This window comes from Cervus canadensis, chromosome 4 (genome assembly GCF_019320065.1).
Source record: "Cervus canadensis isolate Bull #8, Minnesota chromosome 4, ASM1932006v1, whole genome shotgun sequence".
NCBI lineage: Eukaryota > Metazoa > Chordata > Mammalia > Artiodactyla > Cervidae > Cervus > Cervus canadensis.
In genome coordinates this window covers 103,525,957-103,647,588 of record NC_057389.1, presented here as the reverse complement: position 1 = coordinate 103,647,588, position 121,632 = coordinate 103,525,957, and the positions used below count along the sequence as shown (strand labels likewise).

The 121,632-nt window shown below is 51.0% G+C and overlaps 3 protein-coding genes, 1 long non-coding RNA gene and 1 pseudogene across 18 annotated transcripts; 1 reads left to right on the top strand and 4 right to left on the bottom strand.

Moving 5' to 3' along the window:
• Nucleotides 1-15,129: 15,129 nt before the first annotated feature.
• B3GNT3 (UDP-GlcNAc:betaGal beta-1,3-N-acetylglucosaminyltransferase 3) lies at nt 15,130-42,996 on the bottom strand. Of its 5 annotated transcripts, none has more exons than XM_043467310.1 (5): nt 42,833-42,996; nt 28,919-28,999; nt 20,907-20,966; nt 18,671-19,349; nt 15,130-16,692 (listed from the first exon to the last, which is right to left on the bottom strand). In XM_043467310.1, the coding sequence occupies exons 4-5, from the start codon at nt 19,235-19,237 to the stop codon at nt 16,141-16,143; spliced, it is 1,119 nt and encodes a 372-aa protein (XP_043323245.1). In that variant the 5' UTR covers nt 19,238-19,349; nt 20,907-20,966; nt 28,919-28,999; nt 42,833-42,996; the 3' UTR covers nt 15,130-16,140. The 5 variants fall into 5 exon arrangements, with proteins under 5 accessions (XP_043323245.1, XP_043323242.1, XP_043323244.1 ...); XM_043467307.1 differs by having other exon boundaries at nt 18,671-19,290; XM_043467309.1 differs by lacking the exon at nt 20,907-20,966 and having other exon boundaries at nt 18,671-19,290.
• Nucleotides 42,997-46,087: 3,091 nt separating this feature from the next.
• Nucleotides 46,088-62,522, bottom strand: LOC122440722 (annotated as a pseudogene). Its single transcript, XR_006269150.1, has 2 exons — nt 61,760-62,522; nt 46,088-46,100 (listed from the first exon to the last, which is right to left on the bottom strand). The product of XR_006269150.1 is annotated as a 60S ribosomal protein L7-like (transcript).
• On the bottom strand, nt 46,893-76,169 carry FCHO1 (FCH and mu domain containing endocytic adaptor 1). 8 transcript variants are annotated; one of them, XM_043467298.1, is made up of 29 exons: nt 76,066-76,169; nt 71,269-71,317; nt 70,949-71,034; nt 70,476-70,546; nt 66,312-66,403; nt 65,083-65,157; nt 63,642-63,783; nt 60,901-61,053; nt 60,561-60,665; nt 59,471-59,569; nt 59,293-59,389; nt 57,691-57,735; nt 57,497-57,575; nt 56,480-56,504; nt 56,022-56,079; nt 55,163-55,338; nt 55,054-55,078; nt 54,619-54,670; nt 53,945-54,036; nt 53,294-53,569; nt 51,816-51,925; nt 51,620-51,707; nt 51,355-51,463; nt 50,266-50,421; nt 49,841-49,973; nt 49,290-49,489; nt 48,367-48,422; nt 47,704-47,868; nt 46,893-47,176 (listed from the first exon to the last, which is right to left on the bottom strand). In XM_043467298.1, exons 4-29 carry the CDS (start codon nt 70,500-70,502, stop codon nt 47,154-47,156), a joined length of 2,658 nt encoding a protein of 885 aa, XP_043323233.1. In that variant the 5' UTR covers nt 70,503-70,546; nt 70,949-71,034; nt 71,269-71,317; nt 76,066-76,169; the 3' UTR covers nt 46,893-47,153. The 8 variants fall into 8 exon arrangements, with proteins under 8 accessions (XP_043323233.1, XP_043323236.1, XP_043323234.1 ...); XM_043467301.1 differs by lacking the exon at nt 76,066-76,169 and adding an exon at nt 73,127-73,203; XM_043467299.1 differs by lacking the exon at nt 76,066-76,169 and adding an exon at nt 72,796-72,862.
• Nucleotides 76,170-76,542: 373 nt separating this feature from the next.
• On the top strand, nt 76,543-79,553 carry LOC122440723. Of its 2 annotated transcripts, XR_006269151.1 has the most exons (4): nt 76,543-76,677; nt 77,262-77,394; nt 77,563-77,654; nt 79,422-79,553. It is a non-coding gene; the product is annotated as an uncharacterized LOC122440723 (long non-coding RNA). The 2 variants fall into 2 exon arrangements; XR_006269152.1 differs by lacking the exon at nt 77,563-77,654 and having other exon boundaries at nt 79,422-79,548.
• Nucleotides 79,554-84,503: 4,950 nt separating this feature from the next.
• On the bottom strand, nt 84,504-114,544 carry MAP1S (microtubule associated protein 1S). Of its 2 annotated transcripts, none has more exons than XM_043467295.1 (7): nt 114,383-114,544; nt 113,036-113,137; nt 111,564-111,646; nt 110,425-110,565; nt 107,422-109,783; nt 85,607-85,842; nt 84,504-84,731 (listed from the first exon to the last, which is right to left on the bottom strand). In XM_043467295.1, the coding sequence occupies exons 1-7, from the start codon at nt 114,501-114,503 to the stop codon at nt 84,576-84,578; spliced, it is 3,201 nt and encodes a 1,066-aa protein (XP_043323230.1). In that variant the 5' UTR covers nt 114,504-114,544; the 3' UTR covers nt 84,504-84,575. The 2 variants fall into 2 exon arrangements, with proteins under 2 accessions (XP_043323230.1, XP_043323231.1); XM_043467296.1 differs by lacking the exon at nt 114,383-114,544 and adding an exon at nt 113,259-114,368.
• Nucleotides 114,545-121,632: the final 7,088 nt, after the last annotated feature.

Below are 121,632 nucleotides of genomic sequence, written 5' to 3'. Positions count from 1 at the left end.
GTTTGGGCAGGCTCCGATCCCGGTGATAGAAGCCTCTGGCCAACACTTCCAGGATCCGGCTCCAACCGAACCGCCCAAGCTATACCCGCCTCTCCCGGTGAGGACTGACAGGAAGGGGAGGGAGACGTTGAAATTAAGCAGAGACTGCGCTCTGCCAGAGAGCCGGAGGGAATGAAAGAGAACAGACAAGAGACTTACAGTGCAAGCTGCTGCTCTGGAAAAGTCTATCTCGGGCCCTCCAGAAAACCTCATCTGCCCCAGGGACAGGACAGTCCTTCAACTGGTCCCAAGGGAGGCCCCTGGCCCCATTACAGCCAAACCAGTGTGCCCGAGCTTTTGGCCACTGGAAGAATGAATGCCCTAAGGCAAGGAAGGAAGAGGAAGCTCCTGCAGTTGTGGGGCTTGCTGACTTGGAAATTAACTAGGGCTGCCAGGGCTCAGAGATATCAGGTCCCCGAGAGCCCATGGTAGCCTTAAAAGTGGGGGACCAAAACATTGACCTCATGGTGGATACAGGAGCAGAACTGTCGGTAGTAACAAAATCTGTGGCAACACTGTCCAAAAAGACTACCGATGTAACTGGGGTATCGGGAGAAGAGATGATTAAATCATTTTGCCAGCCCAGAAAATGTCAGATGGGGGGCACCAAGTGATTCATAAATTCCTCTACATTCCTGAGTGCCCAGTACCCCTGTTGGGAAGACACTTGCTCTCCAAACTAGGAGCACAAGTGACTTTCTCCCCTGAAGAGAGGCCCACCTTCTGAACGGACTCTATGACTGATTTGCCCTCTCTCTCAATACCACCCCAAGATGAGTGGAGGTTGCATGAGCCTCCGAAGGAAGAACCGGGTGGGCCAGAAGAGCATGAGGGAGCTAACTCAATTATTCCCTGAGGTCTGGGCAGAAGACAGCCCCCTCCCTCCTTCTAGGCTGGCTAAACATCACGCCCCAGTGATAATGGAACTCAAACCAGGCACCATCCAGGTTAGAAAGTGCCAGTACCCGCTACAGATAGAGGCCCGGGCCAGCGTACTGCCCCACATCAATAGATTGAAACAAGCAGGCATTCTAGTAGAGTGCCAGTCGGCTTGGAATACGCCAATCCTGCCAGTCAACAGGGAAGGAGGACAGGACTGTAGGCCTGTACAAGATCTCAGGCTAGTCAACCAGGCTACTGTGACTTTACACCTCACTGTTCCAAACCCCTATACCTTACTTAGCCTCCTCCCGCCGAGGACTAAAGCTTACACTTGCCTAGATCTCAAGGATGCCTTCTGCATACGCCTCGCCCCAGCATCACAGCCCATCTTTGCCTTTGAATGGGAAGATCTAGTCAGGAGCACCAAACAACAGCTCATCTGGACTCCCCCACAAGGGTTTAAAAACTTCCCAGCCATCTTTGGGGAAGCCTTGGCTTCTGACCTGGACTCATTCCATCCGGAAAAGTATGGATGTCGGCTCCTACAATATGGGGATGACCTGCTGCTGTCTGCCTGAGACCAAGGAAAAATGCTGGAAAGGGACGAATGCACTGCTCCAGCTGTTGATGGAAGCAGGTTACCGGGTGTCGAAGAAGAAGGCACAGATCTACAAAGAGGAGGTAAGGTATCTGGGGTTTGTTTTAAAGAAGGGCACAAGGTTCCAGACCCTAATTGGGTCCTATATACTGATGGCACTAGCCTGATAAAACAAGGACAACAGCTGTTGGGTTAGCCAGAGCAGAAGGGGCCATCAAGACTGAAAAGGGATGGTGGGAATTGCCAAGTGGCAAATTATTGGTACCGGAGGAGCTGGCACACACTCTGGTAAGCCAGACACACCAAGCGATCCACCTAGGCCATGCTGCTTGCTCACAGGTGAATGCTGCCTCTCGGGGATTCAGACAAAAACCTCCAGGTATTCAGCTGAAAGGCACGCTGCCCCTTGAACACCTGGGAGTGGACTTCACTGAAATGAAACCTCACCGACACTACCATTATCTGCTGGTCATGGTATGTACGTTCCTGAGATGGGTAAAAGCTTTTCCTACCTGGACTGAAAGAGCATCAGAAGTAGCCCGGTGCCTGCTTGGGGAAATAGTTCCCAGATTTGAGATCCCTCCCAGCATTGGATCAGACAATGGCCCGGCTTTTGTAGCTGATTTAGTACAAGTAAGCAAAACTTTAAACATCAAATGGAAACTGCACACTGCATATAGGCCCAGAGTTCTGAGATGGTGGAATGAACCAACCGGACACTTCAAGAGACTCTCCAAGTGGATCGTAGAGACTGACTGCTCCTGGGTGGACTTGCTTCCGATGGCTCTGCTCAGACTCAGGACAACCCCACAGTCCCAAGGCTATTCTCCATACGAAATTGTGTATGGGAGGCCCCCTCCCATAATAAAACAGGTGTCAACAAATTTGCCTCAGGTAAGGGGGGAATAGGATTTCACAGCAGATGGAACTGGGTAAGGTAATAAATCGGGTAACTAAGTTTGTACAAGAAAGGGTGCCGTTCCCCCTTGGGGAACAGATTCATGAGTTTACACTTGGTGACCAAGTATGGGTCAAAGATTGGAAACATGATTTGCTAGCCCTTTGGTGAAAGGGCCCTTATGTTATTCTAACTACCCCTACTGCAGTTAAAGTTGCAGGTATTGTCCCTTGATCCATCATACGAGGGTGAAGAGAGCATACCACGCAGACTCAGAAAACGCTGAGTGGACTGCACAGAGGGACCCCACTGACCCTCGAGAGACTAAGACCATCCTTAAGAAGAAGGAACAGAAGATCTCGGACGAACCCCTTCAGGATGAAGCCGCAAAATCAACTCCTGCTTGGCCTCATCAACGTGATTTTGAATTTAACTTCTGTCTCAACTCAGGACAACGTTTTCACCTCATGGGCACATTCCTACGCGGACTTCCACAACACCTACAACTTCTGGGTATGTAGGACTATGCCTCTGTCTGTGATGGATGGGCTTCCTTGGTGGGCGTCACCACTCCACCAACGAGATTTTAAACCACTCTGCTCTTTTCTGGGATGACAAAGAGACTTTCCTCTCTCTTGTCAGTCATAACCTCTCCTTGCTCTCTTGGTGTAAGACCTATAGTCAATAGACTCGGGTCATGGGGTTACATTTGATATAAATGCCAGTGTAACGAAAGCCTAACCTACAACAAGCCCCAGTAAATCTACCTTACTTACATGCTAGGTGGACAAGATCTGTGTTTCAATGGTATGAGTATATTGCTGCCTTTTTCATACCCTCTATAGGGACAACAAATATATTATGATTAAAGCAGAGGCCTTGACTAATTTCACAAACAGGCCCTCCTAGATAGAACAGAAGCCATCCAAGCCTTAAATGAAGAGCAAATCTAAATGAGAAAAGCGGTAATCCATAATAAAATGGCTTTGGACATACTCACAGCTGCTCAAGGAGGGACCTGTGCTATAATTAAGGTTGAATGTTGTGTATACATTCCTGACTTATCTGACAATGTATCGACTACTTTAGATGACATGAAAAACCAGGTAAAAACAATGTCAAATGAAAACATTCCTTTCTGGACTTCGGTCCTATCTTGGGTGAAGGGCGATTGGTAGAAAACTATATTTACCACTGCTATAGTTGCCGTAATAGTTCTACTTTGTGGACCCTGAATTTTACAATGTATTATGAACTTTGTAACCCGAAGGTTGATGTCATTCTCCCTAATTGGCAGTTGGAGAGCCAGGGTGCAATATATCCCTATGAATGATGCTCATAATATGAGTTAAGAGCATCAAGAGAGGGGAATGAAGAAGGAATTCATAGGGCCTGGACTCCATCTGAGGCCTGTCCATGCTGATCATGCTCGGCCACCTCTCCAGTGGACTCTGAACTCTCTGCTTAGTGCCTGTGGGAACGACAATGGAAGGATAAGACCCCCTCTGGACAGGGGAACCTTGAAGATCGCATCCAGGTTACTCATCGCCTAAGAGAAAACAGACGCTGATCACCCCTGCCTCCGGACAGTATCTATGGAATGTAACCACAGGCTTATCGGTTATTAACTGGTTGGAATGTAACCGCGGGCTTATTGATTACTAACTGTTTGAACACATAACACGTGAATGATGGGGTTATTGTAGTTGTATTTACCCTTCCTTTGTAAGCCTCAAGGGATTTGGGGTGGTGGATTTGGACACGTACACATGGGGTATAAAAGATTTTCACAAATGCTGGCTGGGGTCCTTGGCTAAGAGGAGACTCTGCCTTGGGCCCGCCGGCGTAATAAACTGCACTCCACTATCTGCATTGTCCTTCTGAGTGAGTTTGTTTTCTGGAGAGCATGGCTATAACAAAGTGGGTGTTAGAAAGCATCACTACTAACAAAGCTAGTGGATGTGGTGGAATTCCAGTTGAGCTATTTCAAATCCTGAAAGATTATGCTGTGAAAGTGCTGCACTCAATATGCCAGCAAATTTGGAAAACTCAGCAGTGGCCACAGGACTGGAAAAGGTCAGTTTTCATTCCAATTCCTAAGAAAGGGAATCCCAAAGAATGCTCAAACTACTGCACAATTGCACTCTTCTCACACGCTAATAAAGTAATGCTCAAAATTCTCCAAGCCAGTCTTGAGCAATACGTGAACCATGAACTTCCAGATGTTCAAGCTGGTTTTAGAAAAGGCAGAGGAACCAGAGATCAAATTGTCAACATCCACTGGATCATCAAAAAAGCAAGAGAGTTCCAGAAAAACAGCTATTTCTGCTTTATTGACTATGCCAAAGCCTTCGACTGTGTGGATCACAATAAACTGTGGAAAATTCTTAAAGAGATGGGAATACCAGACCATCTGACCTGCCTCTTGAGAAACCTGTATGCAGGTCAGGAAGCAACAGTTAGAACTGGACATGGAACAACAGACTGGTTCCAAATAGGACAAGGAGTACGTCAAGGCTGTATATTGTCACCCTGCTTATTTAACTTCAGTGTGCATGATGCAGAGTACATCATAAGAAATGCTGGGTGGAGGAAGCACAAGTTGGAATCAAGATTGCCGGGAGAAATATCAATAACCTCAGATATGCAGATGACACCACTCTTATGGCAGAAAGTGAAGAGGAACTAAAGAGCCTCTTGATGAAAGTGAAAGAGGAGAGTGAAAAAGTTTGCTTAAAGCTCAACATTCAGAAAAGTAAGATCATGGCATCTGGTCCCATCACTTCATGGGAAATAGATGGGGAAACAGTGGAAACAGTGGCTGACTTTATTTTGGGGGGCTCCAAAATAACTGCAGATGGTGATTGCAGCCATGAAATTAAAAGACGCTTACTCCTTGGAAGGAAAGTTATGACCAACCTAGATAGCATATTAAAAAAGCAGAGACATTACTTTGCCAACAAAGGTCCATCTAGTCAAGGCTATGGTTTTTCCAGTAGCATGTATGGATGTGAGAGTTGGACTGTGAAGAAGGCTGAGTGCCAAAGAATGGATGCTTTTGAACTGTGGTGTTGGAGAAGACTCTTGAGAGTCCCCTGGACTGCAAGGAGATCCAACCAGTCCATCCTAAAGGAGATCAGTCCTGGGTATTCATTGGAAGGGCTGATGCTGAAGCTGAAGCTCCAGTACTTTGGCCACCTGATGCGAAGAGCTGACTCATTGGAAAAGACCCTGATGCTGGGAAAGATTGAAGGCAGGAGGAGAAGGGGACGACAGAGGAGGAGATGGTTGGATGGCATCACCTACTCGATGGATGTGGGTTTGAGTAAACTCCGGAAGTTGATGATGAACAGGGAGGCCTGGCATGCTGTAATTCATGGGGTCGCAAAGAGTCAGACACGACTGAGCAGCCTAGCTGAACTGAACTGAACATTCCTCAGAGGTTTTACTCCCATATTCCTATGGGAAGCAGAAGGGTGAAGGTCTACCTTCTGTAAATTGCTTCGAGGCTGAGTAGAAATCCCTAAATAGCCATCATCTTGATGTAGAACTGCTGTTAACTGGTTTCTTAGTCTTCTTATGTATCTTTTTGATTGATGAAGCATATTTGTACCAGCACCGGTGTACAGAAATATCTATAAATGACAGAAGACTCAAAAGACATGGTCAAATATCTGATTACAGTGTAACATAAAGTTTGGTTACAATAACCAGAATTAGAAATGATCACATTTAACATAACATACCAAATAACCCTAGTTAAATATTCCTCTTTAAGATAATTCAGGAGCCCTCTAAAACATCCCAAAGTTAGTTTTTAGTCAGATAAGATCATAAGTCACTGGGAGGCAATACTTATTCCCTATCCGAAGTTATAAAGATCTCAAAAGCAAATACAAATCACTTACAGCAAAGAAATTCACCTCAATTTATTTGTCAAAAGCAGCATTTCAAGAAGACTTCAGAGGGAGAAACCAAATACAGTCTGTCTTAGCCCATTCCTAAGAAAATTCATTTACCCAACTAAATTTAATCCAATCTTAGAAAATTCTGGTCATGTGTAACTCCTTGCCTATATTAATCACACAAAAATCTTAAACCACTTTCAATACCAGATATCAGTTTTGTCCTGAACATTTTTCAGGTAACATGAGCCTGAAATTCATTCTGGCCAGATTATTTTGGATTTTTGAGTATTTACATGAGTATTTAATTTCCTTTAAGTCAATTAAATGAAACTGTTTTATGAATTAACTTTTGGCAATATCATACATCTATTAATGATGCTTCCCTTGTAGCTCAGTCGGCAAAGGATCTGCCTGCAGCACAGGAGACCCGGGTTCGATCACTGGGTCAGGATGATCCCCCAGAGAAGGAAATGGCAGCCCACTCCAGCATCCTTGCCTGGAGAATCTCATGGACACAGGAGCCTGGTGGGCTGCAGTCCATGGGGTTGCAGGGTTGGGCACGACTGAGTGACCAACACTTACTCACTCACTTATACATCTATAATACACACACAGACACATATGAACATGCAGACCCAGAGACCTCATAGTCCTGTTCCAGAATTTCAGCCATGATCTTGAGAACCAAACCACTTTTCAAAAATCGTTCCTAAATCCGGGAGAGGTTCCTTACCATTTTGTATATATTGAGGTAATCTTAAAGGTGGGATTATCCTTTTAATCAAGTTCTTTCTTACTCCTGCCTTTTCTATCTGTCTGGGAAAAGTCTCCACCCATCCAGTCAATGTGTCTACCTAGACCAATAAATATCTGTATCCTCTGGACTTGGGGCATCTGAGTAAAATCAATTTACCAGTTCTCCATGCTGTTTCCTTGGTGTTGAATGGATCTAAATAATGGAGGAGGGGGCGGCATTGTTCCAGGATTGTTCCGTAAACCTGTGTCACATGATTTGGTAATCTGGGCCACCACCATTTTCACTCCTTAACCCACAAACAATCCTTGTAGTAAATTCCAAAGAGCTTCACATCCATAGTGTGTAGTTTCATATAAAGCCGTGATTACTTTCCATTGCTGAGCTTGTGGAAACATAATCGTTTCATCTAACCCTCTATTTTTAGCCCAGTCGTCTTCTTCCTTGGTGTAGCAAGGTTGTGGCATTTCCTCTGTCAAGCCCAGGACTTTTAAAACTGCCTGTATTTTATCTTTTGATGCGTCAGCTGCTTTCTTTGCTTCTTGGTCTGGTGATTTTCCTTTCCAATTTCAGACCTGGGGTTCTGAGACTCATGTCCCCGACAGTGAGCAGCAGCCATTTCTTGAGGGTCTTGTATAGTAACCATTGGCTGAACCTCTTTGGCCAGACCTGGAACCTCGATATTCCACATTCCAGGGCCTATTAAACCTTCTATCTCAACTTCAGACTCAATCTGTCCCTTCCTGTTTTCTGTTAAAATCATTTGGCAATGAGGGTGGTTCCTTTGCCCTTCCAGAAACAGAGTTGCCCCTATAAGGTAAAGGAACTAGAGAAGATGAGGTTCAGAAAAAGAAAGAGACCAGAGCTTTACAGGAACAGATCAGCTTTAGTGAGGTGAGAAGGGGCAGTGGTCAGATTAGTGAGCTGCTGCTCTAGGTCAAGAAGAGAGCAGGTATATATAGAAAACATATAAACGCGGAGATACATTGTTTTGAGGGGGTCTGTCTTTCCTCAAGATTATTTTTGATTAGTTAGTTTTAAACAACTGGGGCAAGAAATTCCTGAGACCGGCAGGAGACTGGGATCGGTTGGGAGCTGAACCTAGTCAATCTTAATGTCCGTTCCTTTCTTTGGGGGAGAAAGTTCTTTATTCTGTATAGAATGCTGGGGAGGACCTGGAGGGGAGTTTTAACTCCAGGGTACTTTGAGCCGTGTAGCTTTCCTTCAGCCCCTAACTTAGTTAATAGATCCCTTGCCACCAAAGGGATGGGACAATCAGGCACAAACAGAAATCAATGTAAACACAGCTGACCATTAGCATTGCACAAAACAGGCTCCAGAAAATTGTGTCCCTGTTTCTTCCCTGACAATCTTGAAGGAGGAAACAGACAGAGCTGGACTCCAACATAGGCCAGGTTGCGAACATCAGGCTATGCGCATGGTCACCCTCCCAATGGACTCTGGACTTTGTGCCCAGTGTCTATAGAAATGGTGTACCAATGGGAAACCAGACCCCCAGGATAAAAGAGCCTCAGGACTTGTACTTGGACTCTCCTCTGCCTAAAAGAATATGCTAATTATCTCTGTAACAGAACAAAGTCGTAAATTCCATTATGTTTATCGGGATATGACCACAGTCCTATTGATAAATGTCCACTATTTATCTAGTCTTGTGACACATGAATCATGGGTTAACTTTGATCATATCTCTCTTTTACCTTGTCCAGACTAGTTTCAAGGAATTTGGGGAGGTAGGTTTGAGCAAGTACACTTAGGGTATATAAGGTTTTCACAAAAACTAGTCGGGGTCCTTGGCTAAGAGGAGACTCTGCCTTGGGCCCATCGGTATAATAAACTGCACTCCACTATCTGCACTGTCCTTCTGAGTGAGTTTGTTTCCCGGAATGCGTGGCTACAACAATCCCATTACATATTCCTTACGATTGCTATGGTTTCCAATCCTTTGGGTTAAGACTGAGAAGGTTGCACCAGTGTCTATAAGAAATTCTATCAAGTGGCTGGCCACATCAATGATCACTCGGGGCTGGACATTAGTTATGTAGACAGTGTCTCTAGGCAGAGCCACTTTTGCTTTTCTGATTGCAAAACCATCAATGGCTGAGGGGCCCCCACTGTTCTCTGGCATCTAGGACATTCTCTCTGCCAATGTCCTGGCTGCTTGCAAAGGACACATCAACCTCAGTCCTTCCTCCAGTGTCCCTTTTGTCTACACAGTATTCACCGGCCTTGTATGGGTACCCGTGGGCCTTGAAGTCTGCCAGCACCAGATTGGCCTAGAAAGCGCTGTCTCCTAGTTGGTCTTTGAGCAGACAAAGCCATTGCAATCATTTGGGTCCCTTGCATATTTCTCTGGGTGCATTCAGCCTTTTCAGTCATATCCTTATTATCAAAAACCAAATTCCTTTTGGGTCTCATTGTCTAAATACAAGGCCGAGAAAATTTGAACATATGGAAAAAAAATTTTTGAACATATGGAAACACACTCCATTTAAATTTCCTTCTACAATATAAATCTAACTGCAATATAGTATCATAACTCAAGGACCTATTTAAAGGCCATTTTTCTTGGCTTCCTAGCTCATACCGTAGCCAAACATGATTACATAGCTTCTTTGTTTTTAATCTCAGTAGCCTGAATCTTTTGCAATCCTAGAGGATAAGACCCAGAGGGGTATTGGTTGGGATAGTTGCTGCCTGACCCATTTTCACACCCAAACCAGATATGATGTCTCTAACTCCCGTTCTATGCAAAATTTTACCCTTAAGTCAAAATGCACCACACAATTTGGTCAAGATTTGCACTTACAATTTCAGGTGCTATCCCTTCCAAGGGAGTCTCCCAACCGGTTGTTAGTGCCCAAAAGTTGTCGCAAAGAAATGGCACAAAGACTTCCCCAGAGGTGTTGCCGATGAGCTGGAGGTGGTTTAGCTATAAGTCGGGAATAAAGGGTCAACACTTGTAAGGGTTAGTGGGAAGGGAATAAAAGTAATCTTCTGGGGTTAACAGAAGAATCAGAGCAGAAATGAGCAAGAACAAAAAAATACAGGAGAAAAACCTCAAAGAAAACATTATAATTCTGTTTCAGACCTGCTTTGGATATGCATAAGCATACGGGGTTGACCTGTCAGTCACAAATAAGCAGACAACAGCAGAGCATCTTCCTCAGTATACCTGGACAGGCTTGGTATCCTGGGACCTCTTTAGGACCAAGACTTGACTCTAAACCTTCTCTTACCTTATCACCGTCCCACCTAGGGTGCCAGCTGAAACCGTTAACCGCAGATTGGGACTTGAACCCATGTGCTGGGACTCAAACCCAGCCAAAACCCAGTTTTGGACTCAAACCCACGTGGCTGGGAATTGAACCCAGTAAAAACCCTGCTTGGGACTTGAACCCACGTGGCTGGGACTCAGTTTTAGTCGCTCAGTCGTGTCTGACTCTTTGTGACTCCATGGACTGCAGTACGTCAGGCCTCCCTGTCCATCACCAACTCCCAGAGATTACTCAAACTCATGTCCATCGAGTTGGTGATGCCATCCAACCATCTCATCCTCTGTTGTCCCCTTCTCTTCCTGCCTTCAATCTTTCCCAGCATCAGGGTTTTTTCAAATAAGTCAGCTTTTTACACAAGGTGGCCAAAGTATTGGAGTTTCAGCTTCAGCATCAGTCCTTCCAATGAACATTTAGGACTGATTTCCTTTAGGATGGACTGGTTGGATCTCCTTGTAGTCCAAGGGACTCTCAAGAGTCTTCTCCAATACCACAGTTCAAAAGCATCAATTCTTTGGCACTCAGCCTTCTTTATAGTCCAACTCTCACATCCATACATGACCACTGGAAAAACCATAGCCTTGACCAGACGGACCTTTGTTGACAAAGTAATGTCTCTGCTTTTTAATATGCTATCTAGATTGGTCATCACTTTCCTTCCAAGGAGTAAGCATCTTTTAATTTCATGGCTTCAGTCACCATCTGCAGTGATTTTGGAGCCCCCCAAAGTAAAGTCTGCCACTGTTTCCACTGTTTCCCCATCTATTTCCCATGAAATGATGGGACCAGATGCCATGATCTTAGTTTTCTGAATGTTGAGCTTTAAGCCAACTTTTTCACTCTCCTCTTTTACTTTCATCAAGAGGTTCTTTAGTTTTTCTTCACTTTCTGCCTTAAGGGTGGTGTCATCTGCATATCTAAGGTTATTAATATTTCTCCCGACAATCTTGATTCCAGCTTGTGCTTCAGCCAGCCCAGCGTTTCTCATGATGTACTCTGCATATAAGTTAAATAAGCAGGGTGACAATATACGACCTTGACATACTCCTTTTCCTATTTGGAACCAGTTTGTTGTTCCACGTCCAGTTCTAACTGTTGCTTCCTGACCTGCATACAGATTTCTCAAGAGGCAGGACAGGTGGTCTGGTATTCCCATCTCTTTCAGAATTTTCCACAGTTTATTGTGATTCACACAGTCAAAGGCTTTGGCATAGTCAATAAAGCAGAAAGAGATGTTTTTTTTGGAACTCTCTTGCTTTTTCAGTGATCCAGCAGATGTTGGCAATTTGATCTCTGGTTCCTCTGTCTTTTCTAAAACCAGCTTGAACATCTGAAAGTTCACGGTTCGCGTATGGTTGAAGCCTGGCTAGGAGACTTTTGAGTATTACTTTACTAGCATGTGAGATGAGCGTAACTGTGTGGTAATTTGAGCATTCTTTGGCATTGCCTTTCTTAGGGACTGGAATGAAAACTGACCTTTTCCAGTCCTGTGGCCAATGCTGAGTTTTCCAAATTTGCTGGCATATTGAGTGCAGCACTTTCACAGCATCATCTTTTAGAATTTTAAATAGCTCAACTGGAATTCTATCACATCCACTAGCTTTGTTTGTAGTGATGCTTCCTAAGGCCCACTTGACTTCACATTCCAGGATGTCTGGCTCTAGGTGAGTGATCACACCATTGTGATTATCTGGGTCATGAAGATCTTTTTTGTACAGTTCTTCTGTGTATTCTTGCCACCTCTTCTTAATATCTTCTGTTTCTGTTAGGTCCATGCCATTTCTGTCCTTTATTCAGCCCATCTTTGCATGAAATGTTCCCTTGGTATCTCTAATTTTTTTTTAAGAGATCTCTAGTCTTTCCCATTCTGTGTTTTTCTCTATTTCTTTGCATTGATCACTGAGGAAGGCTTTCTTATCTCTCCTTCCTATTCTTTGGAACTCTGCATTCAGATGGGTATATCTTTCCTTTTCTCCTTTGCTTTTGGCTTCTCTTCTTTTTACAGCTATTTGTAAGGCCTCCTCCAACAGCCATTTTGCTTTTTGGCATTTCTTTTTCTTGGGGATGGTCATGCTCCCTGTCTCCTGTACAATGTCATGAACTTCTGTCTATAGTTCATCAGGCACTCTGTCTATCAGATATAGTCCCTTAAATCTATTTCTCACTTCCACTGTATAATCCTTAGGGATTTGATTTAGGTTATACCTGAATGGTCTAGTGGTTTTCCCTACTTTCTTCAATTTAAGTCTGAATTTTGCAGTAAGGAGTTCGTGATCTGAGCCACAGTCAGCTTCCAGTCTTGTTTTTGCTGACTGTATAGAGCTTCTCCATCTTTGGCTGCAAACAGTATAATCAATCTGATTTCGGTGTTGATCATCCGGTGATGTCCATGTGTAGCATCTTCTCTTATGTCATTGGAAGAGGGTGTTTGCTATGACCAGTGCATTCTCTTGGCAGAACTCTATTAAGCTTTGCCCTGCTTCATTCTGTACTCCAAGGCCAAATTTGCCTGTTAACTCCAGGCGTTCCTTGACTTCCTACTTTTGCATTCCAGTCCCCTATAACAAAAAGGACATCTTTTTGAGGTGTTAATTCTAGAAGGTCTTGTAGGTCTTCATAGAACCGTTCAACTTCAGCTTCTTCAGCATTACTGGTCAGGGCATAGACTTGGACTACCGTGATATTGAATGGTTTGCCTTGAAAACGAACAGAGATCATTCTGTCTTCTGGGACTCAAAAACAGCCAAAACCCTGCTTGGGACTTGGACCCACGTGACTGGGACTTAAACACAGCCAAAATCCATGGTACCTGGTTTCAGAACCTAATGAAGCTCAGGTTCTTGATGTCTCATCACAGAAAGAATTCAGTGAGAGACAAAGAGATTTTAAGAAGTGGATTTAATCATATACAGAGAGAAGCACACTTCAGACAGAGTGTGGGCCATTGCAAAGAGCGCACAGCCTTGAAATTTGGTGTGGTTGGTTTTTATAGGCTGGGTAATTTCATATGCTAATCAGTGGGAGGGTTGTTCCAACTTCTTGGGAGTTCAGTTCAGTTCAGTTGCTCAGTCCTGTCTGACTCTGCGACCTCATGGACTGCAGCATGCCAGGCTTCCATCACCAACTCCCGGAGCTCACTCAAACTCATGTCCATCGAGTTGGTGATGCCATCCAACCATCTCATCCTCTGTCATCCCCTTCTCCTCCACCTTCAATCTTTCCCAACATCAGGGTCTTTTCCAATGACTGAGTTCTTTGCATCAGGTGGCCAAAGTATTGGAGTTTCAGCTTCAGCATCAGTCCTTCCAATGAATATTCAGGACTGATTTCCTTTACCTCATTTTCATTCTCCTCAAAGTTCTTACCACTTCTGGTAACTTCCTCTTTATTGTTCACAGGTTTGTTTTCTCACTATAAGGTGGGTCAGTGACCCCTGACCTTTCCCAGGGGGCTGGAAGAGGAACACAGCGCAAGGTGCGCAGCATACCTGCACAATAAATACTTAAAGAAGAGACAGAAGGGGAACTTCCTGGGTGGTCCAGTGGTTATGAACCTGCCTGCCAATGCAGTGGACATGGGTTTGATCCCTGGTCCAGGAAGATCTCACATGCTGTGGAGCAACTCGGCCTGTGTGCCCCAACTACTGAGCATGCATGCCATCACTACTGAACCCATGCAGGGCAACTACTGAAGTCCGTGTGCCTAAAGCCTGTGCTCCACAAAGAAGAGGAGCCCCTGCTCCACAAAGAAGAGGAGCCCCTGCTCGCTACCACTAGAGAAAGCCCTTGTGCAGTAATAAAGACCAAAAATAAATAAAATGAAATTGAAAAAACAGAAGAGACCCAAGGAAGGGGACAGAACTGTAGTCCCAGTGGGAGGAGGTGAACCCAGTGAAGAGAGGTAGGGTGGGTGGTGGGATTCACAAGGAGCCTGGCCAGAAGCAGGTGGGTCCAGTGTCCCATGCAGCCAGGAGCAGTCTCTCCATTGTGTCTCTCTTTCCTGAGCCTGCCACTAAACTGGCAGTGAGAATCAGTCCGGGGAGGTAATATTGTTAGGGGAAGCACACTGGCTGAAACTGCCCTTCCTGGCCAGGCACCATAGTAACCATTTGCGTGAGTTATTTTATGACAGGAGGTCCTTGTAAGGAACACAGAACTAATAAGCCACCACCAACCAGAAGAATTTGGTAAAGGTTAAAAGATATCATGTGTCCAACCACCTCCCAGAATCCTCGCTGGCATCCACCTTGGCTGAGCAAGGCGTGCACCACCAGGAAGGACTATGAGTCAGAGTGATTGGTCAAAGACAACCTGGAAAGTAACCCCATCACCATAAAACCCAAGACTGCAAGCCACGTGGCAGAGCAGTTCTCCAGCATTCCCTTACCCGCCTGCTCTCCACCCAGGTGCCCTTTCCCAATAAAGTCTCTTGCTTTGTCAGCACGTGTATCTCCTCGGACAGTTTGTTTCCAAATGTTAGACAAGAGCTCACTCTCAGGCCCTGGAAGGGGTCCCTCTTCCTGCAACAATATGAGCTGAAGGCAATAGGGAGCCATGGAGGGTGTGTGAGCAGGTGGGGGGACGACCTGATAGAAGCAGGTGAGATCTATCTGATAGAAGCTCTGTAGCTTCTTCTTCATCTATGCCCTATTTTTACTGGTGTATATTTTCTTCTGGAAATAAGATTTTAAGGATGAATGTAGACTGATCTGATTTAAAACTTGTAAATCACTGTGGAAAAAAAAAAAAGACCTCAAATTCTTTTGCAAAACATTTTATTCCCTGAGGATCTGCTCTCTGCAGTGAGACCCCCCCCTTGCCACCGTCCCAATCCCTGTGAAGCCCGTTTCAGACACATGTTTGAGGGTAGCAGGGTGGGGGGTCACCAGTTCACTTGAATCTCCCCAATGGGACAGACACACTGGGGTGGGGGTTGGTCTGAGAACTTAGGCGCTCCAAATACCTGAATATCCCCCTTCTCTGGGCACAAACGTGAGTGTGTATGCAGGACTTGGACCCAGTGAGAACCCCCCTGGCCCCATTACTCTTCCCTGAAATCTTGGGGAGCACAGATGTGGGTGCTGGGCCCTGCCAGGGACACCAGGAACTCTGAGCTCCCGTAGCCTGAGACAGATAGCCGCCTCCCTCCTGTGCTCAACGTTCCCACCATTAGAGCGATTGATGCCACAAGCAGGGAGGAGGCAGTCACATTCACAGCCTCTCTGGTCCCTCCCACCATCTGAGGGATCCAAGATCTGGGGAGGCATGGAGAACAGTGACCTCTCCCCAGCTGAAAAATCCTTCTCCCTTCAGCTATGTGTGGACCCAGAAGTTCTCAATTGGCCTTGAACCAAGGCCAGAACTCACCTACCACAGCAGGTTCATGACCAAGAAGAGGCTGGCCACTGCTTAGGGTTCAGCCCGTGATGAAAGTCAGGGCTAGGAGGTGGGACATTGAAAAGGGATGGATGTAGCAGCAGTAGCTGGGACCTGAGCAGAAGTGCTTCTGCCCTTAGCAGCCATGGAAAGAGACGGTCCCTCCAGCTGAGAATCTAGGGAGGATGGAACATGGTCTAGGCAGTACCAGGTAGGTTTTGAAGGATGTGTAGGAGCTCGCTGGCCAGATGATTCCCTCATCAAGCCCTCCCTGGTACCCTCCTAGCTTCATCTACTTAGGAGGACAAAGGTCTCAGCTTCCTGGATGGAAGCTGCTGCCTTTTCCATAGGGATGGAGATAGTAGCCTCAAGGCTGGGGGCATTAACACCACCTCAGTAGACCTGTCTCCGCCTGCCACAGGTGAGGTTGGGCTGGCTCAGCGCGTCCCACATGAGCAGCATCTCGTAGGGCAAGAAGCGGTGCACCAGCAGCAGCTCTCGGTAGAAGCAGGGGTCAAAGGAGGACAGGCGGCTGGAAGGGGACTGAATGCCTCCCGTGCGGATACCACTGTGTGAGGCGGGCTCCAGGCCCTCCCGCTTCAGGCACATGCCCAGGAAGACGTCATCGATGGGGAAGAGGTCCAGGGCGCGGGAGGCGTGGTGCAGGGCGGTGGCTGTGAAGCGGGACAGCAGGAAGCCACCACCCCCGCAGTAGGGCGGGTAATGTTCCCCCTCCATGACCACCTTTGGCACGTAGTACTTGCTCCATGGAACCCGGATGGGGCCCACATTGTGGATCAGGTGCCCCACAAAGAGGTGGTGGTCAGGGTTGTGGCTCTGCAGGTAGGCGACCATGTTGTCTGTGTGGGCAAAGACGTCATCGTCCCCGTTGAGCAAAAAGCTGGCATTGTTGCACCTTGTCCTCTGCCACTGTAGGAAGAGCACCTGCAAGGGGGGGCGGTGGGTAGACAGGGCCTGCGGGCTTGATGCCTGGGCCACTGGCTTTGGGTCCCTATCGGCCACCCCAGTGACCCCCAGTCAGGCTAACCTGGGTTCAGCAATTCACCCTGTGGGGTGATCTTTGCAACCAACAGCCCCTCTCGGTGCCTCAGTTTCCAACCTCCCAGACAGGACTTGTCATAGGACCTACCTCCTGGAGTGTTAGGGATCTTCAGAGATGACGTACCAAGAAGTGCTTGAAAATTGTCTCATTTACATTTATTGCTATTCTTTCTGACTCTGCCTTGTCAAGCACTGCCATCACAGAATACTTGTATGGTTCTTATATAATATCTACTTCCCCTAGCATGGCTCAGATGGTAAAGAATCTGCCTGCAATGCAGAAGACCCAGGTTCACTCCCTGGGTCTAGAAGATCCCCTGGAGAAGTTAATGACTACCTACCTCAGTATCCTTGCCTGGAGAATTCCACGGACAGAGGAGTCTGGCAGGCTTCAGTCCACGGAGTTGCAAAGTCAGACGTGACTGAACGACTAACACTTCAGTACTTCCCCCACCAGACTCTGGACTCCCCCTGGGTGGGAGCTGTGTCTCTCCTATATGCCATCAGCACCCAGGATGGGGTCAACACTTCGGAGACACTGGATTCATGTTTGTCAAGTTGAGGTTCATCACAGGCTTTTACGTTTTGCATTAAGAACGTGGCATATTGAGAGGTTCTGGGTCCTCTGCCCACCTTGGCTTTAGTTACCTTCACAACAACTATTGCTGCATGCCCGTGCTTGCTCAGTGTCTGCCCTACCTTGAATCCTTAATACAATTTTAGGAGGCCGGTGTGGTCTTCAACCCCATTTACAGATGAGAAAATAGAGGCTCTCCAGAGAAAGTGCCTTGAGTAAGCTCACACAACAGAGATGGTCTACTGTTCAAGGTCTTGAACCCAGACCTGTCTATACTTACTATGGGCAGGAATCTGCACTGGGCCCCTTTCAACTTGGATCTCTACTCAGCTTGCTCCACCCCTCCCACCCCCCAGGCTGGTTGGGTCCTTGGAGCCTTCCAATCCTCCTCTGAGCATGGGCAAGATAACCTCTACTTCTCACGGTTTCTCTTCATCAGAAAGGTCTTTGTTGACTATCTACTGCACAGACCTGAACCTCAGGGGGAGACAGACCAGAACAAAGAAACAAAATGTGCTCCGTCCAGTGTTTCCCACCGTGCGAAGTCACTTCAGTCGTGTCCAACTCTTTGCTGCCCCATGGACTACAGCCCACCAGGCTCCTCGGTCCGTGGGATTTCTCTGGCAAGAATACTGGAGTGGGTTGCCATGCCCTCCTCCAAGGGATCTTCCTGACCCAGGGATTGAAGCCAGGTCTCTTGCATTTCCTGCATTGGCAGGCGAGTTCTTTACCACTAGCTCCACCTGGGAAACCCTACCTGGCACTGGCCCAGGTACTTTATATCTCAGGGCCTTCCCTGGCGATCCAGTGGTTAAGACTCCAAGCTTCTACTGCAGGGGGCGCAGGTTTGATCCCAGATGGAGGAAATTAAGATGCTGCATGCTGCACCACCAAATAAATAAATAAATAAAACCTCATGTAGTCCTCACTGTATCCCTCAGAGGTGAATGAGTTCAATTAATACCCCATTTCCTTGATGAGGGAACTGAGGCACAGAGAAGTGAATGATCATCTAGAGCAAACAGCAAATAAGACGTTTGAACCCAGGTCATCAAGGCTTGGAGAGCCAGGCTTGCAGGTTCACACCACCCTGTCCTTTCTCCCTGCCTTTCCTGGATAAAGAAGACTTCAGGTCACTATGAGGACAGTAGAGGGGGTGGGGTGAGGGGGCTTCTGGTCTCCAGTACCCCTCAGAGGAGATGGTAGCAACTTTGGGCAGGAAGGACAGGTGGCCCCAAGGAGGTGTCACCCCGCCCCCCCGCCGCCCGCCCACCCCCAGGCAACCTGCTTGAGCGTGAGGTTGAAGAACGAGTCGTGGAAATCCCACTGGAGGATGTCCCCGTGCGTCCGCGCCTCCATGGCCAACAGCCGGTTGACCTTGCGCGCCTCCAGCGCGTTGGAGTCGGTGCCCAGCAGGAAGAGGCGGCGCAGCTGGGCGCCGAGAATCCGGCGCTCCCGGCCCCACGTACGCCGCACCAGCTCCCGGCGCTCGTAGTTGCTGGGCGAGGACTTGATCACCAAGAGCAGGAAGACGGGGTCCGCACACTTGTCGGGTGGCACTTCCTGCAGCAACGCGAAGTCGCGGCAGTGTTTGTAGAGCAGAAAGTCGCGGATGTGCTGCGGCTGCCCCGCGAAGTCCGGCAGGGACGCCATGGAGGTGTTGGGCCGGCAGGGGGCGGGCGGGGTCCGGAAGGGCGGGGAGGGCCTGTCCGGAGCCCTGGGGGCGCGCGGCAGCTCCTTCAGGTGGGGGCAGGTGGGTGGTGACTGGTGCAGACTGAAGAAGAGGAGGATGAAGGTGGCTAGGAGCAGAGCCACGGCCGCCTCTTTCCGCAGGGGACGGGAACACCTCATTGTGGTCCACCGGAGTTCCGGAGTGGTCCAAGGAGACCCCTGGACAGTAGTTCCTGCAGACAATAACACTCGCTGAAGGTGCCAGAGGGGCCAAGCGCTTTTCCCGAGCTACCTGTGGACCCCAGCACCTGGTTGCAGCCTTACAGTTGCTCAAGTCGGTAAAATGCTGAAACTCACCCCCAGAGATTCCCTGCCTCCCACCCACTCCAGTACCCCATTTGGCTCTGACTGTTGCCCAGGGCCTGCTGGGGATCAATATTTACAGAGAAAACAGGCATGGAGATGCCAAGGGGAGCCTCCTAGATGCAGTGTGCCCAGAATCCTCGACATCCAAACTGGACCTCTTCATGTTCCAGCCTCAGAGATGGCTCAGGAGCCTCCCAGAGAAAGAGACAGAGAACTCCCCTGTTAGTAGTTGAGAGCTGCTGGGATCTTCTGCGGTTCCCTTTTCACTTGCCCCTCCAGGAAGCTCTGAGCTTCTGATATAACCATCACTCATTCTACGTTTTGGTGGCAGGGCACTGTATGTGGGATCTTAGTTCCCCAACCATGGATCAAACCTGCGCCCCACTGTGGTGGAAGCACAGAGTCTTAACTCCTGGCCCTCCAGGGAAGTCCCATGACTATTTTTAATGGTCCTGTGAGCTGAGCATGGGCTTTCCTGATGGCTCAGTTGGTAAGGAATCTCCTGCAAAGCAGGAAACCCAGGTTCGATTCCTGGGTCAGGGAGATCTCCTGGAGAAGGGAATGGCAATCCACTCCAGCATTCTTGCCTGGAGAATCCCATGATCAGCGGAGCTGGTGGGCTATAGTTCATGGGGTCACAAGGAATTAGACATGACGGAGGGACTAACACACTAAGTTGAATGTAGGCCCTGGCTCTTCACAGACCTCTCAGGCTCAGCATGTCTCAAACAGTGCTATCTTCTTTGGCAAACTCCTGTTCCTCCTTTAAAGCCCATCTCAAATGATCCATTCTCCAGGAAGCCCTTTTTGACTCCTCAGGTAGAGTCCTGAGATCACCTCTGGTCCCATGGCCCTCTCTGGCTCAGTCATGGTCCCATGAGGGTGTCTGTATCTGACTTTGATTTCTTAAGGCTGAGGGCTTCTTGAGGGTCCTGGCATTGCCCAGCATGAGGCAGACCAACAGGGGAAGCAAGGAGTGTCTGAATGAATAATTTATGAATAAAAGTAAGTTCACTTAGTTTCTCTCTGGCAAACACTTGTTCATCTGTCAAAACCCCTCCTCCTAGAAGATTTCCTTTCCCATATCTATGCAGAGCCCTTGGTCTCCTGTTCAGATCCTTTCCCCAGGCTTCCCTGGACTCCCTTGATGTCCTTTTGTCTGAAAAGGTGGTATCTGTGCTGTGTTCCAGCCCTAAATGTGCAAATGAACAGCATGAAAATGCTAAATTAGACCCAAGGCAGGACCTACTGATCCATTAAACGCTTACTGGCTTATCTCAGAAAGGTGCTCCCTGGAGCCAAATTCCTGGGTTTCGATCCCAATTCTATCCCTCCCTGGCTGTGTGCCCTTCATACCTAGGTCCTTAGTATCCTCAGCTATAAAGGGGACATGTGAGCAATCCCCAAGTCCCTGGGTTGTGCAGGTGTGAAGGGAGCATTCGACCAGTGTTTGTTGAATGAATATGTGAACCTCAGCATTTACCTCAGATTGCTTCAGGAAGTCCGTGCTGGTCTGGGGTGTCCTCGTTCTCCCCTTTGGCACCTGAAACACCGTAGGGCAGTCAGTGGATTCTCCTGGGCCCCTCCAGCTCTAAGCAACTTCAACCAGCTCTTCCCTAAGAGCAAGAGTTTCCCATTTTATCTAGAGCTACAAAAGGGTGCTGGTGCTGGTGACAAGGCTTCCTTCCCTGATCCATGAGGTCGTTTCCCCAGTGTGCCCATCATTATCTCTGCACACTGCCTAGCCAAGGACTCTCTGACCAGGTATGTCCCCAAGAAAGGGCTCAGACTCCACTCTACAGGTTCTACTGTGTGACTTTGGGAAAGAAGCTTGACCTCTCTGAGCTTCAGCGTTAAATGGGAATTAACCCTATGTAAGAATGTGATTGGGATTTTAACCTCAAACATGCTGAGGACCTCAAAAATGGTCCTGCCTCAGGACTTCTGCACAGGACTTCTGCCTGATTCCCCAGATTTCCACACGTTCCCTCCTTCGGGACCCCATTCATTCCTGTCTTTGTTCAAATGTCCCTGTCTCAGGAACACCTCCTCAGGACACATCATCTCACTGGAGCCCTGATCCTCCACCTTAGCCCCCTTTTTATGTCTTCCAGAGCACTTTTCATCTTCTGAAGTGAAATGAAAGTTGCTCAGTTGTATCCCACTCTTTGCGACCCCATGGACTATACAGTCCGTGGAATTCTCCAGGCCAGAATACTGGAGTGGGTAGCCGTTCCCTTCTCCAGGGGATCTTCCCAACCCAGGGATCGAACCTAGGTCTCCTGCATTGCAGGTAGATTCTTTACCAGCTGAGCTACCAGGGAAGCCCCTTTCATCTCCTAAAATACATGATAAAGCTTTAAAAAGGCACTGCTTTTTATCCATCTTCTCCACCAGAACATGAGCTCCATGAAACATCTTGTTCACCTTTTTATCCCCAGCCCCCAGAACTGTGCTTCGTGCATAGTAGGTGTTCAGTAAATGAGTACTGAATGAGTAAATGAATGTTCAAATGCCGAAGATTCTGAAAAAATATTGACTCTTGGGACTTCCCTGATGGTCCAGTGGTTAGGACCACTCACTTCCACTGCAAAGCATACAGATTCAATCCCAGCTGGAGAACTAAGATCCTGGAAATCACACAGTGTGGCCAAATATACAAACATATATATAGACTCTCAGAATGACTTTATGCATTCATTCAAGCCAATATTTACTGTGCTTCTCCTATGTGCCAGGCACCTCCTGGGAGCTGAGGACCCAGTGGTGAGCAGGCATGGGATACCTCAACACCTCTGCCACTCTGGGACCCACTCTCCAGGGGGAATAAACACTAAATAAAAACCTCAGTGAAATGACATGGGAGGAAATGGGGTCTGGTGTGGGTTGGAGCGTGGATTTTGAGGTCTAGATGACATTTAAATGGAATGTGAACGGCACAGAGGAGCCAGCATGGGTGAGGTCGGTGTGTTTGCTGGGGGGCGGGGGGTGGGGGGTGGGGAGTGTGGGGAGGGCAGGAGGATACCAGGGAAGGTAACAGCAAGTGCAAAGGCCCAGAGGTGGGAATGACTCAGTGGAGTCTGAGTAGCTAGGGACCCTCTCTGCTCATGGCACAGAGCCTGTCTTATTGCTGTGTGTCCCCAGCTTGCCTGCCAGCCTGAGAGGGGGTGGTTTCATCATCTGGAGGGCAGGTCTGTGTGTCCTAAAAGGACATATCACAATCTTGTGAACTGACAAATGTGATGCAAGAATAAACAAATCCAAGGACATTTTCCTGAGCTGAAGAGAAGCCTGAGTTCAGAGTGGACCACAAGAAAGGAGTGTTTCAGGCAAACCTGGCAGATCCCTGAGCTCCAAGGATGGGGAAAAAACTCAGGAGCTGCAGTAGAAAGCCCAAGTCACCAAAAATCAGATAAGAGATGTCACAATGTTCTCTTTGGTGACACTGGTGGTCAGACACCCACAGATGCTGGAAGACATGGGACCCCAACTTCTAACTCAGACACCCTCATTCAGAGTGTGAATTCATTTACAGTCTAAATCAGTTTTCAACCAGGGATTATTCTACTCCCAGGGGCTACTTACTGGGCAATGTCTGGGGACATTTCTGGTTGTCATGATTGGGGGAGGGTAGAGATATGGGGTTGCTAATGGCATGGAGTGGGCGGAGGCCAGAGATGCTGCTTAAATGAACATCCTACAGGTCACAGGACAGCCCCCATGACAGAGAATGATCCAGTCCCAAACATCAACATTGTCAGGATTGAGAAATCCTGGTCTTATTGAAATAAACATAGAAACGGAATAGAGAATTGAAAAGGAGGAAGGATTCAAAGAGGGGAATGAGGGCTGAACACAGAACCTTGATATAGGTTTAGATAAACTCCCTGGATGGAGTATTTGAGATTTATTGGTGTTTATTTCTATTTAAATAGAAAATCAAACCTAAATGGCCAAGGATCCCTTTAGCTGGGAATGTGTTTAGTTCCCAAAACAAAGAAAAATAATTCAGCGAAATAGGAATATCTACAACTCAGCAGGCTTCCCTGGTGACTCAGTGATAAAGAACCCACCTGCAAATGCAGGAGAAAGGGGTTCAGTCCTTGGGTCACGAAGATCCCCTGGAGGAGAAAATGGCAACCCACTCCAGTATTCTTGCCTGGGAAATTGCATGGATAGAGGAGCCTGACAGGCTACTGTCTATGGGGTCAGAAAAGAGTCAGACACAGCTTAGCCAGTAAACAAGAACAACAATTCAGCCAAACCTGGGCATTGGGAAGGGGGAAGGAGTGAGAAGGGATAAAATGACTAAATGGCTCATATTACGGGGATCAGGGTGTCTGGGCAAAAGAGAACCTCTTGAGGGTGGTCATTTGGTTCTAATTAATTCCATTAATGCTTGTTCTTTTCCTTGCACTTTCTTTCTTGTTTATTTGTAAGAACTCTTTGCATATGAAACACTCACTTTGTTGGCTACCTGCATTCCCAACTTTTTCTTGCCAGATCTCTTCTTAAAATGGAGGGAGCTTACAGAGACTCCATTCTCCCAGTCCCTGTGAGTCTCCTGACTGGGATCTGAGAGTTCAAGTTGGGGGTGGGGGAGGGGATGGAGGTTCATTCCCCCTTCTCCCTACACTAAAGTGAAGTGAAGCCGCTCAGTCGTGTCCGACTCTTTGCAACCCCATGGACTGTAGACTACCAGGCTTCTCCGTCCATGGGATTCTCCAGGCAGGAACATTGGAGTGGGTTGCCATTTCCTTCTCCAGGAGATCGTCCCAACCCAGGGATCAAACCCGCGTCTCCCACGTTGCAGGCAGACGCTTTACCATCTCAGCCACCAGGGAAGCTCCCTACACTAGACCTCTATTAATGCACCCCAGTTCCCCTTCTCTTTTTCATCCACCAAGGTCACCCCCAATGCTAACTCATGGCCCCTTGAAACTTCAAGCAGGAAATATTTCCAAACTCACAACATCCCACATCCAGATTGGTATAAAAAGAATCCCTGGGGCCCCCTTTCAGTCAGGCTGAGAGTGCTGGGGATTCACTGATCCAGAATACCTTGCTGGGTGTCTCAGTGGGCAGTACCCCAGGTGGTCCCCAATCTCCCCTTATAGGCCTTACTTTCTAAAGAGATAATGACCTCACACCTACCTTGGGAAAGGCTGGGGCTTAGGGGCCCAGTGTTGCCAAGGATGGGAAGCCCCTTGGCATTACTTCCTCCAAGCAGCTATGCAGCAACTCTGGGAACTTTGTTGGTGAGCTGGGTGGTTGGTGAGAAGTTCTTCTCAGGCCTGCTTTCAATTCTCTGACCCTCCACCCCACCCCAAAACTCTGCTGTCTACCCTCTCCAGACTGGGAAGGACTGGACTTGTGGAAGCCAAAATAGCTGTTCACTCTGAAGTCTGTGGGGGTCTGAATAACTCTGGGAGAATCCCCACCCTCGCTTCATAGCTGGGGAAGTGAAGCTCAGAGAGTCATCCTAAGGTGGCCCAGTGGGTGACTTGCATTGCCACAGAAACCCACTATGTCTCAAAGTTCTTCAATCTTGAGAAGGGTGTCATAGTCTCTTACCCCAAAGCACACATATGAAACATTCATTCATTCAACAAACAGATTCTGGAGGAACTGAGAAGCCTCAACCCTGGGCCTGGCCCTCCAGAAGCTCTCAGACTGGGGGAGAAAAATCCAGACACCTGTGGTTTCAGGTCTGGACCAGAAGAATGGATTTGGGTATTGAGGCTGAGGTTTTGAAGGATGCATATGAGTTCACCAAGGGAGTTCAGATAGGAGGGTGAATGCAAAAGCGAGGAAGAGAAAGAAAACAAAGACTATTCAAGGAATCACGTGGTTTATTTTGTTGAAAAGCAGAATTTGGAGAGGGGTTGATTTCTGAGGCTAAGAGGTGGGGCCAGATCCCATAAAGACCTTGAATGCCAAACTGAGTAATGGGGTTCTTTCCTGGGGGTATGGGAGAGCCATGAAAGGTATATGAGCAGAGAGGCCCAATTCCTTGTTGAAGGGTCCCTCTTTGCTCAGAATTGACCTTGGTGAGGCACTTCCTCTGGGGCATCTATTTCCTTGTTAGCATATGTAAGTACTGAGAATGCTCCTCGCCCTATAAACACACAATGGGTCACTTTCTATATTAAGTAGCAGAGGGCCTGGCACACACTGACTATGCCGTGACAACCTCAGTGACCTTGGCTCATGGTCCTGGATCCTTTAATGCCCCCAGAACCCCTACTTACAGATGGGGATAATGAGGCTCAGCATAATGCAGGATTGGAACGCAGAATCTGGATGGGTGGGAACCCTATATTTCCCACCTGGACGTCCTTCCAGAATCTGTCACAAGGAACCGTGTGCTAAACATCTGATGTAGGACGGAGAAGCTGGTGAGCAGGTGGGCACTGCTCAGCCATCCTGGGGGAGGGAGCAGGGAGCAGGGGGCGGGGGACTGGGGAGAGAATCTAGGAAAAGGCAGTAATCCAGTTGTTTTACTTGTTGCTCTGACTTGTGAGTCACAGAGTATTTACTGTGTACCTACTATGCGCAAGGTGCTGGGAACACAGCCATGCCCAAGTCAGCCCCTCTCTTATATCAACACATGAGGTGGTTCTTTTAGTTGCAACTGTGTTAAATGCTGTCAAAGACAAAGGGATCTATGGCAGGGAAGGGACCTGACCAGCCTGGGGATGCCCTGAAGGATGAAGGGAAATCACGTGGGCAGAGCCCTGGGAGAAGGGCCTTCTAGGCAGAGGGCACAGCAAGTGCCAAGGCCCTGAGGTAGGCACAACTTTAGGTTGTTGAAGGGAGAGGCAGGACGTGGTGTGGTTGAAGCAGAGGAGAAGGAGGAGGGAGATGACCCCGAGGATGGCAGGGGGAGGAGCAGGAAATGGGGCATACCAGGAAACAGCGAGCCATGGAGGGTGTGTGAGCAGGGGAGAGAGGAGACTGAGTTATGCTTTGAAGATATTCCCTGTGGCTGCTGAGGGGGGGGAAGTGCAATCAGGGCCCGAGTTAGAGGTCAGGGCAGCAAGAATTTGGGGACCTGGATAGGAGTTGGCTGGCGGGGTACAGGGATGTGGGTGAGTTCAGCAAATAGGATGAAGGGAGTAATCAAAATTTAGAACCTGAGACTTCCCTGGAGGTGTAGTGGTTCAGAGGCTGTGCTTCCACTGCAGGGGGCATGGGTTCAATCCCTTGTCAGGGAATTAAGATCTTGTATGCAGAGCAGCATGGCCAAAAAAAAAAAAAAAAAAATTGAAACCTGGATGTAGGGGAAAGAGTAGGATGGACCAGGCAGAAGAAAATGTGAGAAGTCTCTGAGCCTTTCACAAGGGGATGTTATGGGGCAGCAGGTGACCCAGGCGCAGTGTCTGGGTAAGAGACTGTGGCACGCAATGGCAGGTAAAGCAGGAAGATCCATCAGGTATTTGATGGATGAACACATCAGCCTATTGCTCGCGCTTGGCAGGGCCTCCTCCCTCTAGCTCAGAGTGCCACTGTGTAGACAGTGATAGCAGTGATGTCCAGGCTGACTCTCAAGGCCCATCACCCAACCCCCCACTGCAATACCAGTCAGTCCTGCTGGGGGCTGTTTGCCTTCCATGCACCGTGGCAACTTCACCATCACCCAGAGCCTGCTTCTTGCACTGCACACAGCAAAGCCTCCTGTTTCCACTGACTGAGACCCATAAGCCTCTGCCTCTTGCTGTTCAGTCGCTCAGTCGTGTCTAGATCTTTGCAACCTCATGGACTGCAGCACACCAGGGTTCCCTGTCCTTCGCCATCTCCCGGAGTTTGCTCAAATTCACATCCACTGAATCAATAATGCTCCCCCCCCCCCCACTTGGGCGTTCTCAATCCCCTTCTTCCCCCGCCCCATGACCTCTGCCCCCTCTCCTCCACTCCACCCAACACAACCCCTGGTGGCTCAGACGGATCAGGAAGGCCAGGGGTCTCCAAACGGAGGAAATAGGCTGCAAGTGTCGGACATTTTTACCTCTTTGTCTCCTGTCCTCCATCTCATCTCTTACTTCGATGGTCTGAGTTTCTACTGAAACCAGAGTAGTCTGAGGTCGTACTGAGACAGGGGTTGTTTGGACCTCTACGTGGGCAGTTGGAATCTCAGTTTGGGTTTCCACTGAGACCGAGGCAACCCTTCTTGGGGGGGGTTCTCTGACTTTCAGTTTGCTCAGTTGGGAGGCCCGGATACGGGGGCAAAGTAGGAGGACAGGAGGGAGCTGAAGGTTTCACACCCAAATCTATACCCTTAGGACATAAGTCTGGCATATTTCGCAGAGAGAAAAAGGGCAACACATATGCTACTTCTACCCATTTCCCTTGTTTTCTACAGAACCAGTCTAATTGTAAAACAGTATTATTCTTAAGAGACCCTCCAACTGGCCACCATTTGCTGTCCTCCAGTGGGTACCACGGCCGTGCAGTATCACATAGAAAGACCAGGTGTGTCTTCTTTAAGCCCTGGGGATCAAATCTATCCTAGTTTTTCAGGATACAGTTCAAAGGAGTGAGGCCGGAATTGTTAGCTCCCATCTGTAAGACAGAAAAAAGGCGACCAGTGCCATCTTTCTACCGGAGGCATCCCTCCCTGCTCTAGATGGGGGTGCAGACAGACTTTACACCAAAAGCTTTTCCTTCCTGGTCAGACTTAGTCTGTCCCTTAATGACACAGGCGTCACACTCATCCCTCCCGGTTCTACCACCGAGATGGGGTGGGGATGCATCAAGGGTAGACCTGATGGCATCCCTGACTGACGTCCAGCTCCTCACCATTAAAACCTTGCTTGCCTCTGATGCCACCCGGGGTGCAATCAGAGTAACCTTCCAGAATGCCTCCCAAATCAAGACCGCTGGGGGAAACATTAATCACCTGAGTGCCTGTGCACGACCCTGACTATATTCCTGACTGCAATAAGACCGATACGAACACAGAACTGAGATGTTCCTTCCAAGCGTCACCACACCTCAGAGATACTCTTGAAGTTAGAGCTCCATCTAGCTTCTGAACTTTTGAGTCCTAGGGAGGCTAGGCGCTTCCTGACTACACATCCAAGTTTGGGACCTAGGCCACAGTACACAGTAAGAGCATAGATCACAAGTCCCTTGAAAGTCTATGATCTGATAGATTAGGTTAGTACTTCTAATTCCCAAGGAGTTATGAAATGGTCAAAGAGACTGAACAGTTTGACCGAGAAAGGAGAGTTCGGTGCACACACTTTGCCCATTTCTGGTTGGCCCCTGAAGGAGACGTTGGGTGCCTCTCGGCACTGGCAGGTCGGTGTAAACCCCCGACAGGTTTCTGCCATAAGCCGTAGGAGATCACTGTGGAACCGCAGAGCCGGGCTCCTCACTTGCTTCGCACGGGGCGTTTCATTCATTCATGCAAGCACACAGTAGATTTAGTAAAGTACATCAGAAAACGTGTTCGCCAGGAGAACAAAGAACTAGAGTTCCAAGCATCCTTACCTTGTCCTGAAGAATCCCGGATGAGCCCCCAAGATGAAAGGTTGTTGCCGAACCACGAAAAGACACCGGGATTCTTGGCCTCTGGAGGAGAAGAATTCAATCCGGGGCCAGAGATGAGGCTTGATCACTCAGAGCTTTTGTGTAATAAAGTTTATTAAAGTATAAAGGAGACAGAGAAAGCTTCTGACATAGGCATCAGAAGGGGAAGAAAGAGTACCCCCCTGCTAGTCTTCAGCTGGATGTTTATATAGTCACTGCTGCTGCTGCTGCTAAGTCACTTCAGCCGTGTCCGACTCTGTGTGACCCCATAGACGGCAGCCCACCAGGCTCCGCCATCCCTGGGCTTCTCCAGGCAAGAACACTGGAGTGGGTTGCCATTTCCTTCTCCGTATATAGTCACTAGCAGTCTGTTAATGAAAGAAAGGAATGTCTTAAAACTCAGAATGGCACCAGGCCCCTCATCCATAAGATGTATTTTGGGATAATCTTGGCACAGACAATTCATTCCGGGCCATAAAATGATTGACTTGAATCCCGTAGAAAGGCAGATTACCATACAAATAGTTTTGTTTACATAGATTAGGGGAACAATGTCTGAGTATAACAAACTGGTTTGTCAAGTAGATTCTGAGCCATTAGGCTGAACCGACTGGAAGAGAGAGTCGGGGTAAATGCATAGCACATTAACATAGCTTAAGACAAACATTTCCATAAGAAAAATGCATTGGTTAACTCCAGGTTTGAGAATAGTTAGCTTCAGGTGAAACCAGGTGTCATTATGGCAACAGTATTTTAAGAGAAACCTTTTAAATTTGTATAGAGAAGGAAAAAAATATCACTAGTCTGTTTCCTCCTGCCACTTAAGAGAGATAAAAATGTCTGACACTTGCAGCCTATTTCCTCTGTTTGGAGACCCCTGGCCTTCCTGCCTGTTACCCTCTCAAGAACAAGGTTCGATCCCTGGGCCAGGAAGATCCCCTGGAGAAGGAAATGGCAACCCACTCCAGTATTCTTGCCTGGAGAATCCCATGGACGGAGGAGCCTGGTGGGCTACAGTCCATGGGCTCACGAAGAGTGGGACAACCGAGCGACTAACACACATGCACTCAAACACCCAGGCTGGACCCTTCCACAGGGCCTTTGCACCTTCCACTTCAGACGTCCTACCCTCCTGCGCTTCCCCCTGGTTCTCCGTGATCTTCAGGCCTCCATCCAACATTATCCCCTCAGAGAGGCCCCAGCCTCCCAGCTAAACCACCCCACCTCGCCTCCACTTTCCTCTGCTGCTCTCAGCACCGCTTGACAAATCTACTCGCTTCTTTCCTGGTTATTTCCCCAGCCAACATGGAGTCCCAGAAATGGGGCCCAGCACCTTGGTCCTCACAGCTCAGCCCCCAGGTGACACTCGCTGCTGTTCATTGTATGGGCAAAAATACCAATGATGATTCACGTATTGGCTATTTCCTTGCGTGTCATTTCAGCCTAGCCCCGTGGCAGACAGCAGCTGTCATTGTTCCCTACTCAGGACCTTAGAGGATGCAGGTGATTCAGTCCTGGTAAATCAGCAAGCCCAACCATGGAGCCAAGCGGGCAGGACCAAGAGGCACTGAATATCCCTGACTCCTTCTTGATTTGTGAAAGGGCCAAATATTCCTGGCACTGAAATATATTCATGATGTATTTAATGAGCAAGAAGTGCTAAATATGAATGACCCACTAACTATACAGGAGACATTCAGTATTTATAATACATGAAATAGTTATAAGGCAACAATGAATACTTGCCAGGTGCATTTGTGATGCATTAATGAATATGCATATTATCACAATCATGTTCGACTGTTTGCGACCCCAAGGACTGCAGCCCATCAGGCTCCCCTATCCGTGGGATTCTCCAGGCAAGAATACTGGAGTGGGCTGCCATTTCCTTCTCCAGGGGATCTTCCCTATCCAGGGATCAAACCTGGGTCTCCTGCATTCAGTGGGTTCTTTACCAACTGAGCCACCAGGGAAGCCCTAATGAATATGCATATTATCATAATGAATATGATATGGACCAGCCACTAGACAGCCCCGAGTCACCAAGAGACATGCTTACCGAACAGTCTTGATTCATTGCATATATATACACACAGTACTTCCTGTTAATAACTCATTGAATATTCATGAGACACTAGATGTGCTGAAGAGGACAATCACTCAGCAGAATCAATTAGGAACCCTCGCTGGTAACAGTGCTCTAGCCCCCCATCCTCTGTCTACACCCCCAAGCGACAGCCAAGGTCTGGCAAGGTCTGGGCATGTGTGGCTCCAGGAACCTCTGGTTTCCTCACCTCCTTCTTGTCCTTGTCCCTTGGGAGGCCAGGAAGACGGAGAGGCTGAGACACGTGTGCTTAGCCACTTATTTGTGTCCGACTCTTTGCGACCCCATGGACTGTGGCCTGCTAGGCTCCTCTGTCCATGAAGATGCTCCCGGTAAGAATACTGGAGTGGGTAGCCATGCCCTCCTCTAGGGGATCTTCCCAACACAGGGATTGAAACCAGGTATCCCACATTGCAGGCAGATCCTTTGCCACCTGAGCCACCAGTGAAGCCCTGAGATATGTGGGGAAGTGAGAATGCCGCACAACCCAGGTTAGCATCCTTGGGGGTCTGGGCCAGCCCCGCATCCCCACCCAGCAGTGCTTCACAGATGGTGAGGGCACGCCTGATGCCAACTGGCAAGGTGATTTCCCACATGAGACTCCCAATTTCCAGATGAGAGAACTGAGGTTTGAAGAGGGTGAGTCCTGGGTCTTTCTCCAGACCTGTCAGACACACAGCCACCCGCCCTACTTCCTATCTGCCAGCTCCAGGATGCTCCCAAACAGCCCAGTCCCTGGGGCTCCGTTTTTAAGTCAGGAACATGACTCTCCCCACCGACCCCCAGCTGGCATCTGGAGGGGGATGGGGACCTGAAACATTCTGGGGTGACAGGAGAACCCTGAAGGAGTCTTTTGGGCCTAGAAAAGAGAACAACAGTCTCAAGGGCCCCTTGCTGAATCATCTAACTTCGGAGAAAACAAAGCATAACTTTAGTTCCATCCTGATGCTCCAGGCCAGCTGCATCTATCTGGGACTTATCACCCCCTGTCCGGAAACCTACCACCCCCTACACCCGCCCAGAAGACTTATCACCCCCTGCCCAACTACAAGTGTCATCTCAACAAAAGAATACTCAAAATATCCCGCCTGATTGACGTTTCCCTTATCGCTTCCACAAACCTCCCTATAAGTATGAAGCCTCCCTGATCCCTTTCGGCGCTCAGCCTGGTCATTAGGCCGACTGTCGCCCCTCCTTGCCTGAATAAAGGTAACCTACTTCTGTTGAGGTCGTCTTTCCTTTTCTGCCTCGCCGGAACCATGCCTTACATTTTTGGTGCCGAAACCCGGGAGGGGGCGAGGCACTCGTCTCACTCTCTCTCACTCTCCCTCCCTCTCACTGTTTTCCCCCTTTCCCCGGAGTCTGGGAGCGCAAACATCCTCCGAGCTCACTTCTCTGCCAGGGCTCTTAAGTTCCCCTCGGGGACGCCTAGTGCCTTCATGAGCGGAGCAAGCCTTGTGCTAAGGCTTTATTGATGATTTGCGTACCCCCAGGCCTCGGCTTTACCCCCTTTTCTCTCTCTCTCTGACGACCTCCAGAATAGGGACCTCTTGCCATTCGACCGCTCTACATGCAACACTCCACTCCAGCCGGCCCCTAGATTAAGGTAAGATCCGATCCGGATGGAGTTCTAGAGGCGCCCTAGAATTCAGTCCTCTCCGGGTCCCAGGGACCCCCGGCCCAGGGCCACTCTGTGGGCGACGGTGGGGGACGCTCCACCTCGACACAGAGCTCTCTTCTCATAACTCCTATTGCGACTGCGGGTGACGACTCGAGTTCCCAATAGGAGCCTCTGCTTGCCTTTCAATTATGGGGTCTGGCCACTCTGTCCCAAAAGATTCCCCTCTGGCCTGTGTTCTCAAAAATCTCAAACCACTCTCACTCACTGAACTCAAAGCTAACCGCTTAAAGCAACTCTGTACACAGATTTGGCCTCAATATCAATTAGACAATCAAGACCGCTGGCCTGAGGTCGGCACATTTGACTTTAACTTTCTCCAAAATCTCACTGACTTCCTTAAACGGAATGGCAAGTGGTCGGAGATCCCCTATGCCTAAGCCTTTTGGGCCCTTTGGAGCAGGCCCTCCCTATGCCAGGCCTGCTTCACCCACGAAGTCCTTCTATGCACCTTGCCTCCCAAGCTAAAGGGCTCTTCTTCCTCAACTAACCACAGACCGCAACCTTCTGCACCCCCAGAGTTCAACCCCGTGGACGAGCCCCCTCCCTACCCGCCACCCCACCGCCCCTCTCCTTCCCCTTCATCCAACTCACCTACTGGCACTGAAACCTCTCCTGACTACCCCTCAGCCCCACTACCCCATCTCCCCGACTCCCCCTCCCCCCTTCCTTCCCCTCCTGCCACACGGCCACGTACCCAACACATGTTTCCCCTGAGAGAGGTCGCAGGACCAGAGGGCCCCACCCGAGTCCATGTGCCATTTTCATTGTCAGATATGAGCCAGATAGAAGAAAAGTTAGGATCATTTTCTGAAAATTCTACCAGATACAGAAAAGAATTCCTGAGACTCTCCCAGGCCTATAACCTCACATGGAGTGACGTATATTATATCCTAAATGCCACTCTCACCCCAGATGAAAAAGACCATATCTGGCAAGCGGCAAAAGCCCATGCTGATCATTTACATAACCAAGACCGGGACAGCCCAGTTGCTGATGAGGTGGTGCCTCAGTTAGATCCCCACTGGACTTACCAGCCCGGTGACCCAGGTATCAGGAGACTCAATCATATGGTCACCTGCATTCTAGAAGGAATGCAAAAAAATACTCATATCCATGTCAATTATGATAGAGTCAGGGAAGTCACCCAAGGGGCAGACGAAAATCCAGCCTTATTCTTGGCACGCATCACAGAGGCAGTCCAAAAGTATACCAACCTAGATATCACTACCCCTGCTGCGTTACTGTACCTTCATGTTCAGTTCATCAGCCAATCTGCCCCTGACATCAGACGCAAGCTTCGCCAACTAGAAAAGGGCCCTGAGACCCCCCAGAGAGACCTTCTAGAAGTAGCATTCAAGGTGTTCAATAATAGAGAGGAGGAGGCTAAGAGAGAAAAAGAATGTGAGAGAAAAACTAAATATGCTCTTTTGGCAGCAGCAATTAAAGAAAGAGATCAGCCTGGCCCAAGTCATCCCAGAACGGGTCTTAAGACTCCCCCCGGACCCTGCTTCCGATGCAACCAGTCAGGACACTGGGCAAAGGCATGCCCAAACCCGCGGCCCCCCACAAAAGCATGCCCAACCTGTGGCCAATGGGGACACTGGATGGACTGTCCCCGGGGATGCCCTGGCACCCCTGGGGAGGTCCCCACCTCCCAGACCTGGAGAGTGGAATATCCACAGGGACGCCCTGGCGCATCTGAGGAGATCCCCACTTCTCCCTGGAACCCCAGCCCAACTCTACAAGAATTGTTCCAATGATGGGGCCCGGGTTCCAGCCCCCCGGCCCGTGTCTTGAACACGAGCTCGGAACTTAGGGTAGACGGGGTAGTGGCCGGAAAAAAGACCTCTTTTATAATAGACACTGGAGCCACTTTCTCTCTCTTAACTTCCTACTCTGGCCCAACTCAAGACTCAAAAATCACAATCAAGGGAGTCTCTGGAGTTCCCCTAAGGCCAAAAATCAGCCCTCCATTACTCTGTCAATTTGGAAAATCAACCCTTATACACTCATTCCTTATAATGCCTCAGTGCCCAATGGCACTTCTAGGGAGAGATTTGTTATCCAAATTAGGGGTCTTTATTACCATACCCCCCCTCAATACAGTCTCTATATTCTGTATGCAAATGGCACCTGGACAGTCCCTATCCCTCACCCCTGACCTTCCCTTAGATCTACCTGCCTTAGACCCCCAAGTCTGGGACACTGATCACCCCTCAATAGCCAAACATCATCCCCCAGTCCACATTACCCTAAAAGACCCCTCGACTATAATCACCCAACAACAGTATTCTCTCACCCCAGAGGCCCACAAGGGACTTAAGCCTATCATAGACTGTCTTCTTCAAGCCTCTATCCTAATTCCTACCCATTCACCACACAACACCCCTATTCTGGCAGTAAGAAAGGGACCAAACTCTTGGAGACTGGTCCAGGACCTGAGAAAAATCAATGAGGCTATTATGCCGACATTCCCAGTAGTCCCTAACCCTTACACCCTTCTGTCTACCATACCCCTGACTGCAACCCACTTCACAGTATTAGATCTCAAAGACGCTTTTTTCACCATCCCCCTCCACCCCATCTCCCAACCTCTTTTCGCCTTCACCTGGCAAGACCCGGAGACTCACGTTTCCCAACAGCTAACATGGACAGTTCTCCCCCAGGGGTTTAGAGACAGTCCCCACTTTTTTGGACAGGCTTTACAAAAGGACCTACAGACTCTCAACCTAGCCCCGAGTCATCTCCTCCAATACATAGATGACCTCCTCCTTTGTAGCTCAACCCGAAAACTCTGCCTCCAACATACTGCCAAACTCCTTGGGGCCCTGGGATCCTGGGGTTATCGGGTATCCCAATCTAAGGCCCAAATAGTCCAGACAAAAGTCACCTACCTGGGACTTTCCATATCCCATCAACAAAGAACTATTCCCCCAGATAGAATCCAGGCCTTAATTAACTGTCCACTTCCAAAAACAAAAAGGGAACTCCTGTCTATCCTCGGCCTCCTAAATTTTTTCCGTATCTGGATCCCCAACTTCTCCCTCATTGCAAAGCCGCTCTATGAGACAACTAAAAGATGTCTGGATGAGCCCCTCTTTAATCATTCCTCACTGGCCAATCCTCTTCGCCAACTCACCCAGAGCCTCCTCCGAGTGCCAACTCTCCACCTGCCAGATCACACCAGACCATTCTTTCTCTTTGCACATTCCAACCAAGGACAGGCCCTGGGGCTTCTATGTCAGCGGGCTGGAGACACCTGGGCTCCCATAGCCTATCTATCAAAACAGCTGGACATGGTGACCAAGGGGTGGCCTCCCTGCATACAGGCCATGGCTGCTATCGCAGCCCTCGTACCTGAAGCAAATAAACTCTCTAGACATGCCCCTTTAGCAGTCTGTTCTCCACACACCTTCCGAGACTTGCTGTCACATCGGGCTTTCCTCTCCCTTCCCCCTTCCAGGGTACAGGTCCTACATGCCTTTCTCCTCGACCCTCAGCTCTCATTCTCCCCCTGCTCTCCCCTTAACCCCGCCAGCTTATTACCCACATCCTCTACAACATACCCTCTCCTACACAGCTGCAGCCTAACAGTAGATCTTACCCAAAACCCCTTCCAACATGTAACAGATCAGCCCATCCCAGACCCAGACACCCCACACTGGTTCGTTGATGGCAGCTCTCAAAAATCCCCACCGTTTGCAGCAGGATATGCCATCATCCAGCGGGACCTTCGTCACAATCATAAAACCCAGACAATTGAAGCTTCACCGCTGCCACCTCACACCACCTCCCAACAGGCAGAACTGATAGCTCTCACCAGAGCTTTAACTCTGGCTAAAAATCTAAGGGTTAACATCCACACAGACTCCAAATATGCCTATAACATACTTCACTCAAACATCCTAATATGGAGAGAAAGAGGTTTCCTAACCCAAAAGGGATCCCCTATTATTAATTCAGACCTGATTCACAAACTTCTAGAGGCAGCACTCTTACCAAACAAAGCCGCTGTCCTCCACTGTAGGGGACGTCAAAAGGGAAGTCTCATATCAGCCTACAACAATGCAGCAGACCAGAAGGCAAAGGAGATAGCACTGTCCCATCCTTCCCTCCAGTCCCCTGTCATCTTAGCTCTGACTCCACCCGACCCTCCCACCACCAGAGAAATCCTCTCTTATCTACACTCACTTTTTCATCCCTCATCCAAGACACTCCAGCAGTTCCTCCGTAACCACTTCCCCATATCCACTGCTGACCAACAATATTTAGATAACCTTACCCGCGCCTGTCAAACATGTCAGCGTACTAACCCCAATTCCAACCTTAAACCGACATCCTTTCCAACCCATCAAATGCGAGGCAGCCTCCCAGCACAAGACTGGCAGATAGACTTTACTCATATGCCCCGGGTCCGGAGAGTCAGATACCTACTAGTCCTTGTAGACACCTTTTCGGGATGGGTAGAAGCATTTCCCACTACAAACAAAAGAGCCCACACAGTGGCCCAAATCCTCCTCACAGAAATTATCCCCAGGTTTGGCCTGCCTTCATCCCTACAGTCTGATAATGGCCCAGAATTTACATCCAAGGTCACCCAACAACTTGTCCAATTCTTACAGATACCCTGTAAGATATGGAAATTTCACATTCCATACCGTCCCCAGTCCTCAGGAAAGGTAGAAAGGATGAATAGAATAATCAAAAAAAACCCTTACCAAACTAACCCTCGAGGTACATCTGGGTTGGACTAAACTTTTACCAGTTGTTCTCCTCAGAATACGGGCTTTGCCCAGAAAGCCCCTGGGGCTGAGCCCCTTTGAGGTGATGTATGGAAGGCCCACGCTCCCTCCTGGACTCCCCCCGAACCTCCTCCCATACCAAGCCTCCTACACTCCCCTCTGCTGGCGCAACTCCGCAATGCCCTCTGGAGATACGTCAACCACAATCTGCCTGCCCCTGACCCCCAAGCCTCCCTGCCCCCTATACAAATTGGGGACATGGTCTATCTGTCTGATAATCCCCAGGGCGACCTAACCCCAAAGTGGCAGGGACCATTCAAAGTCATCCTCCTTACCCCAACTGCAGCTAAACTCGAAAAGGTCACCTCCTGGGTACACCTCTCTCATCTAAAACGGTCACCTCCAATCCTGCGCTGCCCTCCTTAAATGACACCTATCAGGTCTCCCTCACAGGACCCACCTCCTTAAAATTCACCCGGCGACAACCCCTGTCAACCATCAGAGAGGACACTGAATGACCTGGACTCTCTTCAACCTACAACTGTTCCTGACCCAACTACTACAAGACCTCTGGATCAGCGCCCCAACAGGAACCTCCTTCAAAGACCTGACTCCACTGGTGTCTCAACTGTGGCTCCAGGGAACCTTCTACAACCTGACTCCAGATGAAATTGATTTCTTTACTCTCATTCTCTATATCAGTCTACATCCTAATGAGGACTGTTCCTCCTCAGATTCAAACAACCACCAACTTGGGGCCTTCTGCCCCTCACCCTGACTGGCCTCTCCCTGTCTCTCTAACTGCACTCCTAATCTTAATCCTTGCTATAGGCCTAGTAACTGTCTCCCCTCAGGACCTTCTCACCGCAGAAAAGGAAAGGACCTGCCTTTTCCTAGGAGAGAACTGCTGCTATTTTGTTAATGAAACGGGCATAGTCCAGGGCCAAGTCAAAAAACTTAGAGACAGAATTGAACACCGCAGAAAAGAGTTACAAAACCTTTACATTCCCCAAAACCTGTTCCAACAGATACTCCCTTGGTTGCTCCCTTTCCTGGGACCATTGGTACTTATCATTCTATTCCTCTTATTTGGACCCTGTCTCTTTAATCTCTTTCAAAAGTTTCTCCAAGAACGGATTCGGGCCATCTCTCGAGATCAGGTCAAGACCATTCTTCTTCTCAAGAGCCTCACCTCAAGCTCAGAAAAAAGGAGACTGTGGGCCCTAGGATGATCCTCCATTCCAGACCCAAAACCGTCGCCCCTATCCAGCAGGAAGTAGCCAGAGAGATACGGCGCCCTTTTTCCCTTTTTTTTTATGATTTCAGGGTCTGGAATGAAGGAGTCTTTTGGGCCTAGAAAAGAGAACAACAGTCTCAAGGGCCCCTTGCTGAATCATCTAACTTCGGAGAAAACAAAGCATAACTTTAGTTCCAACCTGATGCTCCAGGCCAGCTGCATCTATCTGGGACTTATCACCCCCTGTCCGGAAACCTACCACCCCCTACACCCGCCCAGAAGACTTATCACCCCCTGCCCAACTCCAAGTGTCATCTCAACAAAAGAATACTCAAAATATCCCGCCTGATTGACGTTTCCCTTATCGCTTCCACAAACCCCCTATAAGTATGAAGCCTCCCTGATCCCTTTCGGCGCTCAGCCTGGTCATTAGGCCGACTGTCGCCCCTCCTTGCCTGAATAAAGGTAACCTACTTCTGTTGAGGTCGTCTTTCCTTTTCTGCCTCGCCGGAACTGTACCTTACAAACCCCATTTGTATATATAACCCCCCGAGCCCTGGGAGAGGCTAGAGGACCAAGCGGTGACTTTTCCTCCAAGTCACACACACATTTATGAAGTGCCAACATACTGCCAACAGTGACATCAGCAGCAGCACCAGCTATCGATACGACTTGCACACTGCTCAGGGCTCTGAGCTGCACACCCAGTGTATACCACGCCCGGCTCTAGGTTCTGGGCCCCAGCCAAGTCGAGGGAGACAAACCACTGTTCCTGGGGAGGCGACGGGCTAATAGGGGACAGAAGTAGCAAATGAGACAATTTTCCAGGAAAGGGCAAGTTCTGGGGAGAAAACGCCAAGGATGGGAGTCGGGGGTGCTTGCAGGAAAGGGTGTGAATCACTGGCCTGTGGATGGGCCTCTGTAGCTCTCAGTGAGCCTCCCAAGGAGGTCCCAGGTCCTAATTCCTGGGGGTGCGGGGCCAGGTGGGCACAGAGAGGGCACCCACCTACCAGAGGCCAGGCTGCTGGAATTTGAACACTGACCACCTGGACCTGTAGGTGACCCCTCACTGGTTCATACCAGTTTAGGCTGGTCCCTTTTTACAAGAACCATGGGTTGCTTTTGTAAACAGGAATAAAAAGGAGCGAAAGCCCAGTAAAGATAATTTCTAAGAATGGCTCATTATGAGCTGACATTGCTTACACCTTCCTTCAGAAGGTTCCCAGGTGTGTGAGTGGGTTTTATGCAAATATACGCCCAACATTCACTCTAGTGAACCCCTGGGTGTGGAAGAAAGGTTGGGAAGGGGCTGGGTGACACATGCCCTTTAGACCCTTGAGTCCTGTTTCCAGGTCCCAGGGCTCCTAATGGATGACTCATTGAATGAGCCAGCCCTCACCTACTGCAGAAACTGCCCAGGGTATCTGGGATGAGTCCAGGAAGGATTCTGAGGCTGGACATAGGCCCCTGATTAAATGCCAGGCCTGCTCCCGGATAAGCCACAAAGGGCATCTCTGGGCTCATTTCTTCAATGGGGAAACTGAGGCTGGGGGAGGCAGGCCATGCATCACGGGTCAAGGCTTCAATTCTTTCCATGATCCAGGGCTGATGTGGAAATTGAACCCCTGGGAACCTTCTGAAGGACCCCCAAACTGGGTCAGGGCCCTTTTCCAGGCCTTGTTAATTTCTTGCACGCAACGATCAATAAATGTCAGGAATGAGAGCATAATCAAAGATAGAGTTAACATGCCAGGTCTTGCAGGCAGCCTTTCCACCTACATTGCACACTTGCGCTGGGGTAGGGCTATGTTAGCCTCGTTTTGTTTGCTAGGGGAACTGACACACAGAGAGCTCAAGGAACTCATTCAAGGGAGGTTAAGTGGTAGCCCAGCCCCTGCCTTTAACCACCACCTGGTGGGATCTCCTTTAGTTTGTGATGTTGGTAGTGAATTTCCCTTGGGCTTCCCTGGTAGCTCAGACGGTAAAACGTCTGCCTACAATGTGGGAGACCCAGGTTCTATCCCTGGGTCGGGAAGATTCTCCTGGAGAAGGAAATGGCAATCCACTCCAGTATTCATGCCCGGAAAATCCCATGGACTGAGGAGCCCGGGGGGCTACAGTCCATGGGATCGCAAAGAGTCGGACACGACTGAGCGACTTCAGCTCAGCTCAGCTTCCCTATCATGCGGGTCAATCAAGCTGAACCAGATTCCCATCAGGTGGAGAGACCACAGTGTGCAAACTCCTGGGGTCATGGGGGTTGGAGGGCAAGCTATTGTCCCACTCTGAGCCTCAAGAGGCCATTGGCAGGAAGAGAAGACTCAGTGACACCTTATCTCCTCCCCTTCGGCTAACCCAGCCCAGTCCTAGGGTCCCGGGGCCAAGCTGGCTTGTCTGGATTCCCCAAACTCTGGCTTGGAGCAAAGAAGCTCCAAGGCCCCTCCCCCACACCCAGAGGATCAATCTTCACACAGGGAGGGTGTCTGGGCTGGGCTGTGCAAACATGAGCTGATCACACAGGCAGCTAAGAGGTGGGGGCCCAGTGGCCTGACGGAGGGGCCACACCTCTTCCTCTGGACTCTTCAGACCTGTCTGGCATGGTGGCCACCTGGGAAGGCAGCTATACTCACCATTATACCGCCAGTGCTGGTGGCCACCTTGGGAACAGATAGGGCTGTGGGAGAAAGCTGCGGCCCCAGCTGGAAGTGTGTGGCTAGTCACTCAGTCATGCCCGACTCTTTGCGACCCCATGGACTGTAGCCCACCAGGCTCCTCTGTCCATGGGATTCTCCAGGCAAGAGTACTGGAGTGGATAGCCATTCCCTTCTCCAGCGGATCTTCCCAACCCAGGGATCAAAACAAGTCTCCTACATTCCTACATTGCAGGTGGATTCGTCACCATCTGAGCCACCAGTGGAAGCCCATGTGGCCCCAGGGCCAATCCCAAATCCAGCAAACTTCCCCTGGGTCCTGAATTCCAGATTTGGACAAGGAGGCCCTGGCCCAAGGGATAGACGATAAGAGTTGGGGTAGGGAGAGGGGGCAGGAAAGGTCAGGGTAGAGGGCTGGGGCGGGGAGGGGAACAGGTCCTCAGTTTCTCCATCTGAAAAGTGGCCATTAAAAAAAAAATCTGGCCCAGAGGGAAAGTTGGTGGAGAAGCCATAAAGATAGCTAATGATGCAATATAATAATTACTAATATACTCATGGGGATGGCTGGCTTTCTGTGGCCCCTCAGTTTGGCTGTTGCACTTATTTCACCTTCACCACAGTTCCTCATCACGAGTGCCACTTGACATACAGGGAAGCCAAGGCTCAGAGACATACAGTCACTTGCTTGAGGTCTTTCAGTGGCCAGAAGCGCCCCCACCATAAAAGCTTTTGCAAGCTAACCTGCTCAGGCATCCTCCTGGAAGCTGGGTCATTTTGCTGCCCCACAGAGGGGACACTGAGGTGCATTCAGAGAGCAGGAGCAATCAGAAGCAAGCTATATAGCCAGGCACTGGCTGAGCCGGGACCTGAATGAATCCCAAAGGAAACTGTGCCCTGGAGTCCCGCGCGGGAACCTGATGCAGCGCCTGGCAAGGCTGTTGCTGTTTCTGCCCAGACCCTCCCAATCAGCGTGCTAACAATCTCAACAATAACGATAACAGTAATAGCAACGGCCAGTGTGTACAAAGCGCACTCCACTCTTCGTTCGGTTCCCACTCTATCCTAGGAGGAAGGCGGGAGGCGGGGGTCCAGGGTGGCTTCACTGTGTGCACCGCGGCTGCAACGGGACAGTTACAGGGTCAGGGGCCTCGGGGTCCCCCCATTCCCCAGGCGTGAGTGAGGCTTCCTTCGGGGCCAGGACTGAGTCGGCCGTGGGACGCGGGCGACTACCATTACCGATGGGTAAGGGCAACAGGGTTATTGAGACCCGGGGCTCCACGATCTCCCTGCCCCCATGGGATCGCAAGAGTTGGTCACGACTTAGCGACTAAACCACCACCACACTTCAGGGTACACGCAGCGGATATCCCGAACCCAGGGACCAGCCCAGGTTTCCCTAGAGCCCCGACTCCGCCCCTCCACCAGAGTTCCACTAGATCCTCAGGGGACCCAGTACTTACCCCCAGACAAGCGTCCAGCCTCCGACCCCTTATCCTGCTCCGGAGCAGAAGGAAGAGTTTCACTTGAGCGCGAGGCCCCGCCTTCCAGGCTTCACGCCTTCCCGCTGGCCTCCCGCGGGACCCCCCACACCAGCTGGGCGCGTCCCTGGAGGGCCGGGTCTAAGTTTTCCGGCCGGCCCCGCCCTTCCTCCTCGGCCCCGCCCCTCTTCCCTCCCCGGTCCCGCCCTTCTTCCCTCCCCGGTCCCGCCCCACTTCCCTCCCGCCCCGCCCTTCTCCCGGCCACGCCTCTCTCTCCTCCCCGGCCCCGCCCCTTCCCCTCCACGGAGGGGATCGCGCCAACCCCGCGGCTTCTAGCCTCCCCCGACTCTATCCCGGCTCCAGACCCCATTTGGGTCCCGGCCACAGCCAGAGAGTGAGCACCCCGAGGCTGGAGATGTGCAAGAGGCGCCTTTCTATCTCTGGCACAGGGCCCCAGGATTGGACCAACGTGTGTTCGATGAAGAAATTATTAAGAGGGTGTGTGTGTCGGGGGTGGGGTGGAGGGGGAGCAAGGAGGCGAGTTGATCCCAGTGGTTCTTCAAGGGGTTACAATATTTCAGAAGCCCATGAACTATCCGGAGCCTCCAGACGTCCAGGTGCCGCGGGCTGGCATTCGCAAAGTTGCAAGTCAGATGGGAAGATTCTTGAGTTGGGGCTGGCCAAGATTCGAACCCTGCCTGTGCTGCGTTTGAGTGTCTAGAACTTTCTGGTGTTGGCGCATTAGAGGAGTCGGGTTGCGGAGGAGAGCTGCAGGTCCACAGCTGTAAGTTCAGGCCATCCTCTGCTTCCTCCCCCATCGCGATTTCCTCCCTAGGAGGAGCAGGAGCAGGTCCTGGCTGCACTTCAGCTTCCTCATCTGTAAAGTGGAGGAACTACACCAGGGCTCGTCCAGCTGGGACAGATCTGGGGAGCAAGGTCAGCACAGAGCAACTGCATGAGCTACTCTGCGGGCGTTGAAGAGCGATGACGTTAAATGTCTGCCTCTAATGGGGGCATTTCAGGCCTCAGATCCCTGGGTTGGGAAGATCTCCTGGAGAAGGGAACGGCTGCCCACTCTGGTATTCTTGCCTGGAGAAGTTCTTGGACAGAGGAGCCTGGTTGGGCTTCGGTCCATGGGGTCGCAAAGAGTCGGACAGGACTGAGCGACTAACACTTTCGGGCCACAGAAACACTGGCTCTTGCCCTTTCTCATGATGGCAAACCTCGGAACTACGGAAGCCGTTGAAGTTTCCTGGTTTAAAGTTCCTCTTTTACTGGATGGGGCCCCCTCGGGTTTCCTGCATTCACAAGCCCATGTGTGTGTGCGTGCTCAGTCGCTTTAGCTTTAGTCCTGTCCGACTGTTTGCGACCCCCTGGACAGCTGTCCCCCAAGTCCCTCAGTCCAGGAGATTCTCCAGGCAAGAATACTGGAGTGGGTTGCCATTTCCTTCTTCACAAGGGCCGGGTAGGAGAGCTTGATCAGACAGCAGATCTGGTGGGTGTGCCTCTGCCCATCCCCCTCCACATCAGGCAAGGGCCCCCTTACTGTGTCATCCCAATCCCCCCTCCCCAAATGTGTGGGCCCTGGGAGCTGACCAGGCTCGCCCAGCCCAGCTGGCAATGTGAAAACTGAGGTCCCGCCTGGTAGGAAGTTGGAGTCTATCACAGCCAGCGTGGATTCAAAACCTTTCAGGGTAGAACCGTGGAGCTGGAGGGTTTGGTTTCAAATACAGACTAGAATTATCATATGACCCAGGAATTTAATTCCACTCCTAGGTATCCACCCCCCAAAAAATAAAAAAAACAAGTGTTCAAACAGGTGTGCACCATGTTTATAGTAGCACAAGGCAATCACCAAAAGGTGGAGACAACCTGTGTCCATAAAAGGATGAGTGGATGAAAACAATCTGGAATATTATTCAGCCATAACAAGAAAGCAGTGACACATGCTACAATGAAAACTATGCTGAGTGAAAGAAGCTAGGCTGGAAAGACCACATCATGTATGAACCCACGTATATGAAATGTCCAGAACAGGCAAGTCTCTAGAGTCAGAAAGCAGATTAGTAGGTACCAGGGCCTGGAGGGAATGGGGAGTGGCAGCTAATGGGAATGGGTTTCCTTTTGGGGTGATCGGAATGTTCTAGAACTAGAGGGGACAGTTGACAACTAGTGGTTGTGCTATATGGCACTAAATTCTTTTGTATTTAAAAAAATATATTATTTTATCTATTTATTTGGCTGCAGGAGGGATCTTTTCACTGTGACATGTGGGATCTAGTTCTCAGGCCCCTGCATTGGGAGTGCTGTGTTTAAGCCGCTGGACCATCAGGAAAATCCCTGAATTGTTTAAATCATTAATTTTCTGTTATGTGAATGTCACCTCAGTTAAAAAATAATATATCTCAGGCCATTCAGCTACTGGGGGTGGCCTCTGGCTGGTTACCTAATTGCTTTGTGTCTGGAGGCCTCCAAGGTGTAGGAGCCCAGGACATTGTAAACCATCAAATGACAAGGCTGCCTGCCTGGGGTTGTCCAGTTAAATAGGGATCCCACCTTCCCTCCTGGGACTCACCCTCCCACATAGGCACCTGTCACACCGGTTCTGGATGTCCGGGCACTTAAGAGGCTGTACCCAGAAATGCCTGATGTGATTTAAAGGTTGCCCAGCCTCACTTGTGACCCAAGGAAAGCAAATGAAAACCACCAGGAGGTAGCATTTTCCTGCTTCTTATCAGATAGGCCAGAACCCAAACCCAGCAAACGCTCAGAGCTGTGATAAACACCAGTGTTTCCTCATGCTCTGGTCCACAGTGTGGACGTGGCACCCTAGCCTTTCAGCCATACAGGGGTAGCAAAGGGACTGTTAAGGAGGGCTCAAAGCCACTGAGAATACGCATACTCATGTATGCACGTGTGCAAAGACTTGGAGGGAGGGGACAATCCCATAGGCTCTGACATTTGATCTAGCATATTTATGGGGCTCATGAACTCAGGGAACCTAGGGTGAGTGTGGGCTATGAACTTGTAGCTGAGGAGCCGAGGGCCTGTGAGGGGAAGGATCCACCAGCACTGGCTCTAAAGTCCTGTCGGAGGCAGCAAAGTATGTGCGCTGGTGCGATCCCTGGGATCTCCATGGCCTTGAGTCATGTACCCAGGATCCCCACATGTCCACCAGGACCCAGGACTTTCCATCAAGCTCAGACCTGCTCCTCACCACAGTATGCTGGCTACCTCACTTGTCCTGGCCCTCCCTCAGGCCACCCCTTGCCCACCTGCTCTTAGGTCCCCACCTTCCACCCAGGGACCCCCAGTAAATAAGAAAATACCAGGACTTCTGGAGTACTTACTCTATACTAGGCACTCTTCAAAGTATGTGACCTCCTCACAAGCACCTAATGAGGTAGGTTACAGATGAGGCCTGGGAGCTCGGCTCAGTCACACAGCCACTGGCTCTAAGCCTTGTCTTTTCAGCTTCACAGCCTCACGGCTTTCAAGAGCTTTGTCTTGCTCATAGCTGTAGGTGGCTGTAAGTCCTAGGTGACTGTAAGTCCTCAGTCAGTGTTGGTGGGCTATTTGCTTCCCCACACTAATTGCTTTTTGCACCGTTTTCCTTTGGTCCCACAGGGCTGTGTGTGGTTTGCAAAGGAATCCTGCCTCGAGGTCTTTGCACCTCCTGTGTCCACCCCTTGGGATGCCAACTCATATGATTCTGCTTGGCATGTCCACACCAGCCTGAAAACTTCTACTCAAACCTCAAAGCCCCGTTTATAATGCCCTCTGCTTAGGAAGTCTTTCTGGCATCCTGCTCTAGGTTCCTCTAGTGTGTGTTCTCTTTCACCAGCCCACAGGACTGGAGGTGTCCATGGGGTTGGGGGTGTTCGTATCTGGCTTTCCCCACCTCAATATCACCCTGCACTGCCTAGATAAGGGTGGAGGGGTAGTGGTAAGATCATTAGGAATTTTAGATCTCTCCTACCCATCCGTCTTTTCTTCCTCTCCTCTCTGGAAGTGTGAAGGAAACTTCCTGGTGCAGGAAAAGTCTTGTTATTTATTTTATTAGAAAATAGAGTGTTTATGTAAAGAACATCAAAAGGTCGAGGACCTGCATGGGGGTTGGCGTGAGCAGGAGTGGATCTCAGGCTCAGCCAAGTTGAGTATGGGGATCCTCTCCATGGAGTCAGGGCCTCAGGGGAGGCCAGATGGGGAGCCCCCGGGTCCAGCAGGAGGGCAGGAAGCAGTCAGCGAGCACCAGGGTGCAGTGCAGAGCTGGGGCCAGCAACACTGGTCAGCTTCTGCGGGCTTAACAGCTCACCAGGTACTTCCCTGTGGAGATAGAGTGGTGAGGGGAGAAGGGATCCCCTAAGCTCTCCCAAACACCCCTGTAACTCACTGTTCCCACTGTCCCCTGGACCCCAGCAGCCGCTTGTGGGGACAGAAGCATGGGATGGGGGTGGGGGTGGATGCACCAGTGGGGCTTCCGGCTCCCTGCCTTGGGTTCTTGCAAGGACGCCAGCCAGCCAGGGGACACTTCTTTTTTTCTTTCTTTTTTGGCTGCTCTGAGCATGTGTTCTCTGACTAGGGCTCAAATCCATGCCCCTTGCAGTGGAAGCATGGTGTCTTAACCATTGGACCGTCAGGGAAGTCCCATAGAGGATACTTCTTGATCCCTTTCACTGGGGCTCTGACCCGTACCCCCCATCTTGGGTCTCCAGACCCCAACACCCACCTGTCTTTTCCAAACACCCTAAATGTCTCCCCTCCCCCTGCATCCTAGCAGAAGCAATGAGTGGGACTCAGAGCCGGGCCTGGTCCTGGCTCCGGGGATGCGCAGTGGCAGGGCACGGGCATACCTGTGGCGAACCTCCTCTTTACCAGTGACATGCGGTAGCCACTCCCCACCAGCTCCAGGTCCACGCCGGACAGAGTGGCCCCCTCGCTGGTGAACTGAGCAGCCACAGGGCTGGGTGTGCTGGGCCCAGAGCATGGCTCCCAGCTGGCAGACAGGCGGCCAGAGCCTGGGGAGGCCTGAGGTCAGCGGGGCCCTTTCCCAACCCCAGCCCTCCTTGACCTGGGCTCCTCCTCACCCTACCCCCAAGCCCTTTGATCTGCGGCTCTGTTCCCTTCCTGTGTCCGGCACACTTCCCTGCGGTCCTGTTGGGGTTGTGTGTGGTTTGCAAAGAATTCTGCCTCAGGGCCTTTGCACTTCCTGCACCCCTGCCCTGGGATGCCCTCTCTTCCCACTTTGTCAAAACCCTTTTAAGCTTTCCTTGACGCCTACACTTCCCTGTCTCCAGCACATCCCTAGTTCTCCCCTAGTTTATTTACAAAACATTTTTAGCTGCCTCCCATGGTTTACTGGATCTTAGTTCCCCAACCAGGAATCAAACCCCAGCGCTCAGCAGTGAAAGTGTGAAGTCCTAGCCACTAGACTGCCAGGGAATTCCCTCTCCCCTAGTTTAAATAAGCCTTTCCCATTTGAGACCTCCAAGCCCTTATGTACAACCATAACTCACCCCCTGCCTCAGACACATCTGGAAGCTTCCATAGGAGCCGCTTCTCCTCCAGGTTCCTGGCATCAAGAGATCAGGTCAGGTCTTTCCCAGAAAAGACATTCAGAGCCCAGGGTCCCAGCTCAGCTGCCTCTTGGCAACATGACCTGAGATAGCCAGGTCCCCTCCCTGGCCTCCGTTTCCCCATGTGTGAAAAGGGGGGCAGGGGTGTGGAGCAGCTGGTTCCTGAAGGCTCCTCAGCCTTGCAGCACTTTTAGGTGATGCATTCGGTCCTATAAATTTGGTTTCTTGGTTGTAGGTTCTACCTTTTGTACAAAACAAAGGCAATGTTGTACAGTGACTCAAAACCCCGGGGGCCACGAGTGGGTGGCTGGTTCACATCCTGGTGTGACCTCCGGTAAGTGACTTTGCCTCGGTATACCTCAGCTCCCCCTCTGTAAGTGGGGATGATGGTGGTCCACCCCTCAGGGGATTGCTAAAAGCCCCGAGCCAGTGAGTGTATGCAGAGATGTAGAACAAGCCTGACATGTAGGAAGCTTTTGGTGTCAGACATTACTTTTGTTAATGATATTGCCCTTAGCTCCAAGCAAGGCACGTGCATGCACGCTCAGTCGCTCCAGTCCTCTCTGATGCTTTGCGACCCCATGGACTGTAACCCGCAGGCTCCCCTGTCCATGGGGACTCTCCAGGCAAGAATACTGGAGTGGGCTGCCATTTCCTCCTCCAGGGGATCTTCCTGACCCAGGGACTGAATCCATGTCTCCTGCGTCTCCTTGCACTGGTGGATGGATTCTTTAACCCCAAGCCTCTTTGGGAAGTCCCCGAGCAAGGGGAGCCCACAGTGAATGATCAGGCCTATGGTGGACCCATCAGATGCTGCATCGGAGGGAGGTTCTGAGCCTCCCCCGCCTCCCGCTCGCCCTCACCAGGTGGCAGCCGGCTGCAGGCGGACATTGGTCACAGGTTCCCCCACGGGCAGCAGGATCTGGACATTGGTGAGCGGCGTGGGCACAGCTGTGGCACCGGGTTGGTAGCTGTACTCCACCGAGACCTGAGTGAGGGTCGGCCCACACTGCCAGTGGGCGCTCAGCTGCAGAGGCATGGACTGGGGCCCGGGGCGGGAGAACTAGGAGGGGCAAGAACGGGAGAGAGGATGTGGCTTGAGCTGCCCTGTCCTGCCACACTGCACACTATCCAGCCACGCCGCCCCTGCCATGCCACCCACCATTCAAATGACCTGATTCTGCACTGCCTGTGACACCCAAGGGGCTCCTGATTGATACCCCAAGGGAGCTCTTTGTTGATGAGAGGTTGTATTACATGGCATGTCCAGCAGAGGGCAGTAGAGTGCCTCATTCCAACATGCTCCTGGGGACAGGCCCTGGGAAAAGGCCCCTTCTAATTTGCAAAATGCAGCCGTCTGCACCAGCAAAGTCCTGGCCCCCTTACACTGCCCCACTCCATCCACCTGGCCCACCTGGTACCGCAGAAGCACCACATTGTAGTAGGAGGCAGCTGGGTTCTGCTCTGCCTGGCGCTGCAGAGTCTCGGTCAGAGTCGCCATGTTGAGCCAGAAGTCTTTGGTCTCCGGGTCACTCTGGGAAGGGTCACTGCAGAGACCAAGAGTAATCATCCCAACCCTTCGGAGATGCCTACACCAAAGGCTTCCTAAAGATGCAGATTCCCAGGCTAACCTTGGGACCAGTAAAGTGGAACTCCCAGGAAAGGAGGGTGGCGGGAAGCAAAAGAGGGAAGGAAAGTGAGTTTCGGAGAGGGAGAGTGACTTGCCCAATGTCACACAGCAAACCCCAGGAGGCAGAACAGAAATTCAGAGCCGGGGAGCGCCTAGCCTCCACCAGCCCCTGGTACCACCTAACTTTGCACCCCTTCCTCTAACGGTACCTGAAGAGCAGGTCAGCATTGGGCTGGAAGTGCTCAATGGGGGCTGTATGCACGAGGCGGAAGCTGAGGACGGGAGGGGGTGGCGTCCCACTGAACACACGCACGATGCCGGCAGGGAAGGTCATGGTCAGCTCCCCAGTTACTCGAGCCAGGCAGCTGGTGGGGGGAGTTGAAGAAACTGGGCATTGGCTTAGGGTCTACCAGGCCCCTCATCCTCCCCTCGCTCCTAGCTCCACTGTAGCCTGAGGCTCACCAGGTCCATCAGAATCAGCAAGGCCCTGACCACGGCGGCATCCCAGCCCCAGCTGCCTCCCCTTGTGTCCCTGCCTGGACAGCAATCTGGACACCAGGAAGAATCCACAATGAGCTGAAGGAGACAGGGACACTCCCTTCCCCACTTCTCTTTTCCCCTAGGCCACCAGGAAGCTCAAAGCAAAACATTCAGTCCTCAGCTTGGGTTTTGGGTCTGATACTCTCCTCCTCCTTGTGGCTTGATCTTATGGTGTCTTCAGCTGGGCATGCCCCCCAGATTATCCCTGGTCCCTCAATTCACCCTTCCCTTTCCCGCTCTGTGGCTGGCCTCTGGTCTTGCTCCCTTCTGTTTGATGCCCACAGCAGCCTCAGAGGAGCTCCTCTAACCAGGGCTACATCAGTGCCTTGTCTGCCTGCCTGAGTGTGTGCACCTGCTCAGTCATTAAGTCATGTCCGACTCTTTGCATCCCCATGGACTGTAGCCTGCCAGGCTCCTCTGTCCATGGGATTTTCCAGACAAGAATACTGGAGTGAGTTGCCATTTCCTTCTCCAGGGGATCTTCCCGACACAGGGAACCTGAATCTCCTGCTTGGCAGGCGGATTCTTTACCACTGAGCCACCTGGGAAGCCCACATCAATGCCTTAGCCCTGTTCAAATGCCCTCTGTGGTTCCTATTGCTCTCAGGATGGGCCTAGTTGTTCAGCTCCATGTTCGAGGCTGTTCCATGGTAAAGCAGATCATGAAACCCCCCTGGACGCTGGCCCTGCTGGAACCCAGATGCACAGCTCCCAGGAAGCCCTGTTTGCTTGTCACCATCTGCCCCACCCCTCTGTACCTGGGGCTGTGGCCACGGAAGTAGGCGTGGACGTACTCAGTGAAGGCAGTGGCCACGGGCAGGGTATCCTGGGAGCCCAGGACCACAGGGCTGGGACCCCGGGAGACGCCTGGGGGTGGCAGGGAGGGAATGGGCGACAGACAGAGTGAGCACAGGTCCCAGGCTCCCGAACCCCCGCCCTCTGCGACAAAGCCTCCATTGTATCACTTGGCCACCCACCCGGACTGGAGAAGGTGAACCTGAAGCCCAGGGAGGACCCACGTACCATGTCCTGTCTGGGACGAGAAGCTCGGCCGTTCAGGGATGGAGCTTGGAGCTGAAGAGCCCAGTGGGGAGGGGCTCAGAGAACGAGACTGGAAGGGAAGAAGATAAGCCGGCCTGTGAACACCCTGGCAGAAGTGCCCTGATGCCGACCCTGGAGGCGACCCCCGCAGCCCAGCTCCTGCTACCCCCGACCCTACCAGGTCCCCATTGCTGCGCATGAGGGGACAGGATGTCTTCCTGGAGCGCGGTCTCCGGGATGGGGCTGCCAGACCCTCCCTGACTGCAAGGTCAGCAGGTACAGGCAAGTCTGGGGAACAAGCATAAGAACAGACACGGCTCAGCTGCTGTCTGGGCCTCTCGGCAGAAGAATTCAGCCCCAGTCTGAGAATCGGGCTTACAGGGGGAAACCCCCTGATGGTCAGAAGTCCTAGGGCTGCAGAGAAGGTGCTGGACAGGATTGGAGACACCATATGCAACCCTGAGTCTCCCAGACACGAGACTGCTCAATAAGGGGTGAGCTCCCCATTGCTGGAGGTATGCAAACAAGGGCTGGATGTTCAGAAGGCAGGCACACTGTTGCAGGTGGGGGGATTTGGCAGAGACCTTTTATCCAACATTTGGCAATTCTTCGACCTTCATCCTCTCTGAGAGGGTCTTCCACCCTGGCCAGTGTCCAAGTCACACCTTTCTAATTTAATCTCAGTGTAACACCTCAGTTCCCCTTGCTCCCCTGCTTCCCTAGCATTCCTGCTTTGCTCCATCTATAAACGCTTACTTGCCCACCTACACCCCAGACTATGCTGTCTATCCTAAGGTTCTCAACAGGGTCAGAGCCTTTGCTATGGTGGGGCTGTCTTCCTCCCTGGCCTCCACCCTGCAAACGTCAGGTGTACCCTGCCCCCAAGTGGTGACAATCAAGTATAGTGATGCCGTTGCCAAGTGTTCCCCGGGGAATAAGGGGGCAGAACCAGCCCAGTTGAGAACCTTAATTCTACAATAAAGCTCTGATAACTTCATCTGTCTACACTTGTGGTCTACACTCACTCCCCTGAGCCCTGAGCCCTCCTGTGAACCAGTTCCAACCAGGCTCTTTCTTTACACCAAGGACAGTACCCTCTACCTCCACTGCTGGGGATCTCATGTGGCCACAGCCCGCAGTCCCTCTGAGGCCCCAGAAGCCAACTCACACCCAATCCCCTCCTCCCTCCCAGCCTTGACACACCCCCACCCCAGCTTCTTCCGCCCCATCCTTCCTGCTCTTTCTGCCCCTCCCTCTCTTTTCAGTTGCTCTCAGGCCCTCCGCCCTGATTCCTCTTTTCTCTGGGCCCCATGTCCACCGGCGGCTTCTCCCCACTGTCACCCCATCACCGCTTACCTGGACTCACCTCCCTGGTCACTTCCCATCCTCAGCGACCAAGTGGTCAGAGAGCCTGTAACCCCAGCAGGTTTCACCCTCTCTGCTCACAGCCCCTCCCTCCAGGGCTGTCACCAGGTACCTGTCACCTCCTGCCTTGTTCAACATCCATCTCATTAATGTCCCTGCAGGGATTAGGGTTTCTGCCTGCCTGCATCCCGGCTGTATCTCTCAACACCCTGTTCAGGCCCTGGCCACATTAGGAACTCTCTCATCCCCCAGGGCTCAGAAAACTCTCAGACCAGGGGTAGAGGGACTCACCTCCTCCAGCCACAGCCTCCGGCCCCCAGGGGCTCGGGGAGGCTGCAAGGGGCTGTGGCGAGTCTGATGGCAGCAGGGACTGTGTGCCCCTCGATTCTGGGGGTGACACCCTACAAGTAGGTGGGCTCTGTGGGGTGCCTGGGCGTGGGACCCAGGAATCCGGGGAGGGACCCGGTGCGGCGTGGGATGGTGAGTCCAGTCCGGAGTCCTCCACGTTCTCGGGAGACGAGGAGGAGAAAGGCGAGGGGCTGGAGGTGAAGCCGAGGCTGCTAGAGCCTGGGGGAGGGAAGGGGGCCGCCAGCTCCAGACCCCACTCATACGGAGTCCTGTCAATCCTCCCGCAGGCCACGCCCATGCTGAGGATGGTCCGCCCCCATTCAATGTCTTGTCCTCCTCAGCAGGCCTTGTCCATCTCTACTGATGCCCCGCCCATCCACTATTGTCATCCCACTCCCACAAAGGCCGCACCTTCTAGCCAGCTCCGCCCATTCTGGCTGTGGCCTCGCCCACCCTGCCTTTGACCCACAAAGGATCCCCACCTCCTCCCTCCAACCCATCCCACCGTCCCGCCTATCCGAGCCTCCTACTCTTGTAGTGGCCCCACCCACCTCCTGTGGCCACGCCCATGCCCCGAAGCCCCACCCCCATCACCTGTAAAATCTTCGTGGTCCAAGGCGGACTCTAGGGTAGGCCCAAAGAGGTTCTTGGAAACCTGCTCATCCGATTGCAGCTTCTCCGCACAGCTGGGGACACGGATTGGACAGGCGGGGTGCGTTCTATCACTTCCACGCTTCCTCCCTTCCACTTCAGGACCTTGGCATACCCTGTTTTTGGTCTTGAGCTCTGTTGCCCCAAATCTCCCAAGAGCCACATCCTGCTCCTCTTCAGGAGTCAGCTCAAGGCCCTCCCCCCTCTCCCGCTACCCCTCCACCAGGGCCCCAACTAAAGGCACTCAGTCCTATTTCCCGTCACATTCCCTATTTTAGTTTCTTCACAGCACTTCGAAGCATCAGATATGCTCTAATGTGCTTACTACTTAAAAAATCTGAGCCACTAGAATGTGACTCCGAGGAGGATCTATCTATCATTTATCTTTGGAACCCAGAACAGCAGGAGTACACACAAGCACCCAATAAATGTTCACCAAACGAATGACTAAGTGGTCCCCCAAAAACGGCACGTCCTTAACTCCCTGCCAGGGTGAAAGAAGGGGAGTCAGAGACCTGGGGAGGCAGCAGGGGATGAGGAGGAAGAGGTGGGGTCAGGGACGGGCCGCCCACCTGCCCACCCGTGTGGGCCCAATGCCCCACCCCCATGGCACCCACCTGCTGGCCCTGGGGGCGGATTGAGGCCTCTGTGGTCTCCCGGCAGGGTCCCCTATGAGAGATGGACCTCCTAAGCCTTCCCGTCACCAAGCCTGCACGGTTTCCCGCCTCACAGACCAGGAGACCGAGGCTTGGGGCTGCCAGTCAGCCGCCCAAAGCAACCAGCGGATCAGGCAGAGAGGGGTTTGAACCTGAGCCAACTTGTCTCCAGTGTTTGGCTTCTCTCCTGGCCTCGGCGGTCCCCTTGGGCTCTCATTTAATTCTCGTAACGAATTACCCCAGGTCATTAAAGGAGAGTGAGATCAGAGTGGGCAAGCAGCTTGCCCCAAGTCACACACAGCAGAGCTGGGACTCAAACCCACACCCATATTCCAGGCCCAGTCTCCCTTCCACATGCCTCTTGTCAAACTGAAGACCCCTCAACAGACTACTCACGTGAAGAATGGCGTTTCATGGTGCCCTGTGGACAAAGGGGTGGCATCAGGTCGGGGGGGCATTCAGCCAGCGCCCCCTGCCCCACGCATGGCATCTCCCCACGCCTCACCCCGGGGCCAGGCGGGAGGATGAGGCTGCCGGCTGTGGCCTTGAGCTGGGCCGCAGCTGCCTTGGGGCTGCAGGGCGGGGCCCGGGCTGAGGCAGGCTTGATGTGCACGTAGATCTTGCGGGGCTCCTCGTCATCAAAGTCGGAGTCGCTGGACGAGAGGTGGGTGGGCTCTGTGCGTGCACTGCAGTCAAGGCGCCAACACTGGTGTCCCCGCCAGTCGGCCCTCAAATCCGTCCCTTCCTGCCCGTACCCCTTTGAGGCGCTGCACCATTTCCTCTCTCATCACTCGACACCCTTGCCGCACCACCCTCCTCCTCTCCCCACAAGCCTTCATACACGCATGGGTGTGGGCTCGGTCATTCAGTCGTGTCTGACTCTTCACAGCCCTGTGGACTGTAGCCCAGCAGGCTTCTGGGCCATGGATTTCCCAGGTAAAAATACTGGAGTGGGTAGCCATTTCCTCCTCCAGGGGATCTTCCTGACCCAGGGATCAAACCCGCATCTCCTCCATTGGCAGGTGGTTTCTTTACCACTAGCGCCACCTGAGAAGCCCCTCATATAAGCATGCCCTGACCTAATTAGCAAACTATTCAGCTGCTAAACCCCAGCACGTGACCACCTCTTCCAGGAAGCCCCTTTTGCTCCCCTCTCTGCGATAACCAAGCCCTCCTCTCTCTCTCTCTTGCTTGGCTCTGACCCCTTGGGGTGAGTCTGAATCTGAATCTGCTTGCTTCACAACTGGAGGAGGCTCCACCCAGGATGTACGCAGAGAGGGTTGCTAATGGCGGGTGGATCCCTGTGGATGGAGCTTTGTCCTTGCTGTGCCAACAACTGCCCCCAGAGGGCGCCAGGAGGATATTGTTCTGGGTGACATCAGGCCTGATGGTGAAACCTTCCTCATCCACCTCTGGACAAGTCTGGGAGGGGACAAGCAAGCAATGTGTTAGGCTCTCCGGGACCAAACCTCCCATCTCACCCTGCCACGCCCGCCTCCCACCTCTGGGCCCTGACTCAGATCAAAAAAGAACCCCAATGGCAGTAACTATCTTCCCGCAGCGTGTGGGCAGGTTCTTAGAGGAAGACAGCACGCCACTACCTGTCCTGAGGGGCAAATTGAAGCGCAGGGAGGATATTGGTCCCTCCCACATTGTCCATGGGGGTTTGCAGCCCCTGTGTGACAGGAACCTGGTCCCTAAGCTGTGTGACCTCTAGCCCCTTGAGTTCCAGGCGTGGTTTCCAGGCATGGGAGTGGGGAGTAAAGCGGGACCGGAGCCCTCCCACTGGGCAGCGTGGCTCGGCCCCTCCCATGGCACTCACCCCTAAATCAGGTTCCAGGGGATCTCTGGGGATGAGAAGGAGATGTCAGTGTCTGCTCCCCCACCTCTGCTGGCCCTCCCCTCCACCCCCAACACCACATGCGGAACCTGCTGGCAGTCCCTGGGCGGCTCTGTGGTCCTGGGTCAGCCCTGCAGATGGTGCAACCTTGGAGCTAGCTTGGGGCTGGGGCCAGTGAGTCTGAGTTAGCTGAGTATGGGGCATTCTCAAACAGCTTGGAAGGGGAGGGACTTGGAAATCAGTCTGAATGTAGGGCTCACCTTGGCAGGGAAATAATGGGGCCAGCCTTGCCAAAGAGAAGAATCCTGGGCTAGCCTGGGCAAGGCTAACCCTGGGCTAGCCAGGGAGACCACGGGTATAGGGAAGAATTTGGTACTAGTTTGGGCAGAGAGACTCTTGGGCTCATCTTGACAAATGTAGAATTACCAGGCTAAATGAGATGGTGGAAATAGCAAGTCTAGCCCTGCCAGGGAGAAATCCCAGGCCAGCCGGGGCAGGGGTAATTCTGGGTGGGTCTGGAACAGGCTGCCCCTGGTCTAGTCTTGGCAAAAGGAGAATTCTGGACGAGCTTGTGTGTGTGCTAAGTCACTTTGCTCGTGTCCAACTCTTTGTGACCCCATGGACTGTAGCCCGCCAGGCTCCTCTGTCCACGGGATTCTCCAGGCAAGAATACTGGAGTGGGTTGCCATGCCCTCCTCCAGGGGATCTTCCCCACCCAGGGGCTGAGCCCATGTCTTTTAAGTCTCCTGCATTGGCAGGCTGGTTCTTTGCCACTAGTACCATTTGGGTAGCCCCCTGGACTAGCTTGGGCATTGGTAATACTGAGCCAGTCTGGACAGAAGTGCTTCTGGGCTGGCCTGGGTAGAGGGGATCCTGGGCTAGCCTGGAATAGAAATTCTCCTGGGCTACCCTAAGCAGGGGACTTCCGGGACAGCCTAGGAGTGAGGAGGGATCCTGGGGTAGCCTGGGCCAGGGCTGGGGCTGGGGGTGCTTCCTCACACAGCTGTAGGTGGCTCCCGCTCCCGCCGGCTCAGTCCTGGGAGGCGAAAGGCCTTGGCTCCACGCAAACGTTTCATTGCTGAGAACAGACGAAGGGGTGCAGATGAGCCCTGGATGGGGGTCCCCTTCCCACTCAGATCTGCCTCCCTCATCCCCGTGGTCCAGCCTGGGCATCCAGGCCCAGACGTACTTGCCTTCCTGCAGGGTAGCCGCTCTGTACGCCTCAAAGTCCAAAGGCCCTGAGACAGAAAAAATTGAGAAACTCAGCAACATACCTTTGGCCACACAGTGGCACCTGGACCTGAGCTTAAGGTGAGTGGGGTCCAAGGCATGAGCCAAGATGCTGAACCAGTCTCTGAGACAGTCATGAGTGGAATGGGCCAAGGGTTCTTGGTCTTGCCTTGGATGGCCGCCACCTTGGGATGGACTGGAGGGACTGCCTGAGCTAGTTTTACTTCCAGAATTTCTGGGTAGAACTTGGGTGGGTCAGAGGATGGATCATAAATGTCAGTGCAGTGGGCTGAGCCTTAAGTCCCAGGATGAGGCCCTGGGACTCTCTCCCAAGGGTGACGGGAAGCCATAGAGGTTATGTGAGCAGGAGCAGGGCATGAGAAATCTGGAGCCAGTGAAAGATAAGAATGGAGATTCACACAATGAGAGGTAGCCTGAGCTGGTGCTGAGCTATAGAGACGGGAGGGAGAAAAGACAGACCCTAGTGGTTGTCTAGACCTAAGGGTGTAAACAACATTTACTAAAGTGCCTAATGTGTGCCAGGCACACATTTTGCCCTTTATTTGCATCAAATTAGTGAACCCTGAATATTCATTGGAAGGACTGATGCTGAAGCTCCAATACTTTGGCCACTTGATGCAAAGAGCTGACTCCCTGGAAAAGACCCTGATGCTGGGAAAGACTGAGGGCAAAAGGAGAAGGGGCCAACAGAGGAGGAGATGGCTGGATGGCATCACTGACTCAATGATGTCCTTTGAGTTTGAGCAAACTCAGTGAAGGACAGGGAAGCCTGGTGTGCTGCAGTTCATTGGGTTGCAAAGAGTCGGACATAACTTAGTGACTGAACAACAATAACGGTGAACTTTCACGACACCATTAGTTGGGGGCTATCATCCCTACTTTACAGAAGAGGAAACTAAGACTCAGAGAAGGCAAGACAGATGTCCAAGGTGACACAGTGAGTGACAAAGGAAAGCAAAACCCAGATGTGACCCTAAAACTTTGGCTCTCAATTCTTCCTTGACCCTGTATCTGGGACATTTTCAAATGGGCCTCTTGCTCAACAATCTTCAGTGGCTCCCTTGGGCCCTCAGGGGAACATCTGAAAGGCTGACCCTGGCATTCAAGGCCCCTCTGGTATCTAGTGGTAAGCGATCTATCTGTAAGATTAGGCATCAAGTTCTCTTCCTCTGTAGGTTGCTGAGTTAGATTTGTCTTCAGTCCACTCTTTTTAAAGATTATTTTTTTAAACGTGGACTATTTATGTCTTTTATTGAATTTGTTACAATACTGTTTCTGTTTTATGTTTTGGATTTTTGGCTGCAAGGCACGTGGGAGTTCCCTGACCAGGAACTGAATCTGCACCCCCTGCACTGGAAGAAGTCTTAACCTCTGGACCACCGGGGAAGTTCCATCAATCCATTTTTCTTTTTCTTTTTTTTAACCCCATTTTTCTGGTGAGGAAAATGAGGCCCAGGGAGGTTCATTGTCTAGGCTCTTGGATCCCCTTCCTTCCCCAGAGCCGTGGCTCCACAGCCCAACGCCCATAGATGCCCCCGACTCACCAGGCTTCTCCCGGCCTGTGCTTTTGCTCTCTGCAAACTTCCTCAGCAGCATCTCCACACTGACGTTTTCTACATTCTGCTTAAACTCCTCATGCACCTGGGCCAGGAGGATGGAGTTTGTAGCCAGGCCTTCTTGCCCAGCACCCCAACCTCATTCCCCACCCCCAGCCCCACTCACCTGCCCAATTTGCACGTGGGTGTCCTCCACTGAGTGGGCGTAAGAGCCCATCAGCGCCTTCATTTGCCGCAGGTGGGTCTCTTCCATGGCTTGGAAGCGCTGAGGCAGGAAGGGAGGAGCAAAATGGGAAGGTGTGGCTAGTGACCCCACCTGACCAATCAGAATGTCCCAACCCCATGGCCTCAGTGATTGATTTGGGTAAGAGCTCTGGGACTTCTGCTGGAATCATAGAAAAAACACGTTCTTATCCTGAGTCAATGAGTTGGCAGATAAATGGGGCCGCTGCTGGGGGCTACTTTGCTACACACACACACACATTGAGGAGGGTGTGTCTGCCTGGGAATAAAGCCCTCAGGGAGAAAAACAGATTTGAGAAGCAAAGAGGCACAGCTTCCTGCCAACACCATTTGGGCACCTGGATCCAGCCATGCCTGAAGCTCAGCCCCACCCTGAACTTTTCAGTTCCCTGAGCCTGTAAGGCTCCTTGTCAGTGTGAACGAAGATTTCTGTTGCTTGCAACTTTCTATCACTGCAAAATCAGAAGAAAAACAAAAATCTAATTCTTAATCCTGAGCTCCCAATCTGCTTTTTAAACCTTTGATTAGACAGAGACCCGGAGAGGTGCAGTGCCTTGCCAAAGGCTGGTGACAGGCAGAGGCTAGACCAGGAATCCAGGCTTTTCAGTCACCATGACATGTCAGGAGACTCTTGGCTTCTAAATCCTGCCCCATCTTGTTCAAAAACCTCATCAATAATAATAATAATACATCATAGAGTGGTTTCTATGCACCTGGTACTAGTCTGAAAATTTCATATATGGCGACTCATTTAATCTTCACAAGTCTATGAGGCAGGTAGTATTACTGTCCCCATTTTACAAATGGTGAAATTAAGGCACAGAACTGATTTGGTCTTTGAAATAATAATAACATCAACAACAACAACAATAGCTAACTGGCTCTAGAATTGTACAGTTTTAGCCTGTGATTCTAAGGCTTCTGGGAGTCGAAGGTTTGGAAGGTTCTGGATTTCTGAGGCCCACAGCATCCTGGGCCCAGGAATGTGTAGGTCTCCAGGGCCCGGTTCTTACCAGAGCTGAGTCCAGCATCTTCTGCTCAAAGTCAGAACGGGCTGAGTTGTATTTCTCCACCAAACGCCGCAGGCTCTCTGCTGCCTTCCGGGTCTTGGTCTCCGCCTAGGAGGTACAGTGAGGGCACGGGGTTGGGAAAGGGACCCTCGGGGCACTTCCAGTGGCCCCGTCCCCCAGCACGTAGACTCCTTGGGGTGCCCAGGGTGTGGTTCACGCAGGTTCGATGACCATGGCTCTGTGTGCGTTTCCACTCTCCCATCAGGCAGCCCCGCCACCTCTCGGCAAACTCCTCGGATCCGTGCGGGCCGGGGGTGGCTGGGACCTGCAGCTCAGCGCCCACCTTGTCCATCTCCTTCTGGCTGGTGCTCTCCCTCCGCAGCCGCTCCTGGTCCATGCAGCGGTTCAGGTAGTTCTCGCGAGACTTGGGCAGGAGCTGGCTGACCCCCGTGAGGACCTGTATGGCATCCAGCGTGCCCACCGCTTCCTCTTTGCACTGTGGGGGTGGGGACGAGCATGAGGACCCCCTGAAGCCCCCGCTGGGTGCAGGACCTGAGCAGACCCAGGTACACACCATGAAATCCCCAGCCTCCCAAACCTGTGGGGTTCCAGCTCCTACAGAATTCTTTCTTTCTGAGAATTCTATGAATTTCAAAAATTTTAACTCTTTAAATAGGTAATATTTACACATAATTCATATTTCAGAAAGTTTTAAGGAGTGAGCTCAGGTAAAAACCTTCCCCCACCCCCACCTTTTTTTTAACTATAAAGTCTTTTTTTTTTTCCCCCACTGCAAGGCAGACATGTGGGATCTTAGTTCCCCGACCAGGGATCGAACCCACACCCCCTGCATTAGAAACACAGAGTCTTACCCACTGGACCACACAAGGAAATCCCAAACCTCCTATTATTACCATGATACATTTCCTGAAATAACTGGCATGAAGATCAGTGAATATGCCCATTTTTTATGACAAATGGTGACAGGCCATACAGTTTAACTGACTGCTTTTTCCACTTAATAATTCATTCTCAAGATTGTTCCATATCAGTCCAGAGAAAACTTCCTTGTTCTTTAATTTTTTAAAGAAAGTTGTGGTAAAACACATATAACGTAAAATTTGCCATCTTAACCATTTTTTGTTTGTTTGTTTCAATTGTTTATTAACGGATCAGATTACAAAAATAATCCTGGTAGATACCTTAGTTCATCCTTCTAATAAGCCTGTTGATCTGGTCTTCCCTGTTGCCAGCATCTCCACCTTCTACAAAATGGGTGGTCTTTTTCTTCATTCCACCTCGTGGAGAAGACAATTTAAAGGGCCACAGGAAGTTGTTTGCTTTTTTGAAATGTTTTCCAATGGTATAGATCTCATGAATCAGATCCTCCATGCAGATGATTCCGTATTTCCCAAGAGATCGAGCAATCAATGCGTTGTCTGTCAGGGCAATTCGCTTTTTGTTGATTTTGCCATAACCACGCTTGTAGATCAATTCATTCACAGACTTCAGATTTGGGTACCCCCATGTAGTGTATGGCTCCACAATTCTCAGCATGTTAACTGATGCCTTGTTGAGCTTCACAAAGGTGCCACTGAAGATCTGCCGGAGGCAAAGGAGCTGCAGCACCTTTCAAACCTTTGGGCTCACACCGTTGATACCTCTGATCCTGATGACAAATGCCAATTTGGGTTCCGCGGGTACATAGAAGTTGCCGGCTTTTCGTGCCATCCTAGCCATTCCAATTTCAGTTCTGTACATCTGCCTGTATTCCTTGTGGTAATGCTTAGCTTTTTCATAAATAAGCTTCCTCCTTGCCTTTCGAAGCATCTTTTGGGCAAACTTCTTTCTCAGGCGCTTGATCTTAAGCTCTGCGAAATTCTTTCGCTTTTTCTTAAGGGTTTCTGGCACAGCAGGAATCTTCTTTTTCTTCTCTTCTGCACCCTCCATGGTTCCAGCTGGGAAAGAGCCATCTTAACCATTTTTAAGTGTACAGTATGAAGTACTACAACTCTCTTCTTTAATGGGGGTTAAAAACTGCAGATTCGAGGGCTCTGTAAATGCAAACCCTCTATGACTCTAGATTTATAAGCTTCAAATATTTTGGAATCTTGAGAGTCTAAGGTCTGGCTCTTTCAGGATTTTAGTTTTGTTAAGAGTCTAGAAGCCTGGCACTCTGTGACGACATAGAGGGGTGGGATGGGGTGGGCGTGGGAGGGAGGTTCAAGAAGGAGGGAATATATATGTATGTGTGTTAGTCACTCAGTTGTGTCTGACTCTTTGTGACCCCATGCAGTTAGGGTCCTCTGTCTATGGAGTTCTCCAGGCGAGAATATTGGAGTGGGTAGCTATTCTCTTCTCCAGGGGATCTTCCTGACCCAGGGATCGAACCCAGGTCTCCTGCATTGCAGGTGGATTTTTTACCATCTGAGCCACCTGGGAAGCCCCATGTTGTTGTATGGGAGAAACCAACACAACATTGCAAAGCAATTATCCTCCAACTAAAAATATATTTAAAACAACTTCATTTAAAAAATAAAGTTTGGGCCAAAAAAAAAAAAAGAGTCTAGAAATGTCAAATAAGATCTGTAGCTTCTAACGCTCTAGATCAGGGGTCAGCAGACTTTTGGTGTGAAGGATCAGGTGGTAAATCTGACATTGAACTCAGCCATTGCAGTTCAAATAAGCCAGCCACAGAAGATCTGAACGTGAATGGGCACGGCTGTGGCCAACACAACTTTATTTACTGGCATTAAAGTCTAAATGTCCTGTAATAAACACACATCATAAAATATCCTTCTTCTGATTTTTTCCCCCAATCCCTTAAAAGTAGAAAAACTACTCACAGCTCGAGGTGATGGTCTAGCCATCGCCCACTGGCTGCAGTTTGCAGACCCCCTGCTCTTAGAATTCTGAGAGTCTGAAATTCAACAATGCTCGGGTCTGTGAGATTCTGAGTTTGATGTCGTGGAATGAACAGAACCCTCAGGGGCACACACCAGGGGCTGGGGTTCCGAGGCCCCGGAAGTCCTGGGATCCTAGGAGCCACAGCCGTTCCCCACCCGCCGGCCGCGCGGCACCCACCTTCTTGTGCGCCTTGAGCTGCTCCTCCCCGTGGCGGAGCACATCCTTGATGAGATCCTGAAGCTTCCGCGTCAGCTCCAGGTGGCAGAGCGCCAACTTGTCTGAGGAGACTCGGAAGACCTCCCAGAGCGGGGCAAAGGTCCTGGAAACAGAGAGGTGGGGGTCACACCCAGGGCCCAGCAGGCCCAACCCCAACCCCTCGGCAAGGGACCCCTCACCCCGCATGGCTGGCTTTGGCTCAGATACCTCATGTGCTCTGGGCCCTGCTAAACACGAACATATATGAACTCATTTAATCCCCACTGCAATCACGCAAGGTGGGCCTGCAGCAGACAGGGAAACTGAGGCATGGGAGGCCCCATCACTCACCCAAGGCCCCTCAGCAAATGAACATCAGAGCAGGAATTTAAACCTAGGCTGACGCCTGCCGTCCTCTCTCTGGACTCCAGGCCCAGCCTGGTACTCCCCTTGCCCTCTCTTTCTCCCCCACCTCATCTCCACGGTGCCCGGGCCCTGCAGCCAGGCCTGCCTCTTTGCTCTTCCTTGAACATGCGCAAGTGTGCTGCTGCCTCAGGGCCTTTGCACTAGCTCAGCCACCTTCCTGGGTCTCTGTCCCTCGGACACCCCCACGGCTGATTCTTTCTCATTACTGAGATCTCATCTCCAGATATAGTACCCACCTTCTAATGCTCCTATTTCATTCTCTTCCTAGCACTGTTCTCTCTGGGAAAGGACTTTGTTCATGTTTGTGGTTAACATCTGTCACATATCCCAGATGCACACCCTATGAACCGGGCATGAAGGTGACTGGAGGCTTGATCTGTTTTGATTGCCCCTGGGCCCCCTGGTGCCTCGAACAAGGTCTGGCACCCAGTATGGGCTCAGTAAATATCCACTGGATGAATGAATGAATTATAGCTTGCCAGGCTCCGCTGTCCATGGGATTTCCCAGGCAAGAATACTGCAGTGGGTAGCCATTTCCTTCTCCAGGGGATCTTCCTGACCTAGGGATCAAACCTGCGTCTCCTGCATGGCAGGCAGTAAAGAACTACTGTACATGCATGCTCGGTTGTGTCCGTCTCTTGCAATCCCACAGACTATAGTCCATCAGGCTCCTCTGTCCATGGGATTTCACAGGCAAGATACTGAAATGGGTTGCCATTTCCTTCTTCAGGGGATCTTCCCAACCCAGGGACTGAACCCAAGTTTCCTGCATTGCAGGCAGATTCTTTACCACTAGTGCCACTGGGAAGCCCCTTTACCACTGAGCCACCTAGATATACATTCATATTCCTCTGTCCAATTAGCCCATAAACAGGGGGATGACTCCCTGCCCCACATATCACAAGTGTGAAGAGATGTACACCCAAAGGCAGCCTCCTGTTGCCCCCAGGGACCCCCACACCCTCGGCGACTCCTGCCTCACCCACAGCCCACTCACCCCATGGGGGTCCCGTTGCTGGCCAGCTTGGAAAGTTTTGCCATCGCCTTCGAGTAGGTCTCCTCGATGGTGGCCCTGGGTAGGAGGACAGGGAAAGGATGGGGAGGGTCCTGGCACCTTGGGACAGGCCCCATACCCCTGGGCCTCAGGTTCCCCATCTCAAACATCTGAGCAGAGGCCTCCAGGAGAATGATACAGTCCCCTGGCAGGGGAAGATGTTTGGGAAATTCAGGGCAGAGGTTTTCATCCTTAAATAAAATGTTACTGACAGCAGCAGTAGTAGCAGCAGCAGCAAGAGCAAGTAAACAAAATTTTGAGCACATAGTATCAATGTTTCAGGTGCTTTGTCTCATTTAATTGCAGAAGATAAACTCAGATTTCTTTTTTTTTTTTTGGGGGGGGGGCGCCCGCCGCCGCCGCCATGCTGCCCAGCCAGCGCGCGCACAGCGGGCGGGGGCGGGGCCCAAACTCAGATTTCTTTATTCCCTCTAGACAGACACTGCTAAATGCCTACCTAATATCCACTCACATTTTCACCCTAATAGAATTGTTTTGTTTGAGGTAGCCATGTGCCCAGTTAAAACTAGTTACCCACTGGGGTATTTTTTGACAGAGGCACCCATGGGGTACCACAGACAATAGTGGATGGATCCAGGGTCTGAAGCCTCATGAAACAGCATGGCTGTGACAGGTCTGCATGACAGCCCCAGAGAGGAAAAACCTGGTTAATAATCCTTTGGACTCTCTGCCCAGATTCAACGGGCATTCAGCTGCTGAGTGGTTGGGGAGCAGAGGTTGCCTTGCAATTTGAGTTTATTGTGTTTTCTGGGACATTGGAGCATTTACGAGCTGAAATATAGATTATTTCATCATACATGTATTTTCTTTTATTGTACTCAGGGCCTGAGATTGAGTTTTCAAATTTCTCCTTGTAAGTAGGTCATATTATCATCTCTACAAGAGGAGGGCTTAGAAGTCTGGTGATTATTGTTTAAAACGGGGCACAGGGCTGACAGTGTTGAGAACTGTCGGTCGGTTGGGTCTTCAAGCTCATTTGATTCTTGGAGACCCCAGGGATCAGGACTCTTTCTGGCAGAATGTGGTGCCTTGTCAGGGTGGGATGGGAAAGGGAAAAATGGGGCAGAGCCTGGGTGGAAGTACAGGATGGGCATGGCTGAGTGGACTTCAGGTCTTGGCCATGGGGATGGATGGGGCTTGGGGAACCTCACCTCTCCCGGATGAAGTCTGCCAGCTCCTTGGTGGAGATGGGCCCCTGCTTCACGCTGTGGTACAGGACCTCAAAGCCATGGTTTTTCTCTCCCTGCAGGGGGTGAGGATGGAGATTGAGAAAGGGGATGGAGAGGACATCAAGGATGCCTAGCAACAGGGGCCTGGGTTGAAGAGCTAACTGGCAGAAGTCCATCCTCTTGGCTGTAGGCATTGGTTCTGGCCTGAGCCAATCACCAGCTGCATTTCCCCCTGGTCCTAAGGATTGGCTTATGGACCTTAATTTGGCCTAATTAGAAGAGACCCTGGGATCCTTGTACCATAGTTGAGAGACCGGCAGTCTCATTCACTCTTATCTTCCTCTCTCACTGTCTGTCTGTCTTTCTGTGGGAGTGTGTACGTATCTCTCTACCTCTGTTTGCTCCTTTCTCTTTGGTCTCTTCCCCTCTGCTTTTCTCTTTGTATCTGTCCATAAATGAGAGATTATATGGTCACAGGAGATCCTGGAAACCAAATAGAAACCATGAATTTTGCAAAGATGCTGAACTTGAGGGTCTGAATAAAAAGCGTGTTGAGGGACTTTCCTGGGGGTCCTGTGGTTAAGGATCCACCTTCCAATGCAACGGATGTGGGTTCGATCCCTGGTCAGGGACCTCAGATCCCACGTGTCGTGGCGAAGCTAAGCCCATGTGCCACAGCTACAGAGCCCAGGCACTCTGGAGCCTGTGTGCTGCAACAAAGGTCTTGGTTGTGAAGTCTTTAAAAAAAAAAAAGCATCTTGAGTAGAGATGCTGGACCAAACCAACCCTGAAAGCCACACTATTGCACAACTCTTCAAGTTTATGAATTAATACAATCCCTGTTGCTTAAGTCACTGTAGCCTTATTTTCTGTTCTCTTCAACATGAAAATTCTCTCTGAGGACCCCACAAAGCATGATGTGGGTCTGATACTCTCTCAGGACCCAGCAATGTCCAGTGCAGGGTGGGGCACAGAAACGGAATTTGCATTTGTTGAATGGAGGGACAAGTTATTTTGCTGTTGCCTGGTGCTGGTGGGAACAGAGCCTCTACCCTGGTGTCTGCTGATGCCTTGCACAGAACCCCTTTTCTCCCGGTTCTGGGGTCACCACAGTTTGAGGTGGGGCTAGGGCTACACTTTGCAGTCCAGATCAGTCATGTCTCTCTCCAAACCTATAGCAGCTCCTCATTAAGACGGGAGCAGGGAGTCATCTACCTCTCATGTGGGATGATTCACATCATGGTCCTAAAGCCCCAAAGGCAGCCCTCCTTGTTGAATAAGTCGCGAGGTTAGTTACTGTCATGTCCCACTCTTTGCGGCCGCATGGACTGTAGCCCACCAGGCTCCTCTCACTGTGGGACTTCCCAGGCAAGAATACTGGAGTGGGTTGCCATGCCCTCCTCCAGGGGCTGACCCTGACCCTCCTCCTGACCCAGGGATCGAACCCACATCTCTTGCGCCTCCTGCATCAGTAGGCAGGTGCTTCACCACTGGCGCCACCTGGGAAGCACAGTGGTGAGGCCTCAGCAAACAACCCCAGCAGCCCCCTGCCCACCCTGCCCAGGGGATCCTCGGGTGAGGCCGCACCAGGCACTGCTGCCCAGGCCAGCATCTGGAGCTGACTCAGAGCCAACTGCTGGCCTGTTTCCCAGACCTGGCAAACCCCCAGCAGTGTCTGACTCCCTTGGGCTGGGCTGGCAGCCGAGGGTCCTGGGAGGGGCTGTCTTGAGCCTATGTCTCCTATCGGAACCTCTGGACACCAGTCTTGCTCTCAAGCCAGGCCCAGAGAGATGTTTCTCTCTGTTTTTTTTTAAAATTTATTTATTTCTTTTTGGCTGTGCTGCATCGTTGCTGGTGTGCAAGCTCTTCTCTAGTTGCAGTGTGCAGGCTCCTCATTGCAGTGGCTTCTCTTGTCTGGGAGCAAGGGCTTTAGGGCGTGAGGGCTCCAATTGTTGCATCAGATGGTCTCAGTAGTTGCGGCTCCCAGGCTCTGGAGCACAGGCTCAATAGTTGTGGCGCATGGGCTAAGTTGCTCTGCAGTAAGTGGGCTTTTCCTGGATCAGGGATCGAACCTGTGTCTCCTGTACTGGCAGCCGGATTCTTTACCACTGAGCCACCAAGGAAGCCCAAGAGATCTTTCTAATACAGCTTGATCATGTCTCTCTCCTGCTCACACTTCCCCCCTGGGCTCCCCACTGCCCTCCATGCCACCAGCCCTGCCTTGACCCAGCAAGACTGGGGAATCCTTGTCTGACTTGATCTCTCCCGAATGGAGCCTCCTTCAGATCAGTCAGGGCCCCAGGATCACCCAGCAAAGAGCCAGCAATACTAACAATAGATTAAAAGAAACATTAATTAAAAGAAATAGACAGGGGACTTCCCTCACAGTGGTTAAGAATCCGCCATGCAATGCAGGGGACACAGGTTCGATTCCTGGTCAGGGAACTAAGATCCCACACGCCCCAGAGCAACTAAGCCTGCCTGCCACAACTACTAAAGCCTGCATGCCCTGGATCCTGTGAACTGCAATTACTGAGGCCACAACTAGACAGGCTGTGCACCACAGTGAAAGATCCCACACGCTGCAACTAAGATCAGACACAGCCAATAAACAGATAAATAAATAAACAAAAGAGAAACGGACATTCCAGGGTGCTCCTTGAACCCTGGGGAAGTAGGAGCTCCATTCCCCTTTCCCAGATGGAGAAACTGAGGCTTCAAGATGCAAAGTCACTTGCCCAAGTGCTCCCAGAAGAGTCCAATTCAAATCCCAAACTCAAAACTCTTACCCACTCTGTACCAGGCTATCTTTGGAGGGAGGGGTTGGGGGTGGCTACTATTTTCTCTTTGCTAGTCTGAATTTTCTGCAGTGAACTTGCCTGCTTCACACAATTAAAAAGAGTTTAAAATACATGTAGGTGCCCATCAGGACTGCAAAATGTGGGCAACAACTGATCCTCAAACGACCAAACCTCCTTACACAAAGTGGGCTCAGAGAGGGGCAGCCCTCGGATGGAATCACACAGCCATTCAGAGGCAAATCCAGGGACCGTGACCCTTGGAAAGAAGGTGGAGGTCCAGCCCTCCCCCCACCCCTCCCACCCCCCTACCCCCCGCCCATAGGTGGCAAGCGGGTGCTGCCCCTTTAAGAAAGCAAATGCTAGTAAGAGGAGCCCCAGCTGGGGAGGGAGAAAGGCCTGTTGCCAGGGGCAACTCGTTGCCTAGCAACGGGCTTCCTCTCTGCAAGCTTTGGGCCTGCAACCGAGGAAGGGGCTTTCTGTCCTGGGTCCTACCCTATTCTCCTGTTCACTCGTTCTCTGTTTCTCCCCATTAGCCTGGCTCTGCAAGAGGAGTCCTTGTGCCCTCCACTGGCCACCCTGTGTCACACCTCTTTATTTCTGCCCAGGTTGTTCCCCCTGCCCAGAATGCCTTTCTGGCATCCTGAAAAATCAGCCTTCAAAGCCCATGGCAAACACAGCTCTGCCTCCTTGCTCATTCTCTGGCACACCCAAGGTTGGGCTTAATCCTGACTCAGTAAGACTTGAGGGGTCTTATTAGCTCTGTGTCCCCCGGATTGGGGGTTCCTCAGGGTCAGGATTGGGAGGGAGTCTCCTGGGGGCTCCAACATCTCCCAGAGTGGGCTGGGTGTGGGGTGGTGACAGAGAGGGAGGGAGGGAGTGAATGAGTAAAAACAAACTGTCTCACTTGGCTCCTTGAGTCAAGTCCCCAGTCTGGAGAGCAGACAGGTGAGCAGGTCCCTAGGGGTCAAGTCAAGAAAACCCCCCAACTCTCCAGGATGGGGAAGATGTGGAAATTCCCTGGCTGGAATGATCCTGGAAGCTCGGCCCAGCCCTGGGTTTGAGACCTGACTCTGTACTTCTCGCTGGGCAACTTCGGGTAAGAGATTCCTACTCTGGGCCTCAGTCACCCTGTTCAAGCTGTGACGTGCCCAAGACCACAAGGCCTATGACATCTGGGGCTACAGATTCAAACCCAGCCTGACTCCTCCCACTTTAACTTCTACCCCCTGCAAACCCTCCATCTGCCCAAGACTCTGCCTACAAGCCGGCAGGTTTCTCCATCTCCATAAAAGCCCCCACAGCCCTTCCAGGACACCCCACCAAAATAAAAGTAAATCTTACTTACCCAAAAATACTCCCCAAAATATGACATTTTGATGGCCTCTGTGGAGACCCCTGAGGGTTCCTATCTTGTGCCTGTCCAAAGAGAGAGGCAAACTTGAGTTGTAGTCACAGCTGGCTAGGGCCTAAGGAGGGGAAATTCCAACTTCTCTCCTTGTGGAGGAAGGAGAGAGGATGGAGGAGGAACCAAAAGCCCCAAAGCTGGGAGTATGCCAGGGTCTCTGGAGTGATTCAGCTTTGGGCATGGTCCCCAAGTAGCTCCCAGCCTAGGGGGACAGAGTTGGATACAGATACCCCCAGCCCTGTGGGGTCAGAGCTGAACTAAATGAAGGGATAGGGGCTGGGGGAGCCTAGACTAGAGGAGGGGGTATGGGGGTGGGGTTTTTAAGCATGAATAGGAGTTCATGGTGGGGGATGGGTAGAAAAGCTCTGGGCCATTTCAGAGACAGAAAAACTGAATCCCCTCAAGCTACTTGCCAAGGTCACACAGCCAGGAAATGACAGTGGATTTGCACTTGGGTCAGCTGAGTCCCGTGAGCACTGGGCTCCACTCTGGGCGGCTCCTGTCGGAAAAGGGTCAGGTGAGAGGTGGACACTGGGACTGTGATCGGCCCTGTGGGAGTTGGGGTCCTTCAAGTGGCCCTAAGGTTCCCTCAAGGTCTCCTGGATCCCTCTACAGCAGTCCCCATGCCATGCACATTCCCAGGATAGAAAGTTCAATCCTTGCCGTGGTGACCCGGCTGACACTGGTGCGTCCATGAGTCCTGCCCCTGCCCCCTGGAAGCCAGTGTGTTCACCTGGTAGGTATCTGAGTCACTGTCCAGCTCCGTGCCTCAGTCTCCCCATCTGCAAAACACGAGGAAATGCCTAGAAGAGATCTTACTGGAGGACCCCAGGCCTCCCAGGAGAAGGGGATGAGCCAAGCCACCAGGCGAGGGAGGGACACTTGGTGTCCTTGGCATGTTGTCGAGGTTGGGCTTGTCACTGGAGCCCACAAGCCTCATCCATAATTCATGACCCCAAGGGCAGTTCAGCAGCAGCTGGGAGCCCAGGAGGCACAGCAGCAGCAGAGATGGGGCTGGTGACTGCAGGGATGCGAACGCTCCCTGGGCCTCACTGGAAAGGACCGAGCAAGGACCTTGGGCAAGGCTGCCTCTCTGTAAGCTGCAGTTTTCTAATCTTGAGTTTAATTTGACCCATTATCAGCTAGCCTCCTGGGTGACTTCTATAAGTCACCCAGCACCCACCATGTGCCTACCTGGCCAGGACAATAACAGGGTCCATGAGATGATTTGGCTGGGGGACTTAAACTAAAGGAGAGGGCATGGGAGTTGGGGTTTTAAAGCATGAATAGGAGTTCACCAAGCAAACAATTATTTTATTCAACAAACATTCTTAACCACCACCCCGTGTTGGGCAGCGCTGGGACCCCTGAGAAATTCCAGGCCCCAGTGTAGCCCATGAGGAAACCTAGTCTAACTGGACACATACAAAGCTGACATCCCAAGAGGGAAAAGCCCTAAATTCCCATCTCATTTCTTAGATTTTGGCCATGACCTAGACCCTGAGCATCTCCAAATCCCTTGGCGCTATGCTAACTGATAATGGGAACCACTAGCCCCCATGTGGCAACTTAATTTTATTTTTTGCAACTTAATTTTAAGCTGAATAAAATTAAATACAATTAGCCTCCTACTTCCTCAGTTGTGCCAGCCTTGTTTCCAGGGCTCAGTAGCCACACAAGGCTGGTGGCCACTGTACTAGACAGCACAGATGAAGTTCCGTTAGACAGTACAGGTCTAGAAGATCCTAGGAGCCAGAGAGCCCAAGTTCCCCCGAAACCAAGAATCTTTGAGACTGTTTTTACAGCTCCCATTAGATTGCCCCACCCCGTTACACATACACTGAGCACCAGTGAGTGTGACGCTGTGTCCAGTTCTTTTCAGGCACCACACATGCATTCAACCTTCACAACCACAACGTGGGGCTCAATATCAACTTTACAGATGAGGAAACTGAACCACAGAGAGGTCACTGACTGTCCCCAGGTCACTATGACCTGTCTGCTGAAGAACCCCTGATGGAAACTACCACATGGGGTTCTGGCTCACCATATTCCCGCGACCGCCCTGCCATCCATCCTGCCACTCAGGGGTGTAAAGTGGGGGAGCACAGTGGCAGAGCAAAGGGTGACCCTGCGCAGGCCCAGGAAGTGACACCTACTGTTTCTCTCGAAACCCGGGCCAGGTAGGAGGGTCTCCCTTCTGTCCCCGAGAGGGGAAAGGAGGAGCAGTGGGGGCCTCCTGGCCTGGGCTCAAACTCACCGGACAGCGAGTGGGAACAGAGCCCCGAGACAGGACGGGGACCGGGAGATAACCACGTGGCCCCTGCCACTTCCGTTAGCTGGGGCCCCTGTGCCTGGGGGACAGGAAGCTCACCCCGCCCCGCCCATGGCCCAACCGCCAGCTCACCTCCCCCGCCAGACCAGCACCCCTGGGACCTCCCTAGAACTGCGCAGGTGCTGGGTGGGGAAAGCTGAGGCCCCCACCTTGGGGCTATTATTAGTGAGCAAATATAATCTTGATAGCAACTGTCAAATAATAGTACCCACAAATCTGAGCACCAACCATGTAGACTAAACATTCCACATCTCACCATTCTTTGGTAGGCCAGTGATGCCGGCTTCACTGGGTGGGGGTGGGGAACCCAAGACTCAGAGGGGGTAGTCCACGTGCCCAAGGTTGCACAGCCTGTGAATGGGAGCACCAAGACTCAAACCCAGGGCTGCATGAGGACTTCCATGGGCCTGAGGCATTTTTGCTTTCAGGGTCCCTTCCTCCACTAAAAAAGTAGTTTAAACTATTTTTACAACTACATTTGACATAGAAATGAATATATTAATACCATATATTAAATGTTTTCTTTGACCCCAAAGCCTGGTTTTTTTTCCCCTTCTGATTTTAAAAGAAGTTAAAACACCTTTACGGACCCCAAGGTTGTGCCTGAGACATAGTGGTCACTGTGTCTGATGGAGAAGTCAGCCCTGTGTGAACCCAGGTCTCCCAGCCTCCTCAGTGCCAGGGCAAAGCCCAGAGATGGACAGGTCCTTGCCCAAGGTCACATAGCAGGCTGTCAGCTGACCCGGATGCCCCCATCCTCTGGCTGCTGGAGGTAGGGAACAGAGTCCTTCCCAGAGATGGCTGACACAAGCTCCTGGCGCTGCCTGGAGATCCAGCCTCCCCAGCATCAATTCCCAAAACCCTGGGGTTTCTCGCCAGTTCAGCATTTGAGCAGGTCTGGGAGCAGATAAAACAAGACAGGAACCAAGTCAGCAAAGAAGGCAGGGCTCCCATTCCTGACGGGTTGTTTGGAACTCCTGACCTCTCAGTAGGTGGCCTTGGGCTGCCCCTGACCTCTCTGGGCCTCTAGGCTTCTGCAAAACAGGATCTTTCATTTTGCTCTCCCTTTGACTCCAGTTTGCTCACAGTAGGGCCAGTTTGGGGTCTTTCTCTTCTTTTCCTGTGACCGGCCTCTTGCTATGCTGTTTCAGGGACCAGCTCTGTCATGCACTTGCTCCCCTCTAGGGCTGGCCAGCAGGGTTGTGCCCATTTACCAGTCTGGCTTGATTCTCACAGTGGCACCTGGAGGTGGGGTCTCCACTCAACCATCACCCCCAGTGAGGCAACTGAGGCAGTGGCCCCATGTCATACAGTAACTGGGTCATGAATAGCCTCTGAGCTTCTGCTCAGGAATTTTTCAGTCTTCCTTGCTGTCTCCTCTCTCTCCATCACTTTCCTTGGCCAACACCTATTGAGCACCAACTGACTACTGAGCTCTGGAAACACAGCAGGCAATACCCTTGCAGATTTCCTCCTTTCCTATCCTGCCCTGACCTGAATCAGCTGTTGACCCTGTTTATGCTCACTAATATTGCAATTAGTATTATAATTACAATATGGTAATGATTATAACACTGTATGATAATGACTATAGTATTACAATGTCTGCATTTACAGCGCTCCCGTTCTGCCAGTCTGCTCTGATCTTCCAAGGGGAATTCAGCCCATTTCATAGAAGAACACACCAAGGTGCAAAGGGGCAAAGCCACTCACAGGAAAGCTGGATTTGAACCTGGGAACTCTGGACTTCAACCCCTACCAGAGGGACAGAGCCCCAAGAGACAGGGGATAGACTGGCCCAGTGCCTCCCATCTCGTCCTACCCAGGATCCTATCTAGGTACTGGCTTGCCCCTGGCGTGGGTGAAGGTATGTGGGTCAGGATATGCCCCGGGCAGTCCCGCCAGCGTGACGAGGGTGGAGGAGCCCCTGTTCTGATGATAGCAGCTTGGTAATACATTTTATTGTCTGGCAAAGCAACTCTTCCAGCAATGCCAGAGAGTGACCATCTGCCCATTTTGCAGTGCAGTAAACTGAGGCTCTGAGGCCAGCAAGGCATATGGAGGGACCTCCAAACCTATCGCTCTTTCTCCTCCGACCACCATCTTTAGCAAAAGGGTGGAGTCACAATTTAGCAAAAGATGGAGTAGGTGGGTTTCAGAATCAGTGGAGTACAAGCTTTGAAGCCTCAACCCCACTTTCAAATTAAAAAAAAATTAAAAATAAAGGCTCAGGGAGGTCTGTCATCTGTCCAAGGTCACCAATGAGGCAGGTCCATCGGAAGCTACCTCCTGGTACCTACTGCAGATGAGGCAGGCGAATTCTGGGATCTGAGGCAGATGGAGGGGCCGCCCACCCCCCAACCCTCCTCCGCACCCCACTTTCAGTCAGCCTCCAGCAAGATCCTAATTTACCTCGATTTATTTTAATCCCTGGGAACAGATGCTCACTGCCCATCTCCCACTGAAGCAGGGACCACCACTGAGTCCATGCTCCAGGTCTTTCCAAGCCTGGCCCGGCCTGGCCCTCCATCTGACCCTTCCCAGAATTCCAATCTTGGGGTCCCTGCTGAAATGAGGATCCCAGTGAAATGCCCCTCCATTACCCCATCCTTGTGGTAGGGAGCTAGAAAAACACACTCTAGAGGAGGGACCAGGGGACCCCCAGCTCCTCATTCAGGCCTAGATAGGGGTTCACAGAGGAAGGGGTTCACAGAGGAAGGGGTTCCTCATGTTGGTCTCAGGGCCGGGGGTGGGGGCGTGGGGCGATCTACAGGCCAGAGCTGGGAAGAGGGAAATTGGGGGTGGTCTTCATTTCATCTGTCTTGGGTCCCAGGCTCGAGGGAGAGCGGCAAGCTCATCTTTGCAGCTCTGGAACCTAGACCCAGATCCAGGCTTAGAATAAAGGGATTTTGGGGAGGGGTCTCGATTCATAGCCGCCCCGCTGCACGCTCCACTTCTAGGCCAGGAGATGGAGGATTTAGGAGGGGTCTCTATCTCCCTCCGCGGATCCCCGGTTATCACGCGGAAGGTGGAGGAAGGATCGGGTACCCACCACGCAGCCCCCAACCCTCTGTTCTCCGTCCCTCACATCCCGCCGCGCCTTTGACCCTGGAGCCGCCGGGCTGCCAGGCGCGGTGCGCACGGGGTGCTGCGCGGGCCAGGGGGGTTCGGGGTGTTTCAGGGAACAGCACTCACCTCCCGAGCTCGGGCCAAGCCCCGCGCCCGCCGCCACCTGCGGCTCGGTAGCTGATACCCGAGCCCGCCCCGCCCCTCCCTTCGCGGCTGCGGCGCGGCCGCCGGATGGCCCCGCCTCCGGGGCGTGGCCGGGAGAGTCCCCACCTCCGCGGCGGCCTGGGAGGCGGGGCGGGCTGCGAGTGCGCGCGGCCAGCCATTGGGCCATTCAGGCGGCCAGTTCCACCAGCCCAGCGTGCCGATCGTCTGGGGGAGCGGCTCCTTTTTTTAATCTCTCCGCCCCACTACCCGCATTCATTTGCATAATTTAAAGCGATAGATCCGGTTCCTTCCACCTGAGACTCGGTGGGAAGTGTCTGTATAGGTTACTTAGCTCCAAATGGGTGACAAGCACTGAGAAGGACTCTTCTGATTCCTCCTACAAGCCTGTGAGCGGCACATATTGATCCTCATTTTACAGATGGGAAAACTGAGGCTCAGAGAAGGCTCCTGCAGGCTACACAGCGAGTCTACAGCCTGATCCAGGCAACCTCAGGATCTGGTCCCAGGCGTGGGGAGAACCATCCTTAGGAATGTTGTCCTGTCGTAAACCTAAGAGGCTCCGGTCGCCCTCAAGTGAGTGCTTATAAAATGAGATTCATACAGCGCCTGTGGGTCCTTCATTCAAATCTCTGTTCCTGGCTGAGGGACGGCTCTCCAATAGGGAGAAACCTGGCTCCTACCATCCTCTCTCCATTCGCTGAATTCTCTAGCTCCAACCCTGCCGCAGTGCCCAGCACCCTCAGTGAAGACCCTACACCACTCCCTCCCCCCTCCCATCCCTAAGCCCCCCAGGCCGGCACAGTCTGGCCTTGCCCCTCTCACGGCAGTTCTGCAAAATTGGTCTCACCTCAGAGTCTTTGCTTCTGCTGTTCCCTCATCCTGGAGTTCTCAGTTCCCCATCTGACTGGTGACTTAGCTCTCAGTTCCTGCGTGGTAGCTCTGGTCTGGCTTGCTTTCAGCTCAGAGATGACCCCTCAGGGCTGGGGCATTGTGTTAGGCTTGGCGCCCTCCTATCAGAAGCTGGGAGGTCCGCGGGGGCTCTGGCACCACCCACACCGGCTAGGTGGTGTCTGAACTTCATTCATACCCCATACATGGCTTCCTCAAGCCTGGGCCAGGGGCAAGGTGGGGAGAAGGCTTTGATTTTTGTTTTACAGGTGAAGGGACCAAAGCTGACAGACAAGAGGTTGCTCTCCGAAGTCACACATGAAGACATGTCAGAGGCAGGGCTTGACCCAGGTGCACTGAGGCCTAAGCTCCCACCGGTCCTGACCTTGGATCCCAGAAGATGTGAGGGTGGGGAGGACAGGATGCAGAATAGGCCTGTCTGGGGTTGGGGAAGGAAACTCAGGTGTCTGGTCACCACCTATACAGTTGGAGGGTACCTGGAGGTTCATGCCAATTTTCTGTGACTGGGTGTGGGATGAAGCTCCAGAGAGCTTAAGTAATATTCCCCAGGTCACATTCCCAGTGCTGCCAAGCTGGAACACAACCAACATTTCCTGAGCACCTACTGAATGTCAGGAAGGGAAAAGGCACATACTATACAGGTAGGTTGCCAGCCATGTCCTGTCCCAGCAGCAACCCTGGTTACAGATCAGAAGGCAGCACAAGAGTGACTTACTGGTGGGCAGGGTGGTGTTTTAAACTTATCTATTTTTGATTGTGCTGGGTCTTCATTGCTTTCTCTAGTTGAGGTGAGTGGGGCCACTCTCTGGTTGTGGTGTGAGGGTTTCTCATTGCGGTGGCTTCTCTTGTGGCAGAGAGAGGGCTCCAGTAGTTGTGGCACGTGGGCTTAGCTGCCCCATGCCGTGTGGAATCTTCCCAGACCAGGGATCGAACCCATGTCCCCTGCATTGGCAGACAGACTCTTGACCACTGGAACGCCGGGGAAATCCAGGGTGGCGTTTAAAAGGGAGTGGGTCAGGAAGAGCCAGAGGAGGCCCTGGGCTGGGGGTGGGACCAGAAAGAGAGCAGGGAGGGCTTCCTGAAGGATCCCTAGGTGGTGGGCTTGGAAGATGAGAGGTTTTATGTTGCTCTCTCAGAGAAAGGCTACCCTTCCCCCTCCATCATGGCCTCCCAAGAGTCCACATCTTTCCAGATAGGTGCCCTGGCCACGCCCACCAGGGACCAGGTCCCCCTAGCCCCGCCCCAAGCCCGTCTGGAAACACTGCCAACTCTATATGCCAATGCTGGCCTGCTCACAGCTCCCCAGCTTGGCTGGTCTCTTCCGACACCCGGTCCTTTGAAGGGCAAGTCCCATCTGCTCAGTGGGGTGTCCATGAAGCTGTAGGGATGGCCCCACCCCCAGCCTCCCAGTGTTCTTGAAGCTTCAATTTTGTCTCCTCTCGGTTCCTCAAAAAGGCCAAGCCTCTGCTTCTGCGGGGCCCTCTGCCACCCTTGCTCTCGGTCGTCCCCTAATACTGGCTTAATCCTTTGCATCCTTAACGTTTCTCCCTACCCCTAGGTGTGGGGGACTCCTCTGGCACCCAGTGCCAGCCAACAGGCCCGGCATCGTGGGGTGTTGTCCCCTCCTATGTGTCTGGCTCCCCTACTTGACACTGCTCCTCGACAGGGCAGCAGCCAGTATGCGTTGACTGATGCAAGGCTGGACGGTGGCATTCCAGGGAGGGGACACCTTGGGTGCAAAGGCCTGTAGGCGTGATCTAGACGCTGGAGCAACACCGAGAAATCAGGGGGCGGTTGTGGCTCAGGCTCTGGGCAAGTATCGGGGAGGGGCTGCCGGTGAGCAGGCGGTGCCCAGGGTGGGTGCCCAGGACAAGGTCACACACAGGTCACACATCTGGCTCCTGCCATAGGCTCCAGGGCCCCCAGGTGCTCAGGCTGCTGCCGGGGTATTTTTAGTGCATGCTCTGTAGAGGCGGGGCCAGACAGCTGTCAGGAGAGACTGGGGTGGGGAGGGAGGAAGAAGAGAGACAGAGAGGAGAGGAGGAGGGGGTGGGGAACTCCAGGTCCCTGTTATAAGAGGTAAGATGGGAAGTCAGAGTAATGCCCGACACCAGGTGTTGGTAAATCACAGTCTTTGTAAGCTGAATCCAGCCCACTGGTTTCTTTCTGTAAACAAGATTTTATTGGAATGCAGCTATTTATTTCCATTTGTTCAGCTGTAACAGCAGAATTGCGATCTGGACAGACTCTATGGCCCACACCACCAAAAAAAAAAAAAAAAGATTATAATTTTAATAGAACAAGCTTGACAAACCTCCTGCCTGCCAGAACAAAACCATCTCTTTGGGGGGACTTGTCAGTGGCTATTCGTTGATTTCCATCACTATTTCTGATTCCCCTCCTTCTAGGTACAAGAGAGGAGTATGTATCTTTCAGCTCCTGTATTGGGCAGTTTTGTGACTTGCTTTGGCCAATGAGATGAGACTGGAAGTGGCACATAACTTCCTGCTGGAAATCCTTAGGAGCTGGTGCCTGATTTGCTGCGTCCCTTTCCTGTCTGGCCACCCGAGGGTCTAGGTGGTGGAAGCTCCATCATGCTGGGCTGCTGAGTGAGGGTGATGAGAAACACAGCAGCATGGGAAATCTGAAGGGCAGAGAAAGATCCGCCAAGTGTCGACAGCAAAAGCCCAGACCCCTCCCCGCTCCCCACAACACATACACAACTTATTGAAATAAAAATATAATAAAGGAAATATAATCCAGGTGGAGTTCTTTCTAGGAACGTAAGGACAGATCACTATTAGAAAACCTACTAATCGATTAAAAAAAAATTTTTTTTTTGGCGTTGCTGCATGGCATGTGGGATGTTAGTTCCCCAACCAGGGATTGAACCTGCACCCCCTGTGGTGGAAGCTTAAGGTCCTATTAGAGTCTTAACCACTAGACTGCCAGAGAAGCCCCTAGATTTTTTTTTAAAGATAAACTTACTCCCTTTGGTGGTTCATAACTTTATTTTGAGGCCCTGTTATTAGATGCATACAAATTTGGACTGTTGCATCTTTTTGATGAGTTAAAAGCTTTCACTTGATAGTCCTTATTTCTAGCGTGTCTGTGCTGAGTTGCTTCAGTCATGTCCAACTCTTTGTGACCCTATGGACTGTAGCCCACCAGGCTCCTCTGTCCGTGGGGATTCTCCAGAAAAGAATACTGGAGTGGGCTGCCACGCCCTCCTCCAGGGGAGATCTTCCGGACCCAGGGATCGAACCCTTGTCTCTTGCATTGGCAGGCATGTTCTTTACCCACTGAGCCACCTGGGAAACCCCTTATTTCTAGTAATACACCAAAAATAAAACTTTATTAGTGTGGATATATCAGCTTTAATTTTTTTCTTTAGTATTTGTCAGGTTTATTCCGCGCCCCCACCCCCAATCATTTACTTTCAAAATTTCAGCATCTTCATGTTTAGATGTTTCTTGCAAGTAGCACAAAAACTGAACTAAAAAATACAGTCTGAAAAAAATCTATCTTTTAACTGGAGTTTTCTGTCCGTCTGCATTTACTTAATTACTGGCAAATTTTTATGTATGTATTTTCATTATCCTGTGCTTTCTATTTGTACCTGTTTCCTTATGGAAGAACTTGGGATTTTCTTTTTTTTTTTTTTTAGTCTAATTTCTCCCCTCTACTAATCTGGAAGTTATACAATAGTTCTGTTCACCCAGTATTTACTCTAACTATTAATACTGCTACTCCGCTCAACTAAGTGGTATGTTACTCTCCCCTCAAACATGTGAAGATTTTAAAAGCTTACTCCATTCAGTTTTTACCTGTTTGCCACCGTTGCCTAAACGCAATTTTTCATCCTACACACTGGATACCGTAATTCTTGTTAACGAGGATGACACTTTAGCTGTTATTCAAACTTCTTTGTGCTGTTTCCTTGTGCAAGTCAGCTCTTCCACTTGGATCATTTTCTACCTGAAAAAAATTCCCTCAGGATTTCACTCAACAAGGGTCTTCATTTCTCTCACCCTCCAAAGATGCTTCTGTTGAATGAGAACTTCTGGGTTGCTAAAGACGGTACCCGACCGGGTCCTGAGTTTCATGCTGTGGGGCTGAGGAGCTGTCTCTCCGTCTACTATTCTTGCTTTTCTTGTTGACTGTGGTTTTCTGCACTGTTCAGTCGCTCAGTCGTATATGACTCTTCGCAACCCCACGGGCTGCAGCACACCAGGCCTCCCTGTCCTTCACCATCTCCTTGAGTTTGCTCAAACTCATGTCCACTGAGTCGATGGTGCCATCCAACCAGCTCATCCTCTGTCGTCCCCTTCTCCTCCTGCCCCCAATCTTCCCCAGCATCAGAGTCTTTTCCAATGAGTCCACTCTCCACATCAGGAGGCCAAAGTATAGGAGCTGCAGCTTTAGCATCAGTCCTTCCAATGAATATTCAGGGATGATTTCTTTTAGGATGGACTGGTTGGGTCTCCTTGCTGTCCAAGGGACTCTCAAGAGTCTTCCCCAGCACCACAATTCGAAATCAATTCTTTGGCGCTCAGCTTTCTTTATGGTCCAACTCTCACATCCATACAGGACTACTGGAAAAACCACAGCTTTGACTATGTGGATCTTTGTCAACAAAGTGATGTCTTTGCTTTTTAATATGCTGTCTAGGTTTGCGAAGTTGTCTTTTTATATATCCTGCTTGGGATTTGGCTGGATTTCTGAATACGAGAGAATTGACACCTTTCATTACTTCTGGAAAATTCTCCACTATTATCCCCTTCAGAATTTGCCTCTGCTCTCTCCTCTGTCTCAATCCCCTTTTTTCTTTCCCCTGTTTAGGAAACTCATTCAGTTCCATCTTCCAGTTCACCCATTTTCTCTTCAGCTACCTACAGTTTCACTGTTGATCCAACCCAATTATTTGCTTTTTTATTTCTCTTAGTTCTATTTGGCTCTTCTGCAAATATGGCTGTCTCTTGTGCTTTGTTCACTTTTCAGGACTAAACACAGCAAAGACACCAGGATTAAAGACACCAGGTCTGTGCCACTGGCATTCACAGGCTGTGAATTCTGATGCTGGCTCACATGTCCTGGGATGTGACTGAGAGAACTCTTTAGATTAGTTGAAAGTTCCCCCAGGGTCTCCAGCATCCTGGACTGCTTTAAACCATGTCATCCACCTAAGTTTGCTTTCCATCTTTGGAAAGATCTTATTTTGATGTCTACTTCATGCTTTGAGGTCTCTGCTTATCAGACAGACCATCTTGAAGGTCCATGAAAAGAAGATGGAAGACCGCCTTGTGTAACAGAAAAGCTGCTTCCTTCTTCCCTCCTGGGGTTTCTGTCTGCACTATTCTGGCCTCTGACTGTTCCTCATTTTCTGGGTGCTCACTGATACATTAACCAACACTTAACTCATTTTCACCCAGCAATTTTAGTTGTTTTTGTTAGGGCTCTAGCCCACTATCTGGTCAGAAGCAGAAGCAGACAGCTTTTCTCAAGCATGTGTTTGGGCCCCCTCTGTGGAGATTCTAGAGCTCCAAGAGGAATGAGACTGTAAAAACAACCTTTTATGGAGGCAAAAAGTAAAATTAAGGAGAAAGAACCTGCCTGATGAGCTACTGAGGCACACAGATCTACACTGGAGAAAGTAAGGAGATGGCCAGAAACGTTGGCGATGGATTAGTACAGATTTGGAAATAAACAACAACACATTTGGCATCTTTTTCAGGGAGGAAGGAGTGTTTTAAATCCGTACATTGCATTGAAAACTCAACTGTCCAGGTTGGGGCAATCCCTACCTCTCCCTTCATCCCAAAATAAGCCCTATGTGGGTAAAAATAACCAGAAAAAAAAAAACCCCAACCTTGGGAGAATTTGTGCCAACTGTGGAAGGACCTCTAAAAGCACAAAGGAGGGACATTTTAAGAACTGAGGTTTGAAAATCATAAAAATAAAACGTTTACAGCAAAACTGCTCCTAAACAAAACTGAAGGGCAAATTTGGGGAAAAAAAAAAATTTACAACACAAGAGTTTATTAGTGGTTAAAATGGCAAATTTTATGTTATGCATTTTTTAATGATTGAAAATTTTAACAAGTTTATTGTCCCTATTTAGGGAAAAAAAAGAATTATGATGTCTGAATGAGAAAAAGACAAACATCTAAATAAAAAATCTGAACTAATTAAAAATAAATATAAGAAAACCTCCGTGGAAAAAAATGAAATGAGAACAAGGAGGCAGCACCTGTACTCAACAAGCGTCCAAGATGAAAAGTCAGGGTGACACGGCCTCATGTATGAACAGTAACCCTTCTTCAGACCCCAGACTGAGAAGTCTCCTTACAGGAAAGAGGGTAGGTATTGAGGGGTTAGCACTTGTCACATTTTTGTAGCTTTTAGGTTTCAGACTGTGTTTTAAACACATGGCTAAAAAAAAAAAAAAAAAAACACATTGCTGACTGGAGACATATTAATACATCTTTTGTTACCTGAACATTATTGACCAAAGACGTATCAATATTTAGACAGTAATACAATTAAAAACACCAGGCAAAGTTGTTAGAGCTTAAAACTGATCAAGGGTTCATTATACAACTTACGATTGTCATCATTCACGTTTTCCTCCGTTAGTTCCAACCTTGTGTATTTTATAAACACAAGTTTGTTACCATAAATTTTTCAAAAATGATATATTGCTAAATTTTCTGAGTGGAGAATTTTTCAGTGAATTTTACGCAGATACCTGCTCTGACTGTCCGAGTGAAATACACAGTAGTGTCTCCAAAGGCGCAGTTCTTCAGAAGGTAGTTCCGACTCAGACGATGTGAATGTCAGACCAATGAAAAGACAAGAAACTTTAGTGACTGATTCTGACACGGAAGTGAAAATGAAACTCACGGTGCGGAGAAGACTTCACAGGTGTGTCAGGTGTAACTACTGAATGTAATAACCCACACAGTGTTAGTGAAATAACAGAAAAAAATTTTGGCCGGCCAAAATAAAAACGCTGGCCATGGGCATTAGTGTCTGCAAAAATGTCCTGGTCAATCATGAGTTGAGAGCCTGATGCAGGATGCAAGACTGTCCTGCCATGAGTGTCAACTATCCCTAGGAACAGAGGACGACTTCTGTTGGAACGGCTCGGGAGCAGAGAGTCAGGGTTCAGATCTCACCTTGGCCACCACCTGGATTGTGCGGCTGGGGTTTGGCAGCTGCCTTCCTGTCTATAAAACGGGGGACCCCCAGTCACAGCTGCTGGGCTGGAGGGCTGATGTCGGCAGCCAGCTCCACTGACCTGGGAGGTACTGCCTTCCCTGGGCCCGGGTTTTCCATCTGTGACACGGGGGCCAGAGCACATCTGACCTGGAGCTACTGGGGATTCCGCAGAAGCTGTCCCTCCCCAAACTGGGGGCCACCCCACGGCAGCAATGACTGTCTGGAGCGCTGCTGAGTCTCCCGCCGGCAGAAGGAACGAGGCCGCAGCCGAGCGGTACCTGGTTTATTTCTGACGCAGGGACACCCCAGGACAGTGGCAGATGCTGGGGCTGGGGGCGGGGCTAGAACTCCACCTTGCAGGCGGGGAAGGCCTCGTCCTGCATCGACACGGTGCTGTTGCTGCCCAGCACCGTGATGCCCAGCGCCTGGTGCCGGGCGTGCGTCTCCTCGTACCACTCGTGCATCGCCGCCGAATCGAAGGTGGGGATCAGGGTCACCTGCGGTGGGGCAGACGGACCGCCGGTGAGGGGGCGCGCCCGCTGCCCTCCCGGCCCAGCCCCCAGGCAGCGGGGGACGTGTGCGCTGCCTGCGCTCTCCGCCGAGGTGTCTGCACTGGCGGCCGGCCTGCCCCGAAGTCCCTATTCTTTCCCACGGCACCCCAGGTGCCTTCCACAGCCCGGGAGACCAGACCACTCCTCTGTGCTCCCCGCCCGCCCCACTCCCCTGCTATGTCCCGCTTCACTTGTCCGGACCTCCGGCCAGCTCCCTGAACACACCCTGCTCCTGCCTCCGGTCGGAGCACTCCCTCCCAGCCGCTCGGTGACCCGGGTGCCCGACCGGCTGTCAGCACACTCGCACTGGGTGGGCAGCCAGGTCCTGGAGGCTCCATCTGCCCAAATTCACCTCGTGCTTCCAGGCTGTATTTCAAGGATTCTCATGGGGACAACCCCAGCCTTCAAGGGTCAATGGTCAACATGCGTAGATACCACACACCCCATCCACTCCTCCTGGCTGATTCTCATAACGCTGGGGAGACTCAATGCCAGGGCTCAGGTGAGGCGATCCAGCAGCCCCACCCGGCAACCTCACCCAGGGGAGCTGCAGACAAGGGAATGGCAGGGACAGGAGCAGTCCCGAGAGCCGGGCGGGGCCGGCATTTGCCCTCACTGCTGCCTGGCCTTGGGGACAGGGATTCAGCTTCTCTGAGCCCCACTCCCTCTCTGCATGTGGGTGAAGGTCACACCAGCCTCACAGGACTCTGGGTTTGGCAGGAAGACACCGGAAGTGCTGCCCTGCCCAGGGCCAGGAGCCTGAAACCGCCCCAGTGACCTGTGCTGTCACGGGACTCTCAGACGCCCCGCTCATCACACACCTGGAGCTGCCGGTCCCACTGCTGCTTGCCAGCCAGGAGCGCATCCAGGACGGCCCGCATGCCCTCCTCCTTGTGCTGGTCCTGGCCGCTGATGACGTAGCAGAGCGCACGCACCCGCCGGAAGAACTCCTCGTCCACCAGGCGGGCACTGCCTCCGCTGGGCAGGTAGGCCAGGTCCAGGTAGACAGGGGAGCCCGGTGGGGCCGCTGACCCTGCTGACCGGCTGCCAGCTGGCCCTGTGGGCGAGAGGGATGGGATCAGTTGTGAGCTCCGGGGAACAAGGGAGGGTTGGAGACCCAGGGCCCAGGACGAGGCTCCCAGCTCCACCTGCCCCTCTCCGAGTGGCTCCCTCCCTGGCAAGAGGCGTGATCTCACCACTTCACGGTAGGTAAGTCCTCCCTGGCAAGTGCAGTAACTGGATGAATCCTGCATACACCCCAGTCAACCCTCAAGGACACACCCTGGCCAGTCCCAGGACACAGACGTCCCCAGCACCTGAGGGGAGGGGTATTCAGGGAGGGCTCCTTGAAAGAGGGGGTTTTGGACCTTGCGCCCCTAAAGCAGCATATCTGGAACGTTCTGCAGCAGCATCCATGTTTAATTACTCATGGGGAGTTTATCTGTTGTTTTTTAATTACTCCTGGGCACCGCACCCATCCTGGGGACACAGCAGGGACCAGAACAAATAACAATCCCTGCCTTCAGGGCTGATGGGGAGCCAGAGTGGGTGTGGGAAGGAGAGAGTCGAGGAAAGGAGATGCAGGCTGGGGCAGCTGCACCAGGGCCTTGTCTACACCCGGAACCCAGAGCCCGGTGCGAGGGGGACAGGGCCATCACTCCCAGGCCAGTGAACCCATCAACTGCTTGAGGATGCAGCCGGCTCCTGGGCACAGGAAGTCTGTCAGATGTCTGATCATCTCAAGATCCTAAACACTGCCCAGACCAGGGCATGGGACCAGAGGGCTGCTGCATGGTGCGGGGGTGAGGCGGGGGGAGCATTTGCAGAATGAAGGAAACCTCCAGCTTTCAGTAAGAGCATCCCTCACTTATGACTGGGGACAGTGGTGCGCCAGGAAGGGAAAGCCACCAGAGCTGTGGCAGGTGAGAGGCCGACGGGAACCCGAGAGGCAGAACGGCTGAGAGAAGACAAGGGGAATGGGGACAGAAGCCAGGGGGCAGGAGGAATCAAGACCGCCAGGAGAAATATCAATAACCTCAGATATACAGATGATACCACTCTAATGGTAGAAAGCGAACTGAAAAGCTTCTTGATGAGGATAAAAGAGAGTGAAAAAGCTGGCTTGCAACTCAACATCCAAAAAACTAAGATCATGGCATCTGGTCCCATCACTTCATGGCAAGTAGAAGGGAAAAAGTGGAAACAATGACAGACTATTTTCTTGGGCTCCAAAATCACTGTGGACGAGGACTGCAGCCATGAAATTAAAAGATTCTTGCTCCTTAGAAGGAAAGCTATGACAAATCTAGACAGCGTATTAAAAAGCAGAGACATCACTTTGCTGACAAAGGTCCATATAGTCAAAGCTATGGTTTTCCCAGTAGTCACATGTGGATGTGACAGCTGGACCATAAGGAAACACCAAGAAAGTAATGCTTTCAAATTATGGTGTTGGAGAAGACTCTTGAAAGTCCCTTGGACAGCAAGCAGGTCAAACGAGTCAATCCTAAAGGAGATCAACCCTGAATATTCGTTGGAAGGACTGATGCTAAAGCTGACACTCCAATACTTTAGACCCTGATGCTGGCAAAGATTAAGGGCAGGAGGAGAAGTGGGGAACAGAGGATGAGACGGTTGGATAGCATCACCAACTCAATGAACATGAGTTTGCGCAAACTCTGGGAGATAGTGAAGGACAGGGAAGCCTGGTGTGCTGCAGCCCATGGGGTCGCAGAGACCTGGACACGGCTTAGGGACTAAATAACAACAACAGGGAAAGCTCAGTGAACCTGAGCTGGAGCTGTCATGACTGCCGTTGTGGTTGCTTCCTCACCAGCCTTCCATGTGACTGCAGACCTGCTCTGACTGATGCATTGGCCACTGAGCGCTGGAACACGGTGTGAGCCAAGACGTGCTGGGAGTGCAAAATACGTACTAGGCGCCCAAGACGTAGTGTGGAGAAGAGAAGGGAACTATCTAGTAATTTTTAATGCTGGTTACATGCTGCACTATCATTGTGATATAGTAGTATGCAGGCAGGAACGAACACAGCAGGATTCTGGGATGATGGCAGAGCAGGAAGCTCCAGGAATCTGTCTCCCCTTCTAGACAGCTGTGCTGCCAGCCCCACCCTGTAGGTTTGGAGCTACTTACACGGGATTCAAGAACTGCACATTTTTAATTCTTTCTTCCCCCTTCATTTTTTTTCTTTTTCCCCTTTTGGGAGCCAGACAGTCAAGGACTAGGACACTTAAAAGCAGAGACAGGGGAATTTAGAAAGGAACCACAGATGCCCAGGGAAAGGTACAGGATCAGAAAAGGCATAAGAACACCTTAAATTTATACCTCAGACTGATCTTCAGCACAGAGACAGCCCACAATAATCAAACAAAAGAGCCACAGCAAACCCTGGGGAAGAGATTTTGGCTCTCCAGAATCATCACATTTGTTAGATTCAAGTGTACAGTTTTCAATTATAAAAAATCACAAGCCACACAAAGAAACAGGGAAGTATGGCCTAGTCAAAGGGAAAAAAAATTAACAGAAACCGTCCTTAAGGAAGACGAAGGGGCAGATCACCAAAGACTTTAAAAACTGTCCTAAAGATACTCAAAGAACTAAAGGAAGATGTGGAAAAAAATCAAGAAAAACAATGTATGGACAAAGCACAAATATCAATAAGGAGATAGAAAACATAAAAGTAAATGAAAAGAAATTCTAGAGCTGGGAAGTATAATAACTGAAATGGAAAATTCTCTAGAGAGATTCAGCTCAAGGTTTAAACAAGCAGAAGAATCAGTGGTCTTGATAACAGAACAATGGAAATGATCGAGTCTGAGGAACAGAAAGAAAAATAACTGAAGTAAGTGAACAGAGTCTAAGGGACCTATCGGATACTATCAAGACGACCAACATACACAATATGGATATCTCAGAAGAAAAAGAAAGAGAAAGGGGCAGAGAGATTATTTCAAGAAATAATGGCCAAAATCTTCCCATATTTAATCAAAGACATGAATAGAAACATCTGAGAAACTCGATGAACTCCAAATAGGATAAACTCAAACAGAACCACACTGAGACACAATATAATCAAACTGTCCAACAATAAAGACACAGTGATAAAGAGATTAAGGGAGGTTTAAAGGTACAAATGCTGTTATTAATATCTCAGATCAACAACCTAACATTACAACTAAACCCAAAGCCAGCAGAGGGATTAAATAATAAAGATTAGAGCAGAGATTTTAAGAACAGGGAATAGAAGAACATCACAGAAGAAAAAAGCAAAACCAAAAGTTGGTTCTTTGAAAAGATCAACAAAATCGACAAATCTTCAGCTACACTGACTAAGAAAGAAAAAGACTCAAATTAGTAACATCAGATATGAAAGTGGGGACGTTACTGCCAATCCTATAGAAATAAAAAGTTAAAAAAAGGTAAAGAAATAACAAGCACTGTGAGAAAACTATGAACAATTATATACCAAGAAACTGGATAAGTTAGAAGAGATGTATAAATTCCTAGAAACATAAAACCTACCTAGACTGACTCACAAAATGTGAACAGAATTAAAACCAATAAAGAGATAATCAATAATCAAACACCTCCTGGGCTTCACTGAGTTTCTACCAAACATTTAAAGAAGAACCAATCCTCAAACTTTCCCCCAAAACTGAAGAGCAGGAAATACTTTCCAATTCATTCTGACAACATTTGGAGGCCAACACTGCCCTGATACTAAGATCACACAAAGATATTATGAAAAAAGAAAACTACTGACCAATACCTCTCAAACACTGATGCAAAACCCCTCAACAAGACACTAGCAAGTTGAACTCAGCAGCATATTAAAAGAATTATACACCATGACCAAGGGGGCTATTCCTGGGATGCAGGAATAACTAGTTTGACATATAAAAATCAGTGTAACACATTAACAGAAGGAAGGAAAAAATCCACATGACCATCTCAGTTAGTGCAGAAAAGGTATTTGACAAAATCCAACACTCTTTTTTAAAATTTTTTTACTTTACAACATTGTACTGGTTTTGCCATACACTGACATGAATCCGCTGTGGGTGTACATGTGTTCCCCATCCTGAGCCCCCCTCCCACCTCCCTTCACATCCCATCCCTCTGGGTCATCCCAGTGCACCAGCCCCAAGCACCCTATATCATGCATCGCACCTGGACTGACACTCCTTCACGATAAACATACTCAACAAACTAGGATTAAAAGGAAACCACCTAACATAGTAAAGCCATATACTGAAAAACCCACAGTTCACAGATACTCAGTGGAGAAAGACTGAAAGATTTTCCTCTAAGATCAGGAAAAAGGCCAGAATGTCTGCTTTAACCACTTTCGCTTCATACAGCCAGCAAAAACAAGACCAGGAGCTGACTATGGCTCAGATTATGATCTCCTTATTGCCAAATTGAGATTTAAATTGAAGAAAGTATGGAAAACCACCAGGCCATTCAAGTATGACCTAAATTAAATCCCTTATGATTATACAGTGGAAGTGACAAATAGATTCAAGGGATATGATCTGACCGAGCGCCTGAAAATCTATGGATGGAGGTTTGTCACACTGTACAGGAGGCGGTGATCCAAACCATCCCCAAGAAAGAGAAATGCAAAAAGGCAAAGTGGTCATCTGAGGAGGACTTATAAACAGCTGAGAAAAGAAGTGAAAGGCAAAGGAGGAAAGGAAAGATATACTCATTTGAATGCAGAGTTCCAAAGAATAACAAGGAGAGATAAGAACGCCTTCCTAAGTGAACAATGCAAAGAAACAGAGGAAAACAATAGAATGGGAAAGACTAGGATCTCTTCAAGAAAATTAGAGACACAAGAGAACATTTCATGCAAAGATGGGCACAATAAAGGACAGAAATGGTATGACCTAACAGAAGCAGAAGGCATTAAAAGAGGTGGCACGAATACACAGATCTTCATGACCCAGATAACCACGATGGTGTGATCACTCACCTAGAGCCAGACATCCTGGAGCGTGAAGTCAAGTGGGCCTTAGGAAGCATCACTACAAACAAAGCTAGTGGAGGTGATGGAATTCCAGTTGAGCTATTTCAAATCCTAAGAGATGATGCTGTGAAAGTGCTGCACTCAATACGCCAGCAAATTTGGAAAACTCAGCAGTGGCCACAGGACTGGAAAAGATCAGTTTTCATTCCAATCCCAAAGAAGGGCAATGCCAAAGAATGCTCAAACTACTACACAACTGTACTCATTTCCCATGCAAGCAAAGTAATGCTCAAAACTCTCCAAGCCTTGGAGAATAGTATGTGAACCAAGAACTTCCAGATGATCAAATTGGATTTATAAAAAAGCAGAGGAACCAGAGATTAAATTGCAAGCATCCATAGAAAAAGCAAGAGAATTCCAGAAAAACATCTACTTCTGCTTCACTCACTATGCTAAAGCCTTTGATTGTGTGGATCACAACAAACTGGAAAATTTTTACAGAGATGGGAATACCAGACCACCTTATCTGCCTCCTGAGAAATCTCTGTGCAGGTCAAGAAGCAAGAGTTAGAACCAGAGTTGGAACAATGGACTGGTTCAAAATTGGGAAAGGAGTAACATCAAGGCTGTATATTGTCACCCTACTTATTTAAACTTATATGAAGAGTACATCACATGAAATGCTGGGCTGGAAGAAGCACAACTGGAATCAAGATTGCTGGGAGAAATACCAATAACCTCAGATATGCAGCTATCACCACCCTTATGGCAGAAAGAGAAGAGAAACTAAACAGCCTCTTGATGAAGGTGAAAGAGGAGAGTGAAAAAGCCAGCTTAAAACTCAACATTCAAAAAATGAAGATCACGGCACCCGGTCCCATCATTTCATGGCAAATAGGTGCGGAAACAATGAAACCAGTGAGAGATTTTATTTTCTTGGGTCCAAAATCACTGCAGATGGTGACTGCAGCCATGAAATTAAAAGACATTTGCCCCTTGACCAACCTAGACAGCATATTAAAAAACAGAGACATTACTTTGCCAACAAAGGTCAGTATAGTCAAAGCTATGGTTTTTCCAGTAGTCATGTATGGATGTGAGAGCTGGACCATAAGGTAGGCTGAACTGATGCTCTTGAGCTGCCAAAGAACTGATGCTCTTGAGCTGTGGTGTTGGAGAAGACTCTTGAGAGTCCCTTGGACTACAAGGAGATCCAACCAGTCCATCCTAAGGGAAATCAATCCTGAGTATTCATTAGAAGGACTGATGCTGAAGCTCCATACTTTGGCCACCTGAAGCAAAGAGCTGACTCATTAGAAAAGAGCCTGATGCTGGGAAAGATTGAAGGCAGGAGAAGGGGATGACAGAGGACGAGATGGTTGGATGGCATCACCAACTCTATGGACATGTGTTTGAGCACGCTCCAGGAGGTGGTGAAGGACAGGAAGTCTGGCGTGCTACAGTCCATGGGGTCACAAGGAGTAGAACACGACTGAGCGACTGAACAGCAACAAGCCACCCCGAGTCAAGGCAGTGTAGGAATCCTAGCCAGAACAATTAGGCAAGAGAAAGAATTAAAAGGTAACCACATTAGAATGGAAAAATAAAGTTATCTCTGTCCACATGTGATATGATGTTATGTGTAGAAAATCCTAAAGATTTCACACACAAGAAAGAAACCTGTTAGCTTGCCAGTGCAGGAGACACAGATTCAATCCCTGGTCTGGGAAGATCCCACACGCCTTGGAGCAACTAAGCCCACGCACCACAGCTATGGATCCTGTGCTATAGATCCCAGAAACTCCAAGCGCTGAGCCCATGTGCCGCAACTACTGAAGTCTGGGCATCCGAGAGCCTGCGCTCTGCAACGAGAGAAGCCACTGCAGTGAGAAGCCTGTCCACCACAAATGGAGGCAGCCCCTGCTTGCCGCAACGCAACCAGAGAAAAGCCTGTGCAGCAACAATTACCCAGCACAGTCAAAAATAAATGAATAATTTTGAAGAAAAAAGATTCCTGTTAGATGAATTTAGAAAATAGCTGGATACAAAATTAACACACAAAAAGCAACTGCATTTCCATACACCAACAATGAACAATCCAAAAAGAACATTAAGAAAACAATAACCTTAACAATAGCATAAAAAGAATGAAATAATTGGGAATTAACTTAAAAAGAAGGTAAAATATTTGTACATGAAAACTACAAAACAGTACTGAAAGAAACTAAAGAGAACATAAATTAACGGCAAGATGTCCCATGTCCATGGATTGGAAGATAATACTGTTAGGATGCCAACACTACAGGATTTTTTTTTTGGCAGACATAAAAATTTACATTCTAAAATTCAGATGGAATCTCATAGGATCCCAGATAGCCAAGGTAACCTTGAAAAGGAAGAACAAAATTGGAGTCCAACAAAATTGGACTCACATTTCCTGATTTCCGAAATGACTATGAAGCTATAGTAATCAAGGCAATATGGTAAGAATATTAAGACAGACCTATGGATCAATGGAATAGAATAGGTAATAAACTGTCACATATATGGTCAAATGATTTGCAACAGGGGTGCCAAGAACGTTCAGTGGGGGAAAGGACAGTCTTTTCAGCAAATGGTCCTGGGAAACTGGATATCAACATGTAAAGGAATGAAGTTCAATGTTTATTTAGCACTATATCTAAAAACTGGGATGTCCTTGTAGCTCAAACGGTAAAAAGCCTGCCTGCAGGGCAGGGGACCCGCGTTCAGTCCCTGCGTGAGGAAGAGCCTCTGGAGAAGGGAATGGCAATCCATTCCAGAACTCTTGCTTGGAGAATCCCACAGACAGAGAAGCCTAGCAGGCTACAGTCTGTGGGGCTGCAGCCTGGAACACAACTGAACAACTAACACACACACACACACACGAACCCAAAAATTAACTCAAAACTGATCAGACAGCAAAATATAAGAGTTAAAGCTATAAAATTCTTAGAAGAAAACATAAGGCAAAAGCTTCATGACACTGGCCTTGGCAATGACACCTACAGCACAGTTAACAAAAGAGAAAACAGAAAAACTGGGCTTTATGAAAATTAGAAATTTTTGTGCATCAAAGGACACTAGCAACAGAGTAAAAAGGCAACCCACAGAATGGAAGAAAATATTCACAAATCATGTATCTGATAAGGGGTCAATATCGGAATATAGAGAGAACTCACAACCTAACCACAAAAAGACAACCTGACTCAAAAATGGGCAAAGGACATTTCCCCAAAGATATACAAATGTCCCACAGGCACATAAAATGGTGCTCAACATCACTGATCATTAGTGAAATGCAAATCAAAACCACCACCAGCTACCACCTCACACCCGTTAGGATGGCTACTATCAGAAGCTATGAAACAACGAGTAATGGCAAGGATGTGGAGAGACTGGAACCCTTGTGCATTATGGGTGGATTCTAAAATGGTACAGCTGCAGTGGAAAACCAGGATGGCAGTTCCTCAAGAAAATAAAAATCAACTCACCATAAGATCTAGCAACCCCACTTCTGAGTATGTGCCCCGTAGAATCGAAACCAGGGGTCTCAGAGAGGTATCTGTACGTCCAGCTTCACAGCAGCCAAAAGGCGGAAGCAACTCAGGTGTCCATCAACGGATGAACGGATATGTGGTCCATCCACACGACGGAATATTTTTCAGTCTTAAAAAGGAAGTTCTGACATATGCTACAACATGGATAAAGCATGAGGACAATATGCCAAGTGGAAGAAACCAGTTACAAGAAAACCCCAATACTATATGAGGCCCCTTACATGAGGCCCCATGAGATGCAAAGCAGAATGGTGGTTGCCATGGGCTGGGAGGAACGGGGACTGAGTATTTCATGCGGACAGAGTTTCCAGTTTCACAAGATGAAAGGAGTTCCGGAGACGGATGGTGCTGACAGTCGTACAACAATAGGAGTCTACTATGCTTCACGCTACTGAACTGTGCACTTAAAAACGGCTTAAGGCAGTTAATTTTATGTTACATTAATTTTATCACAATTTTCAAAAACTGCAAAGAAAAAGTACATGAAGCCTGACACCGCTATCCTTAGAAAGCTGACAAGTTGGCCCCTGGCTACCTTCTGGGAACTTGAATTTCCGAAGGGTCCCCACCGTTTCCCAAATGGTGAGAGCGACTCAGCGTGCCCACACTTCTTGTGCAGCAAGGCAGTTCTCGCTGCCCACCTGCTGCTCCTTTCTGGTGGGGGCGGGCGTCTGAGATTTTAGTGCATGCCACATCGTGATTGATTATATATATATATATAATTTGATCATCTGCAGATGTATCTGGCCTTTATCCACAGTTCTGCCTCTTACCTCTTACAGCCCTTGAAACTTTCTGCTCTCTAAGAGCAATGTGAGTTAAATCTTGTCACAATGGCTGGTTTCTTGTCCTCAGTTCCTGAAACCACTTCAGGGTCCTAACAGTGAAGTGAGTGTCTTGTTATTCAAAACAAACCCTTTCCATCACAACTGGGTTTCGGCTAATGAAGGTGACTTTGGGCCCCACCCCAGGGTAGGGGCTGGCTCCCAGGAGAGCCAAGCATGTGATTAAAAAGTTGAAACTTTCAGTCCTGTTCTTTGATTTTGATGGAAGGCAGAGGGACTTGAGGTTGAATCAATGCCATTGGCCAATGATTTAGTCAATCACAACTGTGTAATGAAGCCTCCATAAAAGCCCCAAAGGACAGCTTTCTGGCCCTTTCCCACGTCAGGGAACCAGAAGGCTTCTGCATGCTGCTGTGTGAGCCCCAAGCTCCACAAGGACATCGGATCCCAGGTTTGGGACCTCATTCTACCTATCTCTTCATCTGGTTGTTGATGTGTATCCTTTAATAGCCTTTTATTTATAATAAATTGGTAATCTAGTGAGTAAACCTGTCTTTCCCTGTGTTCTGTGAGCTGTGCTATCGAATTAACCAACCCAAGGAGGGGCCATGGGAACCTCTTGCAGCGAGTCAGTCAGAAGCACAGGTAACAAACTGCACTTGCAATTGGCATCCTGAACTGCACAGGCCATCAGAACCTCCAGTCTGCAGCCGGCTGGTCAAAGCACAGGTAGAAACCTGGGCTTGTGACTGGCATCCAAAATGGACAGTGGTCTTGTGAGACTGAATGGAGTGCGATTCCATCTCTGGGTAGACAGTGGCAGGATTGAGCTGAATTCCTGGACAGCCTGCTGGCATCCAAGCTCATTAGGGTAGGGAAACCCACACACTGGACCTGGGAACAGGACCCCTTTTTGGTTGGTGTCAGGAGTGGGATTCACTAGAATGGCCCCGGCTGACAGAAACGTGTTTTTTGAAGAGTTAGGACAAAAAGATGGGCAATGAAGAAACTCTGGTCCCTGGATGGCTACCTAGTCAACCACAATGAAACCGCAGCTGCACACCAATCAGTTCCTAGAGGTAACTGTTACCAGCAGGACCCAGACATGACAGCAGAGTAAACTTCCAAGCAGCTGGCTCACTGGATGTATAAAGAGATGCAAAATTACAAGCAGCACACAAAGTATACAGCTTCCCGGTTATTGCTGCAGTGAAAAGGGAAAGAGAGGAATGAGCTTTTCTTTCTTGAGAACAAAGAAGATAAAAAGATCAGTGAGCAGGCTTGATCACTCCTAGTTTTTACTTTAACTATTCTCCATCTGCAGTGTGTAAGTCTGCTTTTCTGCCCCCTAACTTGGCGTGAGCTACATTTTGCACCTATTATTCTTTGACTCTGCTAATTACATCTTGTATCCAGTGCTCTCTTCACAGACGTGTGGTTCTTCTCTTTTCACGTTACAGAAGGCCGCAGTACAATACACAGAAGACAAGGGACCAGTTACCAGGTAACCTGACGCCAGCCTGTGGCTGTTTTTGAAACAATGCAAGAGAAAGAAGACAAGAATCTTGCACCTTTGTTCCTCATCACCTACTCCAGACTGCATGCTCTCATCTTGTATAACCCCCCAGATTCCTCACGGAAGGGGGGGCCACAGTTCTCGAGGCATGAGCCTACTGCATTCTCCCACGCTGCAGGCTGAGGAGTAAAGCCACCTTTCTATTTCCTCCAAATTCTGTCTCTGAATTTTCTGTTTAATTTGGCTTCAGTGGGCAGAAAAAACCAAGATTTTAACAGTAACGTTATCTGTAATAGCCAAAATGAAATTTTTAGAAAGTGTGCACTCAGGCCTTGATCCTGCAACAAATTCAGACTTAGAAAGATCCAAGCTTTGGCCATTAGCCTCAAAAGTGCCCCAAATTATGCAGGGGCAACAGGAAGTACCTCTGAGGTCTCTCTCTGGTCACCAAGAAGGTAGTTAATGTTGGGGGAGGGCAAAACCAAGAAACAACTAAAACCACATGATAGAGTGTGAAGAAACCAACTTACTTTGTGGACTGGTATCACCAGTTTCCCGAAGCATCTGTGTCTTTGGGGGCTGTGTCTTTGGTTTTGAAGGCTTCGGAGTGGAAGAACACATTTGGGTGGATGCAGGATCCGTAGCTCACTACTGAACAATCACAGACTGTCCCAGACACACAGGAGGTTATTCCCGAAGGAACAGCCAGCCTGGTCAACTGGATAAAAGACACTGAAAAGGGTGTCTATCCTGAGAAGGGGGACTGCCCAACGGGCCCTAAATGCCGAGCGGGATACCCCAGATGAAGCAGGTGAGATGCTTCCTGTGCAAGCCACGCAGGCCTGGTTTTATTTATTTATTTATTTTTTTGCAGGCCTGGTTTTAGAACTGGGACGTTCACCCATTGAAGATGCCTGTTACCCACGTTTTGGTCAATGCTGTGATTAAGGGACCCTTACTGCATGGGCACCCCATGGAACATTACTCCCCAGTTTACAAAACTGTTCTAGAAGCCTTATCAAATCTGCTATCTCAGCTTCCCCTATGATACCAAGAATATTAATTTAGAAAATGGGGAGAGACAAAGGAGAGTCAAGGGACTCAACCAAGCGGAGTGGGAGTCTTCAGACGGCTGTTGAAATGAGGAATGAATGAAGCAAGGATGGAGCTGAAACAGGTGTCGATGTGAAACCAAGCGGGACCCTGTGGGGCTCCTGGGTACAGAAGCCGCTGTGTCCCTCCTTATTTGTAGGGAACAGACGCCATCCTCCAAGACAGATGTTCCCTGAGGTCCAAATGGCAGATTCAAGCAGGTGCTAAATCAGAGATGGGAGGGGAGGCACAAGGAGAAGCAGCCAAGAAACCTGGTTCTACCTCAAGGGCTACTCAGAGCTCTTCACAGAACTAAAACCAACAAATGGAAGACGTCAGCATTCTTCATTCCAGAGACCACCACCAGATTAAAGGAATTAAAGGATGCTCATTCGCAGATTACCTGAAGGACTTCCCTGGTGGTCCAGTGGTTAAGAATCTGCCTGCCGATGCAGGGACACAGGACTGACTCCTGGCCAGGGAAGATTCCACATGCCCCAGAGCAACTAAGCCCCTGCATCACAACTCTGGAGCCTGTGCTTTAGAGCTCGCTAGCTGCAACTACTGTGTTCACGCGCCACAGCCACTAAAGCCCATGTGCCCTAGGGCCTGCAAGCCACAACTACTAAGCCCGTGCGTGGCAACTACTGAAGCCCACAAGCCCGGAGCCCATGCTCCCCAACCAGAGGAGCCACTGCAATGAGAAGCCTGCGCGCAGCAACCAAGACCTAGCACAACCAGAAAAATAAATTAAAGAAAGAAATCGAGAGACGACCTGAGACCAGATTACAGGCGAGCAGGCCCGGCACACACCCTAACTTATCAGCAGCTGTGCCCTGGAGCCTCAGCTATAAAAGTCCTGATCAAATCCCCCGGGGTAGGAGACAGGTTTTCAGGGGCACAAACCCACACATCCCCTTGTGCCTGGCAAAGCGGTAACAGGCCTCTTTCCTACTTCATCCAAAACTCTGTCTCCAAGATTCAATTTGGCACTGGGGCCCAGAGGCCGAGTTTTCAGCAACTGATGCAGCACCCCCAGATGGAGTAGATCAGTGTGGACCCCAACATTAAAGGGCCCCAGAGAAGTCCGTGATTTACTCTAGTTTGGAAGAGTTTCAAAAGCTGGAAGCAAAAAATTAAATAAGAAACCCGACTAGGGATCCCCAGGTGTTCACTGATTAATCAAGATAAAGACTGAAGCAGGGGCCAGGGTCCTCTGGTCCCACGCCTGGGCAGGGACCCAAGGCCTTCTGCAAATGCCTGTGTGCTATGTCACTCAGTTGTGTCCGACTTCTTGAGACCCCAGGGACTGTAGCCCGCCAGGCTCCTCTGTCCACAGGATTCTCCAGGAAGAGAATACTGGAGTGGGTTGCCATTTCCCCCTCCAGGGGATCTTCCCAACCCAGGGGTCTCATGTCTCCTGCACTGGCAGGCGGGTTCTTTACCACTAGCGCCACCTGGAAAGCTCACAGGTATATGCAGGTGTGGATAAAATGGCCAGAAGAGGAGACAGGCCTTCCCCAGGACTCCTAGATACAGGAGCCCAACACACTGCGATTCCAACCCTTGTTGGTGAAGTCTGAGAGGGCAGCTTAGGTTAGACTGGGATGAATGGAGATGAAACTTTGATGGGATTAAGGTGAACATTTGAATGAAAACTGGGGTGTATGAACACATTTTGTGTGAGGTGGTCACATCTTTACATGAATATATAACTACGATGGAGGTTGTGTCTGACTCGGGGTTGTCTTCCCCACTTAACACTGTACAGCAGGGGCCTGCTAAGTCTGCCCTCTGGCCAGTTTTAATCGGGGACACTAGATGGGAACCTGAGTGCACACAGGTGGCTAACGCAGAATGATCTAGAATGCCTGGGGAACAAAAAGAGTTGACTGCTTTAATTCATCATAGACCAGAAGCCGGAGTGCCGGTACCAATGAATTCACTGTACCATATAGCCCTGTGTGGCCTGAAAAAGGCAGATGTTTGTGGAAACTAACTGCAGACTATCGAGGCTGAAACCAAGCGGTACTTCCCACTGGCTCAGCAGTTTGGACATGGTCTCAACCACACAGAAAATGCCAGGAGGCTGCTACTCAGCAACTCATGTCGCCGCTGCTCTTCTCTGTCTTGACCTCAGGAAAGGGCCAGCAGTAACTGGCCTTCACAGGGGAAGGATCCCAACATTCTTTTTCTGCACTGCTAAGGGATCCCTGAACTTGCTGTCATACTCTGCTCAGAAGCGACGTGGCCTCGATGCAGACCCCCAGCACGCTCACACACTCTGCTGATGGCTCTTGGTGGTAGTGGAAACCAAATAGCAGCGAGGGCTGATCTGAACGCAATGGGACACACATGACCAACTTGTTCAGTCGCTCAGTCGTGTCTGACTCTTTGCGACCCCATGGACTGCGGCACACCAGGCTTCCCTGTCCTTCACCACCTCCTGGAGTTTGCGCAAACTCATGTTCACTGACCAACCAGGATGTGTTAATAAACCCAGCACCAGTCCCCAGGTGGGCCCAAACAGTCAAATTTTCAGGGAGAACCTGGGCAGGAGCCACCTGGGGTAGTCCCCCAAAGACTAAAAATAAACTGCTGTCACTACCGTCCCTGGGACTGAACAAGAATCCCAGCACTGGGCTGGTTGCTTTGGGTTTTCATCTGGGAACTGTGTTAGTGCTCATCTGTAAGACCACTCGAAAGACAGCTCTATCTGAGTTGGGGACCCAAACAAGAGCAGGTTGCGTCTGAATTACAAATGGCGGCAGCCCTCTCAACTTGGCCTTTGGGCCTTGCTGACCCCCCAACTCATATGATTTGGGGAGTGTCCGCCACCATATCCTGAAGACTGGAGCTTCTGGCAAAAGTCCACGAGTGCCTTCTAGCAATGACCGTTGGGATTTTGGACCACAAAATTCCAAGATGAACAAGGTACTTGAGAGACAATTAGTAGCCTGTGATTGGGCATTCACTGAGATAGCCTTGATGATTGACAGACCTAAAACAATCATTAAACCCGAGGTGCCCATAATGTCTTGGGTGATGTCAGAGAAACACTAATGAGGAATAGAGTGCCCAGGAGAAGTCCGTAATAGTTTTTTTTTTTTTTTTTTTTTTGCGCCACACTGCACAGCCTGCAGGATCTTAGTTTCCTGACCAGGGAGCAAACCTGGGTCCCCTGCAGTAGCACTGTGAAGTCCTAACCACTGGACCACCAGGAAAGTCCTAAGAGCTCCATCATAAAACGCAAGTGGTTCAGAGGGCTGCGGCTGCCAGGGGGAAGCAGGCAGGCACCCACTGTATCCTGAGCACATAGCCTCTTTTCCTCCAGGAACGACTCAGGAGCCACCTGAGGAGCTGCTGGAACCAACTGGCCTGAGGACAAGCCCTGTGGACGGCTCTCAAATGCATCACAGAGTGCGCTTGCTTTGTGGACGGCAGTTTTAAGATGAATTGATAATACCCTGTTTGGCAAGTGACTCCATTAAGACCTGGAGAGGGCCAGGCTGTGATTGAAGGCAGCAAGAACAAATCGGCTCAGTGGGCTGAAATGCATGCTGTTTTCCTAGCAGTGGTGGAAGAATTGAGCAATGGTAAAGCCCCTGTGTGTTTTTACTGACTCCTGGCGGCGTGGTCAGGTAGACGGGCAAAGGAAACCTGAGCTATACAAGGGATGTCTGCAAGGGGCACGGCCCTGTGGAAAGCACTCTGGGAATTTAAAGGGCGTGGTCAAGTAGGACATGTCAACGCCCAACAGAAGAACTCCTTCTAGATCTGGAAGGTCACTGAACCACAAAGCAGATGTTCTGGGGGTCCAAGAATGAGTCAGCACGGGAGGTGGGCTGCAGCAATTCAGTAGTGAAAGTGTTATTTGTTCAACTGTGTCTGACTCTTTGCGACCCATGGACTGTAGCCCACCAGGCTCCTCTATCCATGGGATTCTCCAGGCAAGAATACTGGAGTGGGTAGCCATTCCCTTCTCCAGGGGAACTTCCTAACCCAGGGATCGAACTCAGGTCTCCCTCATTGCAGGCAGATTCTCAGCAATGAGGAGGAGGGAGCCAAACCTAGCTTTAGTCCTCTGGCGCCCTGGGAGGCACAAAAATGCAGGTGAGAACTCTGTCAACAAGAGAGAGAAACTGCAGACGGCTCTGGGGGAAATGCCCCGGGAGATGGAGCTGGCAAGTGGGTTACAGTGGACCAAGGCCAGTAACCCTGGGGGCCATAAATGAGTCCCAACAGGAACAGACCCTCTAGGTTTGCATACCTGAAGGTCCGATGCAAATGCTCAAAATACTATTGGATTGGAACAGAAAATACTGTAAGTTTGAGCCACCGAGTTACATTCCTTCAGACAGACAAAGAGATGCACTTTTTCAGTCCATGTTGTCCAACGGTGGGGCAAGAGATTTCACATCAGAGGTGTTGCGTATCATCCTCTGAGTAATGGTTTAATAGAAAATTTGACTGAGTGGCTGGAACATTTACTGTCTAAAACCAGGGGAGATGATAAAGGCTTGAGAGGCTGGCTTACTCGCCTTCCCGAGTGTGTGCTCACACTCAACATGAGGGGGCTAAGGGAGGGTCCCCACTGAACAGCTTCCTCCACTTTTCTGGAGGGTATAGGGAAGTAGGCATGGATGCTGGTACATCTTCCCCACACTGTAGCAACCCGCCCCGTCCCCAGCTACTTGATGGGCCAGCAGCACAGCCGACTCCTAAACAGTAAACTGCAACTACACCTTTAAATCTTTGTCAGAATTCCTAAGGGCCTGATGGGGTGGAATGTGCCCTCATCCCCTCTGGCAATGCTGGGGCTGACAGTGAATGCTGTCGTGTTGTCTAGAGGTTGTGAAAGCCCACCGGTTCTGTACTTGTGCAATCCTGGCGGGGAGGAGGTTTGGGTTAGCTAGCCTAGCTTCCTGGCAGCAAGATAGACCGGTGTACTGGCCAAACTAATGTCCCTTCCAAGGGTGCAAAAGTGTGGGCAAAAGAGAAATGCCAAATGGAAAGGAGAAAGGAGAAATAACCTCTGAGGGTAAAGGGATGAATAAGCGAGTTATGCAATGAGGGAAACCCAACATTTTATTAATACCTGGAGAGAGGCTTAGAGCAGAATAATATGATCTCTCAGCAGAAGCATGCCAGATGCCTGGCAGGCTGAAGCTAGTTTGCTGAGACCAGCCCTGATTTGGGGACCTGACAAGATGGAGCAGCAGCCGCAAACCTGAATGGCGTCACTCTGGGAGACATTCTGGTCCTAAGATATATTAAATGAGCAGGAAAACTGTTCATGACTAAATGGAAGTCAAGCGATGTGCCTCTATCTCTGACTCCTCTATTTTTCAGGCTACGTCTACTATACAAAGGACAACATTTGGGAACCGCTTCCTCTGAGACTGCAAACCGTGTGGTGTATGGCTCCCAGCAAACTGGTCTATGTAATCACTGTGGAACTACAGATCTTGATCATCAATTGCTTAGAAACGTCCCTGGTTATGATGGTCAAAATACAATGGCAGCATGCCCAACATGGGGCTTCCCCAGGTGACGCTAGTGGTAAAGAACCTGCCTGCTGATGCAGCAGATGTAAGAGACACGGGTTAGATCCCTGCGTTGGGAAGATCCCCTGGAGGTGGGCACGGCAAGCCACTCCAGTATTCTTGCCTGGAGAATCCCCATGGACAGAGGAGTCTGGTGGGCTACAGTCCATGGGGTCACAGAGTCGGATACAACTGAAGTGACCTAGCACGCACGCACACCTGAGGGTGTGCCATGCACAAGCACATGACGCCCTGTTTTTGCAGATAGAAAACTATTCATCAAAAGGAGGGAGAAACAGTGGGTCCCTGATGGGATTAAAGCAGTGGGCATCTCTTGGTGGCTCAAGTTCCTTAAGGCAACAACCCCACCAGAGACAAGGCAGGCTGAGCGAAGTCTCGTGGCATGCTCCAACTAAATTAAACTACTTCCAGGTGTGCATACCATGCATCTAACTCTAGTCTGGGGGATCCAAAATTGTGGGGTGCAAAACATGCGTCCTAAGTGCACCCAGGCCACTAGTATGCAATGGCATCAACGTCCCTGGTGGATTCAACAATGCTGGCCCACAAGTCAGAAAGAGCCTGAGGGTGAACAGGTGCTAGTGGGGATTTGAGGACGAGTGGAATTTGCTATTAATGAGGAGCAGCACTCAGAGGAAAAAGATGAACTAGAATAGGCAGATGAGGGGCAGTTCTCTTCCAGGTGGAAGGTGAAGGATGGGAGCCAGCCTGGAATGAGACAGAGAGAGAGAGAAAGTGTATTTGTGTCTGCGTGTGTTTGCTCAGCTGTGTTCAACTCTTCGTGATCCCATGGACGGTAGCCCGCCAGGCTCCTCTGTCCATGGGATTTTCCAGGCAAGACTACTGGAGCAGGTTGCCATTTCCTACTCCAGGGGATCTTCCTGGACCAGGGAAAGCGAATGAGCTACTAGCAAAGTGGGTCAGGCAGAGTCAGCCAATAATGCTGGATACGCTAGATCCCAGCGCTGGGAAGGGGCCTGTACCCTGACCTAACAAGCCCAAGGCCTCTTGACTGTTTTCATACGAACAGAGGCCGAAGCGGCCAGGGGGCAAGTGGCCCTCCATTCGAGCTACTGAGGCTCAGGGCACACACACCCATGGCAATGCTATGGCTCTTCAAGCTTAGGGAAGTTCTCTAGAAGCATTAACGATTTACACAGATGCACCCAGACTGCTCTCGCCTCCAGGAAAGCTAGAAATAAAATACACCCCGTGGCACAGCCAGTAGGGACAGGAATAACCTAAATGCCATTTATGTTCTCCTTATAGGAGAGGTGGGCCCTGCAGTAAAACACAGCCTCAGTACAAGCCTGCAGTTTTGTCCCTGGTTACCCTGGAATTCAGAGCTAACTGAATCATGGTCAGTCGTTACAACCTCTATCCTTAGTAACATTTGGTACATGGGCAAAGGCAGATGTGGTTGGGAAGGCGAAGAGAATACCTCCATAGTTCTTACTGATTTGTTCTGTAATGAAACTGAGTTGTACCCTGGCCATATTTTGATATGGTATAACCCTGGCATTGGTAAGAGTCAACCACCTCATGTAAATGAGTTTATGGGAACCCTGCTTGTGTGTGTGCTCACTCAGTCCTGTCTGACTCTTTCCAACTCTATGGACACAGACTGTAGCCCCCCAGGTTCCTCTGTCCACGGGATTCTCCAGGCAAGAATATACTGGCGCAGGTTGCCATTTCCTCCTCCAGGGGATCTTCCCAAAGCAGGGTTAGAACCCTTACCTCCTGCGTCTCCTGCACTGCAGCCAGATTCTTTACTGCTGAGCCAGCGGAAGCCACTGGCTTCCCCAGTAACACTGCATTTTGATGATCAAATGTATCGAGGGCCTGAGTTAAGTCTCCTAAGGATGTAACAGTTGCGGGAAATGACTGGCCTGAGGAGGAACAGGATCTAGCTAATCACCAGCTGATTGCTGTGCCAAACAGTTCTGTATAAATTGAATGTAAGGTACAAGCAGCAATGACGTTTCTTTAAATCAATCCTTATCCCACAGTGATTTCTCCAAATGTCAGGCCTATTTGTGTTGGTACTATTGTTTTATCTGTTCTATGAATGTGACCCCAAATGTAAGTCTATAACAGGGACCCACGTTTTTCCACTACTTTTGATTAATCATTTTCCATCCACAAAAACAGGGTGTGATTTGCCATAAGGGATCTGTTCCACCAGGGGGTAGACTACAATATTTTGATTTATGAGAAATAAATATATTTGGTCATTCTCAGATATCAGTTCAGTTGCTCAGTCGTGTCTGACTCTTTGCAACTCCATGGATTGCAGCATGCCAGGCTTCCCTGTCCATCACCAACTCGCGGAGCTTGCTCAGATGTACTTGGTCTTTATCCATAGTTCCTGACTCACAGTTCTCAAACTCTTGGAATTTTCTGATCAATAAGAGCAATGCGAGCATCTTTTGCTATATTTGCTCTTTGGTCTTCATTTTCAAAAAATATTTTAGGGCCAGAGAGGTAAAATGGGTGTCTTGTTATTCCTCAGAAGCTCTCTTCCATCACAACTGGGTTTATGGTAAGGAAGGTAACTTTGGATCCCAGGCCAGGGTGGGGGCTGGTTGTTAGGAGAACCAATCATGTGATTAGAGGGTCAGAGCTTTCAGTCCTGCCCCAGATTTTTGAGGAGGGGAGGGGTTTGAGGCTGAACCAACTGCCATTGGCCAATGATTTAGTCAACCGTTACTATGTAATATAGCCTCCATAAAAGCCTCAAGCTTTCTAGCCCTTTTTCAAAGCTTCCCACCTCAGGGAACCAGAACATTCTGTGCTACCACACAGGGCTCCAAGGCTTGTGAGAACAGAAAATCCCTTGTGTCATATCTCCTCTCTTCATCTGCTTGTTGACCTGTATTCTTTAAGAGTCTTTTATAATAAAATGGTCATCTAGTAAGTACATGGGTTTTCCTGAGTTCTGTCAGCTGCTCTGGCATATTAACAAATGGAAGGAAGGGGTCCTGGGCGCCTCTGACCTGCAGCCAGTGAGCAGCACAGGTGGAGGCTGCTCGTGGGGCTGAGCCTTTCGCCTGTGGAATGGGATTCTATCTCAGGCAGACGCTGTCAACACGCAGGGGACTACTGGGCCCCCCAGCTGGTGTCCAAGATTTGGACCCAGGAAGCCTCTTCAGTGTGCGTGTGAGGCAGCAAGAAACTGCACGCCCAGCGCCAGTAGAAACCCTGGGCTCTGAGTCTCTAAGGAGCTTCCCTGGAAGGCGGCATGTCACACGTGTCGTCACAGCTCGGAGATCAGGGACTCGAGCATGTGATGTGCAATTCCACTAGGGTTCGAACTGTGTGCTGGAGAAGACTCTTGAGAGTCCCTTGGACAATAAGGAGATCAAACCAGTCAATCCTAAAGGAAATCGGTCCTGAATATTCATTGGAAGGACTGATGCTGAAACTAAAGCTTCAATACTTGTGGCCACTGGATATGAAGAGCCTACTCATTAGAAAAGACCTTGATGCTGGGAAAAATTGAGAGGAGGAGAAGAGGGCGACAGAGGGTGAGATGGCTGGATGGCATCACTGACAAAACGGACTAGAATTTGAGCAAATTCCAGGAGATGGTGAAGGACAGAGAAGCCTGGCGTGCTGCAGTTCGTAAGGTCGCAGAGTCAGACACAGCTTAGCAACTGCACAACAAAGGTTCCAGAAGCTATGCCTGGTTTCCCAGACTTCCCCACGCCTCGTCCCTTTGCTGATCCTCCTCTGTGTCCTTTTGTTGTAATACATTTATAAGTATGACCACACACTGAATCTTACTACCCAGTCATCAAACCTGGAGGTGGTTTTGGGACCCCAGACACAAAGGGGTTTCATAAAAATGTACCATTGAAATTAATTTAACCGGTTTCTTTCTGCTTCAAGTGGCTACTGGAAACATCACCACCACAGATGTACTCACTGGGATGATGTCTCCACTGACGATACCGCTCAAGCACTCAGAACTGCAAGTGCTTAAGACAGTCAGGCCAGAGCTTCCATTTTATAGGAGAAACAGGCCCAGAGAGGGCTGTGGGTGTGGCTGAGACCACACTGCAAATAGGAAACCCACTGCAGGATTCCGGCCCACAGGTACTTACCGGATGGACCTCGAGTGGTTGTCTTGGGGACGGAGGGCTTTCTGGACAGGGGTGCCCGATTTCCTTTATCACTGGGCTCGCTGCGGGCGCTGAGTGGCCGACTGGCCCTGTCCCCACTGGCCAGCCCCTTGGTTTTGGCAGCAGTCACTGGAGTGGCTTTGGGGGCAGTCGTGCCGGAGCTGGGGCGGCTAAGGGGCTTCCGGGTACGGCCGGCGCCTTCTTTCAGCCGGGCCTGCTCGGGAGGCAGCATTTCCGGGTCCACCATGCAGATACTAGGTGGGGTGGGCAGCGGTGGGGGGATCTTGAGGGGGTCAGGCAGCGGGTCACGGCGGGGGACCCCGAAGCCCTCCGTGTCCTCGTCCGAGTCGGCAGTGCCAGGGGCAGCCGGCAGGGGGTCCGAGTCGGACAGGGTGGGCAGGGACTCGCTGACGGATGTGGGCGGTGTCTCCTCGGCTCCTCCCGGGGCGCCGGCCCGCTCCTGCGACCGGGCGCTGCTGCCGTTGGAGCTGCCGGGGGACACGGGGGCCGGCGCCATGGGCACGGCCTTGCGGTGCTCAAACTCACAGGGCGACACCAGGCACAGGTCCACGTCATGCGGGGAGGCCGAGCGCCGCACCCGGGGGCCGCAGAGCGGGAGGCTGAGCCCGGCTTCACCCGCGGCTGCAGCTGGCGGCGGAAGCACCTGCTCGAAGGAGACGGACAGGGACTCGTCCACCTCCGTGGAGTGCGGGGAGCCCACCTCCGCGGGCAGCGAGGGCGTGGTCACCGTGGGGGAGGCATCCGGCCCGGGCTCCCCACCCCGCAGGGGGCTCAGCGACAGTGGCCCGCTGCTCTCTGTTGGGCCCTGCTGGGCTCCGGCGGGCGAGGGCGTGCACGGCTGGGGGGTGCTGGAGGCCAACAGCAGCTCCAGGGTTTTCTCCTCTAAGCTGCCGCCTTCCTCCCCTGCCGGGCTGAGCCCCAGATCCAGGCTGCTCTCTTGGCTGGGCGTGGCCACGAGCTGGGGGGCCGGGGAGCCGCAGGACTCCGTCGGGGGGCTGGCCTCTCCACTCCGGAAGCTGGGGGGGCTACGGGGCCCATTCTCAGCTGGTGGGACCCCTGGGCGGGGTGTGTTGGGTGCTCTGCGGGGCTTGGGAGCCACCTGGGCACCCACGTTCTTGCCACTGACCGTGGCAGAGCCTGCCCGGCGCACCTCCCGGGCTTGGGTGCGAGGGGCGCCGGCTCTGGGGTCCTTCTTCACCTCCCGGGAGGGCCGGGCTTCTTTCTCAGCCCTGCGAGGGGCCTCAGTCCGTGGGGATTCCTTCCGGGCCACCCCCGGGCGCTCCTGGGTGGGCCTGGAGGGCACCACCGTGCGGCCCTCTCTCCTCAAGCTGTCCCGGGAGGCCACGCTCTCCTTGCTCTCAGCTCGCCGAGGCCCAGCCAGGTCCTGGGGCGTCACCACCGGCTCCCGCAGGAACCCCAGGTGCTGCAGGCGGACCAGGCCATCCAGGAGGCGGGCAGGGGGCGTGCAGCCGGGGAACAGCACACGCACCACCTTCTCGGAGGGGCCCGCGGGATGCCACACCAGCAGGGCACACACGGAGGCCAGGGTGTGGTCGGTGGTGGTGGCTGAGGGCGGGTGCAACACATACATGTCCAGCCGGCCCACGCCCATCTTCTGGAAGAGCACGGTGGGCTCGGCAGGCAGTGGCCCTCGGTTCAGGGGCATAGGGGTGATGCCCAGCCGGCTCAGGAGGCTCAGGGCCAGTTCGGCCTCATCCTCCCCACGCACCAGCCGCGAGGCAGCCGCGCGGGCGTTGAGAAACACGACGCCCAGGTTGGGGGAGATCAGCCGGCGGAGCCGGTCGTCCCCGGAGCCCCCGCCAGCTGCCGCCTCATCGCGCTCCGCCAGCTTGCGCCGCAGCAGACTGTTGAGGCCCGGGAGGCTGTCGGCGCCCGCGTGCGTCACCAGCACAGCGTCCACCCGGTCCAGATGCCGCACCAGCTTCCAGAAGCTTGACTTGGGGTTGGAGCCGCCATTGACCAGCACGGTGAAGCCATTGACGGCGAAGAAGGCGGCGTCCCCAAGGCCGCCGGGGAAGATGTAGCAGCAGGGCCGGGCGAGCCTGAGGAAGCCCACGGAGGCCGGAGGCTCGAGCAGCTCGAAGGGGGAGGGCGGCTCCAGCGACTCGGCCACGTACTCCAGGAACTCGCGCAGGCCCTCGGAAGCCGGCAGCTGCACTGGAGGGTTCAACCGCAGCTGGAGCACGCCCTGCAGGCCGGGCACTTCGGGGGCCAGCCGGGCCCAGTCACCGAAGGTCGGGCAGGTGATGGTGAGCTTGGGCGGCTCGGCAGGCTGGGGTGTGGAGGCCAGGAGATCCCGGATCTGAAGAAGGGGGAATGGTTAAGGGGTCACCTGGAGCCAGGCAACACCCAGCCCCTTGGGAAAGCTAAGCCCCTTTGCCTGCCTTTATCACCCTCGGGACAAAACCAAGCTCTCCCTACAGCCCAGGAGGGCCCATGGGCCTGTCTCACCACCTATTCCCCTCCCGCCCTCCTCCACCTTCTCACTCTCCCTGCCCCAGGGCCTTTGCACTTGCTGTTCTCACACCCTAGAGCACATTTTCCTCCAGGGAGACTCTCTACACGTCCCCACCCCCACCTAGTCTACTGGCCTTTATCTTACCATTACTACATCACTCACTCCAGTACAGAAAACATGGTTTCCCAGAGTTTTCTGCTCATTTGCCCCACTCAGACTAAGGGATCAGAGAGGACCCCCATCCAGTTATGCCCCAGGTGGGCCCTAGAATCTGGGGTGCCACCTGAAGCCTTTGCAACATCTGATCTAAAGGCCCTCACCTTGCAGTGGGCCATGGGACTGAGCCTGACAGTACATGTTGTCACCATCCCCTACAGAGGAGAAGGGACGATGCTCGGGGCGAGGGGACAGCAGGTCACCTGGGCGGCTCAGCCCAGTGGGGATGAGCCAGACTTCAGAGGCAGGATGGCGAGGGGGCAGCTCACCTCTCTGTCCCCCAGGACCTGGAGGAAGTGGCGGGGTGAGAAGCCCCCGGTCTGCAGCAGCAGCTCCCCTGTCTCCTCTACGCAGGGCCCAGCCAGCACCAGCAGCTTGTGAGAGGCAGGGTCTAGCAGAAGGTTCCGGAGCTGAGGGAGGGGGAGAGCGTTCAAAGCCCTATTCCATGCAGTGGGATAGCCAGCACCCCTCTCTGGGGTGGTCCCCAGCCCCAAATCTATGTACAACCAGCCCACTCTTGTCCTACCAGGGCTTCCCTGGTGGCTCGGGGTAAAGAACCTGCCTGCCAATGCAGGAGACACGGGTTTGATCCCTGGGTCGGGAAGATCCCCTGGAGAAGGACAGGGTAACCCACTCCAATATTCTTGCCTGGGAAATCCCATGGACAGAGGAGCCTGGTGGGCTACAGTCCATGGGGTCACCAAAGAGTCAGACATGGCTTAGTGACCAAAATGTAACAATCTGTGCCCCAAGTGGCCTGGCTAGTACTAAACTAGAAGCCGGGATGTAGCCTCTGGGCCTCCTCCTGGAGCTGGTCCCCATCCTCCCTGCCAACTCCTGCTCATTCTACAAAGCCCAGCTCCAGTGCCCCCTCCAAGTCTTCCTGGGCCTCCCAAGCCCACATTTCCCTCTGGCTCAGCCCAGGTGCCCTAGGGAAGAGGGCACTGTATCTGGCTGTTTCCACCAGAGCCTTCTCAGGAAGCAAAACTGGGCATTTTTGATCATAGGCATCAACCTGTACAAGGCTCTCTAGGGGGCTCTATCTCATAGGAAGCTGAGAGAAGAGTGCAGACGTGCACAAGCTAGAATTATCAGTTCAGACAACTAGCAGGGCCCAGCCCAAGGGAACACGAGACCCAGAAACACTGGTTGGGTTCTGCCCTCCCACACTCCAGCCCTTCCCTATCCCATTCAATCCTCCCATGCTCCAGCCTGTTCTGACTCCACCTACTCCCATCAGCAGCTCTGAGGAGGGACTAAATCGAGGGAGTCACCAGGGGAGGCTTTGTTGCTGCTGGCTGTCAGGGAGAATTTCAGGCAGATGAAGTCAGGGACCCCCGGAGGGTGGGGCCAGGGGATGGCCCTGGTCCCAGCACCCCGTTCCCCCCAGAAGCCTTCCCTTTCCTACCTCGTCACACAGGGATTTGTCTGATGGATTCAGGAGGACCAGCGTCTCCAGGGTGTCACCACGGTGGTGCAGGCTCCGCTGGCCTGTGGGAGAACCGGGCCCTTTGAGTTTAGGGCTGAGCCACACGCGCCAGGGTCAAATCCCGCCTCACTGGGTGATCCTAGGTGGCCAGGAGCCCCTCCAGGACTCGTTTCCCAGGACCTCCAGCCGGGGGGTCACCCGGAGATTAATAGACCTGAGATAGAGCTGCAGGTCAGGATGAGGCAAGAACAGGAAACCGCCTTGGCGGGCCCCATGCTGGAGACAGCAGGGACCAGGCCTCCACTGTTGGCAGAACCCAACTGCAGCTGTCAGCCCTGTGAGGGGCAGCATTGTCATCCCTCTTTATAATCAAGGAGCCTGAGCCCAGGGAAGGCCAAGAAGGGTATACCAGGAAAAGGGTACAACATGGGCAAAGGCCCTGAGGCAGGACTGAGCTCTCGGGGTCTGAGGATCAGGAAGGGGCTAGAGCGGGGGGCAGCGAGAGGGAGTCGAGGGCAGGGAGGCCTTATGAGTCACAGAGAGGGGAGTGGGGTTGATTCTGGGATCTGAACCCTTGTCTGTCCCCCGAGAGTCCAGATGTGTTTCAAGGAACCTCCACTGTTGGTTATCCTTTATCAGCTTATCACAGGCTTCTTATCATGTGCGGATATTGCCCCATTCAGGCAGGGAAATTAAGGCACAGAGAGGGGAAGTGGCCGCCAAGGTCACACAGCATGGACGGGATTTCCACCCCTCCCCAATCCGATACAGTGAGGGTCAGGAAGCCACCAGGAACGGCTGGGACAATGAGGTGACGGACACTTCCTTCCCCTCCTGAAGCAGCCTGGAGGTGACTCAACAGGCCAGCTGAGCAGGGGCTAGCTAGGCAACACCCAGGCCCCACCCACAGCTACTCCATTCACCCCAGTCGGCCCAGAATCCCCAGGGAGCACGGACCATGTGGGGCTGCCCAAGAGTCCCAACCCCCTCCCCGATCTTGCTTTCTCAGCTCCCATCTACTGAGCACTTACCCTGTACCTGGCCCTGTGCAAGAATCACAGCCATAAACCACACCCGGTCCCTGCCAGGCCCAGCCCACACGCCACCGCCCCTCACTTTCCAAATGTCTTGTCCTTTTGCTTGGGTGTTTCCCTCCACCCTCCCCACCAGCTGCTTCTCATCCAGAAAGACCCTCCTCAGAGGTCTCCCTGCCCCCCACACCACACAGCCTCACTCGTCACATGGGAACAAAAATGCAAGTTCTGACCTCGCGAGTTGGTGAGGGCTGAGGGAGTGAGTGCTGGCTCAGGGCCTGCCCCTGCTCTTCCTCGTGGATCTCAGCTGTACTATTGCTGTTGTTTACAGCCATCCCTGACGCACACAGCTGGCGCTCACCAAGTGGACAGAAGGGGAGCAGCTGGGGCACGCAGGACCACCTTTCACAGCCTCACCTTTCACAATGCTCGAGAAGGTGGCTGAGTGCCGGGACACGAAAACCTTGAGCTGCTCATCGAGGCTGCAGACACCAGGGTCAATGTCCCAAGACCGGATGCCTGGTGGGGTGGGCGGGAAAGGGAGATAGGAAATCAGCTGGGCTCCCCAGCTCCCAGAATATTTCAATAACTAGCAGAGGGCAGGCGAGGGCCACCACAGCCCCCTCCTCCCCCAACCTACCCCTGCACATGAAGGCCAGGAGATTCAGAACCATCCAGTGTGCCTTTGGATCTCACTGCATCCACCATCAAGGAACCCAAAAACTCGGGCACTTTACAAAGAAGACTTAGGACCTCAGCAAGAAAGTCCCCACCTCCTAGACAGTCATCTTGTCCCCTTCAGTATCCTCCCACCCCCACCACTGGTTTCACTGATCCTCAGCCCTGCCACGCACAGGTTCCACCTCTAAGCTTTTGTTCCCACTGCCCAGAGGCCCCTCTCCCTGCCTTCCCGTCCTTCAGGTCCTCTCAGCCCTTGGCATCTTCCTCTGAACAGTCCTGAAACCATCTGAGCTTAAAACTTGATCCATTTCCCTGCCCCCCTCCCCACCAGACCATTAGTCCTGAGAGGGCAGGACTGAACCTGCCAGAGGTCCCCGCCCTATCCTCGTTGCCCTGCGGGGTGACATTCCCTAAACCCATGAGATGTGCGCTGCCATCCCATTTTACTGGCCATGGAGGACAGGCGCTGACGATCTGAGAGATGCAGGACGACGGATGAATGCCCTCCAAGCAGCACGGTGTGGGGTGCACCACGCCCGCCGGTCCCACCGTGCCAAGTGCTTGCAGGTGAATCTTGCAGGTGCATCTATGACTCACATATTCAGATGCCAAATCCCCTAAGCAGGCCGCACCCACCCACACCCCAATTAGCAGTTCCTCATGGAGCTACGGAAAGTGACCCCCGGGGCTCCGGGCCCAACCTCCCCATCCCTGCTCCTCCCTCCAGAACGTCCAGGCTACTAAGAGCCGGGGAATCGAGGCGCGCCCGGAGGGCGGGAAGCGGAGCCGTTGCCCATGCTGCCCAATCGCGTGGGCCCCCAAAGTCGGGGCCCGTGTCCCCTCCCCGGTCTGCACCACGCTCGAGGCGGAGCAGCTGAGCCCGACCCCGAACGCTGCTTCCTCCGCGGGCGCCCACAGACTCTGCCTGCGCCCTGTGTCTAACGGTAAGAGGATAGGGGCCCGGGCCACCCCCACCCCCCGATCCGGCCGGCCCCCGCCCCGACCGCTCCATCCTCCGGCTCTCAGGCCGAGATGCGCGGCCGCTCCCGCCTCCCCGACACCGCGGTCCTGGACCGGTCCGACCTCGTTCAAGCTCTTCCAGCACGTAGGCAAGCAGCCCCCGGCACCCACACTCGCCGCCTACTACGAGCAGCAGCGAGCTGGGGACCTCGGCCGCCCCGGACCCTGCGACCGTCGCCGCCATCTTAGCGCCGCCCTGACGCTCCTAGCGCCCGCCCTGCTGTCCCCGCCCCTTAAAGGGGCCGGACCGGAAGGGCTGAAGACCCCTCCCGGAAGCCCCTCCTCGCTGGTTATCTGCCCCGTCGCGCTCTCTGCGGCAGTGGGAAGTGCAGATACAGGCTCGGAAGGGTTAGCGGAGTCTTGAATCTCCGCTTTGAGCGCCTCTCCCAAATGACTACTGCTTCATTCATTCATTCACTCATTCATTCTCTCACTCATTTATCCAGCAAGTTCTGACTGCGTGCCTACTACTTGCCGATTGGAATCTCTGCCCTCCAGAAACTCACATCACCTCTCAGTGGGTCCAATCTGAACCAGGTCCCAGATGGTCCCGGTTCCCTAGGTCAGGGCTTAAACAGAGAAAAGAAGGGTAACTTTGAGGGCTTTGAGGGATGTGTAGGAGTTTGCCAGGTGTGGGTTATGGGATAATGTCACGTGAGGCATAAATTAGAGCATGTGCAGAGTTTAGAGATTAGGAAAGTACATGTGAAGTTGAGACAGATTCCAGAGCACTCTGGATCTGGAGCAGGGCACCGTAGTTATCCTGCACCTACAGTTTGCCAGGCATTTTGCTGCCTTAGCTCATTGAAGATATGCATGAATCTATGAAGCTGGTACTTATGAAGTAGGCTGTGGGCACAGTCGTTTCAGAGGAATGGAGGGGAAATAGACTTGGAGAGATGAAGTTACCAGACCCATAGGAGGTAGAGGAGAGATTCAGGTGGGTCTGATTCCAGATCCAGCCTGTGACAGAGACTGGCTGCCTGGTTCACATGGGTAACCCGCCTTCCCCAGTCAGTTGCATTCAGCCTTTTTACCCATGGTGGCCACTACTTGAAAAATCATGTCGCATCAAACTTCTTGACTGATGATCATGCCTAGGAAGGGCTGGGTTGCATCTCTCAGGAGTGAGCCCCCCATCTTTGGAGGTATACAAAATGAATCAAGACAAATGAAAAGATCTGCCAAGAAAGATTAACCTCCCACTGCCCTTCATTATCTATTCAGTCCAACTTCCTCCCTGGTCAGTGTATAACAGTCGCTGGCCACGCGCCGTCTGTCTAACGAATGAGTGCTCCACTTCCTCTCCCTTTATGGCCCTGGCATCCTTCCTCTATCCCAGTCCCTCCGTTGGCTCCCTTCCCTGTTTGCTGGCTGCCTGTGATCTCTTCCATTATTGCTCTCAACAGTAATGAAAGTGGCAGTCAGGTTCTATCTCCCCCAACAGGATAGGGGATTGTTGGAGGCCAGACCAGGCTGAGGTTTCTCTGGGATCCCAGTTTTTTTGCAGGACAAAGCCAAGCATCTGGGAAGTGCATGAAAGGGTGTGAAATGGGAGCGAAAAACTCCTTCATCCACCATTTCACTCATGTGTATTGATTGATTGGGTCAGACTAGAACCTGGGACCTTCTGCTTGAAGTCTATGCTCTCTCTTCTGCCCAGGGCTGTGAATTATGATAGGTAGTGTTCATTCTGAAAGTGAAAGTTGGAGTCACTAAGTCGTGTCCGACTCTTTGCAACCCCATGGAATAATCCATGGAATTCTCCAGGCCACAATACTGGAGTGGGTAGCCGTTCCCTTTTCCAGGGGATCTTCCCAGCCCAGGGATCAAACCCAGGTCTACTGGATTACAGGCAGATTCTTTACCAGCTGAACCACCAGGGAAGCCCAAGAATACTGGAATGGGTAGCCTATCCCTTCTCCAGTGGATCTTCCCTACCTAGGAATCGAACCAGGGTTTCCTGCATTGCAGGCGGATTCTTTACCAGCTGAGCTACCAGGGAAGCCTAAGTGTTCATTCTAGTGGGCCTTAAAGGGCTCTGAGTTGCCAAGGCATCTGGGACCTGATGTTCTGAGTGTTCTGGAGTCCTGAGGTTTTCCTGTCCCAGAGTGTCTCTCAGTCTGGAGACCCTAGTGTGAAGAGTTGGGGGAGCATCTCCCAAGAGATGAAAGAAGCGTCTGGGGACCGTTTCTGAAATCCCAGGCAACAGACTCCAGTCACTGCCCTCCTGCTTTTGTCCACACCCAGCTCCATGCCTGTTTTCAGGTCATCAGTTCCCAGAGGGATCAGGTGATGAAATTGTGGGGGAAATGGAAAACCCTCAACCGACAGGACTGCTGGATGCTCTAGTCTCCTTTCCCTGGCAATTCGTTTCTCTTTTTAACACTTTTATTGAGGTTGAACATAGACATGGTCAAGTTCAAGAGTGTCAGGAGTGGAGATTGATGGAGGTCAGGGTTTAGGACATTTCCAGCCCCTGCTGCACCACCTTGGATAATCCAGTTCATTCTCCGCTCCCTCAAGGTGACCACTTATCTGACTGTCATCACTATGGTGAATTTTACCTGAGTTTGAACTTCTCATAGATGGGATTGCACAGGGTATCCACTCTTGGTTCTGGCTTCTCTTGCTCCTCACGTGTGTGGAGCAGGCATTTGTCTTTTCGTGGTTCTGTAGGATTCCCAAGTATCTTTTCTTTCTTTTTATATTGTGATCAAATAAATATAACTTATTACTTATCATTTTAGGGGCTTCCCTGATGGCCCAGCAGATAAAGAATCTCCCTGCAATGCAGGAAACACAGGAGATGCAGGTTCGATCCCTGGGTCGGGAATATCCCCTAGAGGAAGAAAATGGCAACCCATTCCAGTATTCTTGCCTCAAAAATCCCATGGACAGAAGAGCCCTGTGGGCTACAGTCCAAAGGGTCAAAAAGAGTCAGACACAACTGAGTGACTAAGCATGCACTTCTTACTTAACCATTTAAAGTGTATAATTCAGGGTATTTAGGACACTCACAATGTAGTATGACCCTCACTAGCATCTAGCTCCAAAATACTTAAAAGACCCCATACTCTTTTTTTTAAGACCCCATACTCTTTAGCAGTCTTCCCCAACCCTTTCCCTCCCAGCCGCTGGCAACCACTAATCTGCTTTCTGTCCCTATCAGTTGTCCTATTCTGAACATTTCATACAATACGAAACCATTTCTCTCTGGCTTTCTTCACTCAGCATAATGTTTTCAAGGTGCATCCATGTTGTATCATATGTGACCACTTTATTCCTTCCTGTGGACCCACCACATTCAGCTTGTCCATTCATCTGTTGGTGGACATTTGGGTTTTTACTACCTTTCCACTCTTGCAAACGGTGCTGCTGTAAAGATTCATGTGCAAGTTTTTCTTGAACATTGCTTTCAGTTCTCTTGGGTCTGTACCTAGGAGTGGAATTGCTGGGTCATATGGTGAGTCTATATTTAGCTTTTGAAGAACTGCCAGGCTGTTTTCCACAGCAGCTGCTAAATTGTACATTCCCACTGGCAGTGTGCAGGGGTTCCCAAGGCTCCACATCCTTGCAAACAATTAGAATTTTTTCCTTTCTTATTGTAACCACTGGGTACCACTTTTTCACGATTCCTCCATTTTCCTCACTGGTGAGCATCTGGGTTGTTTCCAGTCTGGAGTAATTGTGGATAAAGCTGTTTTGAGCATACTTGTACATGTCTCTTGGTGACTATCTGCTTTTCTCCCCCCAGTGAATGCCTAGGGGTGGAATGGCTGAGTCATGGGCTAAGAAATGGTCAGGCTGTTTTCTCAAGTAGGCTGTGAGGGAGGAAATGTCCCCCATGTCCAACCAACACTCAGGTTTCAGCCTTTTTGTTTTGTTTATAATTTATTTTTTGAAATATAGTTTATTTACAATATTGTGTTAGTTTCTGGTGTGCAGCAAAGCGATCCAGTTATACACACACACACACACACACACACATCCTTTTTCATGTTCTTTTCCATTATGGTTTATCACAGGATATTTAAGATTATTCCCTGTGCTGTACAGTAAGACTCTGTTTATTCATTCTATAGATAATAGCTCAGATCTGCTAATCCCCAAACTCCCAGTCCATCCCTCCCCCGCCCCTCCCCCCGTTTGGCAACCACACGTCTGTTCTCCCAGTCTGTGAGTCTGTTTCTTAGACAAGCTCATTCATATCATATTTTAGATTCCACGTACAACTAGGATCATATGGTATTTATCCGTCTCTTTCTGCCTTACTCCAGTTAGTATGATAATCTCTATTTCTATCCATGTTATTGCAAATGTCATTATTTTATTCTTTTTTATGGCAGCTATTTTAATATTTGCCTTTTCCCCCTTCTTCCCCCACGCCTATCACCAACCGTGTTCATCAACATTCATTAAGCACTTGCGTTGACAACACTCTAGCTCTGGGTGCTGTGAAGGGAACAAAATTACTGGTCCTTGGTGCAAATCACTCTGAATCTGGAATGGGAGGGAGCCTGAGGCTTGTATGCTTATATGTCAGTTTCGTTTCATTCTTGCAACAACTTGGCCCCAAGCTCTGAGTAAATGCCTTTAATAAAGGAGAAAAAAGGATTCAGAGAGTTAAGGGGCAGATCCAGTATCTAGCATTCCAGCAGGGATGTGAACCCAGGGTATGTGACTCCAGGCCCTGCAAGAGGCATTCATTCTTCCACTCAGTAAACACTTCCTGACAAATTGCCTTTGCCTCCAAGAGGTCCCCAAGGAGACCCCAGTCTGCAGGAGGAAGAGCTGGCCACAGATGCCCCCTAGCTGTGGGGCCAGGGCTGGGCTAGAGGATGTACCTGGACCTGGATGAGTCCAGAGTCGGGCAGTGAAGGCTCTGTATGGGGAGACAGGGAAGGTATCCTGGGAAAAGGGACATTGAAGCTGGGTTTTTGAAGAATGCACTTGAGTTCATCAGGCAGATCATGTGTTCATTAATTCAGCAAACACCCTCAGCCAAATCCTCTGTGTCAACCTCACCTCAGCCTGGCTGCAAGGAGCTCGGAGAGACAGAACCAGACACAGACTCCCCAAAGGGTCATGGATGGGCTGGAAGGGGAGGGAGGGGCTGGTATCACCCCAAATGGAGGAACATAGAAGTTCCTCAGGAGACCAGCAGGGGTCTCCTGAGAGGAGGATGTGGCTTCAATTCCCTCCTGCAGAGCCGAGAGTTGATGCTAAATGTTTTTGCTTTGAAATATATTGCATGGGTTAAATGAAACCAAGACAACGTGAGTGTGTGTGTGTGTGTGTGTGTCTGTGTGTGTGTGCTGAATCTCCCAGTCATGCCTGACTCTTTGCGATCCTTTGTACTGTAGCCCATGGCTCCTCTGGTCATAGGATTCTCTAGGCAAGAATACTGGAGTGGGTAGCTATTCCCTTCTCCAGTGGATCTTCCCGACCCAAGGAAGTCTCCTGCATAGCAGAAGAATTCTTTACTGTCTGAGCCACCAAGGAAGCCCTCTTAAACCCCACACTATGGAGTCAAAAGGAAAGAGGAGGCTAGGAGTGACCTGACAGGGATAGGCACTTGCTGCAATGAGTTTATTTCATAAAATCACCAGGATGGGGGGGGGGGTGGAATGGGGGAGGGAGGCTGCCTCTTGTTTATAATCCAGGTCCTCTCTGGGTGGGCGATCTCTCAGCCACTCCCCCAAATTCCCCAATTAGTGCAAAGATGCCCCCAGAAATGGTGATTCCCTCCTTTCTCCTCTTATCAGCTCAGGGTCCCACCAAGCTCCGCCCCCATGGGGGACTGGACAAGTCAGCCCACTTTGGACACCTAACATGAATGCCCACCCCGTCCTCCCCCTCGGACCACTCCGAATCCTACCTCAGTGTGGGCCCTAGATAGAGGATGAGTAGGGAGGGAGGTGCCAGGCTGGAGTGGCTCAGATCCCTGGGAGCTGCAGAGGATCCTGAAGGGGAACCATGAGTCACCATGGAGCACGTACCGTGCTCCACGTCATCCTCACAAAAGACCAGCACCCCGTCCCCCCCCCCACTCCACACACGTGTATTGAATGCCAGACCAGTAGTGGGGGAGTCTTGGTCCTGACCTCAGCAGCTTCTAGCTCTGTGCTCCCCAAAGTGTTACCAAACTGAACTCAGGCCCTCTCACCAATGCCCTGCAAAGCCAGTCAGCTGATACTAGGTTGTGGTGAAGGAAAGTGCAACATTGCTTTGCACAATGCCAAGCAAGGAGAGAAGGTAGCTAGGAGTGCCAAAGATGTCAAACCTCTGATGGCTTCCAGGAAAAGGTTTTTAAAAGCAGCATCAGGGGTGAGGGTCACAGGGTGTATGACCACGTCATGGACATTTTTCTGATTGGTTGGTGGTGAGTTAACAGGGTGATCAATCTTCTCCCTCCAACCAGTTTAGGCTCTATATGTTTGTGGTCAGCAGTTTCCATCTGGTGGGGTCCTGGTGTCTGCAAAAACAACATAAGAACATGTGTCAGAAGGCTATCCATAGAGGGGTAACCTCAAGGAGAAATTAGGGGTTTTGTGACTCTTTTTCTGGTGGACCTATTATTTAATTTGCTATTACTTTCCCGCTTGACTGCTTCATTTTTGTCCCTGATTTTCCACTTCTCTAATCATCAATTGCTTGAGTCTGCTCTCACGGAAGGCCTAAGAGACTAAAAGCTTTTTCTACAAGCAAGAAGTGGGGAACACGGGTGTTTGTCACTGGGAAGGCCCCACAGAGTCTGTTTCTGTTTCACGAGGGTGGAGAGCTCCTGAATCTTTGGTACCAGATTAATTCATTAATTATACCAGTCGACATTTATTTCTTTTTAAAATTTATTTATTTTTGGCCGCGCTGGATCTTTGTTGCTGCACGCACCCTTTCTTTAGTTGTGAAAACGGGAGATGCTCTAGTGGTGTGCCAGCTTGCCATTGCATCGCTTGTCTTGTTGCGGAGCACAGGTTCTAGGGTACCACAGGCTTCAGTAACTGCCGCACGCGGGCTCGAAATCCCTCGGGCTTCAGTAGTTGAGGTGCACTGGGCTTGGTTGCTCCGCTGGCATGTGGAATCTTCCCAGACCAGGGATCAAACCCGTGTCCCCTGCGTTGGCAGGCGGATTCGTAACCACTGGTCCACCAGGCAAGTCTGACATATATTGCTTGAGCTCCTTCTGTATGCTACTGGGCAATGGGGAGACAATGTTTTCTGAGCCCCAGCCCTAGCTTCTAAAGGACTTGCTGCCTGGTTGGGAAACAGACAAGAAAACTGGTATAAGAACAGAAGATGCTGAAGGCCCA

Excerpts from the sequence above, each read along its gene's own strand:
- MAP1S (XM_043467295.1), bottom strand. The coding sequence starts at position 114,503 with ATGGCGGCGACGGTCGCAGGGTCCGGGGCGGCCGAGGTCCCCAGCTCG. Across the intron at positions 111,647-113,035 it reads CTTCTCGAGCATTGTGAAAG|GCCAGCGGAGCCTGCACCAC; the intron begins GTGAGGCTGTGA and ends GTTCTCCCACAG. Across the intron at positions 109,784-110,424 it reads AGGTCCTGGGGGACAGAGAG|ATCCGGGATCTCCTGGCCTC; the intron begins GTGAGCTGCCCC and ends CCCCTTCTTCAG.
- FCHO1 (XM_043467298.1), bottom strand. The coding sequence starts at position 70,502 with ATGTCATATTTTGGGGAGTATTTTTGG. Across the intron at positions 55,339-56,021 it reads GCCTGATGTCACCCAGAACA|GCACAGAGCCCACCCACCTC; the intron begins ATATCCTCCTGG and ends ACTGCAGTGCAC. Across the intron at positions 54,671-55,053 it reads CATGAAACGCCATTCTTCAC|GGGACCCTGCCGGGAGACCA; the intron begins GTGAGTAGTCTG and ends CATCTCTCATAG.
- B3GNT3 (XM_043467310.1), bottom strand. The coding sequence starts at position 19,237 with ATGAGGTGTTCCCGTCCCCTGCGGAAAGAGGCGGCCGTGGCTCTGCTC. Across the intron at positions 16,693-18,670 it reads TCAACCTCACGCTCAAGCAG|GTGCTCTTCCTACAGTGGCA; the intron begins GTTGCCTGGGGG and ends CCCCCCTTGCAG.